We start from the raw sequence: 144179 nt of genomic DNA, 5'->3' as shown, positions 1-144179 counted from the left end.
CGTGGTGTGCAAATTTCCAAAAGTGTATAACGGTAAATGGTTATAGCTTCTAATATTATGAGCATCATTGAAGTTTTTTTTAAGGACAAATACACAAAAGTTAGGATGGTTTTCTCTCAAAACTATAGCCTAACTTATCTAAAGAAGGAAAATAAGAAATTTTACTCTTTATATAAGGATCAATATTTTGACCGGTGTGTCGGAATATGATGACCTACAGAAGCAACATAATCTATCACGCAGTTAGCCTCTTGATATTTGTGACAATAAGAAACTTCATCAAATTGATTCAACAAATGCTTGACAATAGCAATTGAATCTTCTAAGTGCACTATGTTTTTTTCCTGCAAAATATTAATAATTAATAAGTTATCACCTTCAATGAAAATATGTCGAACGTTATGCTTCTATTTGAGTTTTGAGTACCACAAAGGGGGCATATATTAGAAATGTCAATATTACGATAGACTAAATTGGCACGAGTAGGAAGACCATTTTGTAATAGTTGTCACACAAAATATCTTGAGTTTTGGAGCAATATCAAGTTTTCAAATCCATGAAAATTCCCATTTGGAAGAAGAAGAGAAATCATGGGCTAGCCAAGTGGCAGATTTAACAGTGAACCCCCCGTTACTAGAAAATCTCCAACAACATTAATCTACTAAATCGGTCACTGGTAAAGAGATGCCTTTGATTATCTGAACTATATTTGGAGGCACTACTAAAGACAAAGCAATAACATCCCATGATTTATTGACAAAACAATATTGAGAGGGAAAATATATTGTTGTCTTGTGTTCCGTTGTTATTCGTGGGCATACGCCTTTATTTATAATACAAACTAGACATCCTACTCTTCGTAGGTTTCCTAAGTCATAAATTGGATTTTTCATGAAATACCCCCGAATTTTTAAGAAATTCACCAAATGCCCCTCGACTTTCAGAAATTCATAAAATACCCCTCTTTCAATACTTAATGTACCAAATACCCTTATGACGTCATCAAACATAATTAACCCCATTAACCCACCCATTAACCCATTTTTTCCCAATCTATATATTATACTAAAAGAGAGAAAATCAATGTGGTGATGACAAATGTCACTCATTGATTGGCCTCTCTTATAGTATAAAAAAAATTAAATAAAAAAATTATTTTGTTAACTTTCACCTTATAAAGTATATATTTGATTACAGTTTCCTAAAAAAAGATATCATTATATACATGGGGAATATTTTGTAAAATATTTTCTATATTTTGTTAACAAATATAAACAATATGATTATCTTTTTATAAATATTTAGTCCATTATACGAAGTATGTAGTAGGATATTTATGTACATAAATTTTTACAGTAATCTACCGATTTGTACTTACATAATACGGAGTATATTAGATTACAAATAAATTAGGAAATCAATACAATATGAATAAGATTGTATAAAAAAAAGTTATTGCAATACTCTATAATATTTTAACAACTAAATTCGATAATTATAGCCGCCAATTATTGTACTATTTTATATTTTAGATGTATTATATTTAGCAAATAAATTCGATAATTATCACCGCCATTGATAGAATAGTAATATTTAACTACTTTAAAAAAAGTATGTAACTTCCTTAAACATGCATGAGCAAAACTTGCGTAATCTAATCTATCTACTACGTAATTCCTCAATTTTTTAGATGCAACTCTTTAATTGTTACATTATATTTTATATTCACACATCACTCTACTTTATTTTTTTATTTTTATGATTATTAATATTGTATGATGAACATAGTTACGTATTCCGTAGCCTTTTTTTGAGTTTGTTTAAATATTTACATAATACTACCAAGTTATCTATTAATCTATATACTATAGTAAAAGAGAGGAAATCAATGTGGAGCTGACAAATGCCGCTCTTTAATTTGCCTCTCTTATAGATATACAAAAATATTGGAAAAAAAAAGTATTTGATTCTATAATTATTTTGTTAATTTGAACCTCATAAAATCTTTGATTCTATTTTCCTCAAAAAAAAGTCATTCTTCATATGGGAATTATTTTGTAACTTATATTTTCTATAATTTTGTAACAAATATGACAAATATAAGATTATCTTTTAAAAAAAAAAATTAATCATTATACGGAATACATAGTAGGATATTTATAAAAAATTTAATGTAGTCTACTGATAATGGATAATTAGAATACAAATAAATTTGAAAATCAATCAAGTATATGTGATTAAGAGTGTATAAAAAAATTATAATATTTTAACAACTAAGTTCGATAATTATAGCCCCCATTGGTAGTACGATTTTATACGTAATATATGTAGCAACTACATTCGATATTATCACCGCCATTGATAGTAATATATTACTATTTTTTTTTAAAAAAAAATATGTAACTTCCTTAAACATATATGAACAAAACTTGCGTAATCTAATGTATCTACTAAAAAACTTGCGTAATCTAATGTATCTACTTATTTCCTCAATTTTTTAGATGCAACTCTTTGATTTTTGTACTATCTATTATATTCACTTATCCCTCTACTTTTTCTGTTTTTTTGGTGATTATTAATACTATATGATGAGCATAGTCATGTACGGAGTACCCCGTAACTTTTTTTGGATTAGTATAAATACTTGCACAATATTGTCATTTTTTAAAAATAATTTTTACTTATTTGATAGTTTAAGATTTTAACAGTTGTTACTTTTAACAACCGTGGAAATAAAATTGGCTAATCCAGAAACATGGAAGAAATAGAAAAACAAGAAAATCAATGTGCAACTAACATATGGTTCTCTCTACTTAAAAAAGCTCCACCAATATTTTAGGTTAAACAATTGAATTATATTTTAGTCAATTTTTAACAATATCTGCATACGTAGTACTATACTAAAATAGAGGCAAATCGATGTAGAGCTGACAAAATGATATTCTCTGATGTGCCTCTCTTATAATATAAATAACTATCTTATGATAAAATAATTATTATATTTCGTTTTTATTTTACCTACAACGTACCTTCTAATTACTTATGGTAATAATCGATTATACTACAAGTTACTTATTTACTTATGACCAATAAATTTATGGAGATGTTTAAGTATTAGATGATTACTCATATGCTTAAGAATGAGTCAAAACAACCGATTATACTACTAATCACTTATTTACTTATTCTACCTACAAATGTGTATACTCTGTACTATAGTTTGTGGAGATGACAAACTATATATGTATTTATATCTATATGTTCCGTACTATACCAAAAGAAAGTCAAATCGATGTGGGGATGACAAAATGTCGCTATATGATTTGTCTCTCTATCTTATAACATAAATAATGACTAATTCTAAACTACTAGATGCAGTATCAATTTTTGTTTGTATATACTGGATGCGGATATGTATAACGAATGTTTACCTTAGATCATTTATGATTTGTAATCCAATGAATCTTTGCATGCATTTTCTGATAACCGATATAGAAAATCTTATAATAATTGAACATATACTATCAATTATATTATTATAATACTAACATCTTTCTAAGAATTAGTGTCATATAATGAGTACGGATATGAATAACAAACTTGAACTCTTAATTTTTATATTTTACAAGGTTGTCTCGAACATTTTATATGCCCAATTTTAATTAACAAAATGAGACCCATAGCAATATTATTTTTTATAACGGGCCCTAGCCTATACTTAATCTTAAATATCAAAAATAAATTTTGCCACATTCTCATTATCGTAATATTTTTTCCATAATATTTAAAAGTTAGTTGAAAAGAAAAGTGGGTTATTTATCCAATACATTGATGTCAATATTGCCAATGGGGCAGGTTTTTTGGGAAACCCCGTGCATCCGCCCCCAAATGGATTATTTGTCGAAAGTAGTGACTGGAACGAGGATAAATTTTAGATTGGACATGCACACGTTGCTAATCCTTCATCTAATTGATTATGAATATATAAAAAAAGTTACTACTAACTTACACATTATAATGTTTTATGTATTTACTCAATTACTCTAATCAGATAAATGGATTGTCAAAAACTCTAAAATAAGTTTTAAAATTCAAATTACCAAAAAAAAAAAAAACTGAGTAAAAGGGGTGGGGTATTTTAGGCTGGGGTACTGGATGCACCGGAGGGGAGTCATGAAGCATGAATAAATTTTACTTTGTACCTCTCGAGACGGGAATTGAGAGTCGTGGGTATCGTTCCTATCGTGGATGGAGGGGATGGAGATGAGAATTATAGGCGGGTATGAGTATGCAGGCCTCGCCTCGCCTCAAATTCATCTCTAACCGAATAAAATAAATGGTGTATTTAGGTGTTAAGTGGTCGGGTAATGAAGTTAATGGGGCGACTGTGCAAGTTTTCACTGTGTATTACTGTCGAAGTGAAGGGTGGATGAGATAATTAAGTTTATTCTTGACACAAGAGGTGAATGAAAGAGAAAATAAATTTATTTATTACCCTTATTTGTTTTAACTGTTTTAATAAATATGACACTGAATGCGAAATAACAAAACCAACCATCATTAATTATAATTTGGAGGATAGCTATAAGATCTATTTTGATGATAATTGTCTACTGTATTTCATACTTCCTCCATATTTTGTAATTACACCATCTTAGATTTCACGTTTGTCAATGCAATATTTTAACCATTAATATCTCTCATTATACATTTGAAAAGATTATAAAAATTTGATAATTTGAAAATGTATTTCGAGAAGAATCTAACAAGATTCCACATTTACATATAAATCACAAAAAATAACTACATAAGAATATGAGAATAGTCCTAAAACCTAAGATGGTGCAATTAAAAAAAATGGAGGAAGTATAAATTTATGTTTAGATTATAAATTGTGCATCGCACGGGTATTACACTAGTTAATCCACTAAACTCCTAACTAACCCATTTTTTCTTTTTCATTTTTCTTTTTTCTTTTCTCTTCCCCATTTTCTTCTTCAAATTCCTTCCATGGCTGCCGATTTCCTCAGCCCCTCAACTTCTTTGAAACTCCATTTTTGTGTTTAAGATGATTGGAATTTACGAAAATTTCCCCAAGAACAAGGAGAGCAGTGTCGCCTAAGTTCGTCATAGAGAGAGATGAAGATTCCGAAGAAAGCTCTTCTGTCGAAGACGGAAAAAATGGCGTCGATGATTGTGAAGAAGAAGTTGAAGAAGATCGGAGAAATTGAAGAGAACAAGAGGAGAGATAAAAAAAACTCATTTTCTCTCCTTCTGTCGCGACAAGTCCAACTCCATCAACCCCATGGTGAAATCTCGTTACAAAGAATGATGGAGTTGCCTAAGAAGATTAAAGGCGGCCATTGTTGACTACTTGCCGCACAAGCCACGACATTGTAAGTGGTTCAAATTCTACAACAAACACCACAACATCAAACAAACGAACTACAAACAACATATCGGGAAATCAAAGCAAAATTTTGTAAATCTGGAAAAAAATCTGCATTTCAAGGGAGGCTCAGATCTGCATTTTATCAATACAAGAGAGGCTCAATTTGGGGGAGAATGTCAAGGGAGAAATAACCTTGTTTTGTTTGATGTTCTTCGTTCTTCAATTTTCTCTGGATCTCTTCAAATTTCTCTTCAAATTTTTGTTTCAATTCTTCGAATTCTCTTCGAAATTCTTCAAATTTATCTTCGAATTTTTCTTCGAATCTCTGGGCTTTGTTAAATTGATGAAATTTGTTAAATTCATTCAATTGATTTGACTTTTTTGTGTGATTAAATATGATGGAATTTGGTTTGGCTTCAATGAAAAAAAAGTAGTCATAATTTGCTGGTGTGATGATGGAAGGAGGAAGGAGGAAGGAGAGACAAAAAAGAAAAGAAAAATGGGTGGGTTAGTGGGTTAATGGGTGGGTTAATTAGGTTTGTTAATGGGTGGGTTGATTATGGGTGTTAATTATGGATTAGCTGAGTTAATTAGGTGTTAATTAGTCGATTATAGGTATGATGACGTCATTAAAGATATTTGTTGTATTAAGTTTGAAATAAGGGTATTTGGTACATTAAGTATTGAAATAGGGGTATTTTATGAATTTCTGAAAGTCGAGGGGCATTTGGTGAATTTTGCCAAAACTCGGGGGTATTTCATGAAAAATCCGTATAAACTTCTATCTTATATCATATAGTTAAGATATAACACAACTCTGCCACATAAGATATTCTATCGTCTAGGATAATAACGTTATCCTCAATACCCCCCACAACCGGAACAACAGTTTCACGAACATTGCGATTGGAGAAAACAAATTTTATGTGCATGTCTTGTCGTGTCAAGGAGTTATGTCGTTACTGTCATTTCAAGGAGTCCTGTAGATGGAGAAAATTTTATATGCTTGTCTTGTCGTGTCAAGAAGTTTCGTCGTTATTGTCGTTTCAAGGAGCCTTGTCGCTTCGTACAGGGAAAAAAATGTCATATGCTTGTCTTGTCGTGTTAAGGATGAAGGAAATAATGCCCTTGGTCCAAGTATGCATATAATGTTAAGTCTAATAAATGCGGTTCAGTATAAATTAAACAAGTTAATAATTCAGTGAGATCAAGTGAGCTGAATGCCTAGCTAGAGGCCGCTTCAGTTCAAGTGGAATTAATGATATTAATCCACAACTTACTCTTGACTGAACCCGTAGGGTCACACAAATAGTACGTAAACGGATCAAGTATTTAATGGCATTAAATACTCCATCTATGGATATTCGGAATCGACGGATCTTGGTTTCAGTGGGAGCTGAGATCGTCAATGGCAAGCAAGTGAATACTCCGGAAACGATGATATTGCCGGAAACGGAAATATGGATCGTATCGGAAATATAAATATTATCCAAGTCGTAGATGTTGCCGGAAACGGAAACATGGTACGTATCGGAAAATATTATTGGAAATGGAAATATTGCCGGAATCGGAAATATTGCCGAAAACAAAAATATTGTCAGAATCGGAAATATTATCGTAATCGGAAAATAATTCCGGAAACGGAAATATTAAATATTTGTTCGAAATGGAAATTAATTCCGGAATCGGAAATATTAAATATTGTTGGTATCGGAAATGAATTCCGGAATCGGGAATTTAATCGAAAGCGTATCGTACGAATTAGCATCGGACGAGGCCTGGCAGACGAAGGCCCAGCACGAAGCCGGGCCATCGCCCAGCAAGCCAAAGCGCAAACACGCGCCAAAGCCAAGACCAGGCCCAGCGCAAAGGCCAAGCCCAGCCAAGGCCTTGGGCGCGCGCGCATCAAAGGCAGCGGCGAGCTGGGCCGTGCGCTGTGCGTGGGCCGTAAGGCCTGCGTGCGGTGCATTGCCCCTCGTGTGTGTTACTCGGAATCCTAAGGCTACCGGGATTCGTAATATGATTAAATATAATCCTAATAGATAAAGTTTGTTTTATTAGAGTCCTAGTAGGATTATAATTAAATAGATTTGTATTCTAATAGGATTATAATTCCTTTCCATAAACTCTATAAATAGGTGCCTAGGGTCACATATTTACATCGAGAATTGAAGTATTCAAAGGTAAGATTTTGGAAAAAAATCAGCCAAACACTTGTAGCCTATTAGCCGGAAATTCTTAGAACCTTAAGGGCGATTCTAGTTGGTCAAGCTTAAGGCGGATCCGGACGTGATGTGGACTATCTAAGGAGGTACGACACTTGGAGTCCTAAAGACTTGTTCTTGCTCGGTTCGGGCGCAACTAGGGAGGGCATGCTACAAAGTGTATGCATCTGAATTATGCTAAATGATTATGTGTAAATAATATGTTGCCTGGCATTAAGGTTTTCCGCATGATTTATGTTTATTCATATGTATCATAACCTAACAGTGGTATCACGAGCCTCTTATTATTTTCATAATCTAAATTGCATGAACATGGCTAAATTTCACAAATTTGCAAGGAATTAAAGGGGTGATTAGTTTTCGTAATTAATTGCAAATTGCGTTTATTTAATTATATGTACGCAGTTTTTCGGCAGAATATTCGTTACTCAACCAAATGGAGTGATTTTTGTGTCAATTTCGCATGTAAAAGGCATTCTAAAATTTTGACAAAAATACTTATTTTCGGCGAACCCAGAATTCCCAAATTCGAAGCCTAACTATGACTTTTCGGAGGTTTAAGTTTTCGAACGCAAAAGTTTGTAAATTTAAGATGTTAAATTGAATATTTGCGATTCTTGTTGATAAATCTTGAGTTTTTGATTGACCTACAGTATATGTTTAACAATTATGAATGCCTAGACTTGTTAATTATACAACCTAATTTGTAATTATGATTAATATGTTGAAATTCGAATAATTTAGAATTGATTTGTTTTTCATAATTAATTAATAATTTAATTAGGTATCCATGATTAAAATCCACCATAAAAATTGTTAATTTATGTTAAATTTTAAATTTTTATGACCTAGATTTGAATCCATGTTAATCGGAAATTAATTAATTAATAAATTTTCGATTTTTCGCCCTAAAATTATGAAATTAATATGATTTATTAATTTGTCGTTAATTTTAAATTTTTATGAAAACGCTCATAAAGGAAGTTCATAGGTGAACTTGGTGTAGTCCCCTCCATTAAAGGACCAATAGCCCTATATTGTGATAATAACGGAGCTATTGCACAGGCAAAGGAGCCTAGACACCACCAAAGAGTCAAGCATGTACTTCGTAGATTTCACCTTCTACGAGAGTTCGTTGAAAGAAAAGAAGTCGAGATAAGCAAGATTGGAACTGATGACAACATCTTAGATCCATTGACTAAACCTCTGCCGCAGGCGAAGCACAACTCGCACACTGCAGCTATGGGAATCAAGCATATTGGAGAATGGCTTTGATGTCCTTGTTTAATGTTTTAAAGTTTTAGAGTTTAAATCTCTGTAAAACATTATTGGTTAATCATTCACAATAAAAAATAGAATTCATTTTCCATTTAATTTGTGGTTTAATAAATGATGAGTCCCTTCAATTTGACGAAATATTCAAGATAGACTGTCAGGACCAGTCCTGTGACTAAGAAATGTCTATCAAGTGAACTTGAATGTCAAAAGTTGAAAAATGGTCCCTGGTCGGAGTTTTCTATAAAGATGGACGCATAGAAAACATTAGACGACTAGAATGCAAGATGACTAGTAGTTCTGTTTCTTGAACTATGTGGATATGGCAATGTCATAATCATTTGCATAGATACTTACTTTGGGAAAACTAGTATCGGAAAGACCTATGAAACTTTACTGTAAGAGATGAAAATCTGTCATAAGTAAATTTCATTAAAATTATTAGACACTAAATCCTCAATACCTGAGTGATTTGAGATTACTTGTTTGAGAAGTGCTTACTTTGACGTTGACCAACCGTCGCACCGTAAAAGGAGGCTATAAAGGCAACGCTCAGGTAATCACCTATCAAACGAAGTCTAATCTCAAGATCTTAAGATTGGGATTGTCCTCCCATAAATCGGGATGAGATGCTTAAAAGTTGTACAAGGCCACTCGAAGAGCTAGAAACTGTAAAATGCATGGCCGTGCTCAGATGAATCATAGGCTATGATTATCTGTTTATTTGATCAGTTGAACTCTGAAACCGAGAAACACCTCTGGACGTAATAAGGATGACAACTCTTACCTTATGTTCAAGAGCAAGCATCGAGCGACAAAGGAATTAGGAAATGCACACTTGTCCCTAAGGACAAGTGGGAGACTGAAGGAAATAATGCCCTTGGTCCAAGTATGCATATAATGTTAAGTCTAATAAATGCGGTTCAGTATTAATTAAACAAGTTAATAATTCAGTGAGATCAAGTGAGCTGAATGCCTAGCTAGAGGCCGCTTCAGTTCAAGTGGAATTAATGATATTAATCCACAGCTTACTCTTGACTGAACCCGTAGGGTCACACAAATAGTACGTAAACGGATCAAGTATTTAATGGCATTAAATACTCCATCTATGGATATTTGGAATCGACGGATCTTGGTTTCAGTGGGAGCTGAGATCGTCAAAGGCAAGCAAGTGAATACTCCGGAAACGATGATATTGCCGGAAACGGAAATATGGATCGTATCGGAAATATAAATATTATCCAAGTCGTAGATGTTGCCGGAAACGGAAACATGGTACGTATCGGAAAATATTATTGGAAATGGAAATATTGCCGGAATCGGAAATATTGCCGGAAACAAAATATTGTCAGAATCGGAAATATTATCGAAATCGGAAAATAATTCCGGAAACGGAAATATTAAATATTTGTTCGAAATGGAAATTAATTCCGGAATCGGAAATATTAAATATGGTTCGTATCGGAAATGAATTCCGGAATCGAGAATTTAATCGGAAGTGTATCGTACGAATTAGCATCGGACGAGGCCTGCCAGACGAAGGCCCAACACGAAGCCGGGCCATCGCCCAGCAAGCCAAAGCGCAAACACACGCCAAAGCCAAGACCAGGCCCAGCCAAGGCCTTGGGCGCGCGCGCATCAAAGGCAGCGGCGAGCTGGGCTGTGCGCTGTGCGTGGGCCGTAAGGCCTGCGTGCGGTGCATTGCCAATCGTGTGTGTTACTCGGAATCCTAAGGCTACCGGGATTCGTAATATGATTAAATCTAATCCTAATAGATAAAGTTTGTTTAATTAGAGTCCTAGTAGGATTATAATTAAATAGATTTGTATTCTAATAGGATTATAATTCCTTTCCATAAACTCTATAAATAGGTGCCTAGGGTCACATATTTACATCGAGAATTGAAGTATTCATGTAACACCCCGACCTCTAATTCAAGTATTAAAGCATAATTAGCAGCGGAATTAACCTAATTCGGTCGGGACATTACCTGCCGTAACTCCCTCTTGGGAATTACAAGGCAACCATCAATCATAAGCTATTTAAATTCCGAAATTAACATAATAATTGTTTTGTATTCCCAAGGTAAAAGTACATAACTTACTACGAGTCTTTAATTAAACTATTAAAACATTAAGCGTAACTAGGTGAATATTATTAAAGTGAAATCCTCGCCACTACTCGTTTCCATCGTTCCCAGCAGTACCTAAAACAGAAAACAAAAACGGTGAGCCGAAGACTCAGTAACGAACTATTCTAGCAACGTAAATTCATTTCAATTCATTTTATTTAATAACACAGGGAGAATAGAATATAGTAAAACATTTTATAAAGTCCTTTATTTAATTCATTCATAACTTTAGGGTGCACATGCTAGCCGTGACAAGTATGACATGGTGGAACGTCTTCCACGATGGACCGCTGTCCATAAACATGGGGCCTTAGCCCGAAAACATGAGAGCCTTGGCTCAATGGGCGGATGCCCCATGGGTATATGCATGACCGAGAATCGTAACCTGTGAACATATACTGCCAAACGGACTAGGTCTTTCACTTTCATTTATCATGTTTCGTTTAATTTTACATTTTAGCCTTTTACTTCAGTTGAAGTAACATAAATCCTTTAGATCATGAGATCATGATAAAACATCATTTAGATCCTGAGATCAATAAAATATCATTTCTTTCCTGGCATCATATAAACAATATTTCATTCATGGTTTCTTATAAATATAAGAATTTCAATCAATCATATTATAAGAAATAATTCCATCAAATCATATTATAATTCAATCAAATCACATTTCATTTCCCGCAATTCATAAAACATGTCAAAAACATTGAGTTCATAAATCAATCATAACATTGTAATTTCATAATCGCATTTATAAGGGAATTGCGGGTACTAGCAATAGCCGTTACCTCACTTCCACGATTTTGGCTAAGGATTTTCGCTGGTTCGTTCGTCCTGAGCTCCGAGTCCAATTTCTTTAAAAATAGTAAATAATTGAATTAGTACTAGATCGATAAATAATTTAAAATTAATATTTTATAAATCATAAATTTTATAAGTAATGAATTTATAAATAACGAATTTTAATAAAATTATAATTTCGAATTTTAACGAAAATGTTATTATTAATTTAATTTTCAATCAAAATACATATATATTTGATAAATCGATTTTCATGAAAATCTTATTTAAATTGCGTTTTTGTTAACTCAAGCTAGTAATTTATTTTAGTAAAATCGATATTCGATAATTAAACCTGAAAAATAATAACAAATTATTAGTAAATAATTATATCATAAAAATTTATTAAAACATGAAAATTAATAATTTAGAGAATATGAAATTTAATAATAGGAAATCTGAAATAGTTATTCAATTTTTAACTCACCAAAGGCCCAAAGTAAAATAGCCCAACTCAAATATGGGTTTGAGACTTTGAGGCAAATAAAAATCAATGTTTCACTTAGAAACATGATTCTCGGTTTTCTGGGAAAGGAAATAGAAACAGGGAGGGTGTGAGGGGGTCGAAAAAGCACGAGGCTAATGCGTGACCTCGTCCCTCGTGGGTGTGACGATTCTTTTTATTCAATCAAGTGTAATTGGATTTCCTGTGAGTTTACACCCAATTGACTAGTAATATAGGAGTCGCCATTCAGTTTTTAACGACAATGAGAAAAACTGACAAAACCCGGTTATCGTGACATAAAGGGAGTGCAATTATGTTTGACCACGACGGCCGTAGGTTCCCTTGTGATCCCTGGTGTGGGGATCTCTCAACATACACCCGCAAGGTAGAGATTGAGGGTTCGGGGGACTGTAACTACCGAGAGGAGTACTCGCTCTTCGATAACTCCAGAGGCAGGATATCCTTACTAGCTCAGCATAAATAATTGAAGGGACATGCGTTAACTATTAAACTAATCTGAGTTGATTTTAGCAATATGCAACATATAATACTAGATTGATCGCGATTATCTGATTTAAATAGCATTAAGGGACCTAGCATGATAATCCAATTTCCCAAAAATATTATATTTGTTAGGCGTGATAGAACAATCAGATTTAGTTAGTTTAACAGTTCATAAAAAGGGCGAGGAAAGCAATTAAATCATCGAAAAGGGACACATTACGACGCACCCTTGAGAGGTGCGTCACGGTTCTCAGAAAACTAACCACATTGACTTTGCTATTTCTCCTTTTTATTTAACGAATCTCAAATTATGGGACAGGATACGTTCTGTTCGATTTATGGATCGATTGCGACAGAATGCGTGATCAATTTCGCAGCGTGAGCCTTAGGCTTATGGGTTGGAGTCAATACTCATAATATTAATTGTGTGTTGTGTTTCACGTCGAACTCGGGCTATATTTATAGAAAAGAGTTTGTGGAAAGATAGAATTCGCAGAGTTCTAATCCACAAAGAATTAGGAAAAAACACGTACCCAGGTATTTTCAGCGCCCAGGGTTGGGCGCCGAAGATTTCGGCGCCCAGAGCCAGGCGTTGAAAATAGGGTCTGGGCTGTTTTCTTAGTCAGATTCGGATTCCTGAAATCCTTAGTGTTTGAGACTTAATCGAGTCTTTTAGTGCGTATCAATTTCATGACGGAATGCGTCTGGGCCCGTTACGAACTCTAGGCTCGTTAGGATTTTAATTAATACGTAACTCTTATTTCCGAATCATATTAGGAATAGGATTCTCGCAGTTTTCTATCTCATTTAGGATTTATATTGGAGTGCAACACCTAATTCTGACAAGTTTCTATCTTTTATGACTTGCCACTTTTAGAAGCTACCCTTTACGACAGTTACTATTTTTAGCAGGTTTCTATAAATAGCAGGTTTCGGGTGAAATGAAAAGGGGAATTGAGATTAGTTATTTTATAGGAGATGCGTTGTCAAGTGGAGATTTACGTTTTCATCATCGAACCTTCCCTTTCGGGAATGGGGACAAAAGTAGGTGTCTACAGTTAGCCCCCACTTTGACTGAGTCTTGGAGTAAGACGAGGGCCAAAGTATTAGACGGAGTGCGTCGCACAAGCCATGGTGACCTGTTTTGGCGAGGGTCTCACGAGCCCCCGAGTGATAACATTTGACTTAAGGGTCATCACTTGAAGTGTCGACATATCCCTCACGTGTCATTGGGATTTGTCAACGGATAGTATAGAAACTTCCTCACTTTGTCATTGGAAGGATCTAAAGAAGTGTAGAAACTCCCTCACTTTGTCATTGGGAGTAGCTACAGATGTTTTCGAAATCAAAGCTATAAAGTGTAATTGGGCCTGGCCAAGCCCAACCACGAGGTAAAAATGTTTTTAAAGATTCTCATTTTCAGGGTTAGCTAAACGAGAAAACCCCCTTGTTTTTATGGGACGTAAAACGAAGGAAAATCCAGCACATCGTTCTTTTTTAGAAAAACGGAAAACCAATCCTTTAATTTTTGGAAAAAGGGAAAACCATAAAAAGTTATCGCTGCAGCGACTAAGGACCTACGCGGCTTGTGACGTAGACCCCGCCGGCTAAAGATGGCGAGCCTGTCCGCTAAGGGTGGACGCCCCGTCCAAAAAATTGGACGAATCTTGTTTTTGAATATTTGAAAATAAGGACCTACGCGGCTTGTGACGTAGACCCCGCCGGCTAAAGATGGCGAACCTGTCCGCTAAGGGTGGACGCCCCGTCCGAAAAAGTGGACAAATCTTGTTTTGAGTATTTGAAAATAAGGACCTACGCGGCTTGTGACGTAGACCCCGCCGGCTAAAGATGGCGAACCTGTTCGCTAAGGGTGGACACCCCGTCCGATAGAAGTGGACGAATCTATTTTGAAATTTGTTTTGTGTTTATTTTTTTGAAAATAAGGACCTACGTGGTTTGCGCCGTAGACCCCGCTGGCTGAAGATGGCGAGCCTGTTTCATTTTGAATTTTGAAAACTTCATTTTTTGGAAAACTGAGGACCTGCGCGGCTAGTGACGCAGACCCCGCCCGCTGAAGGTGGGCGAGCCCTGTCCGCTAAGGGTGGACATCCCTGAATTCGTTTTTTCGATTTGGGAACTCGCGTGGTTTGTGACGCGATCTTGCCAACTGAAGATGGGCAAGTTCCTATTTCTTTTGTTCTTTGTGATTTCCTTTGAAAATTTCTTTTTATTCATTCTTGCAAGAGCGAATTCTTTCGAGGGATGCTCGAATTTAGTTGTAACCTGAACGTGGGATGACAACGTGTTCAGACGGACCTTTGTCTTGCGACCGTCTGCTTTCGTGGTTTTGAGCTAGTCTTTATGGCTCGATTTTTGCCACTACTTGGTCTTTGATCAGAGGACCATGTACAAATGTCAATGACGACCCTTTTCTGAGGTCGAACCTGTTCTTTTAAGATCATCCAAACATGGGGCGGCGTATAGCGCAGCCCGGGAATGTTGTTTTAACTTTGCATACTTTCTTTTAAGATATTTTATTCTTTCGAGCCACCAAGCACTCGTGCTTGGCGGTCAGTTCTTGTCAAAGAGGTTCTTTGTGGATACGGATTTTGTAATGTCCTTGATCGTGTTTGGGATTGTGCTCGTAAGTGCGAGCGATCTTTGTAGTGGTGTGCTACTCTTAACAAAGTCGTGAGGTGCGAACTTCAGTAAAGAACTCGGCAATTTTTGAGTCGAATGGATACGGCAGGGCCTTATAGAAGTCAGAGGCCTTTTTGGGTCTGGGATCATTTTCGGCGCCCATGCCTGGGCGTTAAAGATTTTGGCGCCCAGCGCTGGGCACTGAAAATAATTTCTGGCGAGGTTTCTTGATGACACAGTTGGCCTCTTTTTCGTTCGTTTTCTTTTTTTTTTCTTTTGAACGCGTTCGTAAATGTTCGATACTTAGAAAAGATGATATGCATGTGCGAACGAGCGTTCATAGAATGGCCATTGTGTGTGGTCCATTAATCAGTTTGTTTGAATCATTTTTTTGAGCAATGACTGATTTTGAATAGTTTGCTTAGAAGCTTGATAGGGTCCAGGCCCATTCATGAAGTGGGCTCAAACATCGTGCCCTTTCGATTGTTCAAACATTTGCTTCGAGATTTTTTTATTTTGCTATGGTTGTTTCGTAGCTTGGAGCCCCCAAGTATGCATTTTGGGATGCTTCCTTTTGGCGTACGATTTTTGTAGGTTCTTTCGAGAAAGATGCCTTGGGGTTCCGCTCGTGTAGGTGCGAGCTATCCCTTCCGTGGTAGGTAATATTTTGCTACCTTTAATCCTTAATGTAGAAGTCGTGTGGCTTGCATTTTGAATTTGGGCGATAAGTAGTCTTTGCCTCTTTTACACGTGTTCTTGGTCGTGCCTACATTAGTGCAATATGCCTTACTCTCGTTTTTTAGACTTGCACCGTGGGATGGTTGAACTTATGGTGCGACGTAGGCTTGTGTGGCCTAACAACATGTATTAGAACATTTCTCGAGGTGTTGGGATATCATTGCATTGGAGTACTTCATCACACCTCGTTCAGGTGCTCGAACAAGTGTAGCACCTTCTGCGTGGGTTTGCACGGCTTATTACTTCGTTCGATGCGAGGATTCATAGATGTTTATTTCTTGTTTTTATATCTGGGAAAAATTTGACAAGCAGAAAGATTCAGCGCCCAGGCTGGGGCGTTAAAGATATCGGCGCCCAGCTCTGGGCGTTGAAAATGATTTTTGGGTATATTTTGACAGTTCTTATCCTTGATTTTTTTTCTTTCGCTTTTGCTTTAGAACGAGGTAGACTGTGTAACAGACATTGTCAATAGGACTTGGCACTTAACCAAGGCTCACCCTACTCAGACATATGACACGGGCATCTAAAATCGAAATCTAAAAGCATCATTAATGGAAAGACATAATAGCGTTTGGGGGCTAAAATTTGAAAGGAAAGAGCTAGGGAAAGAATTAAATATACCTTGACCTTTTGTACAGACATACACCAAGTAAATCTAAGTCAATTTGAAAACGGTTTATATTCCCGCAATTCTGGAAAGGATGTCCTTAAAAGCCTAAAGCATATGCCAAACGGGCACAAGTATATCTTGACGCCTGCACCCTGGCTTCCAGCAAATCCTTAGACAGCATTCCAAAAATTGTAACAGTATTTTGATTCATTCATGTAATCCTGTACGAACCCTTCTATAAGTCAACTTACTTAGGACACCTCGGATTGTACACAGTAGGACTCGGATTTTAAATAATTTTCAAATGATTTTTAAAAGACTTTATCTAACATAATAAAGTGTCGTTGGTTTAAGCTAAGTATGCGTTTATCTCAATGTTGCAAGTAAGTCAAAGGCTTTCCAAATATGATTATGGGTAAAGAAAGGCACCTAGCTTTTGGACAAGGCACACTTCAACATGTGACTACCTTGACCATAGGCAATGTCGCACAATACGACATCTACAAGAGAAGTAGCAAAATCACTACCCGAACGTGCCTCGCACTAAACGAGTCTGGTTCAAACTGTTCATGATCCATGTCACCATGAAACTATAAAAACATATACCAAGCATTATAACACCAAGCCAATCCCGTAGCTACAATTGGGGGCTTGAGAAAAACACTCTAAAAATGCTCGAAATGACGATTTTATCGCAAATTCTCGACGCTAATGCTATACATACATCATAGGGGCACAATCCTAAGCTTAATCGTGTAAAACGAACCTTAGAATGGCTACAACCCATCCCAAATTCTAAGCACTACTTAGAATATATAAAGTCACCCCACTAACAAGCGCCCGTTACACAGTCTACCTCGTTCCAAAGCAAAAGCGAAAGAAAAAATCAAGGATAAGAACCGTCAAAATATACCCAGAAATCATTTTCAACACCTAGAGCTGGGCGCCGATATCTTTAACGCCCCAGCCTGGGCGCTGAATCTTTCTGCTAGCCAAGTCTTGCCCAGATATAAAAATGAGAAAGAAACACCTATTAATCCTCGCATCGAACGAAGTAATAAGCCGTGCAAACCCACGCAGAAGATGCTACACTTGTTCGAACACCTGAAAGAGGCATGACGAAATACTCCAATGCAAAAAATAATAATGATATCCCAACGCCTGGAGGAATGTTCTAAGACACACCGTTAGCCACAAAAGCCTACGTTGCACCATAAGTTCAACCATCCCACGGTACAAGTCTAAAAAAAGAGAGTATGGCATATTGTACTAATGTAGGCACGACCAAGAGCACGTGTAAAAGAGGCAAAAACTACTTATCGCCCAAATTCAAAATGCAAGCCACACGACTTCTACATTAAGGATTAAAAGGTAGCCAAATATTACTTACCACGGAAGGGATAGCTCGCACCTACACGAGCGGAACCCCGAGGCATCTTTCTCGAAAGAACCTACAAAAATCGTACGCCAAAAGGAAGCATCTCAACATGCATACTTGGGGGATCCAAGCTACGAAACAACCATAGCAAAATAAAAAAAAAATCTCGAAGCAGATGTTTGAACAATCGAAAGGGTACAATGTTTGAGCCCACTTCATGAATGGGCCTGAACCCTATCAAGCTTCTAAGCAAACTATTCAAAATCAGTCATTGCTCAAAAAAAATGATTCAAGCAAACTGATTAATGGACCGCACACAACGGCCATTCCATGAACGCTCGTTCGCACATACATATCATCATTCTAAGTATCGAACATTCACGAACACGTTCAAAAAAATATAAGAGCGATCAAAGTCTTACACCTCAAGGTATGTTCCTCGGGCCATATAGACTCGCCCGACTATTGCAATAACTGTACACCTTAAGAGCAACAATTCCTTAAAATAATCGCCCCAAAGCGACAAGCACCGTAGTCCACCAATCGGCTACGGCTTCTCAAGAAAATCATCACGTTCTAAAAACAAAGAAAAAAACAAAAGAAAAGAGAATACATAGAACTTCCAAGTGAAATAAACGAATGAACAAGAGGCCAACTGTGTCATCAAAAGACCAGCCCAAACAACACTTTCAACGCCCCACCTGGGCGTGAATTATTTCAACGCCCAGGCCTGGGCGCCGAAAATGAACCCAGGCTCAAAAAAGGCCCTAACTTCTATTGGGCCCTGCCGCATCCATTTGACTCGAAAATTGCCAATTTCCTTACTGAAAGTTGCACCTCACGACTTTGTCAAGAGTAGCACACCACTACGAAGATCGCTCGCACTTACGAGCACGATCCCAAACACAATCAAGGACATTACAAAATGCGTATCCCCAAAGAACCTCTTTGACAAGAACTGACCGCCAAGCATGAGTACTTGGTGGCTCGAAAGAAAAAATATATCTCAAAAAAAGGGTATGCAAAGTTAAAACAATATTGCCAGACTACGCTGTACGAAGTCCCGTGTGTGGATAATCTCAAAAGAAAAAGAACCGGTTTACGACCTCAAGACAAAGGTCGCCGTTGATACTTATACATGGTCCCCCAATCAAGGATCCAGGTAGTGGCAAAATTGAGCCGTAAGGACTAGCTCAAAACCATGAAGGAAGATGACCACAAGACAATGGTCCGTCTAAGCACGTTGTCAACCCACATTCAGGTTGCAACTAAATCCGAGCATCCCTCGAAAGAATTCGCTCCTACAAGAATGAATGAAAAGAAATTCTCAAAAGAAATCACAAGAAAAAAATGAAATAGGGACTTGCCCACCTCAATCGGGCAAGATCGCGACACGCAAATCCCAAATCGAAAAGACGAATTCAGGTTCGCTCACCTCCAAAGAGCGGGGCGTCCACCCTTAGCGGACAGGGCTCGCCCACCTTCAGCGGGCGGGGTCTGCGTCACTAGCCGCGCAGGTCCTCAGTTTTCAAAAAATAAAGTCTTCAAATTCAAAATAGGCTCGCCATCTTTAGCCGGCGGGGTCTACGTCATAAACCGCGTAGGTCCTTATTTTCAAAAAGCACAAACAAATTTCAAAATAGATTCGTCCACTTCTATCGGACGGGGTGTCCACCCTTAGCGGACAGGTTCGCCATCTTTAGCCGGCGGGGTCTACGTCACAAGCCGCGTAGGTCCTTATTTTCAAATTTCAAAAACAGATTCGTCCACTTCTATCGGACGGGGTGTCCACCCTTAGTGGACAGGCTCGCCATCTTTAGCCGGCGGGGTTTGCGTCACTAACCGCGCAGGTCCTTAGTCGCTGCAGCAATAACTTTTTCTGGTTTTCCCTTTTCCAAAAATTAAAAGGATTGGTTTTCCGTTTTTTCCAAAAAAAGAGCGATGTGCTGGATTTTCCTTCGTTTTACATCCCATAAAAACAAGCGGGTTTTCTCGTTTAGCTAGCCCTGAAAATGAGAATCTTTAAAAAACATTTTTACCTCGTGGTTGGGCTTGGCCAGGCCCAATTACACTTTATAGCTTTGATTTCGAAAACATCTGTAGCTACTCCCAAGGACAAAGTGAGGGAGTTTCTACGCACCTTTAGATCCTTCCAATGACAAAGTGAGGAAGTTTCTATACTATCAGTTGACAAATCCCAATGACACGTGAGGGATATGTCGACACTTCAAGTGATGACCCTTAAGTCAAATGTTATCCCTCGGGGGCTCGTGAGACCCTCGCAAAAACAGGTCACCATGGCTTGTGCGACGCACTCCGTCTAGTACTTTGACCATCGTCTTACTCCAAGACCCAGTCAAAGTGGGGGCTAACTGTAGACACCTACTTTTATCCCCATTCCCGAAAGGGAAGGTTCGATGATGAAAACATAAATCTCCACTTGACAACGCATCTCCTATAAAATAACGAATCTCAATTCCCCTTTTCATTTCACCCGAAACCTGTTATTTATAGAAAAATGCTATTTATGGAAACCTGCTAAAAATAGTAACTGTCGTAAAGGGTAGCTTCCAAAAGTGGCAAATCATAAAGGATAGAAACCTGTCAGAATTAGGTGTCGTATTCCAACATAAATCCTAAATGAGATAGAAAACTGCGAGAATCCTATTCCTAATATGATTCGGAAATAAGAGTTACGTATTAATTAAAATCCTAACGAGCCTAGAGTTCGTAACGGGCCCAGACGCATTCCGTCATGAAATTGATACGCACTAAAAGACTCGATTAAGTCTCAAACACTACGTATTTCAGGAATCCGAATCTGACTAAGAAAACAGCCCAGACCCTATTTTCGACGCCAGGCTTTCGGCGCCCAGGCCTGGGCGCTGAAAATACCTGGGTACGTATTTTTTCCTAATTCTTTATGGATTAAAACTCTGCAATTCTATCTTTCCATGAACTCTTCCCTATAAATACCGCCCCAAATTTGACGTGAAAAGGACACACACAACACACAATTCATATTCTGAGTATTGACTCCAACCCTTAGCCTAACCCTCACGCTGCGAAACTGTTCACGCGTTCTGTCGCAATCGATCCATAAATCGAACAGAACGTATCCTGTCCCATAATTGACATTCGTTAAATAAAAAGGAGAAATAGCAAAGTCAAAGTGGTTAGTTTTCTGAGAACCGTGACGCACCTCTCAAGGGTGCGTCGTAATGTGTCCCTTTTCGATGATTTAACTGCTTTCCTCGCCCTTTTTATGAACTGTTAAACTAACTAAATCTGATTGTACTATCACGCCTAACAAATATAATATTTTTGGGAAATTGGATTATCATGCTAGGTCCCTTAATGCAATCTAAATCAGATAATCGCGATCGATCTAGTATTATATGTTGCATATTGCTAAAATCCACTTAGATTAGTTTAATAGTTAATGCATGTCCCATCAATTATTTATGCTGAGCTAGTAAGGATATCCTGCCTCTGGAGCTATCGACGAGCGAAGTACTCCTCTCGGTAGTTACAGTCCCCCGAACCCTCAATCTCTACCTTGCGGGTGTATGTTGAGAGATCCCCACACCAGGGATCACAAGGGAACCTACGGCCGTCGTGGTCAAACATAATTGCACTCCCTTTATGTCACGATAACCGGATTTTGTCAGTTTTTCTCATTGTCGTTAAAAACTGAATGGCGACTCCTATATTACTAGTCAATTGGGTGTAAACTCACAGGAAATCCAATTACACTTGATTGAATAAAAAGAATCGTCACACCCACGAGGGACGAGGTCACGCATTAGCCTTGTGCTTTTTCGACCCCCTCACATTATGCATTCATGGTGACATGGATCATGAATAGTTTGAACCAGACTTGTTTAGTGCGAGGTACGTTCGAGTAGTGACCTGCTACTTCTCTTGTAAATGTCGTATTATGCGACATCGCCATGGTCAAGGTAGTAACATGTGGAAGTGTGCCTTGACCAAAAGGTAGGTGCCTTTCTTTACCCATAATCATATTTAGAAATCTTTTGACTCACTTGCAACATCGGGATAAACGCATACTTAGATTAAACCAACGACTCTTTATTATGTTCGAAGAAGTCTTTGAAAATTATTTGGAAATTATTTAAAATCCGAATCCTACTGTGTACAGTCCGAGGTGTCCTAAGTAAGTTGACTTATAGAAGTGTTCGTACAGGATTATATGAATGAATCAAAATACTGTTACGATTTTTGGAATGCTGTCTAAGGATTTGTTGGAAGCCAGGGTGCGGGCGTCAAGATATACTTGTGCCCGTTTGGCATATGCTTTAGGCTTTTAAGGCCATCTTTTCCAGAACTGCGGGAATATAAACCGTTTTCAAATTGACTTAGATTTACTTGGTGTATGCCTGCACAAAAGGTCAAGGTATACTTAGTTCTTTGCCTAGCTCTTTCATTTCAAATTTTTTTTTAGCCCCAGTTGCTGTTATGTCTTCCCATTATTGATGTTTTTAGATTTCGATTTTAGATGCCCGTGTCATATGTCTGAGTAGGGTGAGCCTTGGTTAAGTGTCAAGTCTTATTGACAATGTCTGATATTTTTTTCAAAGGGGATTAGCAAGCAGTCGAATTATCATGAACGGGTGCCCTGAGTTCAATGGAACGATGGGGCGATGCCGTAGAACAATCTTCTTCATTGCAAGCTTACTGCCTTTACTACTTGTTGGCGATCATGACTGTGTCTAGTGGTGAAAGAAGGTCTTTAAGCGAACGACTGTGTCTAGTGGTAAAAGAAGGTCTTTTAGTGAGTTAGTTCGCTTTAGGCAAGTCGAGTACTTTAGAGATCATGGACGCTTGCGCTAGCCCCCATTCAATTGAGGCAAAGTGGTTTTTTGAGTCTTGGGTAAGTGCCTAGGAGTGTGAGTGCTCCTTCTGGCAAGGGTACGTGCCCTTATTATTTTTCGATGTGTGCTCATTTTGGCATCTTGATGACTTAGATATTTCCTTTGACTTAAATTTTTCTCTTTCGACTTGGGTTGCAAGTAATTAAATTTCAATAAGGGACTCTATTTCTTATTCTTGTTATTCTATAGGCTTTAACATTTTTGCAAATTGATTGGACCGAATCATGGATTGCCTACGTATCCGCCTTAAATAGATTTAATTTGGAATCAGGTCTTGCGTAGTTCTTAGCCTAGAAAATGGTTTCTTAGAATGCCGAATTCGATAAGTATGTTCTGAGATGGAAACATATTATTTGAAACGGTAGAATAAGTGAAGTTTATTATTATTTTAATCTGCTGCCTTGCCGTAAGCCAAAAATTTGTTTTATATATTTTTTTTGAGTACATGTATTTTTTTGGTGGTACGTATATCTGAATACGTGCTGTACCCCCCCCAAGTGTTCGTTATTGTTCCGTGTATGTGCGGATAAAATGACGAGCACTTCTGGACAAATTTTAGCAAGCAGAGAGATTCAGCGCCCAGGCTGGGGCGCTAAAGATTTCGGCGCCCAGCTCTAGGCGCTGAAAATGATTTCTGGGCGGATCTTTTTTGTTGCGCTAAATGCTTCTTTTTCTTTTTAGACTAACTTTAGAGGCGCTTTGCAAAGTTTCTTTTTTATTATTTTTTGTACTTTTCATTTGTCTTCATTTTTTTATTCGTGACTCAAGACGGTTTGAAAGATGGGTTGAATGCGATAGGATAATTTGTATATGTAATGAGGATTATATCTGGTAGGACTCACAATTTGCAGCCTCAAGCTAGTGTCATGAGTTTATATCAACAAAGGCCAATGAGTAGAATGGGGACGGCTCAAGGGTATATCAACAGGATGTATTCAAACAAGTTATATGGTCATTATACTAATGGTGGTGTAAGAGCAGGTTTGGGCTTTGGAAATAATGGGTATGACGCACGTGTCAATGGCCGTGCGTGGTTTGCGGTTGACAACAAGTTCAAGAACAAGAGTCGAGGTAATGGTTTCTTGGGTTATGGCAATGAGAACATGGATGGGTTAAATGAGCTGAACAGGGGCCCCAGAGCGAAGGCGTCTAAGAACACAAGGATTGGAAAGGGTAGACATCGTAGAACTTTATGTAGTCTTTGTGGCATGATTTGGATTGGTTGACTCAATTCTTTTCCTTCGTCTACTTAGGTAAATGTTGCGCTTTGGGAGGTACGGGATAATTATTTCATGGCTCGCTCTTTTCGCTCTCCCTTTTCTCTTTCTCTTTTTTCTTTTTGCTTGGGATTTCTCCCCAACATAAATCCTTCAATCAATTTTTTGTTTGGGCTAAAAGGTAGATGGTTGTGGTCTTTGAGTCACAAGGTGAGACTGAGTGAGCCTCGTTTGGTAGGCCTATAGTGGACCTTTAATTTTAGTAGGCCTAGGGTGGACCTTTAATTTTAGTTGGCCTAGGGTGGACCTTTAATTTTGTCTTACTTTGCAAGCGTATTTAGTCGTTTCTTAAAATGTGCAAATAGCGTAGATTCAAAATGTTGTTTTTACCTTATTGAAATTTAACGAAAGAATTACGTCGAAAATAATTTTTTTGTTTCTTTTCGGACTCCAGTTTCTGGGATTTAATTGGAAGTTGTGATTTAGACTCGAACTTTCGTTAATCTTTCTGATTATAACCCGTGTATGAATACAAGGAGGTGGCCTAGACTCACAATAATGACGTGGCGTAAGCCTATAACACTTGACCAAGCGACTCTCAGACTTAGGCTAATTGGACCATACCTTTCGTTGGTTGACACTTTAGATTTTAACCCTTTGGTGTTCATTTGTCATGCGCCATTTTGCTTAATGTTGGCAAGGTAGTTAGTTGGGGAGATCGAATTTTTATTTTTGCGAGACTAGAATCATTAGTGCGGCTTCCCTCTTAGCGTGTATTGCTTTACTCCAATGGTAGCCTTACGGTATGTCGATTTGGGTATTTTCATGGTTGGTCATGTTGCATTCATGGAAAATCTTTTAGTCCGTACTTAGTAGTATTTCAAGGAGTGAGTGACTCGAGAGGACTATGATAGTCGTGACCCAATGTGATCATAAGCCTTGAGGCCATTAATTCTTGCTAATGGTATTGACACCTTAGGTTCACCTTGGGGGTTGTGCGACTATGGGGGAATGATTTCCAGAATGTGACTGTTTCCATTTTGCAAATACTATGAGAGAGAGTATTGAGACCGTAGATTCTTAGCAAGGGATGACAATTACATATGGGTGCTCATTGATTTAAATCTTAGGAAGGGAGACTCAATATGGTTTAACCTTTTAGCTTGCAGAAGACACCAAGTATTAGGACCGATTCTATGGATAAGACAACTAAGACTTAGGATTTAGATTGTACTTCGGCATAACCTAGTCTAGACTCGGATTTATTTTTTTATTCGAACATTATTTTTCTTTAAAGACTCTATTTGAACATTATTTTTTTTTGAGTACTTTGCCCATGTGACATCCAAGGTTATTTCGATTAGCGTGCTCGGTTTTGGAGCCGAACATTGTCGTCATAGGAGGCCTAACGACGACACAAAGAGTTATTTTATTTTTTTACAAGTCGCTTTTAGAATCGAGTGTCTTTTCATACGCCCTTGCAGCAATTTTAACGAAAGGTTTTTTTTTGCTACGTGTATTTTTTTTTTTTTTTTGTACGCGGGCACCGAGGCTGCTGGGCCTGACCAAAAGGCCAGGCAGCAACTTCAGCGCCCAGCGGTGGGCGTGAGAAATTTTAGCGCCCAGCCAGTGGCGTTGAAAATGCGTCTCTGGCTGGTTCTCGTTTTCAGTTTTCGTCTACTTTTGTTTTTGCGACTTTAATTTTGCGTGCTTGCCTTATAACGTCCTTTACGCGTTGTGCAGCGTTTGTGGGATTCGTTACGGCCATCCCGAGCGTCGCTTATTTTTGTGGCGATCGTTCGGGCTTGCGGAACACGTATTTTGGTATAACTCTTTGGCCAATTGGTTCATGAATGTTTGGGCAATTTTTAAGGTCGTTGGTTCTCTAGCATTATTTTTCTGGCATTATTCGTACGCACAATCATAACATAGTCACATAGTTCGCTACACATAACTACATTACAAACATGGATTTGAAAATTAAATATGTCACGTAGCTTATGATAGGCTTCTATGGATAGTATTTGCGCCTGGCTTGGTACCGCTTCTATCGCAGATCCGACACATGCCCCGGTCGAGGTAGTGCCTTCAACAGACGAATTTCGTCCCAGAAGGCCAACCCGCAAGTGCAAGCCAAGGGGGCATGCAGGCGAGAGGGACCTAATGAGCGAGCGATTGGGTTCGGGATAGGTGTACTACCTGCACAAGTACCGAGTGGGCAACATGCGCGGCGTGTGCACCCCCCTATTGGCGAAAAAAGGTATCCTTAGTCCCAACTCCCGAGGGAGCCAAGATTCGTTAAACGGTTCTGCCCGTTCACATTAATATGCTGATTTTCAGGTCGTCCCAACTTGATGGGGAAATAAACGCGGGGTAGGATCGTTTCACCTTCGGCTATTTTGATTACCTACAAGCACGAGTATTTCCTTCACTATCCCCAGTGGAGTCACCACTGTGAGGGGGTCGAAAAAGCACGAGGCTAATGCATGACCTCGTCCCTCGTGGGTGTGACGATTCTTTTTATTCAATCAAGTGTAATTGGATTTCCTGTGAGTTTACACCCAATTGACTAGTAATATAGGAGTCGCCATTCAGTTTTTAACGACAATGAGAAAAACTGACAAAACCCGGTTATCGTGACATAAAGGGAGTGCAATTATGTTTGACCACGACGGCCGTAGGTTCCCTTGTGATCCCTGGTGTGGGGATCTCTTAACATACACCCGCAAGGTAGAGATTGAGGGTTCGGGGGACTGTAACTACCGAGAGGAGTACTCGCTCTTCGATAACTCCAGAGGCAGGATATCCTTACTAGCTCAGCATAAATAATTGAAGGGACATGCGTTAACTATTAAACTAATCTGAGTTGATTTTAGCAATATGCAACATATAATACTAGATCGATCGCGATTATCTGATTTAAATAGCATTAAGGGACCTAGCATGATAATCCAATTTCCCAAAAATATTATATTTGTTAGGCGTGATAGAACAATCAGATTTAGTTAGTTTAACAGTTCATAAAAAGGGCGAGGAAAGCAGTTAAATCATCGAAAAGGGACACATTACAACGCACCCTTGAGAGGTACGTCACGGTTCTCAGAAAACTAACCACTTTGACTTTGCTATTTCTCCTTTTTATTTAACGAATCTCAAATTATGGGACAGGATACGTTCTGTTCGATTTATGGATCGATTGCGACAGAATGCGTGATCAATTTCGCAGCGTGAGGCTTAGGCTTATGGGTTGGAGTCAATACTCATAATATGAATTGTGTGTTGTGTTTCACGTCGAACTCGGGCTATATTTATAGAAAAGAGTTTGTGGAAAGATAGAATTTGCAGAGTTCTAATCCACAAAGAATTAGGAAAAAACACGTACCCAGGTATTTTCAGCGCCCAGAGCCAGGCGTTGAAAATAGGGTCTGGGCTGTATTCTTAGTCAGATTTGGATTCCTGAAATCCGTAGTGTTTGAGACTTAATCGAGTCTTTTAGTGCGTATCAATTTCATGACGGAATGCGTCTGGGCCCGTTACGAACTCTAGGCTCGTTAGGATTTTAATTAATACGTAACTCTTATTTCCGAATCATATTAGGAATAGGATTCTCGCAGTTTTCTATCTCATTTAGGATTTATGTTGGAGTGCAACACCTAATTCTGACAGGTTTCTATCTTTTATGATTTGCCACTTTTAGAAGCTACCCTTTACGACAGTTACTATTTTTAGCAGGTTTCCATAAATAGCAGATTTCTATAAATAGCAGGTTTCGGGTGAAATGAAAAGGGGAATTGTGATTCGTTATTTTATAGGAGATGCGTTGTCAAGTGGAGATTTACGTTTTCATCATCGAACCTTCCCTTTCGGGAATGGGGACAAAAGTAGGGGTCTACAGAGGGGCGTGAAACAGGGGAGGCACGAAGGAGGAGGAAGGGAGCTGGGGTGGCTGGGCTCGGTTGTCGGCGACGGGGAAACTCCAGCGTGGCTGGGCGGTTCTGGCCGCATGACTGTGGCTCGCGGATAAGAGGAAGAAAAGGAGAGGTGTGCGAACAGGGGAGGGAGAACAGGGGAGTCGAAGAGAAAGGAGGCGGTGCACGGCGGAGCAGAGCACGAATAGGAGGGGAGATGGGGTTGGGTTTGGTGGCACCAGAAATCTCCGGTGAAGGCGAAGGAGGTGGTGGCTGGTCTGCGGCGGTAGGACGACGAAAGAAAGGGGGGGAAGTGCGAAGGAGGCGAGAGAACAGGGGAGTTTGGGGGTGGGGTTTTGCGGTGGTTCTGGGCGGCGTATCGCCGGAGATTGAGGATGGAGTTGGGTTTAAGAGGTGGTAATGTGTTTGTGGTGTGGTGGCGTGGTGTCGGTGCTGGTGGTGCAGCGAAGAGAAAAGGGAGAGGCGGGGGAGACGATAGGGGTGTGTGGTGGTGGCCGACGGTGGTTGGGATGGTTCTGGGTCGTTGTTGCGGTGTTTATCGGTGGTTGAGGTGGCGGACAATGGTGGTTATGGTGGTGGTGGTTGGTCCGAATCAGAGAAAACAAAAGGGGAGTGAAATTGGTTGTTGTTTTAATTTTTGATATTGAATTTCAATTAGGAAATAGAAACTGAATTTGTATCCATGTAGAGTGAATGGGAAGGAATGAACATGGACTGAATTGAGGGAAAGAGAGGAATGAAGGAAAATGTTTCCTCTTGCTTTGTACGTGGCGAGCAAGGGAAGAGGAGAAGGAAGAAAATTTCTTCACTCATTTGTACGTGGAAAGCAAGCAGAAAAATAGAAAAGATAATTTTGGCTCTTTTAAGGGCAATTTTGTAATTCCACATTATTTGGCCAAAAATTCAGAAATTGTTGCTATTTTTTAAACTTACTAAAAATAGAAATGTTTAATTAAAATAATTCTTTATAAAATTTATCGTTAACGAAAAATAAATAAATCTTCGTTTATAAATTTATCGTTTAAAATAAATCGTAAAAACGATTAAATAACGAAATTCGATTATTCGTAATTATTTAAAACAAAATCAAGCTAATAAATATTTTTAATTTTAATAAAATCATGTTTAAAAATTTCGGGGTATTACAATTCAAAGGTAAGATTTTGGAACAAAATCAGCCAAACTCTTGTAGCCTATTAGCCGAAAATTCTTAGAACCTTAAGGGCGATTCTAGTTGGTTAAGCTTAAGGCGGATCCGGACGTGCTGTGGACTATCTACGGAGGGACGACACTTGGAGTCCTAAAGACTTGTTCTTGTTCGGTTCGGGCGCAGCTAGGGAGGGCACGCTACAAAGTGTATGCATCTGAATTATGCTAAATGATTATGTGTAAATAATATGTTTCCTGGCATTAAGGTTTTCCGCATGATTTATGTTTTGTCATATGTATCATAACCTAACAAAGGACTCATGTCGTTACTGTCATTTCAAGGAGCCTTATCTTTTTGTACAAGGAGAAAATGTAATATGCCTGTCTTGTCATGTTAAGGAATCATGTCGTTATTGTCGTTTCAAGGAGTCATGTCGTTTCGTACAAAGATAAAATGTCATATGTCTATCTTGCATGTCGTGTTAAGGAGTCATGTTGTTACTGTCTTTTCAAGGAGTCATGTCGTTTCTTACAAGGAAAAAAACACCAATATGAACCTTGTCTCATGGTACAAGGGGAACCATGTCTTTAATTGCTTCATGTGTATGTTTTTATTGCAATTTATGATTGATTTCTTATGTTAATTAGTTAAATTCCTGTTATTGGTGATTGGATTGAGAGATTAGTATTCTTATGAGATTGATACTTAAGTTTTCCATTAATCATCTGAATTATTTATTTATCATGCTGGTTAATCAAAGCTGTGATTATGTTTTATTTGGTGGAATATATTTGGATTCTGGTTCTGAAACTAGTGCATTCTTTTTATCAAATTGTAACAATCTGCAAAAAAAAGGTAAGGGATTTCTATAATTCGTGAAACATCTGCAAAATTGAAGTATTAATCTTAAAATTATGCTTTATACATGTATGCTACTGATTTTAGTCCTTTGCCTCCTGGTATTCTGTACCTTGGTCATTATGTTCAAGTATCTTGAGGTAATAGATGTGTGCTGGGTGGTGAATAGGTGAAACCTCCAAAGTTCTGTATAAAAATAAGTACATTGTGCAATTTGCTTTTACAGTTGATAAACGGGTTTGATATGTCACCAAGATTGATTCACGGAAAATGGATAACCTCCAAGGTAGTAGCTCTCCTCTTTCTTTTCTTATTTGATAAATCTTAGTTTTCGTTGTATAGACCTCCAAGTTCTATGATATTTCCTCAGATCAGAATGCTTAGATGTACAGAACATGTTTACTTATTGTTTGGGCTCCCAATTGAATACCAATTGGGCCACTAAGTCCAAAGCCCAATGGCTTAATACAACAACATCAAACCCACTACACTCCAAAGGGGCTATTCAGCCATCAACCAAGGCCCATGGCCCAATAGCAATAAATGACCTATGGGCATTTATTATGCAAACACTATAAATAAGCCGCCAAGGCTCACACCTCAAGGTAAGTCCAATTTATCGCCTTAAGACCACTCTCTAGAGAACTTCTCTCTCTAGAATCCGAGCATCGTTCTTACTTAGGCATCGGAGGGGCTTTCCTCGGAAACACCCCCGAGGCTAGTAACTTTGTCTTTGTGCAGGTGAATTCGGGTATTAGTCATTCAAGATAGCAAGATCTTCAACACACTCGAAAGGGCCTTCATTCGAAGCCCATTGTTCTATCCACTTCAACACCGGAACAATTTGGCGCCGTCTGTGGGGAAGAACACTTCAAAGCCTTGAGAAATACCCCATTTTTCACTTGAAAAATGGAAATCCCCAACAATGACAACCGTGACGATGTCCTTGTCCATACAGATTCAGGATCCGACGAGGAGGCGCAGTTGCAATCAGAGGCGAGGTCACAGCCAACAAGGGCTACCGCCACAGCAGCTAGCAGACCTCCACCGCCACCGCCTAACGAAGAAACTGCGAGACCCGAACGTACTCTCCCCACGATGTCGGGAACACACTTGACGACAAGGTGGAGAGAGAGTACATGGGATACGCAACAAAGGGCAGAACAACAGCCAGAATGGTTTCAAACGCCATCTCCAACACCGCAAGCTCTCTAAAGCGGAGCAAGTGATCGCACTCGGATCCGAAGCTCGGTACACAGCAGGTTGCGACCTTCGGTCCATAATAGGCTAGGCAGCACCCGTGGGTCCAGTAGACAACCCGAAGCCAGTGGCCGGTCGAGAAGGAGAAGGAGGAGTGACCGAACTCCTAGCCCCCTACACACCCCCGAGCAATCCCACAGAGGAAACTCGAGGAGCGAAGGTATCAGGGCGAGGCTAGGAAAGAGGATCATGACCCCAGCATCTTCCCCGTTCTCAAATGATAGTGTTATAGAGGAGATCCCTAAAGTTAGGCTACCAGCGCACTTAACATACAGCGGAATCACGGATCCGAGGGACCACGTTATCTCCTACGAGCAGCAAATGTTCCTAAGCCCCTACTCCGAGGCCTGTTGGTGCAAATATTTCCCAACCACGCTAACTGGAGTTGCAGGAGAATGGTTCAGGTCGCTGCCGAAGGGATCGATCAAAATCTTGAAAAAGCTGAAGAAGAGGTTATGCGTACAATTCGTGAGCAATAATCGCCCCGAACGAACGACCGCAGAGCTAACCTCCATACAACAAGAAAGAGATGAAAGTCTTCGGGACTTCATGGCCAGATTCATGAAAGAATCAACTAACATCCCGAACTTGCAGCCTGATGTAGAAATTTTCGCCTTGAAGCACGCGCTTCGGGAGGGGAAGTTCAGAGATGAACTGTCGATGAAAAACCCCTCCAAAATAGCTGACGTACTTCAAATGGCGGATGCATTCATCAGAACAGAAGAGTTCAACAAGGCAGCAGCAAGGTTTAAAAACTCCTTGGATACGAGAGACACAAAAATGAATCAGAGTAAGCCCGAGGACAACTCAAGGAAAGGGAAAGAAAAGTTGGGTGCAAGAGATGCAAGCCCGAAAAAAGATGGGAGAAGGGCTGAGCTTCAGCCCAAATACACTAACTACACACCACTCACTCTACCTCGAAGAGAAATCTTTAGCCTCCACAAAAATGACGAGAAGTGGAAGCTGCCAGACAAGCTCAGATCAAACCCCCTTCGCAGAAACAAGAACAAGTGGTGTGAGTTCCACGATGACTTCGGTCATACCACTGAAGAATGCAACTCACTGAAAGATAACATCGAGGATCTCATCCGCCGAGGTTACCTGAAACAATACTTGCTTGACTGAAGGGAGGAGAAGGAAAAAGCAGCGGCTGGAAAACCACAAGAACCGGCCCAGAAAAGAGTATACGAGGCCGAAGGGCAAAAGAAAAAACCCATTCTTGTGGTGTTCGGAGGACAGAGGTCCGGCCACACCAGCAAGCAACACTTAAGAGCCCTCTCCCACCGAGTCAACTTCAGCACTGTAGGGGAGAACCAACCCACACCCCCGAACATGACTTTTCACTGCTTATGATTGCCTCGGGACCCAGTACAAACACGACGACCCGTTGGTGATCGAAATGGATCTCAACAATCACAACGTCCACAGAGTACTGGTTGATGGAGGGAGCGCCGTCAACATCATCTTCAGAAACTGTTTCGAGCAACTCATCCTCGAGGAAGGAGAAGAGTCACTGACCAAGGTCAGTTACCCGCTGATCGGCTTCAACGGATCCGCAACAATTCCCCGAGGAAAGATCACCCTTCCCGTTACCATCGGCCAAGGCCTAGCGGCGAGAAACGTCCGAGAAGAATTCTTGGTGATGGATTGCGATTCGGTATATAATGTCATCATGGGACGAACCATGATTCACAAGATACAGGCAATCCCATCCACATATCACCATATGATGATGTACGTCTCGGACGCAGGTTTCGTCGAACGGATAAAAGGTGACCAGGAGGTGGCAAGATCAACCTGTCACACAGCGATCCGAAAGCCGAAGCTAGGAGACAGTCGTGAAGATGAGGATGAGAAAAGTTTCCCCCCGAGAGAGGAAAATGATGCAAAAAAGAGAAAGGCAGGGCCGAGCAGTCTGATAAAACCCGCAGAGGTTGATGCTCGACCACAAACCCTTTCCCCCGAACCAGACCAAGAAATGGAGGACATCCCGCTGGAGGATAACTCAGACAGAAGTGTTCGAATAGGCAGGGGCCTAAGCTCGGGACTCCGAATCGATCTGATCTAGCTGCTGAGGGATCACAAAGATATTTTCGCATGGTCAGCAGCCGATATGCGAGGGATATATCCGAAGATGATCTATCACAAGCTGGATGTCAATGCCGAGGATCGACCAATCAAACAGAAAAAAAGGAATTACTCCTCGGAGAAGAACAAAGCCATCGCCGAAGAGGTAAAGAAACTGCAAGAGGCAGGTTTCATTGAGCCGTGCATGTACCCTAAGTGGCTAGCCAACGTGGTTATGGTCAAGAAAGCAAACGGCTCGTGGCGCATGTGCGTTGATTTCACGGATCTGAACCGAGCTTGCCCAAAAGACTGTTATCCCCTCCCGAGGATAGATCAGCTAGTGGACTCTACCAGTGGCCATGCATTGCTCAGCTTCATGGATGCCTTTTCAGGGTACCATCAAGTATTCATGCACCCCGACGATAGAACGAAAACCGCCTTCATCACAAGCGCAGGAGTGTTCAACTATAGAATAATGCCCTTCGGATTGAAAAATGCCGGAGCCACCTACCAAAGGCTAGTTGATCACGTCTTCGCCGATCAAAAAGGGAGAAACGTCGAGGTCTATGTGGACGATTCCATAGTAAAAAGCGTGAAGGAGGAAGACCACATCAAAGACTTGGCCGAGACCTTCGCCAACCTGAGGAAATATAAAATGAAGCTGAACCCGAAGAAATGTGTCTTCGGGGTAAAGTCAGGGAAATTCCTCGGATTCATGGTGAGCGAAAGAGGAATTGATGCAAACCCGGACAAGGTCCAGGTAGCATTAGACCTACCCGAGCCGAAGACAAAGAGAGACGTGCAAAGGCTAACAGGCAGGTTAGCCGCACTGTAGAGATTCATATCGAAAGCTTCGGACAAGGGGGCACCCTTTTTCAAAGCTCTCAAACCAAAGACCCTCCTAGGAGGAGAAGCAGAACCTATCAAAAAGAAAGGCATCCCGAGGAAAGTGGACCCCGAGCTGACATGGGAACAAGAGCAAAGGATGCATTCCAGAAGCTCAGGGCTCACCTAGCCCAACTGCCGACCCTAGCCAGGCCGAAGGAAGGGGAAACCTTATACTTATACGTCGCAGTTAGCCCCGGGACAGTAAGCGCAGTACTTCTTTGGGAAGAAGAGAAAAAACAACAGCCAATCTACTTCACCAGCCGAACTCTAACAGATGCCGAGACTCGGTACCCACTCATTGAGAAAGTAGCATACGCAGTGGTGGTAGCTGCCCGAAAGCTAAGGCCCTATTTCGACTCCCATCAAATAGTGGTGCTAACTGACCAACCACTGGAGAAAGTGCTAAACAAGATAGAGAGGTCGGGAAGATTGGCTGCATGGGCTTTCGAGCTATCTGAGTTCCACATCAAGTATCAGCCGAGGACCGCCATCAAAGAACAAGCACTCGCTGATTTCTTGGCCGAATGCTCATATCAGGAAATGCTGGATGACACCAAAAGAACATGGGAAGTATACACTGACGGATCTTCCACAGTGAATGGCTCGGGAGCCGGAGTAGTGGTGATACCTCCAGTAGGAAAAAGCATTGAATATGCCCTGAAGTTCGGTTTTAAAGCAACCAACAATGAGGCCGAGTATGAGGCCGCGATCGCAGGGATAGATCTATGCTTATCTCTGGAGGCCGAACATGTTTGTCCCAAAACTGATTCCCAGCTCGTAGCCAACCAAATCCGAGGGGAGTTTGAGGCCAAATGGCCAAGTATGACAGCTTACCTAGCAAAAATTGAATCCTTAACGTCAAAGTTAAGATCCTTCGAAGTCATCCGCATTCCCCGAGGTCAGAACACACAAGCGGATGCACTGTCCAAACTTGCAAGCTCAACGCTCATCGACCTAAACAGGTCAGTCCATGTGGAAGTACACCAAGAAAGGAGCATTGACATGCCACCCCCCACAGTCTGTAATCTGCGTCCCGAACCAAGCTAGATGGACGCAGTCATCGCATACAAGGAAAGGGGAGAACTTCCCGAGGACAAGCTGCAAGCAAGGAAGTTAAAAAGATTTAACCAATAGTTCATCATCGACGCCAACGGAGAGCTCATGAGAAAGTCATTCTCAGCCCCACTGCTGAAATGTGTTGGCCCAACTGACGCCGATTACATCCTTAGGGAAATCCACCTCGACATACATGGAAATCACATCGGAGGTAGGGCATTGGTGCACAAGGCACTAAGGGCTGGATTCTGGTGGCCCACCATGGTTTCCGAGGCAAAAGCGCTGACAAGGAAATGCGAGAAATGCCAAAAGTTCGCACCAGAAATCCACCAGCCAGCTCAGACCATGCAATCAACACTCTACCCCTTACCATTTGCACAATGGGGCCTAGATATCATCGGTCCATTCCCCTCGGATGTGAACCAGGAGAAGTGGTTGATTGTAGGAGTCGACTATTTCAGCAAATGGATTGAAGCCGAAGCAGTCTCATCCATCACTGAGCCACAAGTCCGCAAATTCATCTGGAAAAACATCATCACAAGGTTCGGAATACCGAGGCTAATGGTCTTCGACCATGGCAAGAAATTTGACAACACACCACTGCAGAAGTGGTGCAAACAGTTCGGTATCCACCTCGCCTACTCAGCAATATGCCACCCTCAGAGCAACGGCCAAGCCGAAGCCGCGAACAAACTTATCCTCAACGCACTCAAGAAAAGAGTCGAGGATGAAAAGAACAAATGGCTAGAAGAGCTCCCTGAAACACTTTGGTCCCTTGGGACCACCGAGAAGGAAGCCACGGGGCAGACGCCTTTCCACTTGGTATACGGTTCCGAAGTTGTCATCCCCGTGGAGATCGGAACAGAAAGCTTGAGGATCCAAGCATACAACAAGTATGATGGAACCCAAGGACAAAGCAATGAACAACTTCTGTCCGAAGCCCTAGATCTAGAGGATGCTCGGGACGAAGCCAGAACTCTCAACGCAGCCTACCAGCAAAGGGTTAGCAAGCACTACAACCGAAGAGTCAATGCCATACCTCTAAAGGTCGGCGACCTAGTGCTCAGAAACGATGCGACAGTTCAAAAAGGAAGGATCCACGGGAAGCTCTCGGCAACATGGGAAGGACCATACATCATCCACTCTGAAAAGAGGACTGGCACCTTTATGCTTAAGCAGTTAGATGGAACAGTCTTGAAAAACCATTGGAATGCCGATGTTCTCAAGAAATATTTTGTATGATCTCATCCCCTTTGTAGTCCAAGTAAGTTGTTTAATGAGAAGAGGAAAGCCACTGGCACCATGTGTTTCATTAAACTTATCCCTATGTCTTTTCTTCTATCACTATTTTTTCATACATGCATGTTACTTCAGATCTGATCAATCCGAAGCTAAAATCAATCCGAGACAGCTATTCCTTGGACTCTAAAACCCAAGAAATAGCTAACTCAATCCAACCCGCAAGGTACCGTCCAGAATCCCCGGATTCACGATACCCATGGAAATTCCGTTCGCAACAAAGTCTCTCGAGTAGTTATAAAGAGTTCGGCTCAGATCCACGGATCCCCGAAGCTCATAACTAAGAGTGAGGCTTGCGACTTCTTTCCCAGGTTTCCGAACCACAAGAAGTCGGAAGAACGGAAACAGACGTTAAAGAGCTCAAAAGTAGCCTCTTAACAGATCCACGGATCTAAAGAGCTCAGAAGCAGACTCTAAACATGTCTACAGACGTTAAAGAGCTCAAAAGTAGCCTCTTAACAGATCCACGGATCTGAAGAGCTCAGAAGCAGACTCTAAACGAATCTAGACTTTAAAAGTCCAGAAGTTACCGAGCTCCTCAGCAAATCTACGGATTTGAAGGACTCAAAGGCAAAATGAGCCTCTTAGCAGATCTACGGATTTGAAGAGCTCAAAAACGAAATTCCTAACAGAGGGAAACCAGCATTTCCGAGGAAATCAAAGACTAAGGTCCAAAAGCTGCCAGCCTTCTTAAGCAAATCCACGGATTTGAAGAACTCGCAAACAAAGAGTTTCCTAGAAAATCTACGGATTCAAAAGCAAAAAATAAAAAAATAAAAAATAAAAAAAATAAACTCGAAAACACAAAAGTTGAGAAGATCAGCCAAATAACAAAGCGAAGTCATTTTTCATTCAATATCTGGGGGGAACAAGTATGATTACACCAACTAAAGCTCCGAACAAACCGAGGAACCCTCAAAAATTGAAGGCAAAATGACCTTAAAGCTAAAATCGGCAGCCATCAACAGATAATTCGGCCTACCGAAGTACAAGGAAAGCAAAAAGAAATTATTAAAATTACAACGCAGAGCCGAGGCAAAAGGGGGAAAGTCAAGCACATGTTCGGAGGTCCTCAACTGGAACCGACCGACTCTGAAGAAGACGACTGCCCGAATCCCTAACTCTTGTGAACTTCGGGATTAGTCCCCTGAGGAGTAGCTTTCGAAGAGCCTCCAACAGTGGTATCACCTTCGGAGTCCGCCTTGCGAGCTCGATCCTCCTCAAGAGCCCTTTGACGCTCAGCCTCGACTTCGTCACGATCGGCCTGGCACTCTTCCAGATGATCCTTAGCCCTCATCCAGACAGGAATCTTCTCGTTCCAAGGAAAATGAAGCATGTGCTTCGCAAACATCCGCCGAGCACCTAGGATCCCATTCCAATACTGTTCCCTACACTGGTCAGCCAGCCCTCTCCTGCTCCAGCTTCCGAATGAGGTCATCCTTCTCCCGAAGCTGAAGTTTAAGAGTGGGAACTTTGTTAGCTTCATTCTGGACCAGCTCCCAATTCTTGACAAACTGCTGGAGCCTCGACTCCTCCTCCTTGCTCTCCTTCTCTGCCGCCTCAAATTCAGATTTCATCTCTTTGAGAAGTCTATTCTTTTCTTCCAGTTCGCCCGCGAACTTGGTCTGGTGGACATATCTTTCTTCTCTTTCTCAAAGAGGGCAATCTTCTCAGCATCCTCTTCAACTTGGAAGGTGAGCTTGCCAACTTCGGCCCTGATCTTCTCCGCAATAGCTCGAGCCTCGCGACTATACTGGAGGTACAGTTGCTTGACTTCCACAAGCTCGGAGAGTAGCTGCCCAGCCTTCTGGTCCAAAATAGGAATATCACGAGCATAAGCCTCCTGATATTTCTTCAATTTCCTCTCCTCAACCGAGCTACACTCGGAGGCGAACGAGGACCAGAAAGCAGCCTGGAAAGAAGAAAAGATAAGCAAAAAAAAAATCCAACAAGAAGCATAAACGAAGGAACCATACAAAAGAATCCCAACACTTACCTCATTCAGGTAGTATTGGGCCATCATAGTTGGATTCCTCTCCTCGGCCCCAGGAACCCTCCACTGCGGATTTGCCCAAAGCAGGTTCTCCCTAGGAGCTTCGGGACCCACCAACGAGCCCACATGAGCTAAAGGATCCTCCCCCAGGACCGAAAGCCTAGCATACCGAGCCATTGCTTGACGAACCTCCTCAGGGATCCTCTTCAAAGGAACGTCGGAGCACGGATCAGCATGGATCAGCCTGTCCAAAGCCGAAGTAGTGGTATAGCCCAACGTCTCACGAGGCCTCTTCGTCCCCTTACCCTGCTCGGATCCATCCCCCACGAACCATGTGGAAAGAGGATCAACCTTTTCAGCCACCGAAGAATCAGGCATGGCCGCATCGGAGCCAGTAAGGTCCACCATCATCTTGCGAGAATCCTTCGGTCCCTCCAGAGGGACCTCCTCAGCAGTTTTTCCCCCCTCGGGAACAACGGGGTCAGTCTCAAACGCCTCCATCTCTTCGGTGACGTCTTGAACCAACACCCCCAAGGGCGTAGACGACTTCAACGGAGAAAGTGAAAGAAATAATGCCCTTGGTCCAAGTATGCATTCTATGTTAAGTCTAATAAGTGCGGTTCAGTATTAATTAACAAGTTAATAATTCAGTGAGATCAAGTGAGCTGAATGCCTAGCTAGAGGCCGCTTCAGTTTAAGTGGAATTAATGATATTAATCCACAGCTTACTCTTGACTGAACCCGTAGGGTCACACAAATAGTACGTAAACGGATCAAGTATTTAATGGCATTAAATACTCCATCTATGGATATTCGGAATCGACGGATCTTGGTTTCAGTGGGAGCTGAGATCGTCACAGGCAAGAAATGAATGCTCCGGAAACGATGATATTGCCGGAAACGGGAATATAGATCGTATCGGAAATATAAATATTATCCAAGTCGTAGATGTTGCCGGAAACGGAAACATGGTACGTATCGGAAAATATTATCGGAAATGGAAATATTGCCGGAATCGGAAATATTGCCAGAAACGGAAATATTGTCAGAATCGGAAATATTATCGGAATCGGAAAATAATTCCGGAAACGGAAATATTAAATATTTGTTCGAAACGGAAATTAATTCCGGAATCGGAAATATTAAATATTGTTCGTATCGGAAATGAATTCCGGAATCGGGAAATTAATCGGAAGCGTATCGTACGAATTAGCATCGGACGAGGCCTGCCAGACGAAGGCCCAGCACGAAGCCGGGCCACCGCCCAGCAAGCCAGCGCGCCACAAACGCACCAGCCAAGGCTGCGCCAGGCCCACCGCAAGGCAGGCCCAGCGCGCGCCAAGGCTGCGGCAGCGTGTGGGCTTGTGGCAGTGGGCTGCGAGCTCGCGGGCTGCGCGCGCGCGCATGGCGCCCCTCGTGGGCTGCTGTGCGTGCGTGTGTGTTTGTGTGCTATACGAATCCTAAAGCAATCAGGTTTCGACATATGATTTAATTCCTAAACCTAAAAGGATGAATTAATTAAATAAGAATTCTATTAGGATTCTAGTTTAATTAATTCGTATCCTAATAGGATTACGATTCCCTTTCCATACCTCTATAAATAAAGGCTAGGGTCATTATTTTGTATAGAGTATTCAAGTATTCAAAGTGATTTTTGAGAGCAAAAATTCAGTCATACAATTGCCTATACTAGCCGAAAATTCTAAGTACCTTAAGGGCGATCCTAGTTGGTCAAGCTTAAGGCGGATCCGGACGTGTTGTGGACTATCTACGGAGGGACGACACTTGGAGTCCTAAAGACTTGTTCTTGTTCGGTTCGGGCGCAGCTAGGGAAGGCACGCAACAAAGTGTATGCATCTAAACTATGCTAAATGATTATGTGTAAATAATATGTTTTCCTGGCTTTATGGTTTTTCCGCATGATTTATGAATTGTCATATGTATCATAACCTAACAGTGGTATCACGAGCCTCTTATTATTTTCATAATCTAAATTGCATGAACATGGTTAAATATTACAAATTTGCAAGAATTAAAAGGGGTGATTAATTTTCGTAATTGTTAATTAATTGCAAATTGCGTTTATTTAATTATATGTACGCAGTTTTTCGGCAGTTTCTTCGTTACTCATCCAAATCGAGTGATTTTTGTGTCAATTCCGCATGTAAAAGGCATTCTAAAATTTTGACAAAAACAATATTTTTCGGCCGAACCCAGAATTCTCAAATTCGAAGCCTAACTATGACTTTTCGGAGGTTTTAGTTTTTCGAATGCAAAATTTCGTAAATTTAAGATGTTAAATTAAATATTTGCGATTCTTGTTGATAAATCCTGAATTTTGATTGACCTACAGTATATGTTTAACAAGTTTGAATGCCTAGCCTTGTTAATTATGCAATCTAATTTGTAATTATGATTAATTTGTTGAAAATTGGAATAATATAGAATTAATTTGATTTTCATAATTAGTTATAATTTAATTAGATACCTATGATTAAAAACCACCATAAAAATTTTAAATATGTTAAATTTTAAATTTTTATGACCTAGACTTGAATCCATGTTAATCGGAAATCAATTAAATAATAAATTTTCGATTTTTCGCCCTAAAATTATGAAATTAATATTATTTATTAATTTGTCATTAATTTTGAATATAAATTTTGATTTTTTATGCGATTCGCTCATATAACTTGCACGCACAAAGCAATGGACGCTACGTGTTACCCTTAAGGGGTGTTGTATAGTGCGGGCATGTGACGACGAGCAAGGGAGCTCGTCGCCCATGCGGTACGAATGCAATGAGCAAGGCCATGGTGCACGAGCACAAGGCAGCAGCCCTGCCTTGTGTCGTGGGCTGTGTGCAATGGGCGAATGGGCGAGGGCGAGAGCAAGGCACGAGCAGTCGCGTGTGGGCAGCAAGCGAGCTGCGCCATAGCACGCACTGCCTCGCGCAAGCGTGCGGAGCCTCGCGCGCAGCGAGCGCAAGCTCGCGTGCCACGAGTTCTACGCCCAGCATCGATCGCTCGCGCGCAGCGAGCGCTATTGTGCGTGCGACAAGCGCTGCGCCCAGCGATGGCAAGCAGCGTGCTTGTTGCGACGTGCGACGAGCGCTGCGCCCAGCGATGGGCTGCGGCAGCATGCTTTTTGCGTCGAGTGCTGGCGCGCGCAGCGAGCACCAGCTCGCGTGATGCCTTGCGATGGTGAGCAGCAGCAATGCGACGCAGCGCATGGGCTGCGCGCACATGGCCAGCGATGGCTGTGTGCGTGTGGCCCATGGGCGTGCGTTGCGTGGGATTGTTGCGTTGCGATTAGATCGTTTTGAAATTTTAATTTGAAATTTTCAGTTTACGTAATTTTAATTAATTTTAAAATTAATAATTTAAATTATTTTCTTGGATTTTAATTTTGAATATTGTAATTATAATAAATTTTATTTATTCTAATTATTTTACTAAAATTAAAATCATGAATTAATTTAAATACGACTGAAATTAAATTAAACTTTTTGGATTCAATTATAAATTTATATGAGCTTTAAATTTTAATTAAATTTGTATGTTTCCGGTTAGACTAGAAATACATTTTTATGTTTAAAATTAGTAAAGCATATGAATTTATTGATTTAAGTGGGAGCCCTTTTTAGTCATAAACTCTTGATTAGGTCTACAAATCCTTAAGGTTAAAACAACTTGATTAGAATTAATAAGGACTGAATAATTGGTAGATTATTGGTGCCCTTGATTAATTGCTGCAAATGTTTACGTGATGCATAATGTGTTTTACTAACCAGCTATGTGGGCCATTCATGTTAATGAATGGGTGAATGGTATATATTGTATATGTACTGTTTTGCAGGTTATGAAGTGACTAGTATGGCCCAAATAGGATAGAAAATATGGTCTGCGTACCATTAATTTGAATGTAATTGGTCTAAAGTACCAAAGTTGTTTTTCAATTCAAATATGGTCTGCGTACAATCAAATAGTTGTAATTAGTTTTAATTATAGCTTATCCTTTTTGAAGAAAATGGTGCCTCCCACGGAGATTTTCAAGACGGACTTTGAAGTTAAAGCTTCAAGATGAAGTCGGGCCATACTAGATCACATTTATCTTATGCCTGTTTTAAGTTATTTATTGCTTTTAAATATGTCTTAAAATGCATGAGATCAAAGCTTGATTATGTTGCAAGATTAAGGATTTTAGTTCACTTAAAATCTAACCAACATAGTAAGAGCCTTAAGTTCCAAACTTAAAAATTGAGTTAAAAGGTGACATGCCAAAATATACACTTGCTTGGATATCCTTTACATCAATCTAGTAATAGTTTTCGCTCAGCGAGGTGTTACTTATTGGTCCTAAAGGGGCAAGGTACACAAATAATTGTGAGTACATGTTAGTTTTGTTGAAACTCAACGATATAAGTAAGGAGTCCTTTTATGTCGTGGCAAAATCGATAGGTTTACCTAATAAGTTCTTAGACGTACCTATCAACCAAGAATAGTTTCTAGACTATTAGCAAAAGGCTTTTGCTTACCTAAGATGTTTTAGGATTAAGTCGACAAACTGTGCTTAATTCTCCAATGATTTTAGGATCTTGGAATCATTTTATTCACACCTGCCGGAACAATAAATTCGAATAAAATGCTAATAACTTGTTGAAATTGCATGATTGCTTTAATTTTCAAGTTATTACTCATGATAAATGTTTAGACTTTGCATGCTTCAATGTATGTTTTAATTATTGTTTATAATTAAATATCTTGCACTGCAGTAAATCCTTTTAGAAAGGTAACAGTAAATTTCCTCGATTGGTAGTGAATCCAAGAACGATTCACGGAAATGAGAGAAAATGAGCAATTTAAAATGTACGTTTCTTTTAGCGACTTTTATGGTTGTTTTCGAATATCAAAATCGAATGGCAAACCAATTGGTGCTTGTGAATTCAAAATACAATGTAGTTTTGAGATCATAAAGCATTGAGTTTAAACGCTCAGCTTTACCAATGGTTAACAACCTAAAATATTTTTTCCATTTAATTCTCGAATGAGTCTAGTCCCTAGACATTCGAGTAGATCGATGCTTAGAGAACTTTAGAAACTTCTAGTAAGATCATCTAGTTGAAACAAAATATTCAACATAAATTAAAATGGTAAAGAACCTTGTTGGTGACATTGGACATGTCTAACAAAGTATAAAAGTCAACACTAAAGAATTCAATTCTTAAGACTATAAGAAAGGGTACAAGAAATAGGAAAACAAGGAACAAATGAAAGGAGTTTACGATTCCGTTTCTACCTATAAGTTTATGTTTAAAGAAAAGTGACCTAGCAATCAAACTTCCTTGGTATCATATACCGCTTGAGTTTCTTACTTCGGTAATAACTCAAACAATGGAAGCTAGGCTACACTAATGACCTACAAGTGGGAAATGAAGCATGGCAATGCTACATTAGTTGTAGGGTCATCTAGTTTGTTTTAAGTCCTTTCAAGGCTGGAACTAAATGGCTATTTTGTTCCATAATCAGCATACCTAAATTTCTGCTTCAAACACAAAAAGACTCACATTCACAAGAACAAAAACAATGTTTGTTTGTTTGTTTATTTGAATGAAATGGTCATTTACGGGATGAGTCAATATGCTTGATTAAAACAAACAACTCTTTAACAATAAAAACTTTACTAGTTTCAAATCAACCCCTTGATTTGAGTTCCACTAATCTTTGGCATTGTAGCTTAGACCATATCAACAAGTTAAACTTCAAAAGCTCTATTTTGATGGACTTTTGAAAGTTCATTGATTTCTAGATCAATTTAAGACGACTAGTCTTACTTGTTGAAAGTAACAAAAGATATGAACTATTGTTAGAACGCCTAGACAATAGAGTTCAAAGCTAAAGAAAGATTTTATGACTTTATTATTTCACATGGATTTGAGTGAATATAGGTTTATTTACTCAAATGTGATATAAGTTGAATCTGTTTGGCTAGTTCAAAGATTCAGAAGTATAAAATCCACTTGGCAAGAAATCATAAAGATCTAGATTAGATCATGTTGATGATTACTTGAGACCAAATATGATCATCAATGATTGTGTATTGTAATTTCACAATCTAGGTCCATAAGATATGGCATATCTTAGTTGGAATAATCGAAGTCAATTAGTACTTGATTCGATTAATGATGAATCATAAAGACTTTTCCTATAATTTCTAAAACAAAATGCTCAACTACCACCAAACTAAACCAAATTCGTCAAAGCTATTGAAAAGTAATTTCAGAATAACTTTTCATAAAATATATCTAGAGAGTTGCAAAACTCAGTGGGAGCTTAGTGTTTGTCATTCGACACACTAAGGCCCAAATATAGATATATGTTTCATTGTGATTTATTCAAATGAGACACAAGGGTATTGTTTCTACCACGAATTTTTGAGAACATAATGTTTGTTTGCTCGAAATAATGTCCTTTTAGAGATTCGTTTCCAAAATGACAAGTGGGAGAAAATAGACCTTGAAAGTCTTCGAGGCGAACAACAAACATAAACGGACATTCCGGAGGCTTTTCGAAGTGCTTCAGAAAATCCGAACTTATTCTGTAAGGACTTTAGAAGTGGCTTTAAAGAATAGACATCTCTTAGAAGACTTTACAAGTGCTTCAAGGAGAACAGAATATTCAAAGTACTTTCAAGTGGCTATTGATATTCTATTGTTTGAAGTTCCATACCCAAGTAGGCATAGAGTTCAAGTCACTGAAACAATGCAATTCTTCTTGAAGATAGTGAAGAAACCTACAACTTACAGTCAAACTATTATCATGAAGATTAATGAGTTTGTGACCTGTAAGAAAGCTATGACGAAACCCAGATTCCCTAAAATGGTTAGAGGCCATATATAGACTCAAATGTTTTAAATGGTTAGAGGCCATAAAACATACTCAATGTTTTGATGACAAAATTGAAAATTTGTTGATTTGCAAGAATAGTTTCACACCTATTGGTTGCAAGTTTGTTTTAAGGATAAAAACCATCAAACATGAAATTGTGTTCACACACAAAGCGAGATTAGTTGCTAAAGGTTACAAGCAAATTCATGGTGTGAATTGTGTTGAAACCTCATGCATAATCGTAATGCTCAAGTCTATAATTCAAGCAATGATTGCATATTGGTACATATGACAACTGGATGACAAAACGTATTCCTCAATCAAATGTTGGAAGAAACTATGTACATGGTATGTCATAGGATTTGTGGATCCAAATAAATGCTTGAAAAGAAAAGCTAGTTTATGAAATCTAAGTACAGATTTAAGCAAACAATTGGGAATTAGAAATGTATTTTAGTGAAGCTAATAAGTATTTTAGTTTCATAAAATGTACATGATTCTTATAGATATATAAGAAATTTAGTGGGAGTACATAAAACTTAATTGGTCCTTTGTGTATCACACACATATCTCTCTATTGTGAAATAACATTCAAATGCTAATGACTTAGATTTGAAATTATTCATCAATGATGGACCAAGGCGAAACTTAGTACATACTGGGTATTAAGATCTATTTACAAAGATCTTATATTAATGTTTTAGATTAAGTAATGGCATTTACTAAATCAAACACGAAAGACTCCATTGGAGATATTCGACCCATGTGAATAAATCTAAGTAATGAATGTTTGAACTATGTATAAGCATTTACTAAGTTAAACATCAAAGAATCTAATGAGATTCTTCACCTATATTATATGTCAAAGAATTTAGTTGGATTCAGTATCTACTGTAACTGAATGAGCTAAAGTTACATGAATAGAATTCAATTGGGAATTATTCTGCAAAAGAATTTATCATGTATATAATATAATATAAGGATCGCCAAAAACGTATCGTATGACTTTAGGCATGACGAACATATACCAATCTCTATTGATCTAAGTGAAGATCAACTAGATTGAGATCAAGAACACTTATGGTACTTGAAAAGGTACATAGGAATAGTTCTTGATTCAAGGAAATAAAGATATGCTAAATATTGATGCTACACGCATAAACACTGGCAAAGGATCAAGCAAGACCCTTTGGAGTTAACCATTGACAAGGACGAGCTAAAGAGCATCGTGTTTTGAAATGGCAACATGGATTGAAGACCATGAGTTGTTGCGTGGGAAATTAAAATAATAATTTCTATGTTCTAAGATACAGCTGGAAAGTCTTCCACATATCGGTGAACTGCTTGGATAAGCAAATCCAAACAAAGCATCACTAGCAACCTAAACAGTTGAAGTAAAAGTACTTATTGCCTAAGAAGCAATAAAACAGAGTTGTTTATATTAATGAGTTCTTCATTGAACTTGGGAAGATCACATGTCTGTTGACTTAATGGTTCTTCATTGCAAAATGCGTAGTACCACTAATGTAGCAAGAAAGACTAGATCACAAAATAAACATACTCAAAAGATCTTATCATCATATCTCGAAGAACATTCGATGAAAAGGATATTAAGATTGGCAAAGCATGATAACTAAACCTATGCAACAAGTGAGAAGCAACACTTACATTGTAGCACTAAAATCAAGCATAGCTTTGAAATTCCATGAACTGTTTTAGAAGATGGGTTTGAGGCCCATGGTTGTAAAACATTGGGGTTGAACATTTATCATATATGAAATGTATTTTCATATTCCATTTAATCTTGGTTTAGTATTAAATGGTGAGTCCCTTCAATTTGACGAAATATTCAAGATAGACTGTCAGGACCAGTCCTGTGACTAAGAAATGTCTATCAAGTGAACTTGAATGTCAAAAGTTGAAAATGGTCCCTGGTCGGAGTTGTACAAGGCCACTCGGAGAGCTAGAAACTGTGAAATGCATGGTCGTGCTCGGATGAATCATAGGCTATGATTATCTGTTTATTTGATCAGTTGAACTCTGAAACCGAGAAACACCTCTGGACATAATAAGGATGACAACTCTTACCTTATGTTCAAGAGCAAGCATCGAGCGACAAAGGAATTAGGAAATGCACACTTGTCCCTAAGGACAAGTGGGAGACTGAAGGAAATAATGTCCTTGGTCCAAGTATGCATTCTATGTTAAGTCTAATAAGTGCGGTTCAGTATTAATTAACAAGTTAATAATTCAGTGAGATCAAGTGAGCTGAATGCCTAGCTAGATGCCGCTTCAGTTCAAGTGGAATTAATGATATTAATCCACGGCTTACTCTTGACTGAACCCGTAGGGTCACACAAATAGTACGTAAACGGATCAAGTATTTAATGGCATTAAATACTTCATCTATGGATATTCGGAATCGACGGATTTTGGTTTCAGTGGGAGCTGAGATCGTCACAGGCAAGAAATGAATGCTCCGGAAACGATGATATTGCCGGAAACGAAAATATGGATCGTATCGGAAATATAAATATTATCCAAGTCGTAGATGTTGCCGGAAAAGGAAACATGGTACGTATCGGAAAATATTATCGGAAATGGAAATATTGCCGGAATCGGAAATATTGCCGGAAACGGAAATATTGTCAGAATCAGAAATATTATCGGAATCGGAAAATAATTCCGGAAACGGAAATATTAAATATTTGTTCGAAACGGAAATTAATTCCGGAATCGGAAATATTAAATATTGTTCGTATCGGAAATGAATTCCGGAATCGGGAAATTAATCGGAAGCGTATCGTACGAATTAGCATCGGACGAGGCCTGCCAGACGAAGGCCCAGCATGAAGCCGGGCCATAGCCCAGCAAGCCAGCGCGCCACAAACGCACCAGCCAAGGCTGCGCCAGGCCCACCGCAAGGCATGCCCAGCGCGCGCCAAGGCTGCGGCAGCGTGTGGGCTTGTGGCAGTGGGCTGCGAGCTCGCAGGCTGCGCGCGCGCGCATGGCGCCCCTCGTGGGCTGCTGTGCGTGCGTGTGTGTTTGTGTGCTATACGAATCCTAAAGCAATCAGGTTTCGACATATGATTAAATTCCTAAACCTAAAAGGATGAATTAATTAAATAAGAATTCTATTAGGATTCTAGTTTAATTAATTCGTATCCTAATAGGATTACGATTCCCTTTCCATACCTCTATAAATAAAGGCCTAGGGTCATTATTTTGTATAGAGTATTCAAGTATTCAAAGTGATTTTTGAGAGCAAAAATTCAGTCATACAATTGCCTATACTAGCCGAAAATTCTAAGTACCTTAAGGGCGATCCTAGTTGGTCAAGCTTAAGGCGGATCCGGACGTGCTGTGGACTATCTACGGAGGGACGACACTTGGAGTCCTAAAGACTTGTTCTTGTTCGGTTCGGGCGCAGCTAGGGAAGGCACGCAACAAAGTGTATGCATCTAAACTATGCTAAATGATTATGTGTAAATAATATGTTTTCCTGGCTTTATGGTTTTTCCGCATGATTTATGAATTGTCATATGTATCATAACCTAACAGAAAGAACAACAGTTTCCTCCACGAAAGGTTGATCCACGGGCGGCGGCTCCGGAACCACAACACTTTTCAGTTTCTGCCCTGGCAGAGGCATGAAGTCCCGAAGACTCTTCGGGGGAGGCATGTCCAGAAGCCGTTTCCTGAAGAGCCAAAACAACAGAGTTTAACTTCATTGAAAAATAAATCGTGAACAAGAAAAACTCGCCAAAGTCAAAGCCATACCTTCTCCGAAGCCTGAGAAGCCTTCTGTTTCTTCAGGAGCACCGAAGACTTCAGCAACGTGCTACCTTTTCTCTTCTTCTGCTCCTGCAAAAACAAAGAAGAACAGCATCAGCACCCGAAGGAGAGCAAGGGTGAAGGAGTAAAAACAAAGTAAAGTACCTGGATCCTAGATAAGGAGGTATCTATCCGAGTCGGGGACGAAACCGAAGGGGCGGCACGCGGCGCAGCGTCAGTCCCAAGACCCTAAAAACAAGGGTCAGGACCGAGACGTTAGCCGATGGCCAGCCAAAGCACGAGCAAAAACAGAAAAAGTGAGAGTGCATACCGGATCCGAAGTTTTCTCAAGAGGACGAAGAACAACCTTCACCGGAACAGCTTCGGGGGATGAAACAGAGTCAAAGGGATCAGCTCGAGCTTCGGCAATCCGAGCAACACCCGCAGGGGACAGTACGTAATCCTTCAGACGAGGATTACGGGGATTCTCTTTCCCAAACTTGTACTCGGGAGCCGAGTCGTGAATGGTTCGCAAATCCAAGGAAATGCCTAGAACCACAGGATCGATACGCTCAAAACCGTACTCTGCAAAAACAAATTATAAATAAATCAATAAAATTGAACAAGAGAAGGGGGAAAAACGCACTGAGGCACGGTCCCAGCCGAAGGAAACCTACCCCTGTCAAATACCCTGTTGAGACCGGCGACAACAAGAATATCCTTCCGAAGTATGTAGTTAAGGTTCGGAAGCCAGCTAGCCGGTAGCTTATAATTATCTTCCCGAGCCAGAAACCACTGGAGAAGGTCCACATAGTGCTGATGATTCCGATCCGGAGAGCCCACCCCCGACATGTCAGGATCAGGTTTCACGAACCATTTCGGCGGGCGGTAGAAGTTAGGGTGCTTCGGATCCGTCGGGACACGAACAAGCAACCATTCCGTTTTCCAATTGTGATCGGAGCTGAGGTAAGGGTAAGCCGTGATATAGTTTGGCTCGCCTTTCCTCCGAGACTTCTTATTAACAATAGTCCACCAACCGTACCCATCACCCTTGGAAGCATGGTTGAAAGACAGATCGTGGAGGTCCTTAAAAATAGCCACGGGACAGGGGAAGTTGACAAAATCACACACCCACCGAAATCCGATGATATGCCTCATAGACTTGGGAGTGAGTTGAGCCAAACTGATGTTGTACGACACAAGGAGCTCGGAAATGAATGGATCTAGAGGGAAGCGAAGACCATTCTCCAAATGATGGGTGTACACAGAAATGAAACCCTTCGGCGAATGAGTCACGCGAGGACGCTCCTGTTCGGGAAGTTCACACCAATACCCTAGAGCATGCTGGATCCCATATAGCTCCTCGGCTTTCCGATGGTAGGCTCCCAGCTTCGCCTCCACCAACCAGTCACCACTCACTGACTTTTCCAGCGGACCGTCAATCTTGGTAGTCTCATGCAAGATCGGCGCAAGCTTTCCCTTCGGATCTGCCTCAGACCAGTGAACCGGAAACTCAGGATAAGACCGACGATGATGATCTCCTGAAACACTGGCCTTCTTACCAGAAGCAGCACGTTCAGACCCACTGAACCCCCCAACAGATCCCCCCTTGGAAGCATCCCAACCAGTCGAAGCCTTCTTCGGCTCCTTTTCCGAAGGCCAACCCTTCGAAGGGTTCTGCACCCTTTCTAAGGGGACATCTTCCCTCTCACTAGATGAACCACCAACGAACTTACCCTTGCCCTTGTTTTTAGCCATGGTCGAAAAGACCTAAGTCTAGGGTTCAGATTGGAGGGTAGAAGAAAGAGCAAGAAAAAGAGCGAAATTCACAAGCAAATTACCTTCTTCCGAGGCGGAATTCGCCGGCAAAGCGAATGAAGCTAGTTCCCGAAGACAAAAGCTAACCGAAGACCGTAGATCTGAAAAAATTCGAAAGTTGCGATCGCCGGAAAAGGAGAAAACTTATGTGAAAGAAAGAGAAAGTAAAGTTTGGAGGGAAGTTGCATAGTATTTATAGAAGAAAAGAAAGGGCGCATCAAGTTCCTCAAAACCCACGATCTCCACTAACTCAAAACAAGTCCCAACACTTGTCATCAATGCAAATCATCTCTTTTTCAAAAAAGAGAGGGAACTTTTGGAATTCTTACAGTTGGAAACCCACCCATTTAATTCTAAATGGGTCGGGTCTGGGGGCATGTTGTTTGGGCTCCCAATTGAATACCAATTGGGCCACTAAGTCCAAAGCTCAATGGCTCAATACAACAACATCAAACCCACTACACTCCAAAGGGGCTATTCAGCCATCAACCAAGGCCCATGGCCCAATAGCAATAAATGACCTATGGGCATTTATTATGCAAACACTATAAATAAGCCGCCAAGGCTCACACCTCAAGGTACGTCCAATTTATCGTCTTAAGACCACTCTCTAGAGAACTTCTCTCTCTAGAATCCGAGCATCGTTCTTACTTAGGCATCGGAGGGGCTTTCCTCGGAAACACCCCCGAGGCTAGTAACTTTGTCTTTGTGCAGGTGAATTCGGACATTACTCATTCAAGCTAGCAAGATCTTCAACACACTCGAAAGGGCTTTCATTCGAAGCCCATTGTTCTATCCACTTCAACACCTGAACACTTATTGCCAAGAAAGCATCAAGTAGAAGGTCCTGAGCCCACAGAGAGTCGTGCTTACACTGACCTCTATCACTTTGATAAATAGAAAACCATTATAGGAAGAAATTGTCAGTCTCATTGTAGCTGCTTCAATTTTTTTGCAAAAAAGGATGCAGTATTCAGAATTCTCACCAATCATAGGAGCCACACCAAAACAACACCCTTAGGCTAGATTTTTGTAGCTTTTACTGTGTTACATGAACATGCTTGAAAAGCATTTAGCTCCGCTAAATAGAATATGTGACGGGAATTATTTTAACCAACCTTTTGAAGTTATCCAAAACCTACCATTGTTGTTCATCATGCGATGGAAGATCTATTATGGGTTGGCTATAAGTACATGAAACATTTGAGAATAATTTGGAAGTTTCTATGTCTATGTCTTTCTTGTTGTTCTTATCTATTTCACCACCACCTTATTATATATGGCCATTATCCTCCTCGCCATTTGTTTATCACAACAAAGGAGATCTTGCAACTATTAAATGAATGTTTCTCAATACTTATCACTTGCTAAAGTTGCACTGTAGGTCTATAGCTAACCAGGTCAAAGATATTTTGGACTTTAGTTTTAAAAGGGATAGTTCTGCGGTTCTCTGTAATTTTAGAGAAATTCTAAACAAATGCAAGTGTGCAACCTTTCTCCAGATTCATGAAGTAATCTGAAATGGTTTATTCTCGGTCACAGACAATGAGAATAGTTGTCGAAATAGTGAAAGAGTAGTAAAAGTTTACTATAAGTCATATACTTATTAGCAAGCTACTATACTACCAAATCAACTTCATGATGGAAATTCATTTGTGCTAAATCAAATTCGCTCAATTAGGGTCCAATAGGAAAACAAAAATACCATCATGTCAATACATTTTTGGGGAAACCACCACTTGATTGGTATACTAACTTACTGTGTCTTATTGTTTATTCAAGTATCTAGTACAACCTAGTGTTCTCAAACACGACCTACCAAGTACAAACTCAATTCCTAACTGGTACGTTGCAAAACTTTAAGACCATTTATTTCATAGGCAAGTTCAAGATCCTCCTCCCCTCCCTATCTTACACCAGAACATTGCCTTCTAATTCACATGATTTTAGAGAAATACAGCTTTGCAACAAGCCTATTGCATATGATCTTTAGGAAAGCACCTAAGGACATGTATAGTATGGGTAGAGGTAACTGACTAACTATTAAGACAATGTACAGACCTCCATTAACCTTGTAACGTCCGTATTCTACACCGGGAAACCAAATGTAATATCACTCTTTCAGAAAATAGTGACATTTTTCCAACCTAGTAGCAACATATGTTCAATGAGTGGCATATATATCCGAATAATTCGATAGACATTGGAACCTCAAGCATGTGCAAACCGAGCTCGATACAATTCTATATTCTAATCTATTTCCGTAAGGTGACAGTCTTTCATTTCACAAATCCAACCCCAAAACTAACCAGAATTGATGCCAACTCAATGTACAGTAAGAAAAGCAATCAAATCAAGGCACCAAGTAGAGTTTGTGAAAATAGACTACTCTATTACAAACTATGTAAATATAATATATAACAAAGTAAGTTAGATGACTTGGGCATGCATATGAAATTCACAAATAAAGCCCAATTTTTTCAAAAATTAAAAATCTAATAAAATTCTGTAAAATTCATCAAATTATGAGATTGTTATTTAGTTTTATTGATTTCTTAATTGGTATGAGATTGTTAACATTATGCAGTAACCTAATGAAAAACAAAGTACATTGAGGAATATGGAGCAAAACAAAAAATGAAAACCCTAAAAATGTGAATTTGATGCTTAAATTATCAAAATGAAGCATAGAGAAAAGGAGGAATGTTGACTTACTTCCTTCGTACGTTCTATCCAATTTGACACCAATAATTCAATCCCATACCAAATTTGCAAGCTTAAGCTGCCAACTAAGCACACTCCTTCCCTTATACAAACAGTTCCTTAAAAAAATCAAATATGTTAATCACTCTTTATTATAAACAAACCTATAAACGTAATTCGAATTTCGGTGTCAAATTAAGCACGACAGAATCAAGAAATTAAAACTGAGCAAGACAAAAATGACCCAGAAAGACGAATTAAACAACAAAAGAGATCTCAAGACACATGGTTCCTTCATTTATGTGTTTCCTTAGTGGATCAAGAAATCAATTCGAATTAAGGTTTCAAATAAGTAAAAAAACCAATACAAAAAAAAACCCAAGATCCATCGAATAAAAATATGAATTAAACATCCAAAACATCACCAAGATCCACGAATTCAAGCATAGAAAGGGAAGAGAAGAGAGAATCATACAAGGGAGAAAAAGGACAAAGTGATAGTGAGGAAGTAAAGGTCACTCGTCATTGTTGGTAGATGAATACAGGGAGAGAAAAGGCAGCATCAACAAGAAGAAAAGCAAGAGGAAATTAAAAGTAAAGGTGAAACAGGGAAGCCGAAGAGCGGGAAAGAAGGATGGTGGTTGAGATGAGTGAGATTGGTGATACGTGTCGTTTACCGTATTAAATTAAAAACCTATCTTAGACCTTCAAAAATATTAACAAGTAGTAAAAGGGTAAGAAAGAGTCGATCCCACGAAGAGACTACTAATTCTAACATCAAAGTTTAACTAATCAGAGGTTTAAAACCAAACCGAAATAATCATAGGATACACAACTTATACAATTATTTACCTATTCACATAGTGGGGGGTGTTTAAAATTCATACTAACAATCTAAGTAAACATTAAATTACTAACTAAACAATTATTTACAAATGACAAGAAAACAAGCCCAATTGGTATGGTTTGATTATAGAGAAATCAGACAATTTAAAGTTCCTTCTTCCATGTACCAAAATCTCATTTAATACTTCGTTTGGCAAATAGGTCGTGGATTTACCGCCGCGATAAATCCAACCCTAATAAACTTGTTTCATTAGAACAGTTTATATACTTAATAAAATTAAAGTGATCCGCTCACTCCTAACAATACTAAGTTGTTTACTCTAAATAATCACTTAAGGCCGCGTCAAGTAGTAATATAGCATAGTCTAATTACTCTATACCTGTAATCGTGCACTATCACAAATATAAAGATCAAACACAAAAAGATGAATCCAACAATCATATAACTTGAATAAATACCAAACTCAATATTAATCATGAAATACTCAACGTTTTTCAAGTAAGACCACTCCATGAACATCAAAACTGAAAATTAAATCTGATTGTAATGAATTGTAAGTACAAAGAAACACTATAAAAACTCTTAATTGAAGATAGAGAAAGAGAAAACTCATTGATTAGGAACTAGACCGATGCAGCAGCTGCCTTCGGGTCCGCCGTCAATGGAGATCGCTCACCTTCAATACTGTCAACATCAACAATCCAATCTCACAAACCCTCCTAATTTTTTTGCTGTGTTTTCTGTGTATTTCTTGACGGTTTGAGTAGCAATTTTATAGGAGATAACCCCTAGTTTGAACGGGAATATCGGAACTAGAAGATCGGCATCGTGAGTTTGTTGTTTGATGCGCCGAGAAGGAGGGCGAAAGATTTGCCATGTTTGCTCTTTTGGTGGTTACTGGAACAGAAAGTGTGAAATTTGGGTGAGGAAGAGAATGAGTCAAAGGTGACTCTTCTAACTTCACGTGATTCTTCATTTGGGTGGAGATTTTAGTGGCCCATTCATCATTTCTTATTTCCTTTGCTTTGCTTTGGACTCTTTCAATGTTTATGATGGGCTTTAGCTCTTTCAAACTTCTCCTTATTGATTGTAATTGGTAATGACCCGTGAGCAAATAACGGGCTACAGTTTCTCACGAGCTTAGCACCTGCTACATAACCAAGTACTATTTAAGCTAATTTAACAATAAATATAAGACTAAGAAAAAAATATACTTATAATATTAAAAGTAATTAAAGACCTAAAATAATAAATAAAAGATGACTACATTGTTAAAATAAGGGAATAAATATATGGTAAATAATGCACTTATCAATTGGGCACGTGGCATCATCCTAAGGGCGAGGGTAAAATGAAATTTACATTGTCTGTAAGGAAGAAGACAGAAAAAAAGATGAAGGAAAATGGGATTAATTTTGTAATCTAACTATTGTGTGAATAGTAAATCTAACTTCTCTCTTTTATAAGTGTTAGGATTACTCAATAGTGCACTTACTATTTCACGCCCATTTTGTGCCTTAATATTTTTTTTGTCTTATTCTTATCAATAATGTGGGGACAATTATACACTCGATCATTTTGCTACCATGTGTCTCCCTTTTTTTTCCATCTTTTGCCTTTTCTTTCTTCCTTTTGTTGGGAACACAATATATAACCTATTCCACCGAAATTCTCCTGTCACTCTTTCTAACCTAGCTTTCCTCCGCCCTCTTCTCGTCTCCCTTATCAATGTTGCTTGTGAAATGCTACAATATCAATGACACAAATATTGTAAACGTATGTATGATTTCATACTATCAATCACATGCAAATCGATATTTAGCATTGCTTTTCTAGCATTTAACGTAAATTTGTAAATGTCGATATTTTTACGTAACATTTTTGCAAAATAAATTTATATACGAGTGTGTACGGTCCAACAACTAGTATCCATTAAAAGTATTACTTTGTATGAAGTACTAACTTATTAATGTATATATTTATATATACTTCTATTAATCTAACATCTAATATATATATATATATATATATATATATAAATAATAGAATCAGGATCCGGTGAGAACTAACCCTTAAGATGAGAACTGAGAACCAATCTCAGCCCTCGATCAATTTAATCCTACGATCCACATCTCACCCGAACAAATAAAAAAATAAGGGTAATCTGGTAATATCGCATTGTTGAATGACCTCCTCCCCCTCAACCCGATTTTCAGCTTTCGTTTCTCTCTCTTCCCCTGTTTTCTCTCTCCTCCTACAAATCCCCTCTCCTCTGCAATTCACGTTCACCCAGTTCATAGCTTTGTACTTCTTACATTCGCATCTTCTCTAATTCATCATTTTTTCGTGAAATTAAGTAAATTAGGGTTTATAAATTTTTTATTTTCCAGTATTTTCCGCTTTGTTTGCTCTTTCTTTTTAAGTTATTGCAATTTTGTTTGCTAAAATTGGGGTTTGTTCATCTCCGATTCCTCTAATTCTTGTACCTTTGCAATTTTTCTCTTTCAATTCGCCAGGTACGTATTCCATTTTTTGATTTTGTTTCAATTTTGTCCGATTTATTCAATTATTTGCGATTTTAATTGTTGAAGTTAGGGTTTCAGGAATTTTGTGTTTCAGTGTCTTAATCAGCGATTTGATTACTTAATTTAAGGATTTTAAAATTTTAGTAAAAAAAATTTGAATCGAAAATGATGATTAGGACCTGCTGATCATTATTCTTCCAGCTAATAGTGTAGGTAGTTCATTGTCTTGGTGTAACGCTGATGTCAATGGTTGGCTCTTTACTGCTTTGGTTCTTGGTTTCTTGATGTATTCCTATAAGGAGGAGTTCTCTTGAATCTTAATTTGGATGGGGGGAGGTATCATGTATGAAAATGTAGATTGGATGGAGAAGGAAATATATGTATTGGTCTGCAATTCATATTATCTTTAGTTAGTTACTAATGAAAGGGATTGAAATTCATTTGAAGTTATATGGATATATTGTAATTGAATTCATGGTTAGTGTTTTCAGGTTTGAGTTAGTTCTGGCTGATCTTGAAGTGGCCAACTTCAGCGAGCTCTCGGTTACAACTCTTCATTCATTGTGTGATTTGAGAAGTGGTGTTGTGTTTGGGAGGTTGTGAGGATGTGAAGTTGTGTTTTTTGTGGGTGTGCCAACAAGGGGTGATGTGGTATACCATGTTTGCAGGCTGTGAGGCGAGGTGAATCGAGACAACATCAACCTTGTTGCTTGTGCTGCTGAAGTTGCAGTTTTGTTCCAGTGAAGCCTGCTGAAGGACTATTGTTCCAGTGCTGCAGTAGTTATTCAGTGTGTTGGTGGTCTGAAGATGGTTTTTAGGGTCGTGGTTAGGTTTGAAGATAGGGTTATGTGTTGGGATTTCCAAATTGAGTGATGGCTTACTGGTGTGTGTTATTTTTAGAGGTCCTTTGACTCTTTGGCATGTTGGCCAAAGTTGACTTTTGTTGGTTGTGTTGGATTCTTGGCTTCTGTTCTGGTTTCAGTAGGTTTTTAGTTGATGATGCTGCCTGCCTGCTTGTTTTTTTTATTTACTTTTTTGGTTTTGAAGATCGGGGCCTTTACTTTTGAATTATTTTGATTTACTTTTGTGGATTTTTGCTTTACTTTTATTTATTCTATTTAAAAACACTAGCCTACTAGCTCAATTGGTAGAACATTGTGCAAAAGCACAAAAGATGTGGGTTCGAATCCCACGTAGGTTCGTTTACTTTTGAGTTTCCTTTATTTACTGTTGAGTCTATATTGTTTAATTTCGAGTATATATTACTTATTTCTTACATTTTCCGAATATATATTTCATTCTCCTCGAAGCTAGTTAAAGGGTTGCTGGGTTCTTTTGGAGTTGGCATAGGGGTTGTTCAGTGAAATGACAATGGTACTATCTTTGTGCTATTGCCTATTTGATGTTCTTTACTTTTGAATTGATTCTATTTACTATTACGGGTTCTTCATCTACTTTAGATTGAACAAAAGGTAAAACATATTGTATTCTCGTTACTTTTACTCTATCTTTGAATAACACTAGCCACTAGCTCAATAGGTACAACTTTGTGAAAATGCACATAAGATTCGGATTCGGATCCCGCGTAGCTTCATCTTTACTTTTTGTATTTATTTATTTACTTTTTGTATAAATTTATGTACTTTTAGTTTAAAGACCTTTACTTTGACCGTTTGACCTCATATAATTCTTTCTTATTCGATTACTTCTATTTTTTTGGGTATACAACAGTTCAGATGAGGTATGGTTAATAAATGTTATTCCGTATACCTCGATATTCCGAATGGAACTCCTCACGGATCATTTAGCAGCAAGAAATCGAGTTCTGCAAATAACAAACATCAACAGGATAAGTTGGGGAAATTACCCTCAACTTCAACTTCTCCATCGTTACCAAATGGCCTCTTAATTCTTAAATGCCAAAGAAGATGCTGATTGTCAGGCCCTAGGTATGTCTTGTTTGCCTGAACCAGATAGAGTAAGGTTATCAGGGACTGAACCAGAAATGGAAAATTCTACTAGAGGAAGTGACTGCTCTCATTTAAACCACCTTCCGCATTTAATACTGATGCAAAACGTAAACAGTAAGACTCAATTCCTTGAACATACTTATGTATTGTCTCATGAAGAAGCAACTGTGTATAAGCATGCGCACATTTATAAAACAAAGAAGCCGATAACTGAATATTTGCACTCTAGTTCATCTGATATTCTGATTCTGATACTATATTCTATATGTATTTCATTTGATTTATCTGTCATATAAACTTTGTAGTAAACTAACATTTCTGTATGGCTAATCATGTCGGCCTTATTAGCTTTTCTTAATTGATTTCCCAGAAATAGTGGAGAAGCATCTAAGTAAATGTTCTGATGCCCGGAAAATTGGTGACCGGAAAAGCGCATTGCGGGAAGGAGAGGCTGCCATTGCTGCTGGAAATGACTATTGTCCTCCCGTGAACTTTTTTACTGTCAGCAGGTTACTGGAATATGATAAACAAAGTGCTTGAGTGCTTACCTCCTTTATTTACTTTTGAATCACTTCTCTTTACTTTTACGTGGTTTGTCTACTTTTCGATTGAATAAAACAAAATTTATGTAATCTATTTTAGACAAAAGGATTAAATATCCCCACAAAGGGCATATCTAGTGAAAGTTTTGGATCACAATTAAGAAGCCAAATACGTCATTTATGGCAAATACGTATACAAATTCATAACCAGCTTTACGAATTTACTTCCGAAGCAAATTGAGTTACTTTTCCCAAATTTTGATCTACGTTTTCAAATAGGAGAAGCAAAATACTTAATGAGTGACTCCATTTCACACAACTTATCTCTATGAACCTATACGACATGGAATTTTTTAGCAAAAGCAATGAATGACTAATCTCTGGAACATCCAAATTCATCCCTATAAATACAAGCCTAGTTATGTGTTCTCATCAACCTATGTAGGAGTTGAACCTACATCCATGTGCAATGGCACATTGCTCTCCCATTTGAGCTAATAGGTTTCGGCTTCATATTTAAGAAAAAAATTACAACCAAAGTTCCATTATCAGTTAGTTTACTTTTACATAGATTCACTTCACTTTTAGAGAGATTTGGTTTACTCTTGCACAATTTAGTCACTTTATCTGTTTGGTTTGATTTGGTTCAAACACCATCTCAATTACTCCCTCCGTCCCAGATTAGTTGTTACACTTATCTTTGCACAAAGTTTTAGGTGATAAGTGGTTGTTTAGTTATCAATTGTTATTTTATTGAAAAAGTAGATGTTATAGGAGTTAGTGGGGTATTTTTTTAATTGAATGAGAGAGGGCGTGGGAAAAAAAATTAGTTGGAAGAGAGAGACAATATCATAATTGTGGGGTCATTCCTAATTTAGAAGTGTAACAACTAATCTGGGACGGACGAAAAAGGAAAGTGTAACAACTAATCTGGGATGGAGGGAGTAAATTTAAAGATGCCAAACGTGAAATTTAGGAAAAAGCTCATAAGAATTCATATCCAGACTTACAAATGAATTTACATCTGAGCCTAATTTATTTACTTTTACCTAGTTTTGATCTACTTTAAAAATAAGAGAAGGAATTGGCGGTATTGCATAATTGTGTTGTTGCCTTCCTATGGACTTGAAGCCATTACTAACACAAACACTATAGTACTATACATTTGAGAACCAACAGGCCATCACCGCCACTCTAAGCATATTGTTGTTGACTCAACTCCTAGGCCTGCAGTCATGCACCAGTCTTAACCCACAAACTTCAAGCCAAAAACGAAAAACCTAAGACTAACCTACCCAGCTATGCATCCACACAACAAAAAAACCATACCAAGAAGAACAAAACTGAACTGAACAAACAGGAGCAACTGAAAAACCAAAAAAATCCACTGCAAACTAGTTGAACTTTCAGGCCTACTTCCTCGGAGTAACTCCTAGCCAAACAGAAGCTCAACTGCAACTTCCTACGCAGGTTGCAGCAACTAACAACCAGAACTGAAGCTCTAAACAGCAGGTCAGTCTCTCTACACCAAACACAAGCACTGCCAGACTCAAACCAGCATACAAGATTCCCCAATGCTTAGTAGAAAAACATTGCAAAGAGGTTAACATTTCCCTAATGCTTAGTCTAACTTAGTTTACTTTCATCGACATTTAATCTACTTTTACATGATTTTAGTATACTTTCACACATTTTTAATCTAACTGATTTACTTTTAGTAAACATTTTATCTAGTTGTGAAACTATTACAACTACAAGAAACAGTAAAATTCATTAGAGAAAAACTAAACACTAAAAAATGTTCCCATCATCTCTCAAAATTAGCACAAAAATCGAGCTCCAAAATTCTGGAAAAAATTAGCTAAAATAACTAAAAATAACCACAAACAAATTGATTGGGACGAATTGTTTAATAGCTTTGAAATTTAGCCAAGAAAACTTAAGAAATTGCGATTAATACATGATTTCAAGCTTAAATATGTAATTGCAGCTGGAAAACTTACAATAAATATCAGTAAATTTGACTTTGCGAAAGATCGAGCGATATTGTACAATTAACCCCCCTAATTCAACTAAATTCACATCGTTTTACCTCTAATTTGGAGAAACTTTTCAGCAAATTAATCAAATTGTGCAAGAAATGTGCGAATTTGTAGCAAATTCTTGATAAACAATCGAATTCGAACAAAGTGATAAAAAAAATGCCAAAAACTTTTAATTTGTGACAGATTCGAGTGTAATTGATACTAAATTGAGAAAGTGTACCTGATTTTCGGACAAATTTACAGAATGTAGAAAACAAATATAAGTAGCTAATATTTCTGATTTATTAAAAATTCGAAAACAGAATGGAGAGTTTTTTTAAAAGATTCGGAGCGCCACGTAAGATCTCCACGTCATCAAATATAAATAGCTAATATTTCTGATTTATTAAAAAAGTAGATAAAAATTTACAGTAAAATTTAAAAGGATTAAAATTCATCGTAAAAGATAGATTTTTTTTGTGTGATAATCTTTTAAATTGCATACCACTATTTATGCCACGATACATATCTGAAGTTCCGAACCCCATTGATAAAAAAAAATTCCAAGTATTGTGGGCATAATATTTATGGGAATGATTAGTAGCAGCCTAGCAGGATTCTAACCAAGAAAAATACAGAGTAATATGTTATTGTGTTTTGATTTTTTAGGGGTTTTTCTACTCTTCTTATTGTTAATTTAGTTTAGAAACTTTTTATATGAGTTTACTACTTTTTTTATTATAGAAAGTTCTTTCACAGATATGCAAATCATAGTAGAAAGGGAGATTATGATGCAAAGTTTGTAGATTTAAAATTCCTAAGGTAAAATTTTAATTTGATCGATTATTTGATGTAATTAATTACTTCAACTCATTTTTTGTTACCATATCTCCATATCCTATTTTGTATTTATTGAGTTCATATTTGAATTTATACGACATAAATTGTTATTTAGATCTTTATTGATTGATAAATTGACGATAAGTGTTTAAATGTTTATGTTTGAATTTAACAATTATTTTTGTTGACAATTTTCTTCTTCTAGATTTGCAGATTATATAACTAAAAGAAAATTATGGTATAGAGTAAGGAGATTTAGAAATCATACATTAAACTTTTACTTTTACATATTTGTATTTTGGTTTGATATATAAGTTCAATTTTTTGTTATCATCTATATTTAAAATCTAATTCAATGTCAAATATATTAACTTTAATAAGTTTTTATATTTTATATTTTTATTTTTTGTATTTTTATGTAGCTCTTTAATATAGTATCAAGTTGAATTGGTTTAAATTTTTTAATTTAAATGAATGCAATAATGTAAGAGGATGTTTTATTTTATCTTGATATTATATAGAATTAGTTAAGTACGTAGTGGTGAAGTTAAAATATTTACAAAATTTCATTTCTATTACCAAATAAAATAATTAATATAAATTCATGTATCGCACATGCTTAAAATTCCTTTATAAATAAAGGAGGCATATTTGCTAAATTGTTAGAGTGCCACTTAGAAAATCTATTGGTTTCGGCCAATAAAAAATAATATTTCTAATTTTTTTTTGAATTAAAAAATGTAACGGACACATAAGTAAAATGGGCGAATGGGATTACTTAGAGCCCACATAAAATCGCCATGTCATTAAGGGTAATTTCACATAAATATTAATTATGTATAAATAATATGATAAAATAACTTTGAGATATTACATGATTTTAACTACACATCGAAGTTGTTATATCATATTAATGGATCGAATAATTTAAAATTTTGATTAAGGTTTTATGATTTGCAAAACAATTAAACAAAAAGATAGATTAATATGAGGAATTGGAGTTAAAATACAATACTTCTCTGATGTATAGCTAGCTGACAACAAAATTTTGAGCTTTGGTTGATCATATTAAACAAAAAATAAACAATAACATGAAAAGGATAATTGTTGATACATGGCAATGATGGCCGATTGGACAACTTACTCAATTAATCCGTATATTATAAATCCTTTGCCATTATGTCTCCTTATTTCGTATGCAACATTTTATTGTATTTTGGCGCTGTATTTTTTTCACTATTACTCCCTTCTTTCTAAATGATCTTTGCGCTTACTATTTGTTCGAGAATTAAGGAACTTTAATATATATGTGATGGTGGAGTAACAAATGGGAAAATGAGAGACAATTGTCCAACAATATGAGTGGGTGAAAATTAATAATTAAAGTATTGTGTATGGTAAGTTATGTTGGACTCACATAATAAAATATTGCAAGTTGTATGTTGTAATAGGCCAAATGAGGGTATAAATATAAAATTTATATGCTAAAAATGAAATACGGGGTAAAATAGATTGTAAAAAACTTTCAGAAACAGACTAAAACGAAAAAAGTAAAAAACTTTTAGGAATGGAGGTAGTATATTGTTATAAAAAATACTTGGGTAAAAGACTTTTAGGAATAGAGGTAGTATATTGTTATAAAAATATTGTTTAGGCTTTTGTTTGTTCATGTCTCTTTCGGTAGATTTGTTGAATAAAATGCAAAGTTGATGTATTGAAATTTATTTACACTAATACAAACCTGGTCCATGCTAACTTAGCGTGGACCAGGGCAACGGAGTAATTTTTATGGGTAACATATGTAACTGTCATGTGACAGATAATTTGTAATTTAAATAGTAATTATATGCGTATTACAGTAACTATGTGTTTTAAAGAGTTACTATGTGTTTTGAAGAGTTTTAATGCGATTTGTGTCTAGCCCACTTTATATACGTTTTAAACTTTTTTATTTTTCAAAATTTCAGATCTACATTCTGTTCATTCTCTTTCATTTTCTCTCTCTTCATTTTCTCTCTATGCTTTTCAAATTTTAGCCCAAATTTCTAGGTTTTGTTCGATTTTTTTCGTAATTATCTTATAATTCTTATGATTGGATCTATTTGATGAGAAAAAATTGGAGGAAGTAGTAGATCAAGAAGGAGGTTCGTCGTTGCCGAAATCAAATCGAAGAATTTGCGCTCGCCTACAAATCTTCGCAAGAATTTTTAGAGATCACATCTCGGTTTGTTGTTTTTTAAAGAATTTTAAGTCTATTTTTATTTAAAATTGAAAATATTTGTTGTTTTGAAGAAATTAATGTTTGTGTTTTACCGAAGTATCGTTTTCACTTCGCGAACTCGATCAGTGACTTCACGATTTTAAATAGTAACTATATGAGTAATACAGTAACTATATGGTTTAAAGAGGTACTCCCTCCATTTCTAAATGTTGTATCCATTTGGAATCTTGGGGGGTTTTTAAGAAAAATAGAATCTTGGTTTGTATGGGTATAAGTGTAATGATTGGGTGTAAGAGAAATGATTGTGTGTAAGAATGTGTAAGAGATTCTTTTTTAAAGATTAAAGTAAGGAGAGAGAAAATATTAAAGAATTATGGGAAAGGGGATATTTTCATTTAATTAATCAAAAATCAGAAAAAATCTGATTGAAGTGGGGACCAAAGTACATGAGGTGGATTTATTTCATCCAATGAGATTACAGCAACAGAAAAAAACGGAGGGAAGACTTCCCAAATTGGGAAAGTCCACTTCCCTTTTTACACTTCCCTCCAAAAACAGAAATTTAGCAAAAAGTTTTCCCTCCAAACTTTTTCCCTCCAAACTTTATACATTTACCACCCTTTATAAATAGGGGACAATTTCTACCCAAAAATCCTCATAAATTCCAACTGTTTTAATATCAGTTACAACAACAAAAAACCAAAGGCAATAAATGCACTACAATTAATCAGCAAGGGGACATTAATGGCTTCAGATCAAGAGGAGGACGAGTTCCTCGGTTTTTCCGATGATGAAGGAGACGGCACGAACTCTGATTCAGATTATGATGATGATGAGGCAACCCAAAATGCTGTAAGTGAAGTAAATGCTCATCAAATAGGGGACTTTGAGCAAAATCAACAATTGCCAGATCTGAATGAAGTGGGACAAGAATATGCACAAGAATGTGAAGTGGGACCACAACATACATCAGGTATATCAGATAACCACTCAGTTCCATTTTTGTTTGATTTGAACATGCCAACACAACAAGAGTTCCCACCATCTCCAATTCATCAAACAGAAACAGAGCAAAATCATCATAAGCCTAGAACCCCAAGGATTAACAATGAATTAAGGTTGGAAATCTTGTTGTTCCTTCTCTTAAGAAAAGAAAAGCATTCAGATGAACTCATTCATGGGACAAATAGGCAGGCTGTTATAAAGTTTGGTTACACAAGGAAGACAATTAGACTAATATGGCAGAGAGCATTGGCACATAAGGCAGCCATGGATTCGTATTTCTATGATAGCAAATATCACAACTGTGGGAGGAAGAGAATTCAAGTAACATATGAGTCTATAGCCTCCATAGCCATGGGGGATAGAACAACCATTATTGATCTAGCAAGGATGCTCAACTTGAGTCCCACAACAGTTTGGAGAATGGTGAAAAGAAAACAGATAAAACCACATTCAAGTCCATTGAATCCAGGCATTTCAGAAGAATGCAAGATGGCAAGGATGAAGTGGGTACTTGGTCTCTTAATGGACTACTCAATACCAAATGATCCCACATATTACAGCATGTATGATTTCATTCACATCGATGAGAAATGGTTCTATCTTACACAAAAAAGTCAAAGAGTTTATTTAGCAAACAATGAACCATTTCCACACAGGAAGGGAAAATCAAGAACTAAGATTCCAAAGTTCATGTTTATGGCAGCAGTAGCAAGGCCAAGGTGGGGACAAAATGGGCAGTGTGAGTGGGATGGGAAACTTGGTATATTTCCATTCACAGATGCAGTGGCAGCAAAGAGAACATCCAAAAACAGAGTCAAGGGGACAATTGAGACTAAACCAATCAAGTCAGTGAATCAGATTGCAACTAGGGCCATGCTAATCAACTACCTAATCCCAGCAATTAAAGAGAAATGGCCACCACATGAGGGGGAAAGGGTGATATACATCATTCAAGACAATGCAAAGGCACACATTTTGCAAAATGATCAAGAATGGCAGCAACATTACAAGCAAGATGGCTTCACATTGATATTGACTCAGCAGCCAGCAAACAGTCCAGATTGTAACATATTAGACTTGGGGTTCTTTAGGTCCATTCAATCACTAATGCACAAAAAGATGCCTAAAACAGTTGAAGATTTAAGTGGTGCTGTGACTGAGGCATATAATGAACTGCATGCAAAGACTCTATCTAATGTGTGGATGTCACTTCAATATGTTGGAAATGAAATTTTGAAACACAAGGGGGACAATGACTACCAACTCCCACACAACAAGAAAAAGATTTTAGAAGATGAGGGGAATCTGCCAGAACAAGTTAAGGCCCCAAGGTGGGCTGTGAATGAATGCAAACAACTTGTTGATGAATGGAGAGCAAATCAGTGAAGTATAGAGCAAGAACGAGAGATTACTTTTTGTGTTTTGGGAACATGTTTTAAAAGTTACAAGAACAAACAGAATGTCACTTTTGTAAGCTTGAATGAAAGCATCACATGTATTTAAAATATTTTGGAAGCAACATATCAACTGGAAGAATGAATGAATCAATTTATTGTTGTTAATCTTTATTTTTTGTTCATCATACTCACATATTTGTAGTTATTCATGTACATTGCATATTAACATATTATTTCAGGATTATTCAAAATCATAAGGGAACATGTACATTGCATATTAACATATGATTTCAGGATAAGTCAAAATCATAAGGCAACAATGCACAAGGCAACATGAACAAGACAGCATCAACAAGGCAACAATAACTAGGCAGCAATGCACAAGGCAACAATAACTAGGTTATCACAATCATAGTTTAGTTTTTGTTCATCATAATCACAATCATGTTTATTATTTCTAGTTGTAATTGAAACACAAAACATCAATTGAATGAGTCAGCCATTCCTTAAACCATTAAGGGGACAACTTTATGTTTTCAAGGCAACACATGAATTCATTTTCAAGCCAAGGCAAAGCATGGGGACATGTTGTTCTCAGTTTGTATGTGTTCATCATCATTGAATCCTAAACTTTAATATCCTCCTCCCAAAATGGAGTGAATGACTAACACAAACAGAAATGGGAAAGGAAAGTCACTCCATTTGACAGAGGATACTAAAAGTGTAGGAAACTCAGGACATGCAAAATCACAACTCTAAACACATCGGCTTCAAAATGGAAAGAATGAATATCACATCATTTTCAGATGGAATTTATTCCCATTTTGAAACCGATGCGTCAAAAGATGTAATATTCGAGTTACTAAATCATTTCATCATTGAACAACTCAAAAAAACAAGGCATCTCAGAATGTCCCCAAGCATCCCTCACACAAACCCCATCCACCAACACTTAGCTCCTAAGAAGCATTATTCATGCTAATGGCGCATGAGTGTTAATGGAATATAGGGTTTGAGTGTCAGCAAATGAAGACTCATCATAGATGACTCAAAACAAATAACAAGGCAGCAATGGACAAGGCACAACAATCTCAGTTAGGTTGATTTACAGCATATATGTAGTATGTTTCCAAATTTTAACAATGACCAAACTCACACATGGGACATTAGCAAACATTAGGGTTCCAATCTCAGAGTTGTTGAATAGCATCATTGATCTATTGTATCAATATTTTCTCAACTTTAACATCCTTTTGCCGAACGGAATGATTGATATTCACTACTGATCATGTGAAATGACAATCACTCCATTCGACAAAAGGAGTTAAAGGACAAGTATTGAAACATAAATCTCAGGATATCAACCTTTAACATCATTGATTATCATTAACACCACAATCAAACATGTTGTTTAAGTGTCATGGTGGTCCTTCCAAAGGGAATTGACAAATTGTGAACTATCGCATTGGATATTTAAAAATAAGTCAATCCCCTTTGAAGGACCACCTAACTAACAAAAGTAAAACATGCATGACATCAAAATTCATCTCAGATGTCCCCAAGCATCATTGAAACAAATTCAACCTACACACACTTAGCGCCTGAGAAGCATCATCACTGATACTAATGGCAGCACGAGTGAGTGTAGGTAACTTGAATTGTTTCTCAACATATGAAAGACTCATCATCGATGTAACATACAAAGGCACTTTTGGGGACAACTAACCTTTAAGTAAACAAGACATGAATTGCCTCCCCGGTCTAATGCCAGTTTATATGTGACGGATTCAATTTCATTGATTCCTAAGACATTAAAACTGGCAAAAGATCGGAAAGCCAAAACAAATCATGTTAAATTTGGTCTCAGATGTCCCCAAGCTTCATTGAACCACACCATGTTCACAAACCATTAGCACACAAAAGCCTCATACAGCCTACGGCTGGCTGCTAATGGCGCACTGTGGTTTATGAAACATGGATAGTTTCTCAGCACTGAAAGACTCATCATAGACCTCATTCAAACCCTAACATCACAGACCAAGCATTCAGGAAAGACAAACAATAAGAGGGGACTTTAATGAAACTGTTTTTTTCCAATCACATGTTAAAATTTTATTCATAAACCCATCCCATATGCTTTCACCTCTCAAGGCAACACATCACCCCTCTCAAGGCAACACTAATCAACCAGCAAACATATCACAGTTTCAACAGGCAACATTATTAAATCAGCAAGCACACAAGGCAACATTCATCAATCAACAAGGCAACATTCATCAATCAACAAGGCAACATGTTTCAAGCAACAAGGCAATAATAGAGGACATGAATACACTCCAAACCCTATCACATCATCAACAAAACAACAACACCCCTTGCCAACAACAGATCACAGTTGTTGGCTACTCCACCTTATGTCTCCACAGCTAACCAGCAATCCAAATATAATTAAAAGAGGGTTTATAGAAGACACACTTATCTCTAAGCATCATCAACACCCTTAGGTGGCTTTTTTTTTTTATTTCATCTTCCTTCACGTTTGGGGACGAAACCGAACATTGCCCATCAGAAACCTCTGGACCAGCAGTTGTGTTCTCACACTCACCCACATAGTATAGGTCGAATGAATCAGAGTGATTGGGTTCCTTGCAATCAAGAGGGGACATAAAATATGTTTAATATATTTCACATCAACTTAACAAGATCAAAGAACAACATCATCAAAGTAATCATGGAATTGAACATCCAAATCAACCAAAACAGACCAACATTCATGGTATTCAACATGCAATTTAAATAAACTCATAAAAATCGAGAAAAATCAAGGGATCTCTAACATGCAACTCATGAACTTCATCATTTAACCAAAAAAATCAAGGGATCTCTGACATGCAATTCGAAAATTTATCATTTAACAAAATAAATCAAGGGATCTCTGACAGGCAATTAGAAAACTTCATCATTTAACAAAAATTATCAACGAATCTCTGACATGCAATTCGAAAACTTCATCATTTAACACAAAAATCAAACATTTTTGGGACATGCATGATGAAAAAAAATGAACCAATGTTAAATCTAAAACAATTCACAAAAATCATCAACAAATGAAAAAAAATCATTAAAATTCACAAAAAATCACAAAAAATCAGAACATGCAGAGTAACCCTAATTTTATTAGAAAACCTACGTTTCAACCAAAAATCACAGATTTTCTCCAAGAAACACAAAAAATCCCAAAAACAGAGTAAACCCTAATTAACTCGAAAAATCAGGAAAAAACCCCCAAAATAAGGAAATATACCTCATCAGATTCGTCTCCTCCAAAGAATCTCAGATCTGCTGGTGTGGGGACTCGATCGTCGTATTTGGACTCCACCTCTTCACCAGGCTCCACTTCCATTTTCTCAAACCAAGCTTTGAGATAATTTCGGGTACTCGTGTTCTCCTTCTGGGCCAACCTCAAATTATTCAGATACTCGCCAGAATACGAGTGCTCGTTGTTGGGACAAATGCATTTCGAGCCTCAATCACAGTTTGAGTCAGGAATTCGTTGCCCAGAAGTACCAACCGAATAAGTCGGAAGATATTTGGAGGAAGAGGATCCCATTAAGAAATTAATAAAACCCTAATAAAACTCCGATTTTATCCCCAAAAAAATTTCCCCAGAGAATCGATTACCAACCGGGATTTGGGACGACAAAGGGGACAAAACTAGAGGGGATCTCACCGGAATGTCGTTCCGGTTAAAGTTTGAGAACAATTTTGAGCGAAAACCCCAAAGATCTGAGAGATCTCACCAAAAAAACGAAGAACAGGGGCGGAGAAGGTTAGGGTTTTTAGAGAAACAGAGAGATTTCTTGAGGAGAGAGAGGGAGACAGGAGGAGAGAGGGATCCGAAGAGAATGAGGAGAGAGAGGGTGAGAGGGACGGGTTATAAGGAGAGAGAGGTGAGAGTGACGTTAGGGTTTTATTAATTTAATAAGGGAGGTGGGTGGGTTAAATGAATAAAATATTATGGGTGGGGAAAATTAGGTGGGAATATGGGTAGATTCTTTAGGTTTTTTGGTTATTAGATTGAAATATAAGGGTATTTTAGGAAAAAAAGTATGTCCAAAAATGGAAAGATTCTAAGTGGATACAACATTATGAAACGACTAAAAAGGAAACGGATACAACAAAAAGAAACGGAGGGAGTACTATGTAATTTTAATGGTTACTATATGTGTACAATAGTTACTATATTATTTTAATGGTTACTATATGTGTACAACAGTTACTATATGTGTATAATAGTTATTATTTTGTTGAGTGATTCGAAATTTTTGTTGTTTTGTTGAAATTAAGGTTAGTGTTTCACATAATTAGTATATAAATGATATAGTCACCTTTAATTTATGTTGCGAATTAGTGTTTTTAATAGTCATTGGAATGTTCGTTGTGTTTATGTTAGTAGTAGTTTTTAGAGTAACTATACTCTTTTAAAAAGTTACTATAACTTTAAAACAGTAACTATGTGTTTAAAATAGTCACTATATTTTTTAGAAAGTTATTATAAGTTTAAAACAGTAACTATGTGTTTAAAATAGTTATTATGTTATGAACAGTTTATAGTGACTTTTGATAAATAATAGTTACTATACGATTACATTATGTACTATGTTATTTAGAGTATGTATTTGTCCGCTTCTTAGATAGTGACTATATGATTATAATGGTTACTATATGTGTTCAATAGTTACTATATTTTAATAATAGTCACTATATGTTTTATATAGTTACTATATGGTTTATATAGTTACTATATATTTGATATTTGTATAAGAAAATAATATGAAGTATCAATCACATGTTATTCCAGGTTCTAAAGTTGCACTATCTAGTGACGAATCTCCAAAAATACTTTACAATATCATTTGTATAAGAAGAAATAATGCCTTAAATTTAGAAAAAAGAGACAAAGCTGTGAACTTTAAGAATTGATGCAGCAAAGCACAAGAGGTAGAAATAGTGTTTGTTGTTTGGGTGAAATTAGGGTTAGTGTTTCATATAGTTAGTATATAAATGATATAGTTACCTTTAATTTATGTTGCGAAATAATGTTTTTAATAGTCATTGGAATATTCATTGTGTTTATGTTAGTAGTAGTTTTTAGAGTAACTATATTTTTAAAAATGTTACTATAACTTTAAAACAGTAACTATGTGTTTAAAATAGTTACTATATTTTTTAGAAAGTTATTATAAATTTAAAACAATAACTATGTGTTTAAGATAGTTACTATGTTAAGAACAGTTTATAGTGAATTTTTGATATATAATAGTTACTATACGATTACATTATGTAATATGTTATTTCGAGTATATTTTTGTCTGCTTCTTAGATAGTGACTATATGATTATAATGGTTACTATATTTGTACAATAGTTACTATATTATAATAATAGTCACTATATGTTAAGCTAGTTATTGTGTGATTATAATGGTTACTATATGTGTACAATAGTTACTATATTATTATATTAGTTACTATATGTTTGAAATAGGTACTATGTTTATTTTATCATGATGTGTTACCATATGTTTATTTTCTTCAATAGTTACTATATTATTTATATAGTTACTATATTATTTATATAGTTACTATATGTTTGAAATAGATATTATGTTTATTTTATCATGACTTGTTACCATATGTTTATTTTCTTTAATAGTTATTGTACGTTTTATATAGTTACTATATTTTTGAAATAGGTACTATGTTAGTTTATTATGTTATGTGCATGTTTTTATGTTATCTATATTTTTAATGATATAGTTACTGTATTATGGATAGAGTTACTATATTATTATCACATCAACTATGTGGGCAACTCTGTGAATAAATGACCATCAATAATATTTATAGGTACTATATCTTGTATTATAGTAACTATATGTTTGGTATAGTTTTTTATGTATATTATAATGTTCTTTTCATGGTCTTTGTTGTCTTCTATGTTACTAGTAATAAGAGTTACTATGTTATGATCACAACAACTATATGATCATAACAATAACTATATCTACAACCTTACTCGTATATGACTATCATTAATATTAAGAGTTACTATATCATGTATAATAGTAACTATATAATTTTAATAGTTATTATCTTATCATTATGTTCTTTTTATGAACTTTCTTTGTACTCCATGTTATTATTAATAAAAGTGACTATATTATTTTGACAGTAACTATATGACTATAACAATAACAATAACTATATATGCAATTCTGCAAGTATTTTACCATCGTTAATTGTAAGAGTTACTATATGATGCATAATAGAAACTACACGTTTTACATAGTTATTATGTTATTTTTTCATATTTAAATGTTAAATTATTAACTTAGTTTAAATATTATTGATTCAGAAATACAAAGATGATGCACCCAGAATTGAAATCGTGCAAAGAATAAATTCTGCAAGGAAAACAAAAGCAGGAGGAGAAGAAGAAAATCCTGACAACAATGGAAACCAAGAACGTGGTAGAGGAAGGACATGATGTGTTGGTGGAAAAAAGAGACGTGGTCCACGTGGACGTGTCGATTAGTATTTTTTAGTTCAAAAAACATTTGAGTTTAACATGGTTTATTTAATAGATGCAAAGAATTAGAATGTCGTAGCTAAAACAACTAACCAAGTAGTTAATGTTTTCTTTATTATTGTTCAAGAGTTATAATTACTGTTACTTTTGATATAGTTACTCTTTTATATTTCAGTAATTATGTGATATATAATAGAAAAAATTACTATATGACCTCTAAACCATCTATATCATATTGTTTATTTTTATAATATAGTAATTGTTTTACCGTTAAAGTTATTTTTCTATATAATATATTTAATCTTTGGATAGAATACTTGTTCTCATCGAAATTACTATATTATTATTTATTTCATAGTTACTATTCTGAAAATATAGTTACTTTACAGAACCTATAGTTTCTATAATTTACTTTTTTTTGTCTGCAAGAATGAATATATATAGTAGTAATTGTTTTACAGTTAAAATTACTTTTCTATATGATATAGTTACTCTTTGAATAGAATAGTTATTCTTATCATTATTATGTTCATAGTTATTCTGGAGATATAGTTACTTTACAGAACCTACAGTTTCTATAATTACTCACTGTTAAAATTACCTAATTACCCTAGTCCATGGTAATCTTATGGTGGACCGGGTCCATGCAAGTGGAATCGATTGAAATTTCATATTATTGTAAGTTTTTATTTTATTTTATTTTATTATTATGATCTAACCTATCGTATTTGATTTATCTATTATGATATGCTTGCGTAGGACACGATGGGGAGGAGTAATGTATCTCGAGATTTGTTGCCTCCCCAGTTGATGAATGCTAGCAAGTCTCAAATAGACGAATAGGACGAAAAACGTATGTCATATAACTCTATACATAGTACTCCTACTACATACTCCTCTCGTCCCTCAAATATTGTCCCATATATGTCACTTTATTAAGAATTGGGTATACTAAAAAACAAATAATTAGGCTGATTTGTCTTTTAGTTACATTAAATTATACGGAGTATTTTATGAGGAAAGACACGTGGAGACTACAAACCAAATAAGGTATGAGACAAAAAATACGAAATTTCATATATGGTATATGGGAAAATCTTTTAAGGACGGGGGACTATTACTCATGCGAATACCCATTTATTTCCTATGGTGCAACAAACTATACCTATGCATGGATTATATATCTTTTAATTATCAAACTTTTTTATTTGATATTTTATTTTTATTTAGTGGTTAAGTTTTATTAATTTTTTGGTGCGAATGAGCCAACAGGGCATTATAATTAGGGAAAGATGGATTTAAACCCGTGACCTATCATACGTACACGAGACCTCAGTCTTTAATTACCACTAGACCAAGACCTATCTTTTTCCGTGTGTCAAAAACATAAAGATAATTGAGTAATTTTTTAATTAATATAATCACTCGAAATCGAGGTTCTTTTGCTATGATTATAAGGTTAATTGGTCATTGAATTGCATAATTAGGCTTGGATAAGACATACTTTGTATATAAAAAAAAAGTTTGGGATAAGATATATTGAGTCACTCCCTCAATATCTTTTTGTTCTTCAATAGATTTATTACAACGTGAACAAAGGTCCGTGCATCACACGGACTTAAATCTAATAATTAAATAATTGTAGCATAAAAGTTTAATAATTTTAAACAGATGGATGGATGGGTCGAATGACGATCGGGTGACGAGTTCGAAGAACTTTCACTAGTCAATCTATCATCCTATTTACCTATCACCCGCCATCTATTGAACATCTATATTTTATTTAACTTTTATCTATATATTCGATTCAGATGGTTTAGATATTGATTGAATTTGGATGACAATCGAATTTGGATTACAGTCGATTCAAACCCTGAACGACGGATGTCAATGGGGCGGGGCGGATGCGGATGTAGGTCCCTCGATCCCCATCCCCACCTAAATTTTTCATCCCCATCCCCGCCCCATCACCCATGGCGGGTACAAAATTAATCCCCATCCCCGCCCCAACGGGTACAAACTAAAATCCATCCCCGCCCCAACGGGTACAAACTAAAATCCATCACCGCTCCACCACCCGCCTGGGTATCCATCCCCATCTCACCCCCGCCCCATACCCGCGCCAATACCCTCCTAATTTTTCTCATTTAGAAAATATTTGTCATATATACGGAGTAGTGAAAAAATTAACTTTAGAAAAAGTACCATATACTAAAAGTAACATATATAATCGAAAAAAAGTATCCGCCATAACAAAGAAAATTCATACAAAAAAACTTAAAAGTCTTATCTAAATTCATATTATCCCTTACAAACAAATAAATCCACATCCGCACCATCACCCATGGCGGGTATAAAGTGGGGCGAGTGGGGATAGGGCGGAGCGGATGGGGATGGGGCGGGGCGGGCGGGGATGGGGCGGATTCAACACAAAATCCACACCCGCCCCATCACCCATGGCGGGTACGACTTTTATACCCATACCCGCCCCACCACCCACCAAATCTACCTCCATCCCCGCCTACTTGGGGCGAATACGGGGCGGGTCTACCACGAAACCCGCCCCACTGACATCCCTACGTTTAACAACACCCTTTATTTCCCTAGGCCAGTCTCCTAGCGCACACAAACACACACACAAAAAAAAATAAAAAATAAAAAATAAAAAGAATTAATAACGGTGATGGTCTTTGTGAATCCTGCTGAATCGTTCTCATCTCTCTTTCTCTTTTCAGAAAAACTCTCCCCCACTTCCACTCTCTCTCTGTCCTCCTGTCGCTGCCTTGCTCCGCCCTTTATCGCCACCTCCGTCGCCTTCGCCGCCGTATCTCCGCTGAGTTTCTCTCTCTTCTTTCAATTATCTGCTCTGTTGATCTGCTTCCGGTAATTCCCCTCCCCATCCCCTTTTATTTATTCCCGTTGAAATCTTAAAACTCTAGAAATTGGGGCTGATTTAATTTCTGAAGCTTTTGATTTAATTAGGTTTTATCTCAATAATGTTTTGTAATATAATCGGAATTCGTTTACTTTGTGCGTGATATTGGTGTTACTTAGTTTGATTTTTTTTTTCGGCCTTTAGGATCAATTTATGTTTTCCGTTGTTTAATTTTGTTTATTTGGTGAATATTTTCTGATATTGGGTATGAAGATATTATTTTGATGATCTGACCGTTGAAACTTTCGAATGGTTGCCTCATACTTCATATGTAATAGAAAGGTTTATTCGCCTGGGTTTACTTGTGGAATTTTTAGTGGGAAATGTTGGCATTGCTATTTTCTGTAATCGGGTTTAATCTCTTTATGCTGTTTGTTGCCGCGACCGAATGGTAAAAAGTCTAAAAAACTGGTCCTGTTTTATGGAGGAGTAATTGCTTTTGTTTCAAATTTTGTTATTTGATCAACCTCAATCCCGATACTAGGAAAAATAAGGTCTTTTCTTTGAGCTCGCAAAATAAAAAATCAACTCCATTAAAAGTTTGTGTTGTTTTCTGGCGTGAACGAATGGTGAAACCTGGTTCCTTTGGGGAGAAACTGGAATAATGTTCACTTTTGTGTTTTGGGCAATTTAGTCCCAATACGAGTATATTACGAGTCAGTTTTTTAATCTCGTGATTGAAGTAAACTTCATGTCAAATGGAGTATTGAAAGAAGTTCAAAGAAAAACTTGGCATTCATGTAGAAACGTCGTCCCTCTGATCCAATGGGGAGCCTTGATTTCTGAATTTTGTGTGTGTTTATAGAACGTTATTCTTGCAATTGACGTAGTTAGTTCAGCACCGTAAAAGAGCAATTTAGATGCAGATTTCCATGGTTGACTTTGTTTCCATGTCTGTGGGTGTTTGCATTTCCCATCTTAGAGCCGAGCTTGCGAAAGTGCTGCATTGTACGTAGAGGAAAAGATGCATATATCTTAGTCTCCTTCATTCGGTTTTCCCCCTTGGTGATCCACTAGTAGTCTTAGTAAAGTTGTTACTTTCCACAGCATAAATGCCCTTTCACCTCACCCCCAGCACGTGATGGGAAATATGGAATAAACAACTTAGGCCTGAGGAGCTAGTTTTTGATAGAGTAGCATTCAATTTATTCGTAGCAATTTTTGTTCGGTTCTTTTTCTTTTTTTAATCTTTTTGTTGCTGGGTTGGGGGGTGGTGGTGACATTGGCAATATGTTTTCATATAACTGACTAACTGTTCTATAAAGGATAGGTCAAGCTTATCTATATATTTTTTGTTTGTAATAAATAGTCCAATACCCTTTTAGAGTTTTGATCTCTCACAATTTTCAGTGTCTACTATTTTTCTTCATGAAGTATATTCTAGCTTATAACCCCAATATTGTTGCTTTAGGCCTTGCAATGCATCGAGTTGGTAGTGCAGGGAATACATCTGGTTCAAATCGCCCTCGTAAGGAGAAGAGATTGACATATGTTCTCAATGCTTCTGATGACACAAAGGTTATTACAAACACTGATTTTGTGTTTTGTTTGGGAAACATATACATCTTTAGATCCTTCAATTCACCTTTTGTTTGTTTATTTTGTGCAATTTCACTCATTATGGTCATGGACATTGTTTTTGTGTTTACTTTTATATTATACACAATGTGCAATATGAAATGTCTTTTCTAGAAAAGTGGAATGCTTATAAGTATGAGATAACATGTTACACCGGAACTCCGGAAGTTAGCCCCCTTTCCCCCTCCCCCTCTCCTTCTTACACTTCATCTTCAACTTTTCTCTACCAGTTCTACCATCAACCTTATCATCAGCTGTATTGTCAACTCCTCCCCCTGTTTCTAAATATATGCTTCAGTTAGTCTGCCACACTTGCCAAGACGCAACTTTGACCATTAATAACTCTAATTGTCTATTTTAGAAGTTGAATATTATGAATATATACATTGTGATCAATCCAACAACATATTATATGATAACATATATTCTTTTTATATAACCGTCCCTTTTTATTCTTTACGTATTTCGTTTTGGGCGTCCCTTTTAATCTTTAGTTTAGAATATTTTCTTTTGTACTGTAACATTGCCCCTAATATTCTATCAAAAATCGTATAAGTGATTATTTTAATCAATCAAATTCATTGGGGTATTAAATCTCTCACACTTTCTTATTGGTACATTAAATCTCTCGCACTTTCCACATTTTGGATAAAAGTGAAAACATTATTAATGAACGTAATTTGCAATGTTTAAATAAATAAATAAAAATCTTTATCCACATTAATTAGTTGTTAAATCACGTGCATGATACCCAACATAAAGATAAAAAATGGATGGAGGGAGTGGTAAAAAATCAAGTCAAAGTTAGCATTTGAATAGTGTAAAAGTCCAAGTGATGCATTTATTCAGAAACGTAGGGAGTATCTTCATGAAATATGTCTTTCTGCTATTTCCAACTTATTAAAACATTGCCTAAAGAAAAATGATATAAATAAACTCAATTATTATTGACAAAAGTCACTGAACTACGAATCTGGGTATCAGCTGGTCTAGTAACTGGTTTAAGCTAAAGTAGATCCTGATGAGATTAGATCCTAAAGCTAGAGTTTTTTCTAAAAGATGTACATGGTTATCTCAGAATGGAGGTTTGTCGGTTTTTGCGGCACAGGAATAGACTTGTAGAGTTGTAATCTTGTAGCCTTGTAGGTGCACTGGGCATTTCTATCACAATGTTCAGATAATACAGGAATAGGAGAGTCTTAACGAGAATAAATTGTGAAGGGCTATGAGCCTATGATAGGAGGAGAACAAATTTTTTTAGGGCTCTTCAAAATGGTGACCAGTCTGTATTTTCAGATATGGAGGATCTTTTGTAGGATTGTATTTTATTTCATCTCACCTCAAGCACCCTTGTCGGACTGTCGGATCCTCGACACTCCAGCATGATTATGCACATTTCACCACTTCATATTGGGCCAAAACATCAAAAATAGCAGAGGCGGATGAGTACTCTCCTTATTTGTTGATGGTGTGCTTTCCTTGAGCTTCTTTCTGAATGTTACTGAAGTTTTTGCTTAACATCTTGGAGTATATATGACTTGTAGCCGAATTGACGGGTTACTAAGGAGGGAACTGATGTTACTATTGCAGGTCTTTGAACAAAATCTCTACACAAAAGTTTGGTCCTAACATTTTTTAGGATTATGCCATCTCAATCAACTATTATACTGGCATTTTTCTCTCTCCTGTATACATGATTTTCAAAGCTAATGGATAAAGGCAAGTGGTCTGCTGTTTGGAGTGTAGGGTTTATTGTCTTCTCTATTTCTAAAGCCTTCAATAAAATGGACTTTATCATCCCTCAAGTGAGAGAGCTTACCTTCTCCTGTACCCTCCAAGAAGACATTATTGAAGAGGGCTAAAAGGGCTTTAGCCAAATCTTATACACTCTTTTTCATAGATCCCAAAATTAATATATGTAGAATTCATACATTTTCTCGGTCGTCTCCATAATTTTGTGGGTTCCATTTTCTTGGATGGGTTTTCCTCTTTGGCGTGTTCATACAACACCTGCTTTTTAATGACCAGGGGCTTTCTTTAGTGGATAATCCATGAGTTTGCTTTTCACGATTCATTTGTTTGGAGAGTTTCTATGTTGGATTGCGCAATATAGTTTTTCTGAGATTCCCAATGGTTTGAAGAGGGGAGGGAAAGGAACCTGGAGATTTTGGCTGTAATAGCTAAAGCTTTTGAATAGCCTTGGAGTGTATCTGCAAGCCCAAAGAAGATTAAAGTCTAGTTTTCTATTAGCTTTGTTTTGAAATGTTAACTTTTGTGGGAAAATAACTTTAACGGTACCATCTATATGACAAAGAGTGATTATAAACTAATGACAGTCAAAGGGATGGATAGATAAAATGGAAAGCGCTAGCAGGGATTGACACCTCCTATTCTAGCCCTCGAAAGTTTATATCACAAGTGTTAGCTGGCTTTTTTCCTCTTGTTCAGATATATGGTAGGCAATGGGGATCACTTTGCTTTTGCGAAGATTCTTTGTCAGGACCACCCTTCAGCATCCTCTTTTTCTGCTTATGAATTTCCAATTGTTCATCACACTCTTATCTTGGGATTTTTCATTTTGGTTGAAACTTTTATGAGTGGTAGTTGTGGTAACTCACTTGTATGTAAGGAACAATTGAATGATTTGTATCTGTCTGGCTGATATAGTGTATTTCACTTTCTCTTGTCATTTTCTGCACGACATCATGCAAGATAATCACAATGTGCAGCCTTTCCCTATTTACTTTCACTTGGCTTGCTTAGGTTCCAAAGCGGGTGAAAAAATTTATATGGGTCCTAGTTAAGGGAAGCTCATTACTCCTGCGAAATGCTGCTATTCCTTTCACGTGTAATACTTGATTGGAGTTCTTTTCTTCTTTTTCTTATTTTTCATGAACTTGTGTTTTCCATTTGCTCTATCTCCTTCTTCTTCTTCTTTTATCTTGATAATCTGCTTTTTTCCAATGTGATATGTCCAGCTCGTGCATTTTTTTTAAAACCTGTCAACTCTTACAGCTTTTATGTTATCTTTCTAACTTTGCTTGTGTATTCAACTGAGTTGTGTTTCCATTACTTATTTCCTTTCAGCATTCTGCCGGTGTAAATTGCTTGGCTGTATTGAAGTCAAATGACATGTGTAATAGTGAGTACTTGTTTACTGGTAGCCGTGATGGAATATTGAAGAGATGGGCTATTGAAGAAGAAGCAGCTACCTGCTCTGCTACTTTTGAATCTCATGTGGATTGGGTACCTTCTTTTAACCTGTCTATAAATAGATACTAGATTTCTTTAGAATTTCAGGGATCTGTCGGTACCTTATTCTTGATTCAATATATGTTCATGTTTCATCCTGGAGCTCTTCTGTACTATTTATGTGCCAATAAATTTGAAGTGTCTATTAATAGAGAGTTAATTTAAAATGCAAAGAACTAGAAGAATTGTGGTGCTCTCTTTTCATCTCTCCTTGGGTAGATTTTTAATAGTAATCTTCCTATATTTGCCGGGCTTCCCCAAATATCTGCTTCTGGTGTTTGTGCAGGTAAATGATGCTGTCCTTGTCGGTGATCATACGCTTGTGTCCTGTTCTTCTGACACTTCGCTTAAGGTTGGGCATACCTAACCAAGCTGTCTTTGTTTCATTTGGTGACATGATTAGTTTTCCGTTTTAGCCGAGGCTGAATTTTTCATATTCAATATTATGCCCCAGACATGGAATTGCATGTCCAATGGTGTATGCACGAAGACTTTACGTCATCACTCGGATTACGTTACCTGTCTAGCTGCAGCAGGAAAAAATGTAATTTCATCCTTGATTCTTTTGAGTTATTTGAATTGCGTGGATTGTCTTAATGCTATCCTTTTTTTATCTTATGTTTATTAATACTTAATAACATATAATTTCATTGGCATTTAGATTTCATATTTTATGCTCATCATTTCCTGATTCTCTAGTAGTGTTTATGCTTTTTAGAGCAATATTGTTGCCTCTGGTGGCCTCGGCGGGGAGGTTTTTGTTTGGGATATAGAAGCTGCACTTGCTCCAGTTTCCAAGTCAAATGACAGTACAGAGGAAGAGGCTTCAAATGGAATTAATGGTGGTGGGAGTAACCTCCCAATTACCAGTTTACGCACTATCAATTCCAGTAATTCTTTGCATTCTACTCCAAGTCATGGCTATGTTCCTACTCCTGCCAAAGGGCACAAGGAGTCAGTATATGCATTAGCGATGAATGATAGCGGGACCATACTTGTTTCTGGTGGAACTGAAAAGGTAAAGATGATGCTTATGTTATCTTTAATGTTTACCTTGCCTCATGCTTTAAGCATAACAATGATAACTTTAGCTACTTTCCTTAAAGTAGAAATAAAAAAGGATAGAAGAATTGTGTATGGTACTACTCAGCTGAAGCATGAGACCATGAGTATAGCAAGTTTTCAAATGTGTATGGTACTACTCATCTGTTTTTAATGCTCTTGTTTGATTAGCTTTTCCTGTATGAGTGTATGACCATGCTATTCGTGTTGTTTTATTTATCTATATTAGTATATATGTGTCGCTATTTCTTTTAACATTTCATGTTTTAATACAGGTGGTACGTGTTTGGGACCCAAGATCTGGTTCAAAGACCACGAAGCTGAGGGGACACACAGATAATGTTAGGGCTTTACTTTTGGACTCTACGGGCAGGTCTGTTGACGGTGAACTATAATTTTTCTCTAGATTTTTCACTTTATGCTTGTGACTGTGAACACATTATTTGCGTGATTCGTTCTGATTTTCATGACTCATTGAGGAGCCAAGTTTGATTGCCTTGGGAAGTTATGTATTGATCCACACATTAAGATGATGCTTATCCTGTATGTTTACATGCCGTAAGTATGCATCAGCTTGGCTGTTCTGTTGTAACATTTTCACTCTCTGCAATAATTTCTCACTTTTTGGTGATTAGGAGACCTTTTTTTCCAAATGTTATGCTTATTATGGGAGAGAACCTAGATGAAATTCTCTGGTCGAGAGTTCAGGTTCTTGTTTTGAGGGTTTTGTATGGCTGGAGCCTGGAGTAAAGTGCTAAATTTTGATCGGCATTGAATTTGTGTGTGTGGGGTGGGGGGGGGGGGGGGGGGGGATACATTGTCATGCGATTGCTTGAGCGCATAGGACTTGTTTTTCTTTGGCCCTATTTTTCTGTCTCTCTAGCTCTACATACTCATTTGTTATTGGGAAGGCTGTTTGTGCTCGTCCTTCAGAAAGAGCATTTATATATCCTTCAGAAAGAGCATTTATATATTTGTAGACTACTTATTTGAAGTAAGTAGCCTATGCATGTGAACTTTCCCTAGAGCTTCCCTGTGGTGGATCATCGTTTTCTGATAATTCTGTGTCATGTTGTATATTTTAGCCTTTTAAACTTGTAGGTGTAACTTCAAAATATGGAGCTTTGGCTGACATTCCTGTGAACAGGATTATATCATTGATTTTGTGGTATAGTAGTGTAGCACTATCTGCTTCTATGATAATCTTCATTGTGGCAATTGAACCTATCTTCACTCTTGAGCCAGAGGCAGAAACAGGTTTTGGCCGTAGTATTTAAACAGATAGGGTTCTCTATGTTTCAATAACCAGTTAAGAACTTTCCTATGCTACGCTGCTTTACTTTTCTGTGGCCTTTTTTTTCCTTCTGTTTTATTATTAATTTATGGTTTGTTTATGTTTTGTAGTCTAAAGTTTTTATGGATTGTCTTACCGTGATAAATGAAGTCTCATATTGTATCTTGACAGAAGCCTACTCAAAACCACCCTTTTGCCTTTCTGGCTATAAGTTTGCATAAGTACTCCAGTTATCCAAAAGCTGTGCAGCTCGTCACGGTTTCGAAATTAACTGTACTTTTTCGCTGTCATTTTCAATACTCTTGGTGTTCATCTAGGTACTGGCTGGCACCTCTTGTGGTGTCAATCATATATAGAAATTCTTATACTTCGTATCCTACTTTTAAATGGAACAAATTCCTGCACAAAATGATCTGCTTAAACCTAAATTGTAGTGAAGATATTTGTTTGCTGTTTTCTCTTTCTATCTTCGTGACACCTTCTAGATTTTGGATACGTTTTTACCTCTTTGGTGTCTGTCTCCATTTCAGCTGTGCTTGTATACTTTTTTCGTTAAGGAATTTCACCATTCCCTTTACCAAACTAATGCTTATAATAACATTTCCATCCTTTATGCAGGTATTGTTTGTCCGGCTCTTCTGATTCTATGATCAGGTATGCTTCTGTGCCCTTTATTTTTCAAATCACCTGTGTCTTTAGCCATGCCAGTGTAACTCTGAATTTTTTGATGCACTAAAATCAAGGCAGCAAGAATACCAAGATCAGTTACTCAATAATTACTCCTCCTACAGTAACCTTGGCAAGATCGTCTTTTACAAAAAGAGGATAGGATCCTTGGGTTAAATTTTCTGTTAAAAGTGTAATGAACGTTAGTATATTGATATCCTCAATTATTTTAAAAACCAGATAGATTGTGTAAGTTGAGAGCTTACCTGTTTTTTACTTAAAGTCACCCTTTTTTTTTTACTTGGGTTTACTATTTGAGCAATATATAAGGTTACAAATGTCCAAGAACGAACTTCATAATGTGAAAATTCTTGACTACCTAAAAGAGTATGTAATAAATCAAGAAACTAGATACTAGGATACTCTGGCATTTCAGTGATTTCTGGTTGTTAAAATAAAATTACATATAGTACTAGGTGGAATGTCTCATATGGTAAGTTTGCCACTGATATTATGTTCCTGTTAGATTCCTTTACCTTATATGTCTTGCTTTTCATATGATATTAGCAGCGAATTAGAATCCGGTCTTTGTAAATTTGCTGCATATGCTTTTACTGTGAATTAAAGATGTTATTTACAATACAGCAGTTCTGTCTAAGAAATCATTGTTATGCGTTTTTAGTTTGTGTTGATAATTGTCCATGTTGACTTGTAGACTATGGGATCTTGGTCAGCAGCGATGTGTGCATTCATATGCTGTTCATACGGATTCTGTCTGGGCTCTTGCTAGCACAACATCATTTAGCCATGTCTACAGTGGCGGACGAGACCAGTCTGTGAGTATTTTGCTATCTGTGCTCACTGGCAAAGCTAGCCAGTGAGCACAGTCTATTCCTGTTTATTCTTTGTTTGGCAGTCTTCTTATATGTTTGATGGGGTTTTTATTTTCAGTTATATTTGACGGACTTGTCCACTAGAGAAAGCATTTTACTTTGCACAGAGGATTACCCAATTTTGCAGTTGGCGCTTGATGATGAAAGCATATGGGTCGCAAGTACCGATTCTTCGGTTCATAGGTGGCCAGCAGAAGGGCACAATCCTCAGAAAATGTTCCAACGAGGAGGTTCCTTCTTGGCTGGGAACTTGTCTTTTTCAAGAGCGAGGGCTTCCCTTGAAGGATCTACACCTGTATGTTTTTCATACTTATCTTCATTTCTCACATCGTATGTAGTTATTACAAACACGTATTGAAGAAGTCCCATTTCCTTTTTTTTCTGCACTCTCTAGAATTATGTATTCTAGACCATGTGAAAATTATTATTAACAGGTTTTGATTGACTGGGGGACCTAAAGAATAGAGTTCACATTGACTGTGTCTAAATTCTTACCATATTGCTAAACTTGTTTAGGCAATCTTGAAAATTCCGTAGAAGTATTGGTAGCTTATGAGTAGCTTGAGTTGGAATTTTTAATGATTGGACGGCTAGGAGAGCCTAAGAATGTTTCAACCTCAATGCATCAATATGCTTCATTTTGTCAGCGGCCATTTGAAGTTGATGTTTGACCTTACTTTTAGCGAATTCTTTCACTTTTAAGTTGTAACCGGCGTCTGGCGGGATATTTTTATTTCATTCTAGCTTCTCCGCTATAGATTTGATGATATTTCTCTCGGTGATTTGATGATGCACGAAGAACATGATTTACATATTTTTATTACACATTTAAGGAACATTTGTTAATCAGTATGCTTTTGAGCCTCCTTTTAATTAATAGCCTCTTTACTTGTCCCACTGCTTATATACCCCAGATTCCAGTATATCGGGAACCAACACTCAAAGTACCCGGAATTCCAGCTATTGTGCAACATGAGATATTGAATAATCGAAGGCGTGTGCTTACCAAGGTATAATATCACACCTTGTCTTGAGATAGGCATTTACTTGTTAATGCATGCCTCAGAGAGCAGGTTAATATTTGTTTTTCTTAATGACAGGATACAGCTGGCTCTGTGAAACTGTGGGAGATCACAAGGGGCACTGTGATTGAAGATTATGGCGAGGTGATATGAGTTAATAACTTAGTATTAGTTATGTTATAAACCTGTGGTACTTTGATAAGCTTGCCAAGTTGATTTTTTATTGTCCAAAAAAACTGTGGGGCTGATGCATGATATCAGTTCTTTAGCGATACACATATATATTATTTTCTGTAATCATTCTTGGATTACCAATTTTCTATACTTTGTTTTGGTTGATTTTGCCTCAGGTATCATTTGAGGAGAAAAAGAAGGAGCTATTTGAAATGGTAACAATTCAAATGTTTAACTGACCCTTGTTTCATTTTTGCTTTACCCCTCTCTCTCCCTCTCTATTTATGATGTTTTTTTATTCTTTAGGTGAGCATTCCTGCATGGTTTACTGTTGATACGAGGCTTGGTAGCTTGTCTATTCATTTGGATACACCACAATGTTTTTCAGCAGAGATGTACTCTGCTGATCTAGATATTGCTGGGAAACCTGAGGATGATAAGGTACCGCACTCTCCTCTTTTTCCTGAATAGTTGATTGTATGTACTATATCATTGATCCATAGTCACTACTTTCACGGCATGAATTGAAAATTTGAAGATTTTAACATTAAAAGTATATTCACATAAATGCAGGTAGTAATATTTTTATTTTTTGCTTGGAACTTGTATCTTTTTATACTTCTGTGTTATCATGAAGAAATGAAATTCAGGCTCTGGTTTGTTTCAAGGGATAACAAAAATGTAAAATAGTTTTCTGGTTCCTTGCAAGAAAAGTTTTAGGGAAAAAGGGAATGGCAGTGCAGAGGAGAGGAGAGGATGGATGGGAGGAGAGAAAAAAATGTAAGAGTATCAAGAGGAAAATGTTGCATTCCTTCTTTTCTAAAGAAAAATGATTTCCAACTTAGAAAGTTGTTTTTCACCTTTTGGGAAGGTTGTTCCCACCCCTTAACAAAAGCAAACAAAGGAAAATGGGGAAATAATTTTCCGGGCGAGTGTTTTCTGTCAAAACAAGCGAAGCCTAAGAGGAAACTTCAAGTTACCTGATATATACTTCCTCCGATTTTTAATACTCGCAACGTTTGTGATTTCTACACTATTAACATATTGTACTTTGACCATTGTTGGTGATTTATACGTAAGATAAAACATAATCATGTGGGATCTTGCTAGATTCGTCTTAATGTGTATTTTTAAAATATTAACTTTTTATAATTTTTGCTTAAAGAGAATTAATAATCAAAGTTGTGCATTGGCATGCGTGAAAGTGACAAACGTTGCGAATAAAAATGAACGGAGGAAGTAGTTTAGAAGCTACATAGATGGTCACGGGCCAGTCATGGCTTTGATAAGGTTGTTGCCTGATTGGATATTTGTTGTTTTTCCGACTTCCATATTGTTCAAGTGGTTTCAAGCAAGTATTATAACTTATACTTGAGGGGTTTGGTTTGGAGTGTGTGATTTGTATCTTTTAATACTTATTTGGGTTAAATTGTGAAGGAGTAAAAGGTTTTTTTTTCTTCTCAAAGACTAATAAAATAAGTCGAGATCTTCCTATTAGTAGCATAATAGAAATGGCTTGTAGGAGTTGCTTCCTTGAATCAGCACCCATAGATGTTGGAGTGATTTGAGAATCAATCATAGAAAAAAAAACGCGGTCGCGTTTGCGGTAGTCGCATTGTCGCGGAAACCGTTTGTAACGGAAGAATAGAACGGATCTCGGCTGACACGGTGTGAATTTTTTGAAAAAAACCACATTAACATGTCTAAGCCTTATTATTACATTTTTAGTCTAAAAAGTGTTATATCAACACAATATAACCAAATCTATCCTAATATAAGCGAGTATTATATTTTGTGAACAAATAAACACACGAAATATCATGTTTCATAAACTACATAACTAATTACAAAAATATTTTTGGTCAATTTATGTAAAAAAACGGTGTAACGGAGAAAAAAAACGTCTAACGCGGCGAGTCACCGTTACTTAACGGACAACGCGGGGAGAAATACGTGATTTTCGTCAAACCGTAACATATCGGGTTTTCGCGGAACTGCAAATCCAAAATAGGTTACAGAACGGCCGTTACGTAACGGAACGGCTGAGTTTTAATTCCATAGAATCAATGCTATGAGTGACCTATTGGGAGCATTTGGAAAATCCTTGGCGTAGTAGCTGTTACGGCCTATATTTGTTAAGTTGCAACGTTTTGACTTCATACTTGCCAATGCTCATCTTTGACCATATATCTCTAATGTGTATGAGTAAAAGTTATAAAAAGTTGATATTGCGAAAATACAAATCGAAATGAATCTAACAAGATCCCACACAATTATGTTTTAGTTTATGTATAAATTATCAAAGCTGGTCAAAGTATAACATATGAATAGTGTAAAAGTCAAAACGTTGCAACTAAAAGAGAACGGAGGAAGTATGATCTGTTGCCACAGAGGTTTATTATTTCCCTGAGCATCTAGTTGTGGCTTTAATAGCTATAGGTTGGAGTGTGTACTCTCTGTTCGTGCAGGGGTGAGATTGTGAATACGAACTCTCTTATACTGCTTAGGGCAGGAGATTTGTCAGAAGCATTTGGGAAAATGATTTTGTATGTAGGAAGACATATTTTTCTAATCTAAACGCTGGTCTTCTATGGATTATCCGGCTATTGTTATGGGAGTAATAGATGGTTACTAACTTATTATAGAATATTTTCAATGTGTGCCATTGATGTTGTGAATTGGATACTGGCATTTTGCAGGTTAATCTTGCTCGAGAAACACTTAAGGGCCTGTTGGCTCATTGGTTGGCAAAAAGAAAACAAAGATTAGGATCTCAATCATCAGCAAATGGTGAAGTTCAATCAGTGAAAGATATCTCTACCAGAAGCATGACCCATTCACGAATTGAGGTTGATGGTAGTTCAGAAAATGATTCAATGATATATCCTCCATTTGAGTTTTCTGCTGTTTATCCTCCATCCATTATTACTGAGGGCTCTCAAGGGGGTGCATGGAGGAAAAAGGTAACTGGCATGGATGGAACTGAAGATGAAAAGGATCTTCCCTGGTGGGTTATGGATTGCGTTTTGAACAATCGTCTACCTCCAAGAGAGAATACCAAGTAATTTCCTGCTGTCCTGTTGCTTTATTCATGCCAGTAGTGTGAGCTCTTGTTACTCAGTTCCTAGGTTGATTCACCTGTCACAATTTACATGCTTTGGAGCTCTGGTTACTTAGATTTTTCGTCTAGCAGTACTTTATTTCTAGTTTGACTGATTTATTGAATGGATCGGAATCTCAGAATTGCAGCATATATGAGATTAAATGACCCGTCTAACTAAGCTCTTCCCCTTAATGGGTGTTCAAATCCTATTAGCTCGCAACTTTATCATAAGTAAAAGACTAAGGAAATTATAACTGTCCTACCTGATTGGTATGTCTGCGGGAGTACCTGTTTAGGAGAGTACAATTCAAGACACCAAGAGTAAAGAAACGCTGAAGTAGTCAATGATTAATTTATTATAGTATCTCACTTACAAAAGATTAGCATTATGTCGAAGAAGATATATGCTGTCCGCTTGCATATATCTTATCCTATCATGCATCCTAAAGAGATGTCCATCCAAATAATCAAAATGCATATTCTCTGTGTTTAATCAAATAAGCTTGATTCCATTAATTCTTTCTTATGGTGAAACGCTAATATATTTGGCTATATATTTACAGGTGTAGCTTTTACTTACATCCATACGAAGGTTCTACTATCCAAATTTTGACCCAAGGGAAGTTGAGTGCTCCTCGAATATTGAGAATACTCAAGGTCAGGATTACTGCTTTTTTAGTCAAGACCTTTCTTGTCAATTATAGCATGCAGTGCTTGTTCTGATTCTATATATGTTCATGCTGAGTGCTATATCTTTTTGTAAGATTTGTTTCTGCTTACGTTATTCTACTAACAATGCTAGAAATTTCTATCAAAGTCTGTTAATTTCCTTTCCACTTGGATATGTCTAAAAATTCACGCTTAGACCTCAAGAAACCACCTTTAATTCCACAATTGATTGTAAATTTTGCTCCATCACCTACCCCCTCTGACTCCATAACTGATATCTTACAACCTTTGAACCCTTGAAATTCTACAACACTCTAATACTACTTCTTTACCTCAATGTCCCTGACATTTAATGTTTGTACAAGAATTAAGGCAAGAAAAGAGAGAACGAAAAAATGGAGCAACAAGTGGCAAAGTCATGAAACTGGGTTAATCAAATTTAAAATGTACACAGATATGGTTTGAGCTGCTGAATAAGATTTTCATAAGGTTAATCAAAGTCTGACTGATATTTTGGATTTGCTTTCATCATTATTTATCTCCCAGGTTATCAACTATGTTGTTGAAAAGATGGTCCTTGACAAGTCAATGGAGGGAGGTGCAACTGGAGATGGGACATTTGCCACTGGGTTGGCTGGAGGACCCTTGCAGCATTCAACAACTGTAGGAGATGGGTCTCTCCGCTCGGGTTTGAGACCTTGGCAGCGGCCAAAGCCTGCTATTGAAATCTTGTGCAATAATCAGGCATGTTACAATTGTAGCAATTGATAGCTCTACATTTTCTGTCATAGGGTCTAATTGTATCTTCGAGAAGTGATTTTCAATTTTTTTTTGGGTTCCAAAAGAGGAGAAGGCACCACAAACTATCTAGAATGGATCCTGGTATAAAAACCCAAATTTGGCATGCTAGCCTAAAACAGACTTAAATACATCAAAAGAAAACATCATTTACAATGTCAAACCAAATTTTATTCTGAGAGCTAATCCATACTTGACATCTCCTTTTAGTTTATTTATGAAACTGTCTATGCACACTAACTTGTGGTACCAGTACATTTCATTTCTGGCCTGCCACAGTTGGTAAATCAGAGCTACAAAACAGGTTCTATAAACCCCATTCCTTAGTTTGGAGCAGTTTCCATTTTTCATGCCTCTGATTAAACCTTTGATACTTCTGAACTGTTGACTAATTCCGAGCTAAGTCCTGGCAGCATTCAATGAAAAGGTGGCTGTGATTTTCATTACTCTCTTGTATGTGATCTCTTGTCTGAATTTGAGATTTGCAGTGAGTAGAAATGCAATATTTTTAACTTTTGATGCCTGAAGTTTCTTTTTAGTGAAAGGTTTTGGATCATGAAATATTTTAGCCAGATGTTAGGCTTATTGGAAAAAACTTAGCTAGGTGTTGCCAGTTAACTATGCCTTGATGGTCACTAAAATTTTAAGCTAGCTACTTCTTGTGCTGAATGTGGGAGTCAATGTTTTTGTTCTTGCACCTGTTGAGTGTAACACGAGCTTTTGACAAGACCCTATTGCCTTGCAGCTGAATCTCCTTTTATCGCGCGTGTAAATTTCAGGTATTAACTGCTGAAATGAGTTTGGCGACTGTACGAACTTATGTTTGGAAAAAACCAGAGGATCTGGTACTTCATTATCGTGTAATGCAGGGGAGGTGACTTCACTTAAAGCCACAAGGTGTGTTCTTTGCTGAAATTTGCCTCTTTTAATTCAGCTACAAATTAAAGTCAGGTGTCATATTTTGTCTTTTGTGGCTCTCGCTTTAATGTTGGGTCTGTTTCAGATTTAACACAAGTGCTCGTAGGTGATTTCGATTTTTTGGGTCAACTATGGTTATTAGTGGAGTCATTTTTTAGCATGCTCTATGTATCAATTATCCTGGTGTAGTATTTGAGAGAATGATTGACTGCACTATGGGTTTTCCTGAAAAGGCCTAAACAAAAGATAATCTGTCAGAGGGACTCTTTTCTGCTTTTGTCAGTCTTAAATAGTTAATCAACATTGCAACTCTTCTGTTTTACAAATTATCACAATGACTATTTTCCTTTTTTTTATTAGATATAATTTGATTGCCTTAATTATCCTTCTTTTCTGATGCGTTTAATGTGCTACACTTAAATCTATTATGTTGGTTCTTTTATCACTTTCTTAATCTTCATAAAAAGTCAACTGGGATAAACATTGTGAAACGAAGGAGTAGATAAGATTTACTTTTGTGATGGGACTTTCCCTTCTTAAGTCAAATGGTTGTGATGGGACTTTCCTTTCATAAGATTTACAGTCTGCCTGATATCCCGCCATTTGTTCTTTTACATGCAGGTTAATTTACAATTAATTTATTGTAATGGAGCTAGCTGTTAGGTCAGAGTTGATATCGCATGGATTGCTTAATATTGTTGGGATAATATCGATTGCTTCATCTTATATTGACAAAGGAAATTACTGCTGAATTTAGCAGCATTCTCGAAAGTTTCTTGAGAAGTTCCTGATCTGCATTTTCCATTGTCAGAAACGTTGCAGAATCTGAAGCTCATATATTTGAAATACGAGCTTATGTGAATACTGCAACTCTTAACCGTGCAGAGTGCTTGCGAAATTGAAGAAATTATGCGTCTTTTGTGGAGAGCCAATGCGCTAGAGCTGTGAATTTTTAGATGAATTGAATCAGGAATACGATGTCAAAAGCCGTTGTAGATTTGTAACTTAAGGGGTTTCAGTCATAGGAGATAGATGTGAAGCACAGCCATCTGTTTTACTGAAGGAAATATGGTCATTGTCCTGGAAATAAAATCAGTATCCATTTGTCTGCACAGTTAATTGGTATATATTTATTTTCTTAAGCTTTTGCTCATCTTGCATGTACATTTCTTTTGATGTTCCGGTCCACATCTGTGTGGTGCCAACATTTTTCCTTTGAGCAAAGTTCTATACAATTAAATTAATGGTTAAAACTGAGGGTCTGTGTACGATAAGTCTCATGATCGAATCTTCTGACCCCGTTTATAATTTATGTTGTCATGTGGCTCATTTGCACTAAATAAAAAAGAATGATTATGCTGTTTGGCCCACAAAATAAGCTATTTTATGTAAAGAATGTTCCTATTTCACTCACTCGCAACTTCTAACATCCTCCAACTCTCCAAGAAGTGCCTTTGATTCATGTAGGGGCGGATGCAATTAAACAATAGAGGGGTCAATTGACCCTACTTAAATTAGGAAATTTTGATAATTTTCTTTATATTTTTTAGGATTTTTTTAAAATTTAGTTATAAAAGTAACTACTTGACTCTTTACTTCAAAAAAAAAAAGTAATTACTTGCAAAAGGTCTTGCGTGCACAAGGTGTACAATAAATTTATTGTACACCAAGATAACTTTTACCTTTTTTTTGTAACTTTAAACTAGTTTTGATTAACTTTTATATTAGTAAAAAAAAGTTTATAGATAAACATTTTAAAGGGTTAAATGATTAATGTTATACATTATTAGTGATTTTGAAGAAATAAGTTTTACTACAATGAAAATATTTATCACTAAAAAATAGATAACTTTTACATATATAAGCTTAACTTTTAAACATTTTGAGTTAACTTTTACTCTGGTGTACAATATTTATTGTACACCCATTTTAAATAAGAATTTGTGAATTACTTGATCCCACTAAAATTTGTATTTTTTATTTTGCACCCACTAAATATTTTTCCTAGGCTGCTTGTTAGATTGTTTGTTCTATACAGTAAAATTAATGATTATGCTAATGATTATTATTTTTAAAAGTTACTTCTTTTAAGTTATTGTTGTAATTTTTTTTTTGTTTGTATAAATGAGCAATATTGTTTGTTTCTTTTTTCTCATGATTTTTTGTCCTTTAACACCTTAAAAAAACTAGTTTTTGTAATTAAACACCTTGAGTTTTATTGTTTTTAAACACCTTAAAAACAAAACAAAAAAAATGGAAAATGACACCACTTAACGGTTTTTGTTAGAAAAAACGTTAGTTTTTAATTGTGCAAGTTCCCAAGGCATAATTTGGTAGTATACAACTCTTTCTACCATCAAATTATGCTTTGGGAGCTATAACATGGTTAAAAACCAACGTTTTTTCTTATGAACATCGTTAAGTGGTGTTGATTTCCAAATTTTTAGTTTTTTAAGGTATTTAAATATCTCTTTTATATAAGTGAAAAGGGGAAGGATATTTCGGTAACACCACTTTTGGTGTCCTCCTAGGATAAGACTAAATTACCCTATAAAATTTCACGATTAAATTCAATTAAAAAGCTAATTATTTATTGATTTAAATATCTGGTTATTTATTGATTTTAAAAACTGGAAATCAATAACAAATCAGGAAAGTTTTTTGGTGCCAGCATTACGGGTTAATCGCCATACGTGTAAAATTAATGGTCTAATATTTGGAGATCTTTGACTTTCTATAAAATTAGGAAACTATTATCATTTATTTTCCATAAGAATGGTAATATATGATTATGTAGAAAAGACTATAAGAGTATAGTTGCATGTAGTATGCACAAGATCTTTGCTTACGCCCATACATCAATATTAAGTAAAAATAAAATTTTAAGTTTTTAATAATTTCGCATGCATCGCGTGCATATAATATATATATATATATATATATATATATATATATATATATATATATATATATATAATATATATATATATATATATATATATATATATATATATATATATATTTTATAAGGGAATTCATGAGGTCATTTTAGTAAATGGCATTTTGGTGTTCCCTTATGGAATAGACTATACCCTTAATAAGTTTTAATTTAATTATAATAATTCTAAAAACTGGTAATTAATGTCATATAGTAACAAGTGAAATTTCAATGCACGTGACAACCAAAAGTCAACAACAATTTAATTTAATTCCTATAGCAAACATGAAAGTAATTATTAAGGGAGTTAAAAAAATTGGAATTCATCCCTTCGATCTTACATTTTTTTATTACAAAATTAAACTTACTTTTACTCTTAATCATACCCTAATTTTATATGGGTATACAATCACTTTACGACAAAAAAACGCAAAAAAAAAAATGAACAAGTAAAAAACACAATCTTTTACGTTTATTTTAGTTAATTTGTTATTACATTGATTCCTAAATACATTTTAATACATATAAATATGTATATTTTTTTCTTTAGTTTTAAATAAATTTTCTTACATGTTTTAGAAAGTGTACATACTTTTAAGAATGTGTAGCGTTTATATAAGACTATGTTTTAAATAACAAATTAGAGAAGAAACTCATTGAAGTATTATTTTAGTTCATTACGATCAAACTTTAGTTTAATAACTTAGCATTTAGGTGTCCACATAAGATATCGATAATACACTTATAAAAATTGTCAAAAATTTTATAAAACGTTAGAATATACTTGCGTATATATCAAATCAGATTTTTAAAAATATCTGCACGCATTGCGTGCTTAGAATACTAGTAATAAATTAAGTAAGGTGTTAAATTACAAAAACTAGTATTTTTTAAGGTGTTAAATGACAAAAACCCTTTTTCTCTTTAACTCGACATCTTGAATTTCTCACTTGCTCGTTTCACTACTCACTGAACATTGATGTTTCTAATTTCGAAGTAATTTTCTTGATAAGGAGATCGCGCAAACGACACCTTGTATAATATAGGAACTTTTTTATATTTTAAACTTTATCGATTTTGCTTTTAGAAATATACAATAAAATGTATTGTAAAAATGTATATAGACAAAACATAGTTTCTTAAGTACGCAAAAAACATACTTATCTTCAAAACTTATTTAAAAACTGATCGCGGGCATCCAAATAATTGAGTTGTTATTGTAATTTTATGTATCAATTAACAAATTAGTTTAGTTTATGCGAATCTATCATTTTTTCTGAAAACATTCACTATCTACTACTCCGTATTTACATAGGTTATAAAGCACGAGGATTCACTTAAAAAGCCACCTGAACATGACATAAGCAACAAATGAAAGGCTACTTCTTTTAAATTTTAAATTTTAAATTTTGATGGCGTAAACGTTTGTCCTAGTTCAATAGGGAAGAGGAAGTCTTGCTCCATAATGGCTTGTGTCCAATCTGGACACAAGTGGGGGATTATTGGTATTTTCACCGAAATAAAGGGAGAGGCCCACATGTGTAAAACGGAGTCCGTTTGCTTTGCTGGCCAAAATTTCAGATTTCAAAAATTTTGAATTTGAAGGAGCTCAGGTATTTAATACTCACAGTGTACTCTCTCTCTCCTCCTTGTTATTCTCTCTCCTCCTTCAAAGCAGTCGAGGTTCCATTTGTGCTGCTCCTTCTATCCAATTTCGCGGCGAAAGTGTTCTGGGCAAAAAATTCACACCTCCATTTTCAAGACGAGCTAGGATTGTTCGTTAATTTGGTGAATTCGTGATAAGAAATTGCGCTGGAGGAAGAATTATTTGTCATCAAGAGGTAAAACCCTAAAACCCAAATCGAAAATTTAAAAAGTTTATGTATTTAGGCTTATTGGAGGGTTTAGGGTTGTAATCCTAATTGTTAAAGTCGTCTAATTTTAAGAATTTCTGATTTTCAGTTAGTTAGGGTTTCTGGTTTAATTGCTGCATGTTTTTGTTCGTTTATTAATAATCGTTTTTTAATATTTGTTTAGGGTTTTGTAGGCTGTTGGTGGAATTGGGATTATGAATAATGGTTGTTTTGTAACTGGGTTTTGATATTTGAACAAATTTGGTATATTTGATGTCGCCTAAATTTTGGAAATTTGTTAGAAATAGTGTTGATAATATGGAGAATAGTACTTAAAATATAGAATTATTTTTAAAAAGGATCATAATTTTATATTGATCCTAAAATGGTATTGAAAGTGTTTGACAGTTTGGTATCGCAAATGAGATTTGAATTGGTAGATTTGTACCAAAATGGGTCTAATTACTGGTCTAATTATGTGTGGATGTTTATATGTGTGCATTTTAAAAAGAAAGTAATTGCATTGTGAAGTTTTTGAATGTTGTGAATTTCTTGTGTTTAGTTTACGTTGTTATTGTAGTCATTAAGTTTTATAATTTTGTAGGAAAATGGGTAAACGTAATGCTCCACTTCCAAAGGACAAAAAAACAGAGGAAGTCGTTGTTAAGGGAAAGGGCGTGTCTACAAGGGCAAGAGCACGAACGGTAATTAGTACAAGAATGCTATTGTATTAAATAGAAGAATCCAATTCTAATCCAATTCTATTTTTAATATTCAGACATAAGTAAACTTGTTGTGTTGTGGGTGTAGAGAACAACTGCATGTGGGCTAAAGGCAGTGGAAGGTTCTTCCAGTGGAAAGAAGAGAAAATTCTATGATGCGGAGACTAGTGGAGAGGAGGAGCCACGTACAGAGAGCAACGATGACGAGGACGTCGTTAGTATTCATAACGGAACCACTACTATTAGACCGAAGGTTTGTTGAATTGTTAACTACCTATTTCATGGATATCTAGTTTTTGATTGAATGTACATTACTCAGAACAAATGTTTATGATCAATTCTTACATGGTTTTGATTGAGTGGCATTGTTGTATGCATCTTAGTTGAGTGTAAGTGCTCAGGTGAAGAAATCGGAGACTGTTGTGTCCACCAGGCTGAGGAAAGGCATGCATGAGAATGATAGGATTGAGGTGTTTTCAAAGTTGTTGTCACTGTTGGATGACAGTCGAAGGGATTTAGTTAGAAAAATGGGGTTTGGAGCCCTCCTCACCGTGAAACTGCGCAACCTGTCCCCGGAATTTGCCTACTGGTTAGTGACCAGGGTAGATGGTGCTAATGGGGTGTTCTATGGTGGGGGCGATATGGAATTCAGCCTGGATCCCATCCAATTTAACTGCGTTTTGGGGCTGCCTATGGGTACTCAGCCTGTACCATCTCTTAATGGCAACCTAGACACACGCCATAGGAATATAGCAGACCATATTGTTCAGATGTATGGGGATAGTGGTGGGGTTTCTGTTCAGAAAGCTTGGGAATTTGCAGTTGGGATGAGGGATGGACAGGGTAAGGCGGTGGATACTATTGTCCCAATTGTAACAAGGGAGGAGGAATTTGAATTTAGAATAGCCTTTATGATTGTTATACTGGAGCTGGTGTTGTGCCCAAGCACAGACGGGTTTACCTTGGCGGGAAGGTTGTTACCTGCCGCATCGGTAGCACCGGAGTCAAATTCATATGATTGGTGCACGTTCTGTTTAGAGTGGCTAAAGATATGGTGCAAAATGTTTGCACATCAGTTTGATCAGCATGGAGTTGTTTCTGGATTGGGGGGCTGCAGCCTATTTTTGACGGTTGGTATTACTGAAAATATTTATATTTATTGTGTATAATTTTGCAAAGCTCTTATTTGATTCTGAAGCAAGTTGGTTAATGTTGTAGGCGTTCTACCTGGACCACCTGAATGTTGTTCCTAGGCAATGGTGTGTTATGCCGAGGGTGGCTGTGTGGTCCCAATCTGATGTCGATGCCCTGATAGAGGCAGACAAGAAAGCTGGAGGTGACTATGGAAGAACTCAGGTGAGATGGAATACCAAAAATTCATGTTGTGTGAGTAGTGATTCAGCAGTATAATGATTCATTCATATATGGACTGATGTTTTATTTTGATGTTCCACAACCAGTCTGTTGATGTTGCTTACGGCGAGAGACACCATGCTCGATTGCCAAGAGATATGCGGGGTTCCTACATTGCAAAAGAGGTTAAATCTATTGTGTCTAATCCAATTTGGTTTAATTAGATTATTAGTTGATTAGTTTATAAGTTTCTGGCATCTGTCCCGCGCGCGCACTAGATATTCTGATTGTGTGCTTGGAAAAAAATTTGTATATAGGTTCTGAATGTTTTAACAAGCCGATTTGAGAGAATCGAGGAGCAAATGCATAACCAAGGAGAGATTTCAAGAAGTATGAAACTTGATTTGTCAAGAATAGTAGGGGTGAGGGAACAAGATAGTGGGTTGAAGGACACTCAAAGTGGAGGTACAAGTGGTGGTAGTGTGGGTGGTGTGGCTGTTTTCCCTGCTCTCAGAGGTACGCAGACAATGAGGTCGACCACAATTCCTACGGCCACTGCACAGCAGTTTGGAGTTCCGTCGCCGGTGGGTTTTGCACCGGCCTTTGGTTCAGCTCGGGGTTTTGGCACCCGAGGCTTTGGGTTCCCTCCTCCTTCCACTCCAGTCTCTCCAGTTTTGGTGAGTGATCCTATAACCCCTGGTCCTTCTTCTGCGGTTACCTCAGATGTTCTTGGATTTATGGCTCCCTCTTCCTTTGATTGTTCTGTCCCTACGAAATCTATGACCGCGCTACAGACTGAAGTACAATCTCCTGCTCAGAAGCCGGTACATTTTCTTACACTACTGTCAATGAACAATCCAATATATACTTATCTTAGAGAATTTTAATGCTGGGATATACATATCTTATTTTCACAGGTAATCACCACTGAAATTTTAAAGGGAGTTCCAGGTCTTAGGAGCTCCCGGAAGAGTCGAACTGATATGGAGAAGGAATTGGTTGCTTTCATCAAGGAGTGCCAGGGAAATAGCAAGTAAATGTCAAAGTTTTTAGTAAATTATAAGGGGATTATGAATGTATTTTGTTAATGTTTATAATTTTTAACTTGGAATACGATAGTTGATTATTCTTCAATTGATCAATATATGCAGGGATGAAGGACCAGAGTTGATTGAGTTCGATGGTTTATGTCTAAGCAAATATCAGATGTATCGAATGGTAGCAATGGATGAGTATGCGGGGATAGAATACGTCAAAGTGGCTAGTAAGATGTATACTAGCAGGTGGAAGGCAGAATTGGGTGTCGGTAGAGGACGAAGTGTAATGCTTGAACCTGGTTTCGGGGTTAGTATTCATACGTATTTCTCATCTATGTTATCATGATCTGATCATATTTATGTAAACGTATCTTGAGCTAATTGGTACACCTTCTAATTGTGGCAGGTTAAGGTACAAACAAACGAACCCCCTCAGTCTCTTGTAGTCCCATTCGGTGCCCCCTTTGAAAACCTCGTCATTCGGGAAATGTTTGTGTTAGGTTATGATACATATGACAATTCATAAATCATGCGGAAAAACCATTTAGCCAGGAATACATATTATGTACACATAATCATATAGCATAGTTTAGATGCATACTCTTTGTTGCGTGCCTTCCCTAGCTGCGCCCGAACCGAACAAGAACAAGTCTTTAGGACTCCAAGTGTCGTCCCTCCGTAGATAGTCCACAGCACGTCCGGATCCGCCTTAAGATTGACCAACTAGAATCGCCCTTAAGGTACTAAAAATTTTGGCACTTTTAGGCAAGGAATGTGTCTGAATTTTTCTCTCAAAAACTCACTTTGAATACTTGAAAACTCGTTATAAATTGTGAACCCAGGCCACATATTTATAGGGGTATGGAAAGAGAATTGGAATCGAATTAGGATACGAATTAATTAAATTAGAATCCTAATGAAACTCTTATTTAATTAATTTATCAAATAGAATTAGGAATTTAATCATTAAACGAATCCTGTACGTTTTAGGTTTCGTATGTGAACACAAACACCCACGCACACACAGCAGCCCACGAGGGGCGCTATGCGTGCGCGCGCACAGCCCGAGCATCGCAGCCCACGACTGCCGCAGCCTTGGGCGCGCGCTGGGCCTGCCTTGCGGTGGGCCTGGCGCAGCCTTGGGCTGGCGTGTTGTGGCGCGCGTTTCCCTTGCTGGACGTGGGCCTGGCTTCGTGCTGGGCCTTCGTCTAGCAAGCTCGTCCGATGCTAATTCGTACGACGCGCTTCCGATTAATTTTCCGATTCCGGAATTCATTTCCGATACGAACAATATTTAACATTTCCGATTCCGGAATTAATTTTCGTTTCGAACAAATATTTAATATTTCCGTTTCCGGAATTATTTTCCGATTCCGATAATATTTCCGATTCAGACGATATTTCCGTTTCCGGCAATATTTCCGATTCCGGCAATATTTCTATTTCCGATAATATTTTCCGATACGTACCATGTTTCCGTTTCCGGTAACATCTACGACTTGGATAATATTTATATTTCCGACACGATCCATATTTCCGTTTCCGGCAATATCATCGTTTTCGGAGTATTCATTTCTTGCCTGTGACGATCTCAGCTCCCACTGAAACCAAGATCCGTCGATTCCGAATATCCATAGATGGAGTATTTAATGCCATTAAATACTTGATCCGTTTACGTACTATTTGTGTGACCCTACGGGTTCAGTCAAGAGTAAGCTGTGGATTAATATCATTAATTCCACTTGAACTGAAGCGGCCTCTAGCTAGGCATTCAGCTCACTTGATCTCACTGAATTATTAACTTGTTAATTAATACTGAACCGCATTTATTAGACTTATCATTGAATGCATACTTGGACCAAGGGCATTATTTCCTTCAGTCTCCCACTTGTCCTTAGGGACAAGTGTGCATTTCCTAATTCCTTTGTCGCTCGATGCTTGCTCTTGAACATAAGGTAAGAGTTGTCATCCTTATTATGTCCAGAGGTGTTCCTCGGTTTCAGAGTTCAACTGATCAAATAAACAGATAATCATAGCCTATGATTCATCCGAGCACGGCCATGCATTTCACAGTTTCTAGCTCTCCGAGTGGCCTTGTACAACTTTTAAGCATCTCATCCCGATTTGTGGGAGGACAATCCCAATCTTGCGATCTTGAGATTAGACTTCGTTTGATAGGTGATTACCTGAGCGTTGCCTTTATAGCCTCCTTTTACGGTGCGACGGTTGGTCAACGTCAAAGCAACCAGTTCTCAAACAAGTAATCTCAAATCACTCAGGTATTGAGGATTTAGTGTCTAATAATTTTAATGAAATTTACTTATGACAGATTTTCATCTCTTACAGTAAAGTTTCATAGGTCTTGTCCGATACTAGTCTTCCCAAAGTAAGTATCTATGCAAATGATTATGACATTGCCATGTCCACATAGTTCAAGAAACAGAACTACTAGTCATCTTGCATTCTAATCGTCTAATGTTTTCTATGCGTCCAATTTTATAGAAAACTCCGACTAGGGACCATTTTCAACCTTTGACATTCAAGTTCACTTGATAGACATTTCTTAGTCACAGGACTGGTCCTGACAGTCTATCTTGAATATATCGTCAAATTGAAGGGACTTATCATTTAATAAACCACAAATTAAATGGAAAAATGAATTCTTTTCATTTATTGTGAATGATTAACCAATAATGTTTTACAAAGATTTAAACTCTAAAACTTTAAAACATTAAACAGAGACATCAAAGCCATTCTCCAATATGCTTGATTCCCATAGCTGCAGTGTGCGAGTTGTGCTTCGCCTGCGGCAGAGGTTTAGTTAATGGATCTGATATGTTGTCATCAGTTCCAATTTTGCTTATCTCGACTTCTTTTCTTTCAACGAACTCTCGTAGAAGGTGAAATCTACGAAGTACATGCTTGACTCTCTGGTGGTGTCTAGGCTCTTTTGCCTGTGCAATAGCTCCGTTATTATCACAATACAGGGCTATTGGTCCTTTAATGGAGGGGACTACACCAAGTTCTCCTATGAACTTCCTTAGCCATATAGCTTCCTTTGCTGCTTCATGTGCAGCAATGTACTCCGCTTCAGTTGTAGAATCCGCAATGGTGCTTTGCTTAGCACTTTTCCAGCTTACTGCTCCTCCGTTGAGGCAGAAGACAAACCCAGACTGTGATCTGAAATCATCTTTGTCGGTTTGGAAACTTGCGTCCGTATAGCCTTTAACAATTAATTCATCATCTCCACCATAGACCAGGAAGTCATCTTTGCGCCTTTTCAGGTACTTTAGAATATTCTTGGCAGCAGTCCAATGCGCCTCTCCTGGGTCTGACTGGTATCTGCTCGTAGCACTGAGTGCGTACGCAACATCCGGGCGTGTACATATCATAGCATACATTATTGAACCAATCAATGATGCATATGGAATCCCATTCATTCGTCTACGCTCATCAAGTGTTTTTGGGCACTGAGTCTTGCTTAGAGTCATTCCATGAGACATGGGTAGGTAGCCTCGCTTGGAGTCCGCCATCTTGAACCTATCAAGCACCTTATTGATATAAGTGCTTTGACTAAGTCCAATCATCTTTTTAGATCTATCTGTGTAAATCTTGATGCCCAATATGTACTGTGCTTCTCCTAGATCCTTCATCGAAAAACATTTCCCAAGCCAAATCTTGACAGAGTTCAACATAGGAATGTCATTTCCGATAAGCAATATGTCGTCGACATATAATACTAGGAAAGCAATTTTGCTCCCACTGACCTTCTTGTATACACAAGATTCGTCCGCGTTCTTGATGAAACCAAAGTCAATGACTGCTTCATCAAAACGTATATTCCAGCTCCTGGATGCCTGCTTCAATCCGTAGATTGACTTCTTTAGCTTGCATACCTTTTTAGCATTCTTTGGATCCTCAAAACCTTCAGGCTGTGTCATAAACACAGTTTCTGTTAAAACGCCGTTTAAGAAAGCAGTTTTGACATCCATCTGCCATATTTCGTAATCGTAATATGCAGCGATTGCTAACATTATTCGAATAGACTTTAGCATTGCAACTGGTGAAAAGGTTTCATCGTAATCCACACCGTGGACTTGCCTGTAACCTTTTGCAACCAATCTAGCTTTGAAAACTTCAAGTTTCCCATCCTTGTCCTTTTTCAGTTTGAAAACCCATTTGCTTCCAATGGCTTGGTAGCCATCTGGCAAATCGACCAAATCCCATACTTGGTTTTCAGACATGGAGTCTAATTCAGATTGCATGGCTTCTTGCCATTGCTTGGAGCTAGGGCTCGTCATAGCTTGCTTGTAAGTCGCAGGTTCATCACTTTCAAGTAATAGAACGTCATAGCTCTCGTTCGTCAAAATACCTAAGTACCTTTCCGGTTGAGATCTATATCTTTGCGATCTACGCGGGGTAACATTTCTAGATTGACCATGAGTCTCACCAGATTCTTCTAAAGATCTCTGAGTTTCATCCTGAATGTCATCTTGAGCATTCTCTAGAGTTTGTTGTTCGACTCGAATTTCTTCGAGGTCTACTTTTCTCCCACTTGTCATTTTGGAAATGTGATCCTTTTCCAAAAAGACACCATCTCGAGCAACAAACACTTTGTTCTCAGATGTATTGTAGAAGTAATACCCCTTTGTTTCCTTTGGATAGCCCACAAGGATACATTTGTCAGATTTTGGATGAAGTTTGTCTGAAATTAATCGTTTGACGTATACTTCACATCCCCAAATCTTAAGAAAAGACACATTTGGAGGCTTTCCAAACCATAATTCGTATGGAGTCTTTTCGACAGCTTTAGACGGAGCTCTATTTATAGTGAGTGCAGCTGTATTTAGTGCATGTCCCCAAAATTCTAATGGAAGTTCGGCCTGACCCATCATTGACCTGACCATGTCTAGCAAGGTTCTGTTCCTCCGTTCTGACACACCGTTCCATTGTGGTGTTCCAGGAGGAGTCAATTCTGATATAATTCCACATTCTTTCAGATGGTCATTAAATTCATAGCTCAGATATTCACCGCCTCTATCAGACCGCAGTGCCTTAATCTTCTTGCCTAATTGATTCTCTACTTCACTCTGAAATTCCTTGAATTTTTCAAAGGATTCAGACTTATGCTTCATTAGGTAGACATAACCATACCTACTGAAGTCATCAGTGAAAGTGATAAAGTAGCTGAAACCACCTCTAGCATTTGTACTCATTGGTCCACATACATCTGTATGGATTAAACCCAATAGTTCATTTTGCTCTTTCTCCAACTTTAGAGAAAGGTTGCTTTGTCATTTTGCCAAGTAAACATGATTCACATTTACCATAATCCTTTAAGTCAAATGGTTCTAGAATTCCTTCCTTTTGAAGTCTTTCTAAGCGTTTCAAGTTTATATGGCCTAATCGACAATGCCACAGATAGGTGAGATCTGAATCATCCTTTTTGGCCTTTTTGGTATTTATGTTATATACTTGTTTGTCGTGATCTAATAAATAAAGTCCATTGACTAATCTAGCAGATCCATAAAACATCTCTTTAAAATAAAACGAACAACTATGGTCTTTTATTAAAAAAGAAAATCCCTTAGCATCTAAGCAAGAAACTGAAATGATGTTTTTAGTAAGACTTGGAACATGGAAACATTCTTCCAGTTCCAAAACTAGCCCGGAGGGCAACGACAAATAGTAAGTTCCTACAGCTAATGCAGCAATCCGTGCTCCATTTCCCACTCGTAGGTCGACTTCACCCTTGCTTAACTTTCTACTTCTTCTTAGTCCCTGTGGATTGGAACATAAGTGTGAGCCACAACCTGTATCTAATACCCAAGAAGTTGAATTAGCAAGTATACAGTCTATAACGAAAATACCTGAAGATGGAACGACTGTTCCGTTCTTCTGATCTTCCTTTAGCTTCAAGCAATCTCTCTTCCAATGCCCCTTCTTCTTGCAGTAGAAGCATTCGGATTCAGAAGTGGGTTGACTGACCTTCCTCTTTACAGATTTGGCGCCAGTTTGCTTAGTTGGGCTGGCCTTGTCGCCACCTTTCTTAGCATTCCTCTTCTTTCCAGATTTCTTGAACTTGCCCCCACGCACCATAAGCACATCCTGCTTATCACTTTTGAGCGTCTTTTCAGCGGTCTTCAGCATACCGTGAAGCTCAGTGAGCGTTTTGTCCAGACTATTCATACTGTAGTTCAGTTTGAACTGATCATACCCGCTATGAAGAGAATGGAGGATGGTGTCTATAGCCATTTCCTGAGAAAATTGCTGATCCAGCCGACTCATATTCTCAATGAGTCCAATCATTTTGAGAACATGTGGACTTACGGGCTCGCCTTTCTTAAGCTTGGTCTCAAGAATTTGCCTATGAGTCTCGAATCTTTCGACTCGAGCCAGATCTTGGAACATGTTCTTCAACTCACTGATGATTGTGAAAGCATCTGAGTTGATGAACGTTTTCTGCAGATCCGCACTCATGGTGGCGAGCATTAGACATTTCACATCCTTGTTAGCATCAATCCAACGATTGAGGGCTGCCTGAGTGACCCCGTCGCCTGCGGCTTCGGGCATCGCCTCATCTAGGACATACTCCTTTTCTTCCTGCATAAGAACTATTTGCAAGTTCCTTTGCCAGTCAAGGAAGTTTTTCCCGTTCAACTTCTCCTTTTCGAGAATTGATCGAATGTTGAATGAATTGTTGTTTGCCATATTAAAAACTACAATTGAAAAGAATAAACAAATAAATAACCATTCACAGTTTCTCTTAATAAACTTAAATTCTAGAATACATGCATAATTCAATGTTTATTAAGCATTTTATTCAAATTATGTGTTCCGGAAGGTGTGAATAAAATGATTCCAAGATCCTAAAATCATTGAAGAACTAAGCACAGTTTGTCGACTTAATCCTAAAACATCTTAGGTAAGCAAAAGCCTTTTGCTAATAGTCTAGAAACTATTCTTGGTTGATAGGTACGTCTAAGAACTTATTAGGTAAACCTATCGAATTTGCCACGACATAAAAGGACTCCTTACTTATATCGTTGAGTTTCACCAAAACTAACATGTACTCACAATTATTTGTGTACCTTGCCCCTTTAGGACCAATAAGTAACACCTCGCTGAGCGAAAACTATTACTAGATTGATGTAAAGGATATCCAAGCAAGTGTATATTTTGGCATGGCACCTTTTAACTCAATTTTTAAGTTTGGAACTTAAGGCTCTTACTATGTTGGTTAGATTTTAAGTGAACTAAAATCCTTAATCATGCAACATAATCAAGCTTTTGATCTCATGCATTTTAAGACATATTTAAAACAATAAATAACTTAAAACATGCATAAGATATTTGTGATCTAGTATGGCCCGACTTCATCTTGAAGCTTTGACTTCAAAGTCCGTCTTGAAAATCTCCGTGGGAGGCACCATTTTCTTCAAATAGGATAAGCTATAACTAATTACAACTATTTGATGGTTCGCAGACCATATTTGAATTGAAAAATAACTTTGGTACTTTAGACCAATTACATTCAAATTAATGGTACGCAGACCATATTTTCTATCCTATTTGGGCCATACTAGTCACTTCATAACCTGCAAAACAGTACATATACAATATATACCATTCACCCATTCATTATCATGAATGGCCCACATAGCTGGTTAGTAAAACACATTATGCATCACGTAAACATTTGCAGCAATTAATCAAGGGCACCAATAATCTACCAATTATTCAGTCCTTATTAATTCTAATCAAGTTGTTTTAACCTTAAGGATTTGTAGACCTAATCAAGAGTTTATGACTAAAAAGCGCTCCCACTTAAACCAATAAATTCATATGCATTTCTAGTCTAACCGGAAACATACAAATTTAATTAAAATTTAAAGCTCATATAAATTTATAATTGAATCCAAAAAGTTTAATTTAATTTCAGTCGCATTTAAATTAATTCATGATTTTAATTTTAGTAAAATAATTAGAATAAATAACATTTATTATAATTATAATATTAAAAATTAAAATCCAAGAAAATAATTTAAATTATTAATTTTAAAATTAATTAAAATTACGTGAACTGAAATTTTCAAATTAAACATTCAAAACGATCTAATCGTAACGCAAACACCCTACGCATCGCACGCCCATGGGCCACACGCACACAGCCATCGCTGGCCATGTGCGCGCAGCCCATGCGCTGTGTCGCATAGCTGCTGCTTCTACCCTTCGCAAGCAATCGCGCGAGTTGGTGCTCGCTGCGCGCGCGCCAGCGCTCGATGCACGCGAGACATCGCTCGCTATGCGCGCTCGCCAGCGCTCGATGTGCGCGCTCGCCAGCGCTCGATGTGCGCGCTCGCCAGCGCTCGATGTGCGCGAGCCAGCTCTCGCTGCGCGAGGCATCGACGCTGGGCGCAGCACTCCTGGCACGCGAGCTTGCGCTCGCTGCGCGCGAGGCTGCGCGCACTTGCGCGAGGCAGTGACGCTAGGCGCAGCACTCGTGGCACGCGAGCTTGCGCTCGCTGCGCGCGAGGCTGCGCGCGCTTGCGCGAGGCAGTGCGCGTTGTGGCGCAGCTCGCTTGCTGCCCACACGTGACTGCCGTGCCTTGCCTTCGCCCATGCCCATTCGTCCATTGCTCGTAGCCCACGACACAAGGCAGGGCTGCTGCCTTGTGCTCGTGCACCATGCCCTTGCTCATTGCATTCGTGCCGCATGGGCGACGAGCTCCCTTGCTCGTCGTCGCATGCCCGCACTATACAACACTCCTTAAGGGTAACACTTAGCGTCCATTGCTTTGTGCGTGCAAGTTATATGAACGAATCGCATAAAATTTAAAAAATTTATATTTAAAATTAATGACAAATTAATAAATTAATATTAATTTCATAATTTTAGGGCGAAAAATCGAAAATTTATTATTCAATTGATTTCCGATTAACATGGATTCAAGTCTAGGTCATAAAAATTTAAAATTTATCATAAATTTACAATTTTTATGGTGGTTTTTAATCATAGGTATCTAATTAAATTATAATTAATTATGAAAATCAAATTAATTCTAAATTATTCTAATTTTCAACAAATTAATCATAATTACAAATTAGATTGCATAATTAACAAGGCTAGGCATTCAAACTTGTTAAACATATACAGTAGGTCAATCAAAAATTCAAGATTTATCAACAAGAATCGCAAATATTTAATTTAACATCTTAAATTTACGAAATTTTGCATTCGAAAAACTAAAACCTTCGAAAATTCATAGTTAGGCTTCGAATTTGAGAATTCTGGGTTCGGCAGAAAAAAACTTTTTTTGTCAAAATTTTAGAATATCTTTTACATGCGGGATTGACACAAAAATCACTCGATTTGGATGAGTAACGAAGAAACTGCCGAAAAACTGCGTACGTATAATTAAATAAACGCAATTTGCAATTAATTAACAATTACGAAAATTAATCACCCCTTTAAATTCTTGCAAATTTGTAATATTTAACCATGTTCATGCAATTTAGATTATGAAAATAATAAGAGGCTCTGATACCACTGTTAGGTTATGATACATATGACTATTCATAAATCATGCGGAAAAACCATTTAGCCAGGAATACATATTATTTACACATAATCATATAGCATAGTTTAGATGCATACTCTTTGTTGCGTGCCTTCCCTAGCTGCGCCCGAACCGAACAAGAACAAGTCTTTAGGACTCCAAGTGTCGTCCCTCTGTAGATAGTCCACAGCACGTCCGGATCCGCCTTAAGATTGACCAACTAGAATCGCCCTTAAGGTACTAAAAATTTCGGCACTTTTAGGCAAGGAATGTGTCTGAATTTTTCTCTCAAAAACTCACTTTGAATACTTGAAAACTCGTTATAAATTGTGAACCCAGGCCACATATTTATAGGGGTATGGAAAGAGAATTGGAATCGAATTAGGATACGAATTAATTAAATTAGAATCCTAATGAAACTCTTATTTAATTAATTTATCAAATAGAATTAGGAATTCAATCATTAAACGAATCCTGTACGTTTTAGGTTTCGTATGTGAACACAAACACCCACGCACACACAGCAGCCCACGAGGGGCGCTATGCGTGCGCGCGCACAGCCCGAGCATCGCAGCCCACGACTGCCGCAGCCTTGGGCGCGCGCTGGGCCTGCCTTGCGGTGGGCCTGGCGCAGCCTTGGGCTGGCGTGTTGTGGCGCGCGTTTCCCTTGCTGGACGTGGGCCTGGCTTCGTGCTGGGCCTTCGTCTAGCAAGCTCGTCCGATGCTAATTCGTACGACGCGCTTCCGATTAATTTTCCGATTCCGGAATTCATTTCCGATACGAACAATATTTAACATTTCCGATTCCGGAATTAATTTTCGTTTCGAACAAATATTTAATATTTCCGTTTCCGGAATTATTTTCCGATTCCGATAATATTTCCGATTCAGACAATATTTCCGTTTCCGGCAATATTTCCGATTCCGGCAATATTTCTATTTCCGATAATATTTTCCGATACGTACCATGTTTCCGTTTCCGGTAACATCTACGACTTGGATAATATTTATATTTCCGACACGATCCATATTTCCGTTTCCGGCAATATCATCGTTTCCGGAGTATTCATTTCTTGCCTGTGACGATCTCAGCTCCCACTGAAACCAAGATCCGTCGATTCCGAATATCCATAGATGGAGTATTTAATGCCATTAAATACTTGATCCGTTTACGTACTATTTGTGTGACCCTACGGGTTCAGTCAAGAGTAAGCTGTGGATTAATATCATTAATTCCACTTGAACTGAAGCGGCCTCTAGCTAGGCATTCAGCTCACTTGATCTCACTGAATTATTAACTTGTTAATTAATACTGAACCGCATTTATTAGACTTATCATTGAATGCATACTTGGACCAAGGGCATTATTTCCTTCAGTTTGTGGTATGCATAATTACTCACATTCTAAATTAAATACATTTGTGATAATTATATGTAAATTTATAATTTAACATTTAACTTATCATTTCTATTTTGCAATTTATGCCAGGTTGTAGTACCCGTGTTGCACATGTACTTCACACTTCCACCGCACAGACGTTGGTATTGTGTTGCATTATCCATGAAGGATAAGCGGATTTAGGTCCTTGATCCTACATCAGACGAGCCTTTGTCTGAGCACGGTCGTCTAATTAGCCACATGGTAATGATTGTATGTAAAAACATTTAATAATTATCGCATACATTTCATACATATGATTGACTTGTTATTCTTGTAGTTGAAGTACTTGGACACCCTGTTTTACTCTAAAGACGAGTCATGGGTAAAGGATGGACTGAGTGGATGGGGGGTTGACCTTGTTTCTGTCCCACCGAGCGATGAGTAAGTAACCCAACGCAATCGCTTCGCGTAAATATAAGTTGGTTTGTTTATATATGGATTATATGGTTTGATCACTGTCAAACACTGGTAATGCAGTGTGTCAAGTTGTATTGTAATGCTAGCATGGATAAAGGACATAGTCCAACGCAACAAAATTTCTGCCACACTCTAACCGGTACGTTCATTTAGTTCCATGTGTTTAGTTGTGTGTGTTTTTCAAAACAATAGTCTGTAGTTATGCTATCATATTTATTTGCTATCTTATCATCATCAGGGTGCAATAGAGGATGCAAGGGTATCACTTGTTGTTGATGACATCTTGTGCGATTTGAATATGAGGAGATCTGAGGTCTACGACCTTATTTGTGGGAGGCAAGTCCGTGTGTAGACCGTGTTTACGTGCTTGTACTTATATTTTTGGATGTACTTGGTATACAGTTCTGTATTTCGGCAACTCTGTTGCATTTGAATTCTGGTACTTAGTTTGGAAGTTTGTTTGGAAACTTAAGTAGTTTATGACCAACATTTGATGTTGTATGTTTATATTTCTGCTGTGAACTATGGGGTCTTTTGTTTTAAAGGAATGAACAGGTAGAAATAAGATATTTATGCAATTAAGATCTCTGATTTGTAGTTATGTATGAAATCAGATAAATGAACACAGGTAAATCAGAAAAATGAACACAGGTAGTGAAATGCAGGTCAACTTTGGTATGAGTATGACATTTGTCAACTTTGTTATGAGTGAGTATGGCATTTGTCATCTTTGGTATGACTATGACATTTGCCAACTAAGCTTTGGTACACTTCATGTAGTCCTAAATTCAAGTTTGGTACAATGCATTTTGCCAGAACTTTGACTTTGGTACGTTTCATGTTGCCAGAACTTCGAATTTGGTACATTACATGTAGCCAGAAATTCTCGACTTTTGGCACATTTTATGTACATTACATTTAGCCAGAACATCAAATTTGGAACATTACATGTAGCCAGAACTTCGACTTCAAGTCAACTTACATTTTCATTTGACCCGACCCATCATATTTGCTACACTTTTGGTGGTGATAATAAGATATTAAAGTGGCCAAACTTGGTACACTTCTTATTTGGTACCACCACATAGTGACTTATATAATAGGCAAATACACAATAAAACACTTACAAAGAGTTAAGTAAACGATAATAATCCAAAATCAACTAACAAGGCCCTTAGATATTAGGAAAAGTAGACCTAAATTATCCGCAAAGCAGTAAACTATCCCAAATGAAGTTAATTATCCAAAAGCAGTAAACATTACCACCAAAAAATCCGACTAAAATCTTAAACATTAGATAATCCGGCTAATAAAACAGTTTCCAACAGTTACATAATATTACTACGAATCAGATGCCTTTCAAGTACAGGTGATTGCTGACAATGCTTCATCCTTTGCTTCATTAAATTCCGAGACAAAGTCGTCCATTAGTAGCGCTTTTCGAGCCATAACAATATTTTCCTACAACGATGAATGAATGGTAATAAGGAGCAATAGTTTGTAGGCTAGCTATATGAGGGAAAAATACAAAGCCACTTACCATTCCATATTTTGATACGATACGAGCGGCCGATGACTTTATCCATCCCAACATTAGTACGCCGCAGCTATGACTGCAAAAAAACCAGTTGTGATTAAACGGGGAAATAAAATTGAAATGACACATAGAATGAATCATCGGTCCACTGGTTCACATACTTGTCGGTGTTCACTACAAAAAAAATCTCGTATAGCAACGGATATATAGAGACGGATTTATATCCGTTTCTAATTTAGAGACGGAATATTCAACATCTGTCTCTAAATTTATTTAGAGACGGATTTTGGAAATCCGTCGATACTTTTATCGAGGGATTTATAAATCCGTCTCTAATTTAGGGACGGATTTCAAAATCCGTCTCTAATTTAGGGACGAATTTCAAATCCGTTTCTAAGGTAGGGACGGATTTCAAATCCGTCTCTAGGTTAGGGACGGATTTTGAAATCCGTCTCTACGTTAGGGACGGATTCCAAAATCCGTCTCTAAGTTAGGGACGGATTCCAAAATCCGTCTCTAAGTTAGGAACGGATTTCAAAATTCGTCCCTAATGTGTTTTAGCAATTTCAAAATGTAAAATCCACTAGCAATTTCTCATAGACTCTTCGTAGAAAGTTAGATCTAAATTAGAGAGCGAATTTTAAAATCTGTCCCTAATGTGTTTTAGCAAATTCTCTAAATTAGAGATAGAATTTTAAATCCGTCCCTAATTTAGAGACGGAATGTTAAATCCGTCCCTAGTTTAGAGACGAGTTTTTTAGATCCGTTTCTAATATTTCTTTTACTTATTATCAATTTCACACATAGAAGAATACAAGTTGTATTTGGTGTGGTTGGTTAGAGTTTCTCCTCGTGACTTTGAGGTCACAAGTTCGATTCCCCTTATCCCTTCCCCTTGCAAAGCTGGACCGGGTTGACCTAAGCGAGATTTCGAACCGGTAATGGGACCGAGTTGAACCGAACATCTAACAATAGGTTGCAATTATTTTTACTTGTAAATTTAGAGACGGATTCAAATTCCGTCCCTAAATTTTAGAGACGGATTTTTGAATCGGTCCCTAAATTTTAGAGACGGATTTTTAAATCAGTCTCTAAATTTAGGGACGGATTCAAAAATCCGTCTCTAAATATTAGATACGGATTTTTGAATATTATAAATCCGTCTCTAAATATTAGATACGGATTTTATGGAATCGGTCCCTAAATTGAATTAGGGACAAGGTTTTTAGTAACGGACGTTATCCGTCCCTAAATCCGTCCCTAAGCACACATAGCGACGGATTTAACCAATTTAGAGACGGATTTGGTCCGTCGCTATATGAGCTTTTTTTTGTAGTGGTTGTTCATAAGCTCGACTAGTTGTCTTCCCCAACTACCCATTGTGCCTAGTTCCCACTGAGGGTCATGGACATTTAACATCGTGTCGATGGCCGGGATCTGTGATGTAAAGCATTCACATCAACCCCAGAAATTGTAGTTTGTAAATGACAATCGGCGTAAAAACTTTGGAAGCAAAACATACCATATTTTTTAGAATGGACTTATGCTTCTCTTCGGGGTTTGGGTACATAGTATCCATGAACCATATGGTCTTCTCCTTCAACTCAAATGCAGCACACCACCAATGGTCATCGTCCAACACAGGAACAAAAATCTGATTCCATCATATTACCACAGGAATTATTAGTTATTTGTTTATTTAGAGAACATGTGAAAGGAGAATGTTAAAACTAGGAAAAATACCACACAAATCTGGGATGCAGTTATGTCACGAAGCGGTTGGCCGTGCTTCTTTTCCAGATGTTCAAAAGGATCCTTATTCGTAATTACCCTCATCTGTAATATAAAATGATGTTCAATAAATATATTCTGGCGTGTCACTTAAACACCTAAAACTTAAAAATGTGATTTTAATAATTAAAAATGTGATTTAATAATTCAAACTTAAAAGTGTGATTTAAATAATCAAAAATGTGATTTAAGGCGTAACAATTCAATTCAAGGCGTAATTACCGCAAAAGTTGGGTCAAGCATAATTCTCCGACTCTTGCCTTCGTAATCCAATGCCCACTTTTTCATATACATCTCGGCAGCCATCCTTACATAGTCATCACTGACCCTCGCTCTTGTATGCAGGACCCCATAGCAGTCTTTTTGGGTTGCACTCTGATATGTTCATATTTTATAGTGTTTTTACCCCCGTCCCTTAGTACTTTTTGATCTCAAATGAGCTCTTCGGAGCGATTTTTAGTACTAATGTGCTCCTTTTAGTGTGGTTGTAGTTTCAGGTTCATCATTGTAGAAATTAGAATATTTTTGTTCATTTCCTACTCATTTGAATCAATACAAGATATTATGTACTTTCGAGAGCACAAACATTGAGTTGAAAGAGTTAACAAGCAAATCGAATAGTGAAAGAAGTAGAAAAGCGACTCTTGTCCACTCTTTTGATCATAACTCAAGTTCTACAACTCCAAATTCAGTGATATTAATTTGATTGGATTCTAAATTTCAAGATATTTCCAACGAGTGGTCATTTGCCTCATTCCGATAAATAATGAAGGAGTTATGACGTTTTGAAGATAGAGACTTTGTGCAGTTTTGCACCGAAAACCGGCCGGGTTCTGAAAACCGGCAAGTTTTGAGAAAAGGAGGATTTTAATTTTAGGTGCGAAACCGGCAGGTTTTCACAAACCCGGGTGCCAGGTTTTCGCTACCTGTAGGTTTTCTATGCTGGGAAGGACCGAAAACCGGCAGGTTTTCACAAACCGGAGTGCCAGGTTTTCGGCCCCAAACCGTATTCCTTTGTTCGTTTCTCTCCGAACTTCGTATTATTATTATTGCTTAGCTTAAAACTTCAATTTTTATTCTCCAAACACTCAACTTTTAATTAATTAAAGATTCAAACTTTCAGCTAATCGTTTCGTTCTTCGTTTTAGGTATTACTTTATTCCTTATTTTATTATTCAATTTTAATCATGTTTTTATTTAATATGTTTATTTGGTTTAATTTAAATATGTGTGAGTAGTTGATTTTCTAGGGTTTTGGAATCCATGAACGAATGTGAGAGGATGATTAATTGTTGTTGATTGTTGGTTTAGCTGTTAATTCCTATTGATTGCTCCTATTTACTTTGCAATTAGATTTGCGCAGGTTTGATTGTATTAGTTTCGCAATATCAAATTAAGATTCGAGAGATGCAATTTGATGTTTAGGCTTGTGTCAATAGGTGGAATTGGGATTAATACGTAGCGAGAGCCCGTTAATTCTAAGTCTATGATTAGTATCGATTCGAGAGAGCATGCTAGTCTAATTAACTGTTTTATTGATTATTATCGATTGTTGTCATCTTGGAATGTTGTTCATCGGTGAACCTATGCCCTAGACCTTTTAATATCTGATTTTTCCCTATTTTATTATCGTCCTAGTTATATTATATAAATCAATCCATATTCTTGTTTCCCAATAGTCTAGAATTGCCGATTAATAGTAGAAAGAACATTGTTTCCCTGTGGATACGATCCCTGCTTTCCTTGCTATATTTTTAGATGGTGAACGTTAGGTTTATCTTTGATAGGAGTGCGATTTAGCCTGCCAAATTTTGGCGCCGTTGCCGAGGAAGCGGTTTAGTTTTCTGCTATTAATTTTATGATCTAGATTATTTTCTTGAGTCTCATAGAACTTCCAGTTCTTAGAGACCATGTATATATTTTATTTTCTTTATTTTATTTTTTTAATATTTTTTTTTAACTTTTTTAACTTTCCCCCCCAACCCCTGAAAAAATGGATTATTAATCTTTCCCTCAATTCGTAAATGAGCCTTTTTGGGTGTATTTCGATAGGCTAATTAATTTTATTGGTTACCACAATCTTAATCTTTGGGATTCTTGTGGTTTTGCTTATGGTGGTTTAAATGAGTATACAAGGAATGTGATAGAAAGTAGATTTAATGGTGATTTTCGAGCCTTGTCTTTGGATGATATGTGGGATTACTATATGTGGTTTGCAAGGGATTTGTATGAGCGTGAAATGGACATTCATGTTACATGTGCTAATCCAAATTATGAGCATAATCTACATGTTTCTACCCCCTCTCCCTTGAATGCTTGTTATAATGAGGTGCATTCTAATGTTTATGATAATAATGTCTATTCTAATGACTTATCTAACCCTTTCATGGATATCAATGCTTTGCCTCATGATTCCACTGTTGCTTTTCCCGTGTATTATTGTGAACTCTTGCCCAATCCTGTTCAACCCGAATCAGAAAGCAGAGATAGCTTCTTAGAGGAATTAAGAAGATTAAACTCTGAGATTGAGATTCAGTGTACTAGATCTCAAGAGGCTACTAATGAGATTATTAAAGCTAGTAAGGCAACTCTTGAGAGATTTAGAAAAGTTCAAGAAATTATTGAAAATAATGATTCAAGTTGTGTTGGGGATGGGGGTCAAATGAGTGAACCCATAGGCAACCAAGAGTGGGAGGAACGTATAACAGAGGTTGAGGATGAGTTGGAGGATGATGATGTGACTTTTGAATCAATGGATGAAGGATTTGATGAAACTGAAAAGCCATATGTTATAGAGCAAGTCCATGAGGAAGTTGAAGTTGATAAAACCCTAGTTGTTGTGTCAACCCCGACCCCTCATATTCCAAGTCCAAGAAGGGTTACTCTTAGCTCCGTTTACACCGTCTCACTCCCCTTGTCTTTCCCCATAAAACCTTTGCTTGAGGATCTTCCTCCTCCCCACGAAAATCAAAAGCCCAATGACCCAATAGAGTATGTTCCTCTTTGTGAATCTTTTGCAGGTACTTACAGTACTTACAAAGAAGAGGTGGATGCTTTGCAGAGAGCTCTATATGGTGAAGAGCCTATCCACCATGAATTCCAAAACATAGAGAGAGTTATTTCATTGATCATTGATGTTGAAGAATCAATAGTCCGCAAAAACAACTTCCATAAGGAGAGTATGCCTACTTTCTCTTTTTCTTCTTTTTCCTATTCTTCTTTTATTATTGTTTTTTATTTTTGTTCTTCTTCCTTTAGGCATCCCACTCCTTACTGGCATAGAGTTCGTTGGGATTTCATGCAAATGGTGTTGTTGATTATCGTGCATGTCTTGTTGCACGAAAGATGTGCGAGTGCGCATGATAAGCTTCTACGCTCGTTGGTTGGTTATTTACTAACCAATCTCTTTGCGGGAGGCACATAAGAGTTGGAGCCGGAGGGGTTCAACGAAGATTGACACCCTCGATCTCTACTCCTTAAAGCACTGAGGACATTGCTGAGTTCGGCTTGGGGGAGGTATGTGTTATTTCTTTCTAGTGTAGTTTATCGATTTTCAAATGCGTTCCGATAAATAAAAAAACCATGCTTCCCTGTGCCCCTTGATTTGAAACTGTTTTTATTCTTGGTTTTTGATGACGAGCATTGTTGATTTGTTAACCATGATTTGAGATTCGACTATTTTGATGCCTTAACATGAGTCAACCTTGACTAACTGTTTGTGGACGTGGTGCTTGGCTAGTTGACTTGGTTAGGAATGTGTGATAGCTTCCTGGTGTGTCGTTGATTTTGAGTATTGGTTTGCAACTGTTAGTAATGTTTTATGACTCTTATACATGCACATTGAGGAGGAAGAAGACATTTTTCTATTTAGGTAGCCTTCAGATGAAATTAGATATATTTGTTCCCTTCTTTTCTGCCCATGTTGTTGCCTGTGCCCTTTATTCGGTGACTAGCCATATTACAAGCCCATGAAATCCCCATTGGTTACTGGTCCCAAGCCTAGCTTGGGGGACCTAATAGTAAGTGAGGTGAAGGAGTTCTAGTGTGTTACATTTTGAGCACAAATTGGGTGTTGAAAAAAGGAAATAAGGGAATTCTTCTTATCTTGTATGTTGTTTGAAAAGAAGAAAAATGAAGAGTGAAAGAGATGAGAAGGATGAAAAATGTGAAGGCCTCCAAAAAGAAAAAGAAAAAAAAAAGAGAAATTCATTAGTTTCAGAAAAATTTCAAAGCATTGTGATTCCTTATTATTATGAGTGATTGGTTTTATAGATGAAAAAGGCAAGAAAGTATGGTGTAGTTCATTTGTTGTTCATCATGTGTTGAGTGGGAGAGTTGTGGTCATCACTTGTGATCGATCATGAGTTTTTCTAGGATTTATGCTCCCCAAAGCCAAGGCTTTAAGCTCACATTTTACCCAAATTTACCACACCCTTACCTAAGCCTAACATTACAAGCTTTGAAGACCTTCCGACCTTTGTGCATAGAGTCATATTAATTTGAAAGTAGTTGTTTATCAATGCAATTTATGACATGACATATTTCGAGTCGACTACTAGGTTGAGTGCATGTTCTTTTAAACACACGAGTGTTGTGACCTTGGGAGGGCATTATTCACATACATGCTGGGAGGAGAGCGAACGGATACATCTTTTACCCGCCACATAAACGAGTGAAGAGTGTGTGAGCACTAGTCTTGAATTCCAGTGCACTTGTGGTTCGCTCTGTGTGACGATTGTTAGGGAGAATTTGTGGTCGAATGAATTTGATTGGTTGGCATTGATGCATGCTCGTTGAATTTTGCCTTGAATTGTATCCATTGTTTTGAAATATGTTTGGGGTGAAGTTGATTTTTGTATCCATCAATAATTTCTTTGCTTAGGGACAAGCAAAGATCTAGCTTGGGGGAGTTTGATATGTTCATATTTTATAGTGTTTTTACCCCCATCCCTTAGTACTTTTTGATCTCAAATGAGCTCTTCGGAGCGATTTTTAGTACTAATGTGCTCCTTTTAGTTTGGTTATAGTTTCAGGTTCATCATTGTAGAAATTAACATATTTTTGTTTATTTCCTACTCATTTGAATCAATACAAGAGATTATGTACTTTCGAGAGCACAAACATTGAGTTGGAAGAGTTAACAAGCAAAGCGAATAGTGAAAGAAGTAGAAAAGCAACTCTCGTCCACTCTTTTGATCATAACTCAAGTTCTACAACTCCAAATACAGTAATATTAATTTTTTGGATTCTAAATTTCAAGATCTTTCCAACGAATGGTCATTTGCCTAATTCCGATAAATAACGAAGGAGTTATGACATTTTGAAGATAGAGACTTTGTGCAGTTTTGCACCGAAAACCGACGGGTTCTGAAAACCGGCAGGTTTTGAGAAAATGAGGATTTTAATTTTAGGTGCGAAACCGGCAGGTTTTCACAAACCCGGGTGCCAGGTTTTCGCTACCTGTAGGTTTTCTATGCTGGGAAGGACCGAAAACCGGCAGGTTTTCACAAACCGGGGTGCCAGGTTTTCGTATTCCTTTGTTCGTTTCTCTCCGAACTTCGTATTATTATTATTGCTTAGGTTAAAACTTCAATTTTTATTCTCCAAATACTCAACTTTTAATTAATTAAAGATTCAAACTTTCAGCTAATCGTTTCGTTCTTCGTTTTAGGTATTACTTTATTCCAATAAGTTCAGATAAGTTCAGATAAGTTTCAATAAGTTTCAATAAGTTCCAATAACTTCAGATAAATTCCAATAAATTCCAATAAGTTCCAATTAACTATTAATTATTAATTACTAATTAATAATTATTACTTTTATTAATTATTTAATAATTAATTATTAATTATTAATTACTAATTATTAATTATTAATTATTAATTGTTAATTATTAAATATTAATTATTAATTATTAATTTTCAAAATATTATTAATTATTAATATTTATTTTTATTGTTTAATGTTTATTTTTATTATGTATTATTTATTATTTTGTATTATTTATTATTCATTATTTATTATTTATTATTTATTAATAATTAATAATTAATTAATAATAATTATTTATTACTACCTCCGTTCCTTAATGTTCTTTACGCTTACTATTTGCACGGACTCCAATGCAATATTCAACGACTTATATATCCATTTCCGTATGTGAAAAAATTATAAAATTTTGATATTTTGAAAATACATATTATTTATTATTTATTATGAATTCATAATTAATTATTAATTATTAATTATTAATTATTAATTATTAATTATTAATTATTAATTATTAATTATTAATTATTAATTATTAATTATTAATTATTAATTATTAATTATTAATTATTAATTATTAATTATTAATTATTAATTATTAATTATTAATTATTAATTATTAATTATTAATTATTAATTATTAATTATTAATTATTAATTATTAATTATTAATTATTAATTATTAATTATTAATTATTAATTATTAATTATTAATTATTAATTATTAATTATTAATTATTAATTATTAATTATTAATTATTAATTATTAATTATTAATTATTAATTATTAATTATTAATTATTAATTATTAATTATTAATTATTAATTATTAATTATTAATTATTAATTATTAATTATGAATTATGAATTATTAATTATTAATTATTAATTATTAATTATTAATTATTAATTATTAATTATTAATTATTAATTATTAATTATTAATTATTAATTATTAATTATTAATTATTAATTATTAATTATTAATTATTAATTATTAATTATTAATTATTAATTATTAATTATTAATTATTAATTATTAATTATTAATTATTAATTATTAATTATTAATTATTAATTATTAATTATTAATTATTAATTATTAATTATTAATTATTAATTATTAATTATTAATTATTAATTATTAATTATTAATTATTAATTATTAATTATTAATTATTAATTATTAATTATTAATTATTAATTATTAATTATTAATTATTAATTATTAATTATTAATTATTAATTATTAATTATTAATTATTAATTATTAATTATTAATTATTAATTATTAATTATTAATTATTAATTATTAATTATTAATTATTAATTATTAATTAATACTCCCTCCGTTCCTAAATAAGTGTCGGTAATTAATAAAATTATAAAGTGTGTAAGATTTAATGATTGAGAATGGTTTTTTGGGGAAAGGATAAAGTAGATAATTTTTTAATTGAATAAAGTACAAATAAAAGTGAATGTGGGGATTGAAAAGTGGAAAAGTGTAGGATGTGTAAGTAAAAGTAATCATGATTTATAGAAAAGTGGGAAAAGTGTATGGAAAATTGTGAAAAGTGTATGGAAAAGTATATGTTCAAAAATAGAAATGTGACATTTATAAGGGAACGCCAAAAAAGGAAATGTGACACTTATTTAGGAACGGAGGGAGTAATTATTAATTATTAATTATTAATTATTAATTATTAATTATTAATTATTAATTATTAATTATTAATTATTAATTATTAATTATTAATTATTAATTATTTATTATTTATTATTTATTATTATTATTATTAATTATTAATTATTAATTATTAATTATTAATTATTAATTATTAATTATTAATTATTAATTATTAATTATTAATTATTAATTATTAATTATTAATTATTAATTATTAATTATTAATTATTAATTATTAATTATTAATTATTAATTATTAATTATTAATTATTAATTATTAATTATTAATTATTAATTATTAATTATTAATTATTAATTATTAATTATTAATTATTAATTATTAATTATTAATTATTAATTATTAATTATTAATTATTAATTATTAATTATTAATTATTAATTATTAATTATTAATTATTAATTATTAATTATTAATTATTAATTATTAATTATTAATTATTAATTATTAATTATTAATTATTAATTATTAATTATTAATTATTAATTATTAATTATTAATTATTAATTATTAATTATTAATTATTAATTATTAATTATTAATTATTAATTATTAATTATTAATTATTAATTATTAATTATTAATTATTAATTATTAATTATTAATTATTAATTATTAATTATTAATTATTAATTATTAATTATTAATTATTAATTATTAATTATTAATTATTAATTATTATTATGAATTATGAATTATGAATTATGAATTATGAATTATTAATTATTAATTATTAATTATTAATTATTAATTATTAATTATTTATTATTATTATTATTATTTATTATTTATTATTTATTATTATTATTTATTATTTATTATTTATTATTTATTATTTATTATTTATTATTTATTATTTATTATTTATTATTTATTATTTATTATTTATTATTTATTATTTATTATTATTATTTATTATTTATTATTTATTATTTATTATTTATTATTTATTATTTATTATTTATTATTTATTATTTATTATTTATTATTATTATTTATTATTTATTATTTATTATTTATTATTTATTATTTATTATTTATTATTTATTATTATTATTATTTATTATTTATTATTTATTATTTATTATTTATTATTTATTATTTATTATTTATTATTTATTATTTATTATTTATTATTTATTATTTATTATTTATTATTTATTATTTATTATTATTATTTTATTTATTATTTATTATTTATTATTTATTATTTATTATTTATTATTTATTATTTATTATTTATTATTTATTATTTATTATTTATTATTTATTATTTATTATTTATTATTTATTATTTATTATTTATTATTTATTATTTATTATTTATTATTTATTATTTATTATTTATTATTTATTATTTATTATTTATTATTTATTATTTATTATTTATTATTTATTATTTATTATTTATTATTTATTATTTATTATTTATTATTATTATTTATTATTTATTATTTATTATTTATTATTTATTATTATTATTATTATTATTTATTATTTATTATTATTATTATTATTTATTACTTATTACTTATTATTTATTACTTATTATTTATTACTTATTATTATTATTTATTATTTATTATTTATTATTTATTATTTATTATTTATTATTTATTATTTATTATTTATTATTTATTATTATTTATTATTTATTATTTATTATTTATTATTTATTATTTATTATTTATTATTTATTATTTATTATTTATTATTTATTATTTATTATTTATTATTATTATTTATTATTTATTATTTATTATTTATTATTTATTATTTATTATTTATTATTTATTATTTATTATTTATTATTTATTATTATTATTTATTATTTATTATTTATTATTTATTATTTATTATTTATTATGTGTAAGAAAAAATAATAATGATTATAGAAAAGTGGGAAAATTGTGTGGAAAAGTGGGAAAAGTGTATAGAAAAGTGGGAAAGGTGTATGTCCAAAAATGGAAACTGGACACTTATAAGGGAACGCTATTTATGGGAACTGGACACTTATTCAGGAACAGAGGGAATAATAAGTTCAAATAAGTTCAGATCAAATAAGTTCAGATAAGTTCAGATAAGTTCAGGTCAAATAAGTTGAAAAGAACGCACCCTAATGCTTCGAAACTACTAAGTGTTAAGGTTTAAAGGTTTTGGGTTAAGGGTTAAGGGTCAATGTGAAGGAAATAATGCCCAAGTATCCATTTAATGCTAAGTAGTCTAATAAGTGTTGGTGAACCGTATGCCTAGCTAGAGGCCGGTTGTATTGCAGGAAACGGAAATATGGATCGTATCGGAAATATAATTATTATCAAAGACGTAGATGTTGCCGGAAACGGAAACATGGTACGTATCAGAAAATATTATCGAAAATGGAAATATTGCCGGAATCGGAAATATTTCCGGAAATTGAAATATTGTCAGAAATGGAAATATATTGTCAGAATCGAAAATATTACAAATTTGTTAGAAACGGAAATTAATTCCGGAATGGGAATTATTAAATATTGTTCGAATCGGAAATGAATTCCGGAATCGTAAAATTATTCGAAAGCGCGTCGTACGAAATAAACATTGGACGAGCTTGCTAGACGCAAGGCCCAGCACGAAGCCAGGCCCACGCCTAGCAAGTCAAGCACGCAAAGGCAACGCAACAATAGCCAAGGACGACACTTGGAGTCCTAAACTTGTTCTTGTTCGATTCGGGAACAGGTAGGGAAGGCACGCTTCACATGTATCCTAAATTATGCTAATTGTTATGTGGCAATTAATTTGGATTCCTGGCTTTATGGTTTTCCCGCATCACCAACCGAATTGCTTACGAATGAAAATCGATATAGATCGGTTTTCATTTGTACATATCGGTTATAGGTAATTACTTTAGGGTTTGAGGGTTTAGGGTTTAGGGTTAGGTATTTGATTTTTACATGTCAGTTCTAAACATAATCGATTTTCATCCTTAAGCGATCCGGTTTAGATCCGATTGCCAGGATCAATATAGATCGGTTTTGAGGACTTGTTCATATCGGCTCTAATGTATGATATTAGGGTTTGCAAGATACCTACACATGAAACGTATTTTTTCAAAAAGAAGTTCAAAAAAAATGGAAGGGCATAGATTTAATACAACCACTGAACCTATCCTAAATTAAGTATGGATTACTGGACACTAAGTAGGGACTTTTAAAAATTGGTACCCTAGTTATACAAATACAGCCCACGCATGTTGAATTTGTTACATTTGTTGTACCAAATTAGGGTATCTTTGTTAAATTTTTTGGAATTTTTGTACCAAATTGGGATATGTGTGCTGTATTTGGTACAGTTTTTGTACCAATTTAGGTTAATTAGTACTTTTTAAGTCTTGAAGAATGAAAGTAAGGACCGCAAAGTTGTAGTAATAACAACACATAAATATAGATTATGTCCCATTCAAACACATACACAGAAACACATACATATAGATCATTCAAATATCTGAAATGAACAACAACACATAAACAATTTCATTGTTAAACCTATTTTCCTCTTCATAGTTTTGACTTCGAAGATCAATTATCCCACCCAAGAGAATTTCGGCATAAAAGATCATCAACATTGTCAAGTCCAAGTCCATCATCTCCTCCAACGATGCTGGTGAAATACCCAAATGACCCATCTTGAGATAACATCTCAATACCCCCAGCGGAAGTGTGTGTAAACTCAACATCATCAGCGCCCTGAATAAGAATAAGTCAAAAATTGATATTATCGGTCCCAACTATGGCCGATTTACTTTAAAAGGTCCCAACTTTTGATTATGTCAGGGTGGTCCCAACTATAGAGAGTGTTTTCCAAAAATGGTCCCTTAGTTAAAATTAAGTGCTAAATAACTTAATTAACACTCATATCTCTCGTGCAATAATCATATTTTTTAATTAAATGAAGTAAATGGAACAGTATGATATGCTTAAATCAACTTAATTAATAGTTTAATAAACCAAAGGACCATTCTTGGAAAACACACCTTAAAGTTGAGACCACTCTAGAATAATCAAAAGTTGGGACCTTTAAAAGTTAAACGGCCATAGTTGGAACTGTCAATATCAAAGTTACTGGTTTGGACATATGAACTGCAACGTAACAAGTACTATAAATACATTTGTAATACCTGCGTGGGAGGTTCCTGTGAGCAACCAGTAACATCATTTGTTTTGCTTCTCCTTCTCCTAATGGGTGTTTTCTTTTTTGGCTCAACACAAGAACGGTGCCTACAACTTGGTGTCCTATGTGGTTTATTTCTTGCCACAGGATCATTCACAATGACGTTATCAGGAGGTGTTGCACATTTGTTTCGTTTGTTCACAGACTTAGGGGTACTTTTGGTGGTCCTCTTGTTTTTGGTTTGACTGCACCCATTGGTAACAGATTTTGGAGTAGTTGCCCTCTTCTTGTTGGTTTGAGTCAAACCAGGAGTACCAACATCATCCTATGTCTCATCAGCATCCATATCTTCCACACCAATCAACTGTTGATCCAACCGCTTCTCCAACACCTTCAATGTATCCATCACGATTTTGATGCACTCGGGATTCGTTGACGCCTTCAAACTGATTGGCTCGTATGCTAGCATTAACTTATCATGCTTCATGACATCTTCGGTCTTACTTGGATCATGGTACACCACCTTCACGCGCGAGTGCTTCTTGACACATCTTTCCTCCATCTACGAAGAATATAAACATCTGGGACATCTTGAATGTCATGCATGTCATACACTTTTATAATGTGCCTGCAAAGTATACCGTCACTTTCAAATAGCTTGCATTCGCACTCCGCCAATTTTGTCTCCAAATTTATCTGCACGATATAATTCCGCCTGTACTTTGTTGAAAATTCCTTGCGGGTTTCCTTACACAACACCCACACTCTGTCCTCCAGCTTATGATGTGCAACTTCAGCTGACACCATAGTAGTCTCAAGAGAAGTAAGGTACAGTACACGATTGCACTGCTCTTGAACCTCGAGGAATTTTGCATCTGTGTACACCTTTCTAAAGGCTCTCTCAACACTAAATTGGGTGGCCCACGGGCGAACTGCCCTTTGGTCAGCTGCATCAGCCTGTTGCTCATCGTTAGTTCTAGATTCCACTGCTTTAATATAAAATGGAGCAAACTCAAACAATCGAGTGTGCTTATCAACGAACCCATCAAAGAACCTGTTTATGCTTTCGGATCTTTGAGTGCTCTTCATTCCAGCCCAAAACATCCCGTTCATAAATGCAGGCACCCACATTTCCCTTCCATGGTATAATCCTGAAATAGTAGCAAAAGGAGATCAACATAAACAACTCTTGCACATCTTAAAGTCTGTTTTTTCTGCAGGAAAATGTGTGTCTGCATGAAAATGTACCATATGCTTTTTTAATTAATGTACCATATATGAAATAATGAAAAATATAATTATGGAATTACCTGCAAGCCAAATCTCACCCTCCAGTTTATACTTGTTGATTACATCACACCATTGCACTTCAAATTCATTCTGGGTAAGGCTGTTGTAAATCACATTATGAAGCTCAACTTTGAACAGCTCATAGTCATTGTATTTTCCAAGTTTGTGACTGAACTTGGTAAGTATGTGCCACAAGCACCATCGATGTCGGACATCAGACATTACTTCTCGTAGGGCCTTCCTCATGGTAACTGAAGGAAATAATGCCCTTGGTCCAAGTATGCATTCTATGTTAAGTCTAATAAATGCGGTTCAGTATTAATTAACAAGTTAATAATTCAGTGAGATCAAGTGAGCTGAATGCCTAGCTAGAGGCCGCTTCAGTTCAAGTGGAATTAATGATATTAATCCACAGCTTACTCTTGACTGAACCCGTAGGGTCACACAAATAGTACGTAAACGGATCAAGTATTTAATGGCATTAAATACTCCATCTATGGATATTCGGAATCGACGGATCTTGGTTTCAGTGGGAGCTGAGATCGTCACAGGCAAGAAATGAATACTCCGGAAACGATGATATTGCCGGAAACGGAAATATGGATCGTATCGGAAATATAAATATTATCCAAGTCGTAGATGTTGCCGGAAACGGAAACATGGTACGTATCGGAAAATATTATCGGAAATGGAAATATTGCCAGAATCGGAAATATTGCCGGAAACGGAAATATTGTCAGAATCGGAAATATTATCGGAATCGGAAAATAATTCCGGAAACGGAAATATAAAATATTTGTTCGAAACGGAAATTGATTCCGGAATCGGAAATATTAAATATTGTTCGTATCGGAAATGAATTCTGGAATCAGGAATTTAATCGGAAGCGTATCGTACGAATTAGCATCGGACGAGGCCCGCTAGACGAAGGCCCAGCACGAAGCCAGGCCGTCGCCCAGCGAGCCAACGCACACCAGCGCACGCCAAGCCTCGACTAGGCCCAGCGCAAGGCCAGGCCCAGCCAAGGCCTTGGGCGCGCGCGCGCGGAGCGCAGCAATGGGCCGAGCGCTGTGCGCCTAGCGTGGGCCGCAAGGCTTGCGCGGGTGTACGGTGCTCGTGCATTGCTTGTGCGGGAATCCTGAAGCAATCAGGATTCGAAGTGTGATTAAATCCTAAAACTATTAGATAATGATTATTTAATTAGAGTCCTAGTAGGGTTATAATTAAATAAATTAGTATCCTAATAGGATTCCAAAACCCTTTCCATAACTCTATAAATACGTGCCTAGGGTCACATATTTTAATAGATTATTCAAGTATTCAAAGTGAGTTTTTGAGAGAAAATTCAGACACATTCCTTGACTATAAGTGCCGAAAATCATTAGTACCTTAAGGGCGATTCTAGTTGGTCAATCTTAAGGCGGATCCGGACGTGCTGTGGACTATCTATGGAGGGACGACACTTGGAGTCCTAAAGACTTGTTCTTGTTCGGTTCGGGCGCAGCTAGGGAAGGCACGCAACAAAGAGTATGCATCTAAACTATGCTATATGATTATGTGTAAATAATATGTATTCCTGGCTAAATGGTTTTTCCGCATGATTTATGAATTGTCATATGTATCATAACCTAACAGTGGTATCACGAGCCTCTTATTATTTTCATAATCTAAATTGCATGAACATGGTTAAATATTACAAATTTGCAAGAATTAAAAGGGGTGATTAATTTTCGTAATTGTTAATTAATTGCAAATTGCGTTTATTTAATTATACGTACGCAGTTTTTCGGCAGTTTCTTCGTTACTCATCCAAATCGAGTGATTTTTGTGTCAATTCCGCATGTAAAAGGCATTCTAAAATTTTGACAAAATAATATTTTTCTGCCGAACCCAGAATTCTCAAATTCGAAGCCTAACTATGACGTTTCGAAGGTTTTAGTTTTTCGAATGCAAAATTTCGTAAATTTAAGATGTTAAATTAAATATTTGCGATTCTTGTTGATAAATCTTGAATTTTTTATTGACCTACTGTATATGTTTAACAAGTTTGAATGCCTAGCCTTGTTAATTATGCAATCTAATTTGTAATTATGATTAATTAGTTGAAAATTAGAATAATTTAGAATTAATTTGATTTTCATAATTAATTATAATTTAATTAGATACCTATGATTAAAAACCACCATAAAAATTGTAAATTTATGTTAAATTTTAAATTTTTATGACCTAGGCTTGAATCCATGATAATCGGAAATCAATTGAATAATAAATTTTCGATTTTTTCGCCCTAAAATTATGAAATTAATATTATTTATTAATTTGTCATTAATTTTAAATATAAATTTTAAATTTTTATGCGATTCGTTCATATAACTTGCACGCACAAAGCAATGGACGCTTCGTGTTACCCTTAAGGGGTGTTGTATAGTGCGGGCATGCGACGACGAGCAAGGGAGCTTGTCGCCCGTGCGGCACGAATGCAATGAGCAAGGGCATGGTGCACGAGCACAAGGCAGCAGCCCTGCCTTGTGTCGTGGGCCACGAGCTATGGATGAATGGGCATGGGCGAAGGCAAGGCATGGCAGTCACGTGTGGGCAGCAAGCGAGCTGCGCCACAACGCGCACTGCCTCGCGCAAGCGGGCGCAGCCTCACGCGCAGCGAGCGCAAGCTCGCGTGCCACGAGCGCTGCGCCCAGCGCTGATCGCGCGCAGCAAGCAATTGCTTGCGCACAGCGAGCGATGGCTCGCGTGCATCGAGCGCTGGAGCGCGCGCAGCGAGCGCTGGCGAGCGCGCACAGCGAGCGATGGCTCGCGTGCATCGAGCGCTGGCGCGCGCGCAGCGAGCACCACTTGTGCGATGGCTTGCGATGGAAGATGCAGCAGCTATGCGACGAGCGCATGGGCTACGCGCACATTGCCAGCGATGGCTGTGTGCGTGTGGCCCATGGGCGTGCGATGCGTAGGGTGTTTGCGTTGCGATTAGATCGTTTTGAATGTTTAATTTGAAATTTTCAGTTCACGTAATTTTAATTTATTTTAAAATTAATAATTTAAATTATTTTCTTGGATTTTAATTTTGAGTATTGTAATTATAATAAATTTTATTTATTCTAATTATTTTACTAAAATTAAAATCATGAATTAATTTAAAATTCGACTGAAATCAAATTAAAATTTTTTGGATTCAATTATAAATTTATATGGGCTTTAAATTTTAATTAAATTTGTATGTTTCCGGTTAGACTAGAAATACATTTTTATGTTTAAAATTAGTAAAGCATACGAATTTATTGGTTTAAGTGGGAGCCCTTTTAGTCATAAACTCTTGATTAGGTCTACAAATCCTTAAGGTTAAAACAACTTGATTAGAATTAATAAGGACTGAATAATTGGTAGATTATTGGTGCCCTTGATTAATTGCTGCAAATGTTTACGTGATGCATAATGTGTTTTACTAACCAGCTATGTGGGCCATTCATGATAATGAATGGGTGAATGGTATATATTGTATATGTACTGTTTTGCAGGTTATGAAGTGACTAGTATGGCCCAAATAGGATAGAAAATATGGTCTGCGTACCATTAATTTGAATGTAATTGGTCTAAAGTACCAAAGTTGTTTTTCAATTCAAATATGGTCTGCGTACCATCAAATAGTTGTAATTAGTTCTAATTATAGCTTATCCTATTTGAAGAAAATGGTGCCTCCCACGGAGATTTTCAAGACGGACTTTGAAGTTAAAGCTTCAAGATAAAGTCGGGCCATACTAGATCACATTTATCTTATGCATGTTTTAAGTTATTTATTGCTTTAAATATGTCTTAAAATGCATGAGATTACGGCTTGATTATGTTGCATGATTAAGGATTTTAGTTCACTTAAAATCTAACCAACATAGTAAGAGCCTTAAGTTCCAAATTTTAAAAATTGAGTTATAAGGTGCCATGCCAAAATATACACTTGCTTGGATATCCTTTACATCAATCTAGTAAAAGTTTTCGCTCAGCGAGGTGTTACTTATTGGTCCTAAAGGGGCAAGGTACACAAATAATTGTGAGTACATGTTAGTTTTGGTGAAACTCAACGATATAAGTAAGGAGTCCTTTTATGTCGTGGCAAAATCGATAGGTTTACCTAATAAGTTCTTAGACGTACCTATCAACCAAGAGTAGTTTCTAGACTATTAGCAAAAGGCTTTTGCTTACCTAAGATGTTTTAGGATTAAGTCGACAAACTGTGCTTAGTTCTTCAATGATTTTAGGATCTTGGAATCATTTTATTCACACCTGCCGGAACAATAAATTCGAATAAAATGCTAATAACTTGTTGAAATTGCATGATTGCTTTGATTTTCAAGTTATTATTCATGATAAATGTTTAGACTTTGCATGCTTCAATGTATGTTTTAATTATTGTTTATAATTAAATATCTTGCACTGCAATAAATCCTTTTAGAAAGGTAACAGTAAATTTCCTCGATTGGTGGTGAATCCAAGAACGATTCACGAAAATGAGAGAAAATGAGCAATTTAAAATGTACGTTTCTTATAGCGACTTTTATGGTTGTTTTCGAGTATCAAAATCGAATGGCAAACCAATTGGTGCTTGTGAATTCAAAATACACTGTAGTTTTGAGATCATAAAGCATTGAGATTAAACGCTCAGCTTTACCAATGGTTAACAACCTAAACATCTTTGTCCATTTAATTCTCGAATGAGTCTAGTCCCTAGACATTCGAATAGATCGATGCTTAGAGAACTTTAGAAGCTTCTGGTAAGATCATCTAGTTGAAACAAAATATTCAACATAAATTAAAATGGTAAAGAACCTTGTTGGTGACATTGGACATGTCTAACAAAGTATAAAAGTCAACACTAAAGAATTCAATTCTTAAGACTATAAGAAAGGGTACAACAAATAGGAAAACAAGGAACAAATGAAAGGAATTTACGATTCTGTTTCTACCTATAAGTTTATGTTTAAAGAGAAGTGACCTAGCAATCAAACTTCCTTGGTATCATATACCGCTTGAGGTTCTTACTTCGGTAATAACTCAAACAATGGAAGCTAGGATACACTAATGACCTACAAGTGGGAAATGAAGCATGGCATTGCTACATTATTTGTAGGGTCATCTAAGTTTGTTTTAAGTCCTTTCAAAGGCTGGAACTTAATGGCTATTTTGTTCCATAATCAGCATACCTAAATTTCTGCTTCAAACACAGAAAGACTCACATTCAAGAAAAACAAAAACAATGTTTGTTTGTTTATTTGAATGAAATGGTCAATTACAGGTTGAGTCAATATGCTTGATTAAAACAAACAACTCTTTAAAGAACTTTACTAGGTTCAAATCAACCCCTTGATTTGAGTTCCACTAATCTTTGGCATTGTTGCTTAGACCATATCAACAAGTTAACATTCAAAAGCTCTATTTTTATGGACTTTTGAAAGTTCATTGATTTCTAGATCAATTTAAGACGACTAGTCTTACTTGTTGAAAGTAACAAAAGATATGAACTATTGTTAGAACGCCTAGACAATAGAGTTCAAAGCTAAAGAAAGATTTTATGACTTTATTATTTCACATAGATTTGAGTGAATGTAGGTTTACTTACTCAAATGTGATATAAGTTGAATCTGTTTGGCTAGTTCAAAGATTCAGAAGTATAAAATCCACTTGGCAAGAAATCATAAAGATCTAGGTTAGATCATGTTGATGATTACTTGAGACCAAATATGATCATCAATGATTGTGTGTTGTAATTTCACAATCTAGGTCCATAAGATATGGCATATCTACGATGGAATGATCGAAGTCAATTAGTACTTGATTCGATCAATGATGAATCATAAAGACTTTTCCTATAATTTCTAAAACAAAATGCTCAACTACCACCAAACTAAACCAAATTCGTCAAAGCTATTGAAAAGTAATTTTAGAATAACTTTTCATAAAATATATCTAGAGAGTTGCAAAACTCAGTGGGAGCTTAGTGTTTGTCATTCGACAAACTAAGGCCCAAGTATAGATATATGTTTCATTGTGATTTATTCAAATGAGACACAAGGGTATTGTTTCTACCACGAATTTTTGAGAACATAATGTTTGTTTGCTCGAAATAATGTCCTTTTGGAGATTCGTTTCCAAAATGACAAGTGGGAGAAAATAGACCTCGAAAGTCTTCGAGGCGAACAACAAACATAAACGGACATTCCGGAGGCTTTTCGAAGTGCTTCAGAAAATCCGAACTTATTCTTTAAGGACTTTAGAAGTGGCTTTAAAGAATAGACATCTCTTAGAAGACTTTACAAGTGCTTCAAGGAGAACAGAATATTCAAAGGACTTTCAAGTGGCTATTGATATTCTATTTGTTTGATGTTCTATACCCAAAGTAGGCATAGAGTTCAAGTCACTGGAACTATGATATTCTTCTATTGGATAGTGAAGAAACATGGAGTTCAGGTCACTGAAACTATGCAATTCTTCTATTAGATAGTGAAGAAACCTACAACTTACAGTCAAACTATTATCATGTAGATTAATGAGTTTGTGACCTGTAAGAAAGCTATGACGAAACCCAGATTCCCTAAAATGGTTAGAGGCCATATATAGACTCAAATGTTTTAGATGGTTAAAGTCCATAAAACATACTCAATGCTTTGATGACAAAATTAAAATTTTGTTGATTTGCAAGAATAGTTTCACACCTATTGGTTGCAAGTTTGTTTTAAGGATAAAAACCATCAAACATGAAATTGTGTTCACACGCAAAGCTAGATTAGTTGCTAAAGGTTACAAGCAAATTCATGACATGGATTGTGTTGAAACCTCATGCATAATCGTAATGCTCAAGTCTATAAATCAAGCAATGATTGCATATTGGTACATATGGCAATTGGATGACAAAACATATTCCTCAATCAAATGTTGGAAGAAAACTATGTACATGGCATGTCATAGGATTTGTGGATCCAAATAATGCTTGAAATGAATGCCAGCTTAGGAAATCTAAGTACAGATTTAAGCAAGCAATTGGGAATTGGAATTGTATTTTAGTGAAGCTAATAAGTATTTTAGTTTCATAAAATATACATGATTCTTATAGATATATAAGAAGTTTAGTGGGAGTACTTAAAACTTAATTGGTCCTATGTGTATTACACACATATCTCTCTATTGTGAAATAACATTCAAATGCTAATGACTTAGATTTGAAATTATTCATCAATGATGGACCATGGCGAAACTTAGTACATACTGGGTATTAAGATCTATTTACAAAGATCTTATGATATTGTTTTGGATTAAGTAATGGCATTTACTAAATCAAACACGAAAATCTCCATTGGAGATATTCGACCCATGTGAATAAATCTAAGTAAAGGATGTTTGAACTATGTATAAGCATTTACTAAGTTAAACATCAAAGAATCTAAGTAAGATTCTTAAACCTTTATTATATGTCAAAGAATTTAGCTGGATTTAGTATCTACTGAAACTAGATGAGCTAAAGTTACATGAATAGAATTCAATTGGGAATTATTCTGCAAAAGAATTTATCATGTATGATATAATATGAGGATCGCCAAAAATGTATCGTATGACTTTAGCCATGACGAACATATACCAATCTCTATTGATCTAAGTAAAGATCAACTAGATTGAGATCAAGAATACTTATGGTACTTGAAAAGGTACATAGGAATAGTTCTTGATTCAAGGAAATAAAGATATGCTAAATATTGATGCTACACGCATAAACACTGGCAAAGGATCAAGCAAGACCCTTTGGAGTTAACCATTGATAAGGACGAGCTATAGAGCATCGTGTTTTGAAATGGCAACATGGATTGGAGACCATGAGTTGTTGCGTGGGAAATTAAAATAATAATTTCTATGTTCTAAGATATAGTTGGAGAGTCTTCCACATATCTATGAACTGCTTGGATAGGTAAATCCAAACAAAGCATCACTAGCAACCTATACAGTTGAAGTAAAAGTGAATTATTGCCTAAGAAGCAATAAAACAGGGTTGTTTAAAGTTCTTCACTGAACTTGGGTAGATCACCTATTTGCTGGCTTGATGGTTCTTCATTGAAAAATGCATAGAACCACTCTTGAAGCAAGAAAAACGTCTGCTAACTTGATGGTTCTTCATTGCAAAATGAGTAAAACCACCATCGAAGTAAGAAAGACTAGATCACATAATAAACAAACTCGAAAAGATCTTATCATCATATCTCGAAGAACATTCGATGAAAAGGATATTAAGATTGGCAAAGCATGATAACTAAACCTATGCAACAAGTGAGAATCAACACTCACGTTGTAGCACTGGAAATCAAGCATAGCTTTGAATTCCATGAATTGTTTTAGAAGATGGGTTTGAGGCCCATGGTTATAAAACATTGGGGTTGAACATTTATCATATATGAAATGTATTTTCATATTCCATTTAATCTTGGTTTAGTATTAAATGATGAGTCCCTTCAAATTTGACGATATATTCAAGATAGACTGTCAGGACCAGTCCTGTGACTAAGAAATGTCTATCAAGTGAACTTGAATGTCAAAGGTTGAAAATGGTCCCTAGTCGGAGTTTTCTATAAAATTGGACGCATAGAAAACGTTAGACGACTAGAATGCAAGATGACTAGTAGTTCTGTTTCTTGAACTATGTGGACATGGCAATGTCATAATCATTTGCATAGATACTTACTTTGGGAAGACTAGTATCGGACAAGACCTATGAAACTTTACTGTAAGAGATGAAAATCTGTCATAAGTAAATTTCATTAAAATTATTAGACACTAAATCCTCAATACCTGAGTGATTTGAGATTACTTGTTTGAGAACTGGTTGCTTTGACGTTGACCAACCGTCGCACCGTAAAAGGAGGCTATAAAGGCAACGCTCAGGTAATCACCTATCAAACGAAGTCTAATCTCAAGATCACAAGATTGGGATTGTCCTCCCATAAATCGGGATGAGATGCTTAAAAGTTGTACAAGGCCACTCGGAGAGCTAGAAACTGTGAAATGCATGGCCGTGCTCGGATGAATCATAGGCTATGATTATCTGTTTATTTGATTAGTTGAACTCTGAAACCAAGGAACACCTCTGGACATAATAAGGATGACAACTCTTACCTTATGTTCAAGAGCAAGCATCGAGCGACAAAGGAATTAGGAAATGCACACTTGTCCCTAAGGACAAGTGGGAGACTGAAGGAAATAATGCCCTTGGTCCAAGTATGCATTCTATGTTAAGTCTAATAAATGCGGTTCAGTATTAATTAACAAGTTAATAATTCAGTGAGATCAAGTGAGCTGAATGCCTAGCTAGAGGCCGCTTCAGTTCAAGTGGAATTAATGATATTAATCCACAGCTTACTCTTGACTGAACCCGTAGGGTCACACAAATAGTACGTAAACGGATCAAGTATTTAATGGCATTAAATACTCCATCTATGGATATTCGGAATCGACGGATCTTGGTTTCAGTGGGAGCTGAGATCGTCACAGGCAAGAAATGAATACTCCGGAAACGATGATATTGCCGGAAACGGAAATATGGATCGTATCGGAAATATAAATATTATCCAAGTCGTAGATGTTGCCGGAAACGGAAACATGGTACGTATCGGAAAATATTATCGGAAATGGAAATATTGCCAGAATCGGAAATATTGCCGGAAACGGAAATATTGTCAGAATCGGAAATATTATCGGAATCGGAAAATAATTCCGGAAACGGAAATATTAAATATTTGTTCGAAACGGAAATTGATTCCGGAATCGGAAATATTAAATATTGTTCGTATCGGAAATGAATTCCGGAATCGGGAATTTAATTGGAAGCGTATCGTACGAATTAGCATCGGACGAGGCCCGCTAGACGAAGGCCCAGCACGAAGCCAGGCCGTCGCCCAGCGAGCCAACGCACACCAGTGCACGCCAAGCCTCGACCAGGCCCAGCGCAAGGCCAGGCCCAGCCAAGGCCTTGGGCGCGCGCGCGCGGAGCGCAGCAATGGGCCGAGCGTTGTGCGCCTAGCGTGGGCCGCAAGGCTTGCGCGAGTGTATGGTGCTCGTGCATTGCTTGTGCGGGAATCCTGAAGCAATCAGGATTCGAAGTGTGATTAAATCCTAAAACTATTAGATAATGATTATTTAATTAGACTCCTAGTAGGGTTATAATTAAATAAATTAGTATCCTAATAGGATTCCAAAACCCTTTCCATAACTCTATAAATACGTGCCTAGGGTCACATATTTTAATAGATTATTCAAGTATTCAAAGTGAGTTTTTGAGAGAAAATTCAGACACATTCCTTGACTATAAGTGCCGAAAATCTTTAGTACCTTAAGGGCGATTCTAGTTGGTCAATCTTAAGGCGGATCCGGACGTGCTGTGGACTATCTACGGAGGGACGACACTTGGAGTCCTAAAGACTTGTTCTTGTTCGGTTCGGGCGCAGCTAGGGAAGGCACGCAACAAAGAGTATGCATCTAAACTATGCTATATGATTATGTGTAAATAATATGTATTCCTGGCTAAATGGTTTTTCCGCATGATTTATGAATTGTCATATGTATCATAACCTAACAGTAGCGTCTTGGTCAGTAAGAAAACCAATGGGTTTTTTTGTTAGACATACATGACAACCACTCGGTAAATAACCATTCAAAGGTCTCTGAATCTTCATGGGATAACAATGCACACCCAAGCAGAATGGTTTGACCATGGTGATTAACCCCAACAAAGTTAGAAAATGGCAAGTCATACTCGTTTGTTAAGTAGGTGGAGTCAAACACTACAACATCTCCAAACTCTTCGTAAGCAGCTCTACTCCTAGCATCTACCCACATCACATCCTTTAATATGTTATCCTCACCCACCCTATGCTTGTGAAAGAAATTTTCGTTGTCAGTAGACATCGCTTTAAAGTACTTCCACATTGCATTCCAATCTCCCTCCTTCATCTTTTCTGCCTTATCCCTAGCAATGATGTTTTGAAGAACTTTTTTGGTGAATGTCACATTCTCAACTCCATTCCTCTCGCTAGCTAGACAGTTAAATATCTGAGGAACATTAGCACCCGAGTTGTAGTCATTGAACAACTTCCTCTTTACAAGAGAGGTGATGTCTTCCTATCGATACCTAGGAACATACCTAGATTTCCTCGGTGTTGGACAATGGTTCTTATGCTCATTAACTGCCCTTTTAACCACCCATTCCCCATCCTTAGTCCTGTTGCAATACATTAGAACCGGGCAATCACATTTCTTTGACCTTTTGGTGCCAAGCTCATCCCTAGTTGAGTAAACCCTTTTCCCCTCAACCCGACGCCTATACACTGCACGACCATAACATTCACACTTCCACAAGTATTGAAGGAAATAATGCCCTTGGTCCAAGTATGCATTCTATGTTAAGTCTAATAAATGCGGTTCAGTATTAATTAACAAGTTAATAATTCAGTGAGATCAAGTGAGCTGAATGCCTAGCTAGAGGCCGCTTTAGTTCAAGTGGAATTAATGATATTAATCCACAGCTTACTCTTGACTGAACCCGTAGGGTCACACAAATAGTACGTAAACGGATCAAGTATTTAATAGCATTAAATACTCCATCTATGAATATTCGGAACCGACGGATCTTGGTTTCAGTGGGAGCTAAGATCGTCACAGGCAAGGAATGAATACTCCGGAAACGACGATATTGCCGGAAACGGAAATATGGATCGTATCGGAAATATAAATATTATCCAAGTCGTAGATGTTGCCGGAAACGGAAACATGGTACGTGTCGGAAAATATTATCGGAAATGGAAATATTGCCAGAATCGGAAATATTGCCGGAAACGGAAATATTGTCAGAATCGGAAATATTACCGGAATCGGAAAATAATTCCGAAAACGGAAATATTAAATATTTGTTCGAAACGGAAATTAATTCCGGAATCGGAAATATTAAATATTGTTCGTATCGGAAATGAATTCCGGAATCGGAAAATTTAATCGGAAGCGCATCGTACGAATAAGCATCGGACGAGGCCTGCCGGACGAGGCCCAGCACGAAGCCAGGCCATCGCCCAGCAAGCCAAGCGCGCCGCACAAACAGCCACGCCAGGCCCAGCGCAAGGCCAGGCCCAGCAGGCTGCGCGCAGCGCGCAGCGCGCAGCGCGCACAGCGCGCACAGCGCGCACAGCGCGCACAGCACGCAGCGCGCGCGGGCGCTGAGTGGGCTGCTGCTCGCGTGCACGCATGGGGCCCATCGTGGCTGCCGTGCGTGTGTATGCAAGTGTTTGTGTTCATGCACGTTTCCTAAAACATGCAGAGTTCGGTTAATGATTAAATTCCTAATTCTATTTGATAAATTAATTAAATTAGAGTTCTTGTAGGATTCTAGGTTTAATTAATTTGTATCTGAATAGGATTTCGATTCCCTTTCCATACCGCTATAAATATGAGGCTAGGGCTCACAATTTATAACACAAGTTTCAAAGTATTCAAAGTGAGTTTTTGAGAGAAAAATTCAGACACATTTCTTGACCATAAGTGCCGAAAATAATAGTACCTTAAGGGCGATTCTAGTTGGTCAATCTTAAGGCGGATCCGGACGTGCTGTGGACTATCTACGGAGGGACGACACTTGGAGTCCTAAAGACTTGTTCTTGTTCGGTTCGGGCGCAGCTAGGGAAGGCACGCAACAAAGAGTATGCATCTAATCTATGCTAAATGATTATGTGTAAATAATATGTTTTCCTGGGTTTATGGTTTTTCCGCATGATTTATGAATTGTCATATGTATCATAACCTAACAGTGGTATCACGAGCCCCTTATTATTTTCATAATCTAAATTGCATGAACATGGTTAAATATTACAAATTTGCAAGAATTAAAAGGGGTGATTAATTTTCGTAATTGTTAATTAATTGTAAATTGCGTTTATTTAATTATACGTACGCAGTTTTTCGGCAGTTTCTTCGTTACTCATCCGAATTGAGTGATTTTTGTGTCAATTCCGCATGTAAAAGGCATTCTAAAATTTTGACAAAAAGAGTATTTTTCTGCCGAACCCAGAATTCTCAAATTCGAAGCCTAACTATGACTTTTTGAAGGTTTTAGTTTTTCGAATGCAAAATTTCGTAAATTTAAGATGTTAAATTAAATATTTGCGATTCTTGTTGATAAATCTTGAATTTTTGATTGACCTACTGCATATGTTTAACAAGTTTGAATGCCTAGTCTTGTTAATTATGCAATCTAATTTGTAATTATGATTAATTTGTTGAAAATTAGAATAATTTAGAATTAATTTGATTTTCATAATTAATTGTAATTTAATTAGAAACCTATGATTAAAAACCACCATAAAAATTGTAAATTTACGATAAATTTTAAATTTTTATGACCTAGACTTGAATCCATAACAATCGGAAATCAATTGGATAATAAATTTTCGATTTTTCGCCCTAAAATTATGAAATTAATATTATTTATTAATTTGTCATTAATTTTAAATATAAATTTTAAAATTTTATGCGATTCGTTCATATAACTTGCACGCACGAAGCAATGGACGCTTCGTGTTACCCTTAAGGGGTGTTGTATAATGCGGGCATGCGACGACGAGCAAGGGAGCTCGTCGCCCATGCGGCACGAATGCAATGAGCAAGGGCGTAGTGCACGAGCACAAGGCAGCAGCCCTGCCTTGTGTCGTGTGCCACGACCAATGGACGAATGGGCATGGGCGTAGGGCGAGCCAAGGCAGTCGCGTGTGGGCAGCAAGCGAGCTGCGCCACAACGCGCGCTGCCTCGCACAAGAGCGCGCAGCCTCGCGCGCAGCGAGCGCAAGCTCGCGTGCCACGAGCGCTGCGTCTAGCATTGCTCGCGCGCACAGCGAGCGATGTCGCCCGCCCAGCGAGCGATGTCGCGCGCCCAGCGAGCGATGGCTCGCGCGCCCAGCGAGCGATGTCGCGCGCCCAGCGAGCGATGTCGCGCGCGCACTGCGAGCGATAGCCCGCGTGCGATGAGCGCTGGCGCGCGCAGCGAGCACCAATGCGTGCGGAGGCTTGCGATAGGGATGCAGCAGCTATGCGACGAGCGCATGGGCTGCGCGCACATGGCCAGCAATGGCTGTGTGCGTGCGGCCCATGGGCGTGCTACGCGTAGGGTGTTTGCGTTACGATTAGATCGTTTTGAATGTTTAATTTGAAAATTTCAGTTCACGTAATTTTAATTAATTTTAAAATTAATAATTTAAATTATTTTCTTGGATTTTAATTTTGAATATTATAATTATAATAAATGTTATTTATTCTAATTATTTTACTAAAATTAAAATCATGAATTAATTTAAATGCGACTGAAATTAAATTAAACTTTTTGGATTCAATTATAAATTTATATGAGCTTTAAATTTTAATTAAATTTGTATGTTTCCGGTTAGACTAGAAATACATTTTTATGTTTAAAATTGGTAAAGCATGTGAATTTATTGGTTTAAGTGGGAGCGCTTTTTAGTCATAAACTCTTGATTAGGTCTACAAATCCTTAAGGTTAAAACAACTTGATTAGAATTAATAAGGACTGAATAATTGGTAGATTATTGGTGCCCTTGATTAATTGCTGCAAATGTTTACGTGATGCATAATGTGTTTTACTAACCAGCTATGTGGGCCATTCATGATAATGAATGGGTGAATGGTATATATTGTATATGTACTGTTTTGCAGGTTATGAAGTGACTAGTATGGCCCAAATAGGATAGAAAATATGGTCTGCGTACCATTAATTTGAATGTAATTGGTCTAAAGTACCAAAGTTGTTTTTCAATTCAAATATGGTCTGCGAACCATCAAATAGTTGTAATTAGTTATAGATTATCCTATTTGAAGAAAATGGTGCCTCCCACGGAGATTTTCAAGACGGACTTTGAAGTCAAAGCTTCAAGATGAAGTCGGGCCATACTAGATCACATTTATCTTATGCATGCTTTAAGTTATTTATTGTTTTAAATATGTCTTAAAATGCATGAGATCAAAAGCTTGATTATGTTGCATGATTAAGGATTTTAGTTCACTTAAAATCTAACCAACATAGTAAGAGCCTTAAGTTCCAAACTTAAAAATTGAGTTAAAAGGTGCCATGCCAAAATATACACTTGCTTGGATATCCTTTACATCAATCTAGTAATAGTTTTCGCTCAGCGAGGTGTTACTTATTGGTCCTAAAGGGGCAAGGTACACAAATAATTGTGAGTACATGTTAGTTTTGGTGAAACTCAACGATATAAGTAAGGAGTCCTTTTATGTCGTGGCAAATTCGATAGGTTTACCTAATAAGTTCTTAGACGTACCTATCAACCAAGAATAGTTTCTAGACTATTAGCAAAAGGCTTTTGCTTACCTAAGATGTTCTAGGATTAAGTCGACAAACTGTGCTTAGTTCTTCAATGATTTTAGGATCTTGGAATCATTTTATTCACACCTGCCGGAACACATAATTTGAATAAAATGCTTAATAAACATTGAATTATGCATATATGCTAGAATTTAAGTTTATTAAGAGAAACTGTGAATGGTTATTTATTTGTTTATTCTTTTCAATTGTAGTTTTAATATGGCAAACAACAATCAAAACATCATCATGGGTTCTGAGCTTATGGTCAAGCTGAACCTGACAAATTTTCTTGAATGGGAAGCTAAGCTAGTTGAAATAGTCAAACTCAATGGACTTGAGTATGTACTGTCACATCCCATGCCAAGCTACTATGCCAGAGACATGACCCCTGAGAGATTTTACGCCTGGGATGCGGATCTCAAAAAGGTTATGAGTCTCATGCTGAACAATATCCCTGATGATTGGGCTAAAAGGTTTGTAGCCTATGAACCTTTTACGCTCATCAAGAATCTGAGGGATATCTGTCGTGGAAGTACGGAGGACAGGGACCTGAACGTCCATGAGTTGATTGAATCAATGTCTGGTCTAAAGGTTAGTTCTCCCAACAGGTGTTATAGGATGGAGGTCCAAGAAACACATGTTCAGCTCCTTCGCACTAAACAGAGGGTAGGCGTCCCACTGAGGTTCCATGTGGATCTTATGTGTTCATATTTTGATCGCCTAAGTCTACTAGGAACACCAATAAGCGAAAGGATGGCAGTCTCTGTCTTGCTCAATTCACTACACAGTGGGTTTGGTCGCTTCAAGCAACTATACCTAAGTGAACCAAGAGAAGAAACAGTTGCAGAATTTATTCACCTTGTCAGAAAGGCTGAAATAGTACTGGACTGTGAAGCCAAAGATT

The 144179-nt window shown here is 36.7% G+C and overlaps 6 protein-coding genes and 2 long non-coding RNA genes across 10 annotated transcripts; 4 read left to right on the top strand and 4 right to left on the bottom strand.

The window, feature by feature from the left end:
* Window positions 1-10732: 10732 nt before the first annotated feature.
* LOC130459268 (uncharacterized) lies at window positions 10733-14127 on the bottom strand. Its single transcript, XR_008918540.1, has 3 exons — window positions 12294-14127; window positions 11815-11880; window positions 10733-11098 (listed from the first exon to the last, which is right to left on the bottom strand). It is a non-coding gene; the product is annotated as an uncharacterized lncRNA (long non-coding RNA).
* A 35009-nt stretch (window positions 14128-49136) lies between these two features.
* Window positions 49137-56131, bottom strand: LOC110801077 (uncharacterized). The gene is made up of 5 exons (XM_022006397.2): window positions 50132-56131; window positions 49786-50039; window positions 49620-49703; window positions 49461-49544; window positions 49137-49378 (listed from the first exon to the last, which is right to left on the bottom strand). Exons 1-5 carry the CDS (start codon window positions 51210-51212, stop codon window positions 49235-49237), a joined length of 1647 nt encoding a protein of 548 aa, XP_021862089.1. The 5' UTR covers window positions 51213-56131; the 3' UTR covers window positions 49137-49234.
* Window positions 56132-65688: 9557 nt separating this feature from the next.
* On the top strand, window positions 65689-67335 carry LOC110801099 (uncharacterized). Its single transcript, XM_022006417.2, has one exon. It carries the CDS (start codon window positions 65689-65691, stop codon window positions 67333-67335), a length of 1647 nt encoding a protein of 548 aa, XP_021862109.1.
* Window positions 67336-69581: 2246 nt separating this feature from the next.
* Window positions 69582-70864, bottom strand: LOC110801107 (uncharacterized). Its single transcript, XM_056827829.1, has 2 exons — window positions 70651-70864; window positions 69582-69991 (listed from the first exon to the last, which is right to left on the bottom strand). The coding sequence occupies exons 1-2, from the start codon at window positions 70747-70749 to the stop codon at window positions 69773-69775; spliced, it is 318 nt and encodes a 105-aa protein (XP_056683807.1). The 5' UTR covers window positions 70750-70864; the 3' UTR covers window positions 69582-69772.
* Window positions 70865-76625: 5761 nt separating this feature from the next.
* Window positions 76626-93453, top strand: LOC110801074 (uncharacterized). 3 transcript variants are annotated; one of them, XR_008932444.1, is made up of 19 exons: window positions 76626-76819; window positions 78283-78389; window positions 81537-81695; window positions 81988-82053; window positions 82156-82245; window positions 82420-82719; window positions 83039-83136; window positions 84676-84711; window positions 85439-85559; window positions 85675-85911; window positions 86531-86626; window positions 86717-86782; window positions 86989-87027; window positions 87119-87253; window positions 89512-89873; window positions 90479-90572; window positions 91131-91328; window positions 92128-92279; window positions 92922-93453. XR_008932444.1 is itself a non-coding variant. In XM_056843004.1 (19 exons), the coding sequence occupies exons 2-18, from the start codon at window positions 78291-78293 to the stop codon at window positions 92258-92260; spliced, it is 2295 nt and encodes a 764-aa protein (XP_056698982.1). In that variant the 5' UTR covers window positions 76626-76819; window positions 78283-78290; the 3' UTR covers window positions 92261-92279; window positions 93112-93453. The 3 variants fall into 3 exon arrangements, 2 of the variants coding, with proteins under 2 accessions (XP_056698982.1, XP_021862084.1); XM_056843004.1 differs by having other exon boundaries at window positions 92162-92279; window positions 93112-93453; XM_022006392.2 differs by having other exon boundaries at window positions 92162-92279.
* A 4023-nt stretch (window positions 93454-97476) lies between these two features.
* LOC110801098 (uncharacterized) lies at window positions 97477-111259 on the top strand. The gene is made up of 11 exons (XM_056841560.1): window positions 97477-97559; window positions 97696-97795; window positions 97902-98066; window positions 98197-98943; window positions 99032-99169; window positions 99274-99351; window positions 99484-99990; window positions 100084-100199; window positions 100318-100510; window positions 100610-100698; window positions 111253-111259. Exons 1-11 carry the CDS (start codon window positions 97477-97479, stop codon window positions 111257-111259), a joined length of 2223 nt encoding a protein of 740 aa, XP_056697538.1.
* A 6-nt stretch (window positions 111260-111265) lies between these two features.
* Window positions 111266-112144, top strand: LOC130472008 (uncharacterized). Its single transcript, XR_008932227.1, has 4 exons — window positions 111266-111405; window positions 111482-111585; window positions 111682-111760; window positions 111860-112144. It is a non-coding gene; the product is annotated as an uncharacterized lncRNA (long non-coding RNA).
* Window positions 112145-125978: 13834 nt separating this feature from the next.
* Window positions 125979-128106, bottom strand: LOC110801081 (protein FAR1-RELATED SEQUENCE 5-like). Its single transcript, XM_056841559.1, has 4 exons — window positions 127881-128106; window positions 127150-127721; window positions 126578-126895; window positions 125979-126146 (listed from the first exon to the last, which is right to left on the bottom strand). The coding sequence occupies exons 1-4, from the start codon at window positions 128104-128106 to the stop codon at window positions 125979-125981; spliced, it is 1284 nt and encodes a 427-aa protein (XP_056697537.1).
* Between the last annotated feature and the right edge of the window lie 16073 nt (window positions 128107-144179).

This window comes from Spinacia oleracea, chromosome 4 (assembly GCF_020520425.1).
Source record: "Spinacia oleracea cultivar Varoflay chromosome 4, BTI_SOV_V1, whole genome shotgun sequence".
Classification (NCBI taxonomy): domain Eukaryota; kingdom Viridiplantae; phylum Streptophyta; class Magnoliopsida; order Caryophyllales; family Amaranthaceae; genus Spinacia; species Spinacia oleracea.
The sequence above is the reverse complement of the archived record's forward strand: the minus strand, read 5'-3'. Positions and strand labels throughout refer to the sequence as shown.

Bases quoted from the DNA above. Each gene is read 5' to 3' on its own strand.
- LOC110801081 (XM_056841559.1), bottom strand. From the start codon at position 128,106: ATGAGGAAGGCCCTACGAGAAGTAATGTCTGATGTCCGACATCGATGG. The intron at 126,896-127,149 runs GTTTATATTCTT...GATGAGACATAG, and splicing joins ACATTCAAGATGTCCCAGAT to GATGATGTTGGTACTCCTGG. The intron at 126,147-126,577 runs GTATTACAAATG...ATTCTTATTCAG, and splicing joins CACAGGAACCTCCCACGCAG to GGCGCTGATGATGTTGAGTT.
- LOC110801077 (XM_022006397.2), bottom strand. From the start codon at position 51,212: ATGGCTAAAAACAAGGGCAAGGGTAAGTTCGTTGGTGGTTCATCTAGT. The intron at 50,040-50,131 runs GTAGGTTTCCTT...TTGTTTTTGCAG, and splicing joins CAACAGGGTATTTGACAGGG to AGTACGGTTTTGAGCGTATC. The intron at 49,704-49,785 runs GTATGCACTCTC...CCTTGTTTTTAG, and splicing joins TTGAGAAAACTTCGGATCCG to GGTCTTGGGACTGACGCTGC.
- LOC110801098 (XM_056841560.1), top strand. From the start codon at position 97,477: ATGGTATTGAAAGTGTTTGACAGTTTGGTATCGCAAATGAGATTTGAA. The intron at 97,796-97,901 runs GTAATTAGTACA...TTGTGGGTGTAG, and splicing joins CAAGGGCAAGAGCACGAACG to AGAACAACTGCATGTGGGCT. The intron at 99,991-100,083 runs GTACATTTTCTT...TTATTTTCACAG, and splicing joins AATCTCCTGCTCAGAAGCCG to GTAATCACCACTGAAATTTT.
- LOC110801107 (XM_056827829.1), bottom strand. From the start codon at position 70,749: ATGGAAGTGGAGCCTGGTGAAGAGGTGGAGTCCAAATACGACGATCGA. The intron at 69,992-70,650 runs GTATATTTCCTT...CTTGATTGCAAG, and splicing joins GAGGAGACGAATCTGATGAG to GAACCCAATCACTCTGATTC.
- LOC110801099 (XM_022006417.2), top strand. From the start codon at position 65,689: ATGGCTTCAGATCAAGAGGAGGACGAGTTCCTCGGTTTTTCCGATGAT.
- LOC110801074 (XM_056843004.1), top strand. From the start codon at position 78,291: ATGCATCGAGTTGGTAGTGCAGGGAATACATCTGGTTCAAATCGCCCT. The intron at 81,696-81,987 runs GTACCTTCTTTT...GTGTTTGTGCAG, and splicing joins TTGAATCTCATGTGGATTGG to GTAAATGATGCTGTCCTTGT. The intron at 87,254-89,511 runs GTACCGCACTCT...GGCATTTTGCAG, and splicing joins GGAAACCTGAGGATGATAAG to GTTAATCTTGCTCGAGAAAC.